Source organism: Dermacentor silvarum, chromosome 10, assembly GCF_013339745.2.
Source record: "Dermacentor silvarum isolate Dsil-2018 chromosome 10, BIME_Dsil_1.4, whole genome shotgun sequence".
Classification (NCBI taxonomy): Eukaryota; Metazoa; Arthropoda; class Arachnida; order Ixodida; family Ixodidae; genus Dermacentor; species Dermacentor silvarum.
In genome coordinates, this window is record NC_051163.1 from 115,086,466 (window position 1) to 115,230,644 (window position 144,179).

At 48.5% G+C, this 144,179-nt stretch overlaps 1 protein-coding gene across 1 annotated transcript; it reads left to right on the forward strand.

Moving 5' to 3' along the window:
- Positions 1–11,318: 11,318 nt before the first annotated feature.
- LOC119466513 (dual specificity protein phosphatase 7) lies at positions 11,319–84,713 on the forward strand. Its single transcript, XM_037727031.2, has 4 exons — positions 11,319–11,950; positions 39,335–39,625; positions 42,453–42,638; positions 77,450–84,713. Exons 1-4 carry the CDS (start codon positions 11,551–11,553, stop codon positions 77,773–77,775), a joined length of 1,203 nt encoding a protein of 400 aa, XP_037582959.1. The 5' UTR covers positions 11,319–11,550; the 3' UTR covers positions 77,776–84,713.
- The last annotated feature ends 59,466 nt before the right edge of the window (positions 84,714–144,179 follow it).

The window sequence follows — 144,179 nt, forward strand, 5'->3', positions numbered from 1 at the left end:
CGTTCGGCTGAAAATAATGGTTCAGCGCCAGTTTACTTTTCAGTTCTCCGGTTCGGTTCGACACCCTGGTTCGTTCGTTCGTTCGTTCGTTCGTTCGTTCGTTCGTTCGTTCGTTCGTTCGTTCGTTCGTTCGTTCGTTCCTTCGTTCGTTCCTTCGTTCGTTCGTTCGTTCGTTCGTTCCTTCGTTCCTTCGTTCGTTCCTTCGTTCGTTCGTTCGTTCGTTCGTTCGTTCGTTCGTTCGTTCGTTCGTTCGTTCGTTCGTTCGTTCGTTCGTTCGTTCGTTCGGTCGGTCGTTCGTTCGTTTACTTGCGATGCCATGCAGTTGTCGTCGTGACACTATAGGATGATCGTCATTCCGGGCGACGACTGCCGCCAACAGAGGCACCCTGCGTTCCAAGGATCCTCTTCCATTCGCCTGCAAAGAATAAGACAAACTGCTTCACTCGAATACAGTCGACACAAAAACAGAGGCGAACAGCGTTTCCGGCAGGATGTGGGCCGGGCACTTCGCGTGCTCAAAACACACACGCTTACGGTGCAGACGTGTCATGTAAGCCATATAATTCGCGCCCGGCACAACCCCGCCGCCTTCACGCCGGTCAGTATACAGCAGAACGCGTTCCCCTCTATTTCGACGTCCTTGCAGTGTTGAAGCCGAGGTCGTCCGTTGCGCAACAGGATCCGGTTGCGCAACACGCCAAGTCACACTGCTTTCGTAGCGTGAGAAAAAAAGTGTGCGGTCGGAAAACGAGTTTGGGAACGACGAGATATGCACCATGGGTATCACACCTGAACGGCCGTAGAAGGAACGACGCTTAGGCGTGCCGAGATTTTTTTGTCAGATATCACTTATCAGCAACCTATTAACCCTTTGACGCCGGAAATGAACCGCAGTTAAGTACCCGTATCTCTACCGGTGCAGTGTGGCGAACCAACGGCCGAAGACTAATTATATGCAGGAATGTACAGGAAACGCGTCTCCGAGACAGGGGTCAGTTTCCCGCTTCCAAAATTGTAAACGCAAGTAAAGCCTGTCTTGCCAAATGCGATAGCAAAAGTTGTGTTTGCCCGCCATGTATTAGTGCATGCTAATACTCTGAGCCCCCCCCCCCCCCCTTTTTTTTTTTCTCAACTCCTTAACGCACACCATTGTTTGCCTGAAATTTACGAAGTGTGTACCGAATTTGCAGTACGTATTTCACTGCAACAACATTTACGAGTTAAGAAATGAAGGTCATCGTGTCATTCATCTGTATCCTTTTCTTCGTTCGTTCTTTCATCACGAGTTAGAACGAATGCAATCAGGATGAATGCGATACATTAAAAGCATCACTTCTCTTCTTTTGTTCCTACGTCAGGGGCATGGTTGGGCAGCCTCAATTGGACAATAAAAAAAAGTTTCGGCAGAACCCTTCTCCCGATGTCTGTTGGCGGTAATGCGTTATCATTTAGAGAGTTTTAGAATAGGGGCTTCAAACTTTTGGGGCCTCTATTCCCTAGCCCCTAACACCCGCAAAGAGCTTTGCGGGTGTTAGCGTTGGGGCGTGCAGGAGTTAAGTGTTTTAGAATATGGCTTTGCGTTTGCGAATAGCGCCTTGCGCTTGCAGCGCCACTACGGTGTCAAAGAGGAACTATTATAAATTTTAAAATAAGCTATATCATTTTACGATAAGAAGAGTAATTTTGACTTTCGTGGTTTTGCGCTTAATTGCATTTGAGAGGTTATTCTATTAGCAGCAACCGATTTGTTGCGCTCAATGTTGAGTAACCAACTTGACGTGCCTTCACCGGCCAAGCTAATCCAGGTTAGACCTACGAGCCATGAAATCGACAATCGAATTCGGAATCAGCGGCGTTTAAGGAATCAATCTTCATTACACACGTTAGTTGAGAGAAAGCTATAACCGCCGTCACTTCTCCTAGCTTACGAACTTCACGCGTTACCACGAGTCGAACCCAGTTTGGTGCTCGTTAGAGCCGTCGCTTCGATGGGTGCCGCCATGTTTGTTGACGCAAAGCTTTTGGGGGTAGCTTTTGGGGCTGCCGGTAAATCAGTGAAATAGCGTGCCCGACGCAAAACCCAAACGCAGTTTGCGTCTCGCGCATGCGCAGTGGTGTCGACGCTTTTTTCTTTGGGGCCCCAAAATGTTTGGGTCCCCTATTCTAAAACTCTCTATTGAATCAATATAACGACACAATGTATTGCCGCCACCGAAGTTAGTTATGCGTGAGGCGGGTACTTCAGCGGGACTCCTCTTTCGCGCTTCCATAAAAAAACCCGGCGCCACCTCGCGCCGGTGCCGCGAAGCCTACATGTGGCCTCCGAAATGCACGGCACGCCTAAGCGTGCGAGTGCTGAGAGGCGTCATGCGACAACCGGGGCTCTTCTCTGTCGCGCTTCTTGCTGGACGCGCTGCGCCGTCTAGTGGCACTGCCGAGAAGTCCGCACGTGGCCTCTGAGACTAGAAGCGTGTCGTGCCGGTGCCTGCGAACGCTGAGAGTTGTTGCCTCCCTTGCCGTACACTCGGTGGCACGTATACTCAGTGACCTAAATTGGCCAGCGGTTCATTGAAGAGCGGCACATACGCAGTGCATTTGTGACACAGCTTACTAAAGCGTCCGGTTGCTGACCTTGAGAGACCCTTGTGACGTACGTTCGATTGCGCTCAGCATCGGATAAATTTAAGGGATCTCTAGTTATTCTAGAGCGGCACATTCCCAGTGGCACGTACTATAGTTACCAAAGGTGCCATCAAATAGTTTCATTGAAGACCAACACGGACCGAACGGCGCACGCCTGCAGTGCTCCGAGTCGGCGTCAGAGAGTTTATTCGGACAGCAAGGTGCCTACCCTCGCCCGCTTCTATACAGGGACCCATATCGGCGTGAAACAGCTTCGTTGAAGTGACGCACGTATGTACACATTGGTACATAGTCGGTGACCCAAGTTGATCACATGGTTACTTTCGATCCCTGTTACCTCAGCACAGCAGCCCGATGCGCTAGCCATTCGACCACGGACTATACCCAGTGACTCAGGTAGGCTGGAAAACGGTTAGATGCAAACATACACACATGCATAGCCACCGGAAAGGGCATGGAATACCCTAAGTATGCTAATGCATTAAAATTACACGCCTCGTGGTGGCATTTGATACTGGTGGTCCAGTGCCGCAACCCGATCGATACACTGGCCATAGGCTAATATTTTTTTAATGGGATTAGCATTCTTACGATAATTGACGCACTTTCTGGTATCCGGTACCCGGCTTTCATAGATTATGAAAAGGCATTTGATTCAGTAGAGATTAGAGCACTGCACGGGCTCGGGCTTACCCGAAAGCCCGGGCCCGGCCCGGCCCGTCGGCCGGGCCGGGCCCGGTAGAACAGTTTTTTCACGGGCTCGGGCCGGGCTCGGGCACGGCGTGTGCTTTTTGACCCGGGCCCGGGCCGGGCTCGGATTTTTTGACGCGGGCCCGGGCCGGGCTTGGGCTTTCTGGTGGTGTGCATGTAACGTGCAGCGAGTTATTCTCGGGCGTCTCAACTCTGAAAAACATTATTTTTCGGTCTCGGGCCGGGTTCGGGCCGGTTTCGAGTCGGGCTCGGGCCTAAGGTAAAGGGGTGGCGGGCCGGGCCGCGGGCGGGTAACGTAGATTATTTCCGGGCCCAGGCTGAAAAATCGGCCCGTGCAGGGCTCTAGTAGAGATACCAGCAGTCATAGAGGCATTACGTAACCAAGGAGTACAGGATGCGTGAATATCTTGGCAAATATGTACAAGGATTGCACAACAGAATTGGTTCTCCACAAGAAAAGTAGGAAGATACCTATCAAGACAGGGTTCGGGCAAGGAGACACAATATCTCCAATGCTATTCACTGCATGCTTAGAAGTATTCAAGCTCTTAGACTGGGAAGGATTAAGAGTGTGGATCAACGGTGAATACCTCAGCAACCTTCGGTTTGCAGATTACATTGTCCTATTCAGCAACAATGGGGATGAATTACAGCAAATGATTGATGACCTTAAAACTAGAAAGTGTAAGAGTGGGGTTGAAGATTAATATGCAGAAGACAAACATAATGTTCATAATGTTCTTGTTCCCTGGCAAGGGAACAAGAATTCAGGATCGCCAGTCAGCCTCTAGAGTCTGTAAAGGAGTTCGTTTATCTAGGTCAATTACTCAGAGGGGGCCCTGATCATGAGAAAGAAACTTACAGAAGAATAAAATTGGGTTGGAGTGCATACGACAGGCATTGCCAAATCCTGACTGTCGTTGAAAAGAAAAGTGTACAATCATTGCATTCTACCGGTGCTAACATATGGGGCAGAAACTTGGAGGTTAACAAAGAAGCTTGAGAACAAGTTAAGGTCCGCACAAAGGGCGATGGAACGTAAAATGTTAGGCCTAACGTTAAGAGACTGGAAGAGAGCGGTGCGGATCAGAGAACAAACGGGGATAGCCGATATTCTAGTTGACATTAAGCGGAAGAAATGGAGCTGGGCAGGCCATGTAATGCGTAGGATGTATAACCGGTGGACCAGTAGGGCTACAGAATAGATACCAAGCGAAGGGGAGCGCAGTCGAGGATGGCAGAAAACCAGGTGGGGTGATGCAGTTAGGAAATTTGCAGGCGCAAGTTGGAATCAGCTAGCGCAAGACAGGGGTAATTGGAGATCGCAGGGAGAGGCCTTCGTCCTGCAGTGGACATAAATATAGGCTGATGATGATGATCGTTTTACTTTCAGGCCAACTTGGCTTGCCGCGTATGTTCCACTGGGTGATGCGTCGCTCTTCAATCAACCTCTCAATCTCTCGCCAACTTGGGTTGCTGTGAACTACCATGAGTGCGAGGTTCTCGTTGCCCGTGCATAGGCGAACAGTTGGCTTCCTAGCACGCGGCCTAGCACTGGGTCTGTGCCACGGTGTATGTGCCGCTGTTGAATGAACCTATTTGACGCCGACTTGTGTGACTGGATTACGTGCCCTTGGTATATATGGGCCGCTGTTCATAATTATCGTCATGACATGCTGTGCGGTGACGATATATGCGGTGACAGTGACCGACTGTGATTGTGTGTCTGTGCTCCTTTTTTTCTTTATTTCTACTTTGCTGTCACTTTACCTCCCCTCTCTCCCCAGCGTAGGGTAGCAAACCGGATCTTCCCATCTGGTTAACCTCCCAGCCTTTCCCCTTTCTTCTGTCTATCTCACTAGAAAACATGGCATCACTAATTACGCACGCATCGTAAACACAAATTGCTAGTCGCATTAACGTCGCCCGTAATCTCCAAATGAAGGATGCTCCGCCAATATTGGTGGTATTTATTGCAGCAAGTAGGTAAGTGATAACGCCTGATCAGCAAACCACTGATACCCGCAATGACGGACGCAATAACACGAAAAAAAAAAAAAAAGCACGAAGCGTACATAGTAAGAACACTCAGGATGGTGGTCAAATTGACGCAGTCACACATATAGAGGGGACACCGTCAAATATAGTGATTCACACTTTCATTTTGGGGGTCATTACACGCCAAACGTCCCTGACATTGCGCTCGACCCTCTCCGATTCTATACAAAAAAAAAAAAAAATTGCGGTGAATCATTTTGCTGTTTCACCTCATAGACTAGCTTTGCAAGAAAACAAAATTTGTGCTTGTTTTTCTATCTGTTTTTTCTATCTGAATGTTGATAATGAATGGTGTTCTATCGTGCAAGGGCCAGACATGGCCGTGACGTCATGACGCAGTCACCTCGTGGGTAACAAAACCAGAACTGCTTCGTAGTAACAAGTATGATGGTGAATTATTATTTATATAGTGCTCTGGTGGCTTTCCAACATTTCCGCTACCGTTCATTCAGTCGGTAGCTTTGTCAAAGCAAATGAATAAATAAATGACTAAATAAATAAATAGACAAATAATATTTAAAGGCCAAGTCTGAAACCTCATGTCAGTGCTCCTTCCATACCGGTGATGGATGACCGTGCACGTGATGGTCTCCCAAACAGCAACGCTGCTTGTTGTGACATAAACCACCAAGCGAATTCCCTCTCGTCCTGTTGTTCCGTTTACCATTTATCCTGAATTTGTGACAGCGGCTTAATTTGGACTCCAAAAGGTACACGTCGTATATCTCCAAGCGTATCACGCGGCCATACAGAACAATCCCACGTCACGCTTTCATGTAATCATACGCGCAGCGGGCGTTCTGATAAGTCATTTCCTGTTTGCGTTTCAATTCAAGCTGGTGACGTCCCACACTTCCATGCAAGGCTGACGTGACGGCCACTGCCGTGCTGCGTTGTCGCCATAATTTAAGCAATGATCATTGCAGAAAGGACAATTTCACACTTTTCCAAACGGTTCGTTGAAGGAAGCGAGTGGAGGGCCAACTGCGGCGCCCAGCCTGGTCTGCTCTGACGAGAGCACGTTCCATAGCCGTGGACTCGAACTGTCCAATATCAGCGGCTGGTATTTTGATGCTTTACAATAATTGGCAGAGAGGGGGGGTCTTTAACCAATCGTAGAGAAGGCTGCATGCCTAGCATGCTTCCAGATGGATCTACAGTCGAACCGGGAGGATATATCGAACTCGGATATAACGAATTATCGTGTATAACGTATAGCTGTAAAATCCCCTTGAAAAATTTCTCTATAGAGATTTTATTTTGTATATCGAATTATTCGTATAACGAACTATTTCGCGATCCCCTCCGAGTTCGACAAATCTGGGTTCAACTGTAGGATAAAAATTGAGGTGATGCGCGCAGTTCACTACACAGATATACACAATATAAACAAAGCACAACACTCAACCCTCGACTAAAGTGTTTCATTGAGACCAGTGTCGCTAAGGAAACACAAAAGTGCCTTCGTGGCGCGAGATGCACAGGCGCTGCTAGTCCATGGACCAATGACGTGTCTCAGTTCAAACGAGGACAGTTGGTGAATGATCAGTGCGGACATTAAGGCCGTTCTTTGTAGTGTATATACAGGGTGTCCCAACTATCATGCACCAAGATCTAAAAATATGCAAATGCCACGTGGCTGGACAGAACCAAGGTAATGTTGTTTGCCGTTGCTTGGAGACACTCAGATTGTTTCTTGACTTCCGCCTAAGTACATAATTAGTCTTCATGCACTTCCCGAATATTACTATTCGATTAAAAGTGACAATTAGAAAATTGCAGAGCAACATGAGAAACTCCCGATACAGCTTTCTGTTGCTAAATACGCGCTACATAAAAGTGTTTTTTTCCGAGCGTGAAAGAAGCCCGCGAATACACGCAAAACTGCCGCGCGACTGGCCGCTCGAGGCACCTTGCGTGCATTCGCGGGCTTCTTTCACGCTCGGAAAAAAACACTTTTATGTAGCGCGTATTTAGCAACAGAAAGCTGTATCGGGAGTTTCTCATGTTGCTCTGCAATTTTCTAATTGTCACTTTTAATCGAATAGTAATGTTCGGGAAGTGCATGAAGACTAATTATGCACTTAGGCGGAAGTCAAGAAACAATCTGAGTGTCTCCAAGCAACGGCAAACAACATTACCTTGGTTCTGTCCAGCCACGTGGCATTTGCATATTTTTAGACCTTGGTGCATGATAGTTGGGACACCCTGTATAAGCCTGCAAGCGCAGATAAGGCGGGCAATACATCTTCCCCGCACTTTGAATGCGCGGGGCACAGTGGTGACCTTATATTCGTTTGATTTCAAATAGGAAAATACTTTGTGCTTGCCACGTTTAGAGGAGTTCGGTGCAGAGCCGACCTATGGCGCCGGCTACACGCCATGCGAAATTCACCCGTAGTACGAATCCGTCCGTACTATAAGGTACACCATTGAGACCCTATGTTTAAAGTAGTGTAACAGTACCTCTGTGGCGCGAAGTGTACAGGCAGCGTAAGCCCATGGGTGATGAAGATGACGATTCATTATACGCTTGCTATAAAGCAATATGTGTTCGGTAGAGCTGTTACAAAGTGCCTTAAAAAAGACACTTACAGAAAACACCTGTTGAGTCTGTTTCATCTTACAAATATCTCGGTGTTCGTATTTCTACTAGCATATCATGGAACCATCATGTGAGGTACATCATCGCCAAAGCTAACCGTTCACTTGGGTGCTTTCGAAGAAACTTCTATATGGCACCCCCGTCACTTCAATACGCACCATCTGGGAACCCGCTGATACTACACTGACAAAGAAACTTGAAAGATTGCAGAATCGCTCAGTTCGCTCCATCTTATCCAATTATGACCGCGCAGCCAGTGTTACCATGGTGAAGTGGCTACTTGATCTTCCAGAGCTTACAATTCGGCGTAAAATAGCCCGGCTCGCTCTTTTTCATAAAATTTACTATCCCAACAATCATCTTCGTGATCAGTTCATTAAGTCCCCTCCTTACATATCATCTAGAATTGACCACTTCCAATAAGTTGGTATTCCTCGTTGTAGAATTGCGACCTGTTCACGCGCATTTTTACCTCGAACCACGTCCGAATGGAATCAGCTGCCAGAAGCAGCTCCTACTATCACGGATACATCGCGCTTTGAGAGCTTTTTAAATAACATGCTTAACATTGCTTAATTATTTGTACCTGCAGTTTGTTGTTCTGTTTTAGCTTGGTTGTTTTTACGTTTACATCTTGAAATTGCTCTGCTTTTTCGTAGTAGCAGCTTTCATTTTTTTTTTCATTTTCCTATTAATTTGTAGATTGTTCATGCTCCTTATTATTAGTACTGTATCAACTGTTTTTCCAATTTCGGTCTGTAATATGCCCCTCCCCTCTGTAATGTGCAAATCCTGAGGTTAAAATAAATAAACACCAGCGGCGAACGCTACGTTTCTTTCTTTTTTTTATTTTCATGACATGGCAACATGAAAGATAACCGAGCAAAAATGTAAGTTGCGCAATTGTCACGCTATAACAGAAGCAGACATAACACTGTAGGCAGAATATTTTAGACGAGGCTGTAGGAATAGTGTGTAGCATATGGCTCAGTGAAATAAAATTTTGGACTAAGTATAAACAAAGAACGTAAAACGTAAACCGACTTCGCATTATTTGAACTGTCTTGCATATAGTTCATGCCGATAGGCATGCGACATCTGTTATCGTCGCAGAGTTATACAGTTGTAACCACAACACTCCGCATTTATTATTCAACTTTCTTCACAATTTTCAAATATTTTGACGGCTAGAATAAAACATCCAGCTTGAAGAACTTCACTCACATAGGGCGACTAACGGAAACACTCGGGCGTTTTTTTTTTTTTTTTTTCATTTGTTCAAAGTTTAATTTACCTCTTGAAAACACTTACAAACGTTCATCTCTGCCACAGTACAATCTTAGAGGACAGGTACTCATTATCTCTAAACACGAAGAGTTTCAGCAACGGCTCGCTTCGAGGTGAGTGTAGGCGGTACGCGACAACGAGCTCATTGCACCTATTTCCTCTGCACGTTCGTTGCTCGTGGAGCTCTGCACAACGTGTAAGAAAAAAAAAAAAAAAAACACCGGTGCGGATCAAAAGTTGAGCAACGCCCGCGCAGGTATAAGATGGCGGTTGGTGACACCCAAAAATTAGCCAAGCGCGTTACCGGCCCTTTCCCTTCTCAGTGATGCCTCCCCCAACGGCAACGGCGACTTCTACCACTGCCGTCGCAACGGTCGAGACGCGACGGCGCGTTTCAAGTGGCGGAAACAATTAGTTTCCGTCTGCCTCACCCCTGGACGCGTCGGTGGTTTTCTTCTTCGTCCGGTCTTTTCTTGCGAGTCGAGAAATGGGACGGGAGGCGGTGGTCGCCGGTCCAGAGGAAGCACGGATTACCGATGCAGAACGTGCGCAAAAGAGCAGCGAAAGCGTGTACGTTAAGCCGGAAGTCACGTGTGAAGCCAGAGAAGGTGAAGAGAGAGGAAGACCCTTCCCGAAGGAAGGCAGGCATCGCCGACTTTCCGGCGCTTCCGGTTCACACGGTCTTGCACCCGCTGCCGTCCCGTGCCGTCCCCCCCCCCCCCCCCCCTCGCATCTTTGCGCCAGGAATCTCGTTGCCTCCGGACGGTGACGACTGAAAAAGGAAAACTGTCTCACGTCAACAAGCGGCGACCCGCCGGACGGAGTCGTGGACCACCGAACCGTCTCTCCTTGGCCGTCCGTGTGCCGCACGGCCCTGTCTTTCCTTTCCTTCCCTCCCCCGTTTTCTCGTCGTCGTAGTACTACGAGACGTGACGAGCCGAGACGCGGTCACTCACGACCAGCGTACGCAGCAAACTCCATTCTGGCCCGGTCGAGGAAAATGAAAACGAACGTGGCTGCGCTCGACTGAATGAGCAACGACGACGACGTCGCCACGTTCGCTCTTTGTTGTTTATTTTGTTTTTCTGTTTTTCCTTCCTCGAGGTAGCTGCGACGGGAATGAGGACGCGACACGGCGCTACGCTGCGCCGCTCCTGCTAGCGTAACGACGCCGTCGCTGCCTACCCCCCCTCCCTCGTCGGCGAAACGATCGGCCGAGACAAACGTGGCACCGGCCGAAACGACGACGACGTCGTAGTCTGGCGAAGCGCTTTGTTCGCAGGACGTTCGTCCCCTTGGGGGGGTCGAGACAGCCCCGTCGTCAGTGTGTGTGTCCGAAACACGCTCTCGATGTGTGACGCAGCCCCCTCCCCCCTTCTGCGAGCGCGCGGCGGCAGCGTACCTTGAATGGTTTCTCTTCCCGTACGCGCGTTCATTGACGAAAAAACGGGACGCGCAGCGTCACTCCATTGATTGGCAGCGCCGCCTGGCGACGGCCATGCGCCGCACGCCGCCTCCGCACGACGTCCTCGTTCGCTGAGCAGGAAAGCGCGCGTGGTCTAAAAGAAAAAACAAAACAAAAAACGCCGACGACCAGCGATAATAAAACAGAAATCAAACGAGGAGGTGGGGGGTCCGAAGCCGCCCCACGAAGGCTTCGCGAAGACCTCGCAAGAAAAAAGCCGTGCCCCGGCGCATTCGCGCGGTCGAAAAGAAAACGCGTGGGCAGAGCTTGCCGAAACCGTGGCAGCCGCACCCTCCTCCGGCGCCCGCGCACCACCTACGCGCGCGGCGCGCGCGCCATCTTGGATTTCTGCGCGGGGGAAGTGGGCGGAGCCTGCACCGCGGCCATCGGGAGCTTTTCATTTTTTTCCTCTGCTTCCGCAGTCGTGACGTCGCTCACTCCGGCGGAACGCGAGCGGCCCGCCGTGCGCGCGCTCGGTGCCCATTGGTCGGCGGGTCCGTGACGTCACCAGAAGCCGCGCGTACCCTGTTCGGCCGCTCGCGTTCCGGCGCGCCGCCGAAGCAGCCGGCAGACAACCTCCAGTGCCCGCAGCAATGGCGGTGGAGCCGCGTTGAAACCTGCGTTCATCCGCTCTGCCGAGCCGTGCGTGCGTGCGTGTGTGTGTGAGCGCGCGCGCAAGGAGCGTGCGGTGAAGCCTCGTTGTTCATCGCTTCGTCGGTGGTGTGTCGTACTCGGCGAATAAGTGCCGGCCCATGCGTCCTCCTCGGCCGGCGGTAGCACCATGCCTTCCCGCGAGCTGTCGACGAGCGTGATGAGCGGCTCGTGCCCGACCGTGGGGCCCGACTGGGTCGCGGCGAGGGTTCGCGAGCCGGCGGCGCCCGAGTCGGCGCTGCTCCTGCTCGACTGCCGGCCGCCCGACCAGTTCGCGCGGTGCCGGTTGCGCGGTGCGCTGGGCGTCAGCCTCCCGGCGTCGCTGCTCGTGCTCAGGCGACTGTCCAACGGCAAGTTGTGCGTCTCGAGCGTCCTCAGGGACGCTCGGCAGCGCGACGCCTTCGAGGCGTGTTACCGTCAACTGCCCATCGTGCTCTACGACGCGGACGGCAGCTACGCCGACGTCCAGGTCACCGGAGTGCTTGTTCAGCGGCTCCGCCAAGATGGCTGTCAGGTGTTCTGCCTGCAAGGTGAGAAGAGCGCCCCGAACGTAATTCCTCTGCCTGCTCGCCAGTGTGTGTTAGTGTGCGTACGGGAGTTAAGAGCGCATTGCTATCGCTGCAGCCTCGACCGTGACCCCCGCACCGTTCTGCCGAGTCCCGCTATTCGCGCATTTGGATCGTCGCATTTCACTCGAATGATTTCATTGATTCTCCCTTGGTTCCCGTTACATCAACAAGCGCAGCCGTGTTACGTAGAACGTCGAAAAAGTAAAACGAGAAATAACGAAACAGACGACCTCGGTGGTACGCCAACTATGGTCGGTCGTGTCGAGTGGTTGGTTTCTCCGACCCATATACTGTTCGACACGGTTTCCCACACCGTGACTCGATCCTTCGAGTGTGCTTTCAGAAGACGGCGTCGCCTTTAGTATTCGCTTATGAGGCGGCGACGCCCGAGCGAGCGCCGATCTTTTACAAGCGTAACGCAGCGCCCGTGCTGCCTGCCGACCTCTCCCTCACCTGTGCTAGCGCTTGAATCGAGCAGGTACCTACACACTACGCTCGCCCACGCGGCGTCAGAGCGCTCTTTTGCCTCCATTAATGAAATCGCTGGGGCCGGTCGGCCTTGGACGAGACTCTACGTCCTTGTCCCACGCAGTCGAGGTGGCCCGTAAACAGCGAGCGCTGCCCGTAGCAGGCGTGAACCAGCTTCCGTTCGCTCCGCTCTCTCGCTAAAACGTACCCCGAACCGAGCGGGACTTTGCTCGAGCAGTTGTCGAACGTGTTCGCTCTTCATTCGCGAATATCAAGGAACACCTTGTTTCTTTGATGTGACGGAAGGATTCTGGAATCATTTAGTATGCTTGCGTGTTTTGTGATTGTTGGGGAAAGGGGTAGCCTCAATCTCTTTAACTGTGTCTCGGGGTAGCCGGCTCTTAATGTTGCCCACCTCTCCCGTTTGTCTCCAGTCATTACAGACGAGCGAGCATGTCGAACAATTGATCTTTCGTGGAAGCGGTCGTAGCACCTTTTCAATACTTCGATGGAAAGTTACCTTGCCGCTCATAGCGTGAAGTGATTTTTTTTTTTTTTTTTTAAGCTAAATGTGACCCCGTTGGAACAGCGTAAACGCCTACTATTGCAGGTATAAGGAGGCAGTGGACACAGCTCCTGCTGTGTTTTATGAGCTAGTTACGATGTTCACCTGTGCGAATCTGCAACCCAGGCCAGTCTTAGAGACAAATCTAAATCCGTGTGCTTATAACGATTCTTGGACTGTGTCCCGACGAGTTGTAGCAGGCGCAGAAACCGGCATAGCGGGCTGGGCTACAGTTTTTGAAGTCGCAGTCGCCGTTTGTTTGCAAACGTGGTATCCACCCCTGCGCGCAGCCATGGTTTTCTCTTTCCCCTGCGTAGCGTAGGAACCCGGAGTTTTGATCTCACTGACTTTTTTTTTTTTTTTTTTCTGGCCGAGGCAGTTGGGAGGGGGATGAGGGTCGCCTTTAGGTGTCGTAACACCCTCGGAGATTTTGCTGGTAATCGTAAGAACACACACCTAATAACGAGAATCGCGTCGCTAGAAGCTTAGAAACACTCCTCGTAGCAGGTTGAGCACCCCTCCCCCTGGAAGGAGATTTCTGGCTCCTCTGCGGTTTATGTTCCATAGCAGGCGCTGAGCGATGGTTGAAGCATTTCAGAATTGAAGAATTAATTTGATGGTTTTCGTCGACGATTAGTTGGCGCAAACAATAATATCTGTACAAACTGCACAGCGGTAACTTTTTCGGCACCCGAGATCAATTGATGTGGTCGAGATTCTAACGTCTGTTCTTCGAAGTGGCGAACAGTGGAGGAGAGTGACAACTACAGTGAACTAGAAGTATCCAATATTTTCTAGTGCACTGTAGTGACAACGTAATCGTGCGCTGTTCGTGTCTTTACAATGGCCTCAGAGATGCGGTGGTCCATGCATGCTGGTCTCGGAAGCCATTTTTGTTTACAAACACACAGTATGTCTATAACCGACCTGAGCGGTCTATCACTCCGAATGACTCAATCTGCGTGGCTACACCGAGTCACTACGTTGCATGCTCAATCGTTCTGCACCATACGCCGTTTACATATCTTACGACACTGGTTGAGCATTTTTGAGTCTCGAACAAACAAGAAAATGAATACGTAAAGCAGTAGACGAGGCAGATCCCGAAGACGAAAGCTGTGCCGATACGGTGTAATCAAGGTTCGTCCTGTTACTTTTGCACGATGCGTGGTCCAGCCGAGAGGGTTTTAACGGCCATCGTAACGCTGGGGGCCAATCCTGAGGGTAGTTAAACGTCCCGGCGCTGACCAATATGTGCACCCAGCATCACGCATCAGCAGGTCCACGTCGCTCTATTTTATATGTGTAAATAGTTGTATCCTCCCTCCCGGGTCCCTCTTACGTGTTATGACGTCACGGTAATCTCGGTAGCGTCGGGTCTAGCATTAAATTAGCTTACACGCGTTTCCCAATCTTCGTACACTTGCGTCATCCCATCGCGTGCTTTCAAAAGCGCCAGGTATAGAGCGTCTACAACCTCCAAAATGTGTGCCATTAGTATACTACCTTTTGTTTTTTTTAATTGAAGGAGTGTTCCCGTTAAGCGTGGCGGTGCTGTACGTGCGTCGTCTGCTGCGTCTAAATGCACTTCTGCGCATCAACAACCCAGAGAGCAGAGCCGTGGAAGAAGCGAGGCCTTATAGTTATAAGGTTTCGCCGTTTTTCTTGTTTTTTGTAGCGCGAGGGCCGGAGAAGTGTCGGTTGAACCGAGAAGGAGCAGCGCTGCTCATTCAAGCCAGTTTCCTTTCCCCCCTCCCGCTGCTTTTCGGGGTGAACGTTCTCTCGCTCGCTGCCCCCGCTGTGTTAGTGAGCGTGTGTTGGCGGTGGTGGTGGTGGCGCCGGTTTTTTTAGCTGCCCCGACGCAAGGGCCTCCCTCCCTCCGCTTTTCGTTTCGACGGCGAGCGATGCATGCGTCGAAGACCGGCGCGGAGACTCGGCCTTTTCCGAGGCTCCGTTCACTCGTACGGTTTCGAAGCATTATGATGCAAATATTATTAATAATAAAGTCGTATAGAAATAGACCTGTATGCAAACTGTAGTGCGCTGCGGCATATTGGAGGTTCGGAGAAGACGACTCGGGTTTGTTGGAAGAAATCAAACACTTTTGACTGCTTGATTTCTTCATAAGCGTCAAGCCGCATGTGTTTTTGTGAACAAACAGTTACGGCATAGACGTGGCTTCCGTGACCGGCGTGCGCGGGCTATCCGATCTCGGAGGCTATTTTCCCTAGGCACGACAAACAGCAGACGGCCATGTTGTCACTAATCGCCTCCGCTGTTCGCTACTTCCAAACACAGCCTTTAGAACCTCGTCTGTGAGTGCAGTGCTTCGTCTGTGCGTTTTCTTTGCCTAGGTTTATACGTAAATCGCGCTGTTCAGCCAAGCTATTGCAGTTTCCTACAGAAATGACTTATAAATAACAAGTGCACGGATTTGTCTAGTACTCGTGCTTGGTGGCTTCAGACCTTCTTGAGCTTGTATTTATTCGGCTTCGTGTGCCTTTATTGGCGTGAATTTTGAAGCAGTGTGACGTTTCAAAGCCTTGTGGTCGCGGAAACTCCGCTCCATCGATGGTACATAAGTTCCGATCTGTGACACTTTCCATGCCTAGTAGTTGACGTCATGTTTTGTGACAATTATGTCTGAAACCTAAAGTTACATCGAATTTCGTGACGCGTACCATTCTTTAAGAGGAATTCAACAAGAAATAGATGTAGTCACCCTATGATGGTGACAGCTATTCCTGTTCGCATAGCAGAAACACTACTATTGCCTTCCTGTCATAAATGACGCGCGATTTTTTTAGTGACAAGTGAGTTGCGTGGCTTCCTGCATGTATCTTGCTGTTGCCTTTTATATATATGGCGCGTGTGCCTACGAGGGGCAATCAGTCATGATTCGCAGCGGAAACACAATGCGATCTCTTCTTTCCTACGGCTTAGTGGTACGTATTACCTGTAGTAAAAATACTGCAAAAATAATCGAAAAGTGACTGGGCCAATTTATGACGAAACCGCCAGAGATTAAAAACCGCGAATAAGAATGCATGTTAATAATACGAAAATAGGTGTGTAACGTGTCAGCCACCCTGGTGTAGCAACGATTTAGTCACGTGCAAAATGCATACACGAAACGGAGTGCAGTTGGAGATACAAAAATTAAAAAATAAACACTTATTCAGCGCGGGGCTGAAACGGTTCGCTCGCTCGTCGAAGAGAACCGCTTTCAACCCCATCGCGTCTTTTCTTATGCCTGTCATGTCCCGGTTCCTTCCTTCCACGGCGCTCCGTCTTTCTTTCTGTCACGAACCGTAGGCTCCGGGGACGCACCGTTCCTTTTTTCCCACGGCTAGCGACCCCCGGAGTCCGGGCTACGGGTCGTGTTTTTATTTAGACGGCGCGGGAGTCATTTTAGGACGCGGCTGTCTCTTTCTTTAATTTTTTATTTATTTATTTTTTTTTTTGCATTTCCGTTCGCATGTCGCTCGGTTGGCGATGAATAACTTGTCCTTTGCGTCACGGCTGCGCGCATACACCCCACAGGGTAAAAGGTCTTGTACCCTCAGCCTGCCTCCCCCTCTCATGTTGATGATTTGTCGGGCTGTTACGAAGCGAATTGCGCAGTAACGTATGGTAAAATGCCAACGCGTCGTTATCATTTCCGTATCGAACAAAGTCAACGCGAGAAAAGGGATTCTGTATTTTTCGTCTGTCCGACTGTGTACATTGTCTTCTGTTTGTGACCGTTTTGTTTTCGTTGTCGTCTGCGAGCTGCGGCAGTGTGCAGGTGTCGTTTGTAGCAGACGGCAGCGTATTATCTTCTTTCTTTCTTTAGCGCATTTTTTGTTCAACGCGCTGGGTTTAAATACGTCGCGCAGTTTTGTGGTCACCCGAAGTTAACCTGGCTATTTGCGGCGACGAAGCGAAGAAACAAAGAGGGGGGGGGACAAAAAAGAAAGAAACCAGGTAAAAAAAAAAAAAAAAAAAAACGCGCGCTGTGTTTTCGTTGTGCTTATGTTTATACTATACACAAAGTGCACGGTGTGTGTCGTCTGCCGAAGACCGTTTTCTCGGCGAGTCGTTTCAACGCGCCGTTTTTGGCGACTGCCCCGAAAGCTGTCTTCCCCCACCATGCCTCGGTGAACTTGTGACGTCATTTCGGAACACGCACCCCACCTGGCCCGCTGGTTTCGTGTGCCGTCGGTAATGCAGTGTAAATGATCCAATCGCTCATGCTGTTTAACCCCTTACTACACGATTTTTTTTAATTTCTCGTGGAAAAATGGGGCAAGCCTTTGCTTAGGCCAAGAATGCCTAAACGAACCTCAGTTTTGAAAACGAACACATGGTTGCAATTTTATGAGCCAGTATTATTGCGTATCATATATGATACTCCCTAGAGTTACGGGTGTATTTTATGACCAGCAGAAATACTTTGAATTGCAGAAAACTTGGAACTTGGTTTTAAGATGAAGTGGATACTTATTGCAGCTCCAGTTAATGCGTTTCCTTAAAATGTGATGACGCCATCCTACATTAATCAATTAATAGCCTCGGTATTTTAGCCGTAACATATATCTGTGCAAGCCTTGTCTCATACTTTACATATAACTGACCTAAATAAGTGACAAGTTGAGTAAGTCGTATCTGTACATATCGAATGAAGTTCTCAACTGTCCCCCATCCCCACTACTTCGCTTCTCGTTTTATCGTGAGTACGTTTTATGAGAAATAGATGATCGATTAATGAGATCTGTGGAACTCGGGCTGCTGCTCACTCGAGAGATATACTGGCAAAACGACCCGGGTCGTTCACTCTCACATTTAGTTGACACTGCTGTTCCAAAAGAAGGCCAGTGACGACACTTTATTACGTTGCGCGCGCCCGTGTAGGTAAGGGGGTGGGGACATTTGTTTCATTTATATCGTCCGACTTGACCGGTACTGTCGTCCGACGGATACACCATTCATCACCCTAGCGGCCGGGTGTCGTTACGAGCGGAGGAGAGCTCGACAAGTGTGTCCGCACGCCTTTCTGCCTGAAAATGTCGCGACCCAGTTTTATGCGATGGGTCGGACGTGACTAAGAACGCTCCTGCATTAGCGCACAGCTGTGTCGATCGCGCTTCTCTGAATTCACACCTATATAGTACGCTGTCGTGTGCGGCACACTGCGGGGGATATACCGGGTGATTTCTTGTTGTTGTTTCCCCCCCCCCCTCTTTTTTTTTCTTCTTTAATACGAATAGCATCCGTTCCATTGCAAGACCAGTTTGCTTTCCGGCTATTTGGACCATTAGCTATCCCACCAAAAATGTGGGCCGCTCCCGAAGGTAGTGCAGTCACGTTTCCGCTTTTGCTGAGCGGAAGCGGGGCTAGGCGGATAATAAAGGCAAGAGATTTTTCATAAATAATTGACATATATTAGTCTAAACGTGGTTAATTGTTATTTTAATTACTCTACTTTGGGGCAAATGTTGCAGTTGTGAACTAGTCTCAATTCCGGTCTGCTTCGTAGAAATTCTAAGACTGGCATCACTTTCCACATGTGCCATCACCGAACATTTTTCCAATGGTGTACTCAATAAGCACAGCAATTTGCCTTCGACGTAGGCGGACACACTGCCACGGGGCGCAACAATTACTATTATTAAGAACTATTCCGGAACTAGTGGTTCTCTTTTCGCCACAACACTGCGCAGCGTTAGTCAGAGCCGCTCGATAATGGATGCGTATGGATGAGAGCGCGAAGCGCACCGGTTCTTGTGACGTTCGCTATGACGTCATCATCGAGCCCGTATGGAGAGCTGACTGTATACACTGCTGTAATGACTCACTAGCAACGCTCTGAATGGATGACGTGTGCGACTGGCTCCCTGCACGCCCTGAATTCGTGACTCGTTTCCTGTTCCGATCGGCAGGGTGCGCCGAGCGTGACAGATAAAGGGTTCGCTCGTTTGTATGCGCCGCAGCCTGATTCCAGGACAGGATGCAGCCAACGTAAGGTCAATGATCCGAGCGTCAGGAGTGCTGCGGGAGAGAATGATCAAAAAAACAAAATGAACAAGAAGCCGTGATTTCGGTGCGAAAATAAATTGCCTTTGGAGTATGCGAGTATTTGGGGGAAAGGAGGGAAAATTGGAGAATAATAAAACAATACGATTACGAAACAAAGGTTCATGTGATAGAAGAGAACGTCTTCTCTTAGGTTGGCTTATTCAGGCCATTGTCCTTCAAGACCCCCGGAGGGGATATTACATAGAAGGGGTGCATTTTACATATATTCCACATAGTTTACACGTCAATAGGTATAGCCAGTGATCAGTCACGCGTTGCTGGAACGAGCACGGCCAGGTAATGGCAACATCATGAAGGCTGCTCCAGTCTTTGGGAGTTCGAGGAAGGACGCGGTTGCTTTACACTGGGAAGGAGGGAGACGATGATCTTATTCGACGATTATACCGGCCCCCTTTGTGGACCCGCCCGTAATATCCTGTACATACGCGGGTCTATGAGCCACACGTCCTCCGATAGGGCAGGGAGCGCGCCCCGTCCGGATGTGTACGTGTGTTCATCCGCACGCAAACCATACGCGGCCGCCTTATCGTCGCATACTGTCCACCAGGGCCGATCTACTTGCTCCTCTCTCGCGCGTACGCCTTCTATCGGCGGGTCTCCGCAGGGATGCCGTCATCTATACACACGTAGATGCACTTGCCCGCGGAACTGTCTTCTTCGTTTATCAATAGTTTCTTGGACTTCGTGTCTACGGCTCGAAGCGAGAGCGTGGCCAAGCACCTCTGTTTACGCACTGTAGCCGACTCCCCGAAGCGAGAAAGGTACTCCTCGCACCCAATGTTTTTTTTTTTTTTTTTCGTAATTGTGGCGTTTTGGTTTCGGTTTCCTTTCGGCCGCACGTGATACTGGGGAGAGCGAGTCGTGCCTATAGTGTGTGTCCAACTCGCGGAGTCGTTCGTGCCTTCTACCACCGGAAGGAGGCGAAAGAAAGTGGAAGGGGCCCGCGTTTGTCCTCTCTCCCCCCCCCCTCCCCCTGATCCTTCTCTTTTCGATCTGTAGCGAGCTGGTCGCGCTCTGGCGCCGCGGTGTCAATGACCTCCTTTCTCAGCCACCCACCCCCTCCCCCCATCTTCGCCCCCACGCTCTCCGATTATTACGCAGCGGTGCTTCATTCGTGAGCCTCCCCCCCTCCGGCCTTTCACCCCTTTTCCTTCCGCAGCTCCGTAGGTGACGTGCCCTCAGCAAGTTGAACCGAGATCGAGTTGTGGGGGGGGGGGGGCTAGACGCGGATGTTTCACTCGCGCGTACGCACTTGCCTTCGCTCATTTAGGCGCCAACCATTCGTGTTTGTTTGTGTGTTGCTGTTTTGCGTGGTTGAGAAGACCAGTGTGTGCGAGTGCGTGTGTTGCTGTACGGAAGGGAGGGAGAGGAGGGTCCGTGCGGGTTTTTGTGAACAGCGACCGTGTTGTGGATGCCGCTCGCAACAAGTGTGCCAGGGGAGAGAGAGAGAGAAACTTGGCATTGTTTTTTTTTTTTTTTTTTTCTGTAGTGAGAGAAGCTTCTATACGCAAAAGAGAATCCCGTAGTCATTTTCGTGTTCTCTGGAAGCCCTATTTCCGTTAATTTCGTGGGTGTTGGTTGATTACTGGAAGAGAGAGTGAAGGCATAACCTTCCACGTCTGAATTTCGTCAGTAGACCCCAGCGCCGGTACTGTGTACTGTGACGTCACGGATTTCAATGTGTTTCTGGATTTACAACGTTATGGCTCAGTAAATGTTCTCGAAACTTGCTAACTTCAGTGTCTCGCTCCTTTAGTCCATCTTTACGTAAACCATGAAAGATTATAGAGGTCGAGTTGACGCCTTGAAAACTAGGACTAGCTAGAGCGGCAACTTCGTGGCGACGTCGACGACCGTCTTTTCTTGCGCATCAAGCCTCCTCTAACGGCAACAATGATTTTTAGTTTTCTATAAAGTTAATAATTTACTATTATATAACTCAAGTGATTTCTCTATTCAGTGTCATTTTAATATAGCCGATGTACATGTGCCTGCTAATGCAAGCACGAAAAAGAAATGACAGAAAAAAAAGCAATGAATCCAAATAGTAAGTAGCAGGCGTGCCTGCGCTGCTTCTATTTCACGGCGTTGCGAGACGTGTTCTGTTGCGTTTAGTGTGTTTTAATGTTTTCCGTTACCTTCTACGTGCATTTTTGTCATGTCGATATGTACGGTCGGCGACCGACGGTCTGGTGCAACTCTATCTGCGTCCACTTTTGCTTTTGTAATTTAGGACGAATAAACCATTCACTTCGATCAAAAACCTTTTTCCATCGATTGTAATGTTGTGTTCATTGGAATAATTGTAGTTCTTTTTATTAGCGCGCGATATTTTATTAGCTCGCCCGCAAGGAGAAAAAAAATATGAAAAATTCGCGAGCGCAGAATTATCACGTGTTGAAGCCAGTTCTCGTAGTCTATCGTAACTTGATCGGGCATGTCTGTTAGGAACATCTATTCTCTCTCTCTCTCTCTCTCTCTCTCCTAATTTCTTATTTCTTGTTTTTCTTCTTTCTTCTTTTTTTAACCCCTTTCTTTTTTCTGCCTTTCTCGGTGCCCAGGAATTCGCTTCCGTCGGCACATTCCAGTCTTGAAAACACCGCGGTGTTACTGGGCGTTCCAAAAAATTGCCGACGTTTTCGCAGCGGCTAAACCACGCACTAACCATCGGTGCAGTATCCCAGACAACGGTCAGCCGCTGCTCTTGACGTCATGAATGTTGACGTCGTCTGGCTAGCAGCTAGTTGTTACTCTATCGGTATACCGGGATTACGCTGCACGCTTAAAGTAAACAAGTACGCCAACCTTTGGCAGCTCTGAGAACTTTTCCTGCGCGAAAGCGATCCCAAAATGCCGCGAAACGCGTCACGCCCCACTGGCGTCAACGGATTCGTGGTTTTTAGCACCAAGTTCAACGAAAGGTAGTCTCGCTGCCATTTTTTTTTTTACCGCGGATAATCAATATTTACTTTTCCGACGAAAGTTTCCATCAGATTGGTCTAGTCAACTTAACCTAATTTATGAAATAACTTGCTTTTAAAAGGGAAGTGAAGTGGAGCAATACGTTAAGCTCTGTTAGGAAATCGATTTTTTCAAGAGCAATATACGGGCGCTCGCATATCGTGGAAGGAGGCTTGGTAAGAACGAAAGAAAAAAAGAGAGAAAAAGAATGCCAAAGACGAAAATCGATGACAACGCCGTCCTGACGTTGTTGCGGCTTAGCGTGACGTCATAGATTTGGACAGCGTTTTACCGGCTCTAGATAATTGCTCACGAGTAAACGTACATGATCTGTAGACTAAGTTCCAAAGCAACCGAGTGCTCTACCTATAAAGTTTCCATAATTTATGCTTCGTTATGACGTTCCCAAATGTCAGCAAGAATATTTTGAAACCGTGACGTCACACTCGCGTGCCGGTGTTCATGCTTATGCGCAAAACTAAATAACGAGAAACTTAGCCCCTTTATATTTCGTGATGATGATCTTTTTTTTTTCTTCTTTCCAGTCAGATCAGTGAAAATAGGCTTTTGATCCAGCTGAGAAGCGTGATAGATTGAGCTATATAGTTGACTGTGAGTTACAGCGCGGATCACCGGTCGTGATCTTGTCCTGCGCCCTGCTTTTTTAACCCTAACTGCCTTTAAATATAACGTTATATAGCCGTCTTCGTGTATTTACGTCACCGTGTGTTCACCTTATAACAGTGTCGCTGCGGGGGCACCTCGCTCGCGAACGTGAGCGCATTATGCAAACCGCGCACGTATACCGCTCGTCCTCCTCTCTAAACGCGAACAACCGACGTGGGCCGCGGTTGCGTGCTGACGTCAGCGCGCATGCCGCGTACATGCGTTATATACTTATATACATATATACACGCAGCTTTTTGCCGTCTCCTCCCGCATCGATCGGTTCGGAGCGCTGGTGTTAGCTTGGAGGGCGCGTCGTGATGCGCGACCTCTCATTAGAGGGCGCACCTGCTGCGTTCCACTGCTCACCCGTCCCCCAAGCTCCGCATCCCTGTATGTATGCCGGCTTCTATTTGGAGCGTATCCTCGTCACACGGTGGCGGTTTCAGCGCTTGGGGAGCAGCACTGAACGTGTGGTCTACACATGTAGTAACCTATTCTTTTACATAGGCGTCGCCGTGAAGACCGCCGCGTGACTGGCTGAAGTCGCGGCGTGTCGTGTATATATATATATATATATATATATATATATATATATATATATATATATAATATTGTAAGCACGTTTAACGTACTTCATCGTTCTCATTTGTATATAGCCATCATGATTCCTGTTCTTCTTCGTGTTTGAGCCTGGGCCGTGCCTGCGGAATAAACGGGTCTGCCAGTGCTGCCTGTCCTGGTCGTTTCCGTCTTTCAAAGTGCTTACCATATATATATATATATATATATATATATATATATATATATATATATATATAGGGCGTCCATTGCGAGTGAATTCGCGGCCGTACTGCGTCTTTCTTCCTCGGCTGACACAGTGTTATAATAGGCAGCTTCAGAAATAGCGCACCCGAATGTTTTTGCATGTACCCAAAAGCTTAAAGCTCCCCTGGGAGCTTTTACGTTTTCCGCACTCATAGTTAGGGGACGCACGCAAGAAGACATACGAAAGCACGTAAGCAGGGCATCAGGCTTTGTGCGCTCAAATATGTCTGGATGCGCAGTTGATAACACTCCCTATATCGTTACAGTATGTCTCATGCATATACATGGGGCCGATTTCTTCAGATGAAGGAGGGAGACGGCGTCTGTTGGCTACCTTTACCTGTCGATCGTCCGTATACAGGCACCTTCTGTGTCACTTTTCAGCTGTTCGCTGTCCCCGCGACGTGTTGGCTGTAGCCACGTTGCCGGAGCGTGTTTACGAACTCTCTCGCGCGGGCGAAGCGCTCCGTGAACGCGTGCCCCGAAGCTTTGCTGGTGTTGGCGTGGCAATGGAGCGTGCTCCCGTTAGAGGTCTTCCGCGGGGGGCTTGCATACATAGCTGGTAATTGAGGCATCGCTTCGGTTCACTGCGCCACTTTTCACAGCAGATCACGGGCGACACACAAACGCTCGGTTGTGTGTTTTCTATATCCTTGTACTCGCCTTGTCTCGTTCGTTGAAAAGCGTCGCAGTAAACCGCAACGGCCGATTGGCTGCCGCTTGTTTTGTGTGCTCCGTAGACTTTCGGAGCACCGCGTATGGCGTGGGATGTACGGAAGATTCGATCCTCCTTAAAAGTTTTATCGGAGATGATGGTATGAAACAGGCCGCCGAGCTTGGTCGCATTTCGCGCGCGTTTTTTTTTTTTCGTTTTTGTGTGTGTGTGTGTGTGTGTGTGTGTGTGTGTGTGTGTGTGTGTGTGTGTGTGTGTGTGTGTGTGTGTGTGTGTGTGTGTGTGTGTGTGTGTGTGTGTGTGTGTGTGTGTGTTTTTCCGAGGGGCGCTGCTCGTAGAGATGGTGCTTTCGGATTAGGTGAGGGAGAGAGCGGAGATAGAACGCTGATTTCGACAACGCCTTGTCGGGAGGAGCTCTTGCGGTTCATGGACTATTCGTCCACGATACATAACGCCTCCCGGTGGATCGTGTTGGATTTAGGTGTAGCCAGCGGCCATAATCGTGTTTGCGGCGCTATTACACGACGGGTATTGCGCGGTGATCAGCCGTGTGTAGGAGACCGTCTCCGAATCAGCGGATCCTCCTCTGTTCTGAAACGGGTCCGCGTAATCTCTGTAGGAACAGCACGACGCAAGCTGTCGCATCCTGTCGCTTTGTCGCTGGGCAGCCCCGTCCGCGTGTCACTCGGTGACGACACACGCTGTACACGCACTGTATACGTGCCTCACCAGGATCCGTTGTCACTGATACCCGGATTCCGTTACCACCGAAGCGCGGCGTGTATATATCGCACACACCGCTGGGAATGTGACGGAAGGGATTGCGTAACGTAATTGTCCACTTTCTGATACGCGTATCTCCTTTCGTTCGGTCGATGTACGTCCGGGACGTGCTTCTCCATTGAGGTGTCGCACCGAGAGCTGTCCGTTGAATACAATGCAGCAAACGGCGCCAGGGCGAGGCTGAAATACGGGAGAATAGACGGACCATATACGATACACGGACGCTATGTCATGTCCTAGTCCTGTTTATTTACTTATTCATTTTGTAACGAAATTATACACTCTCAGGGCCTCTTGGGCGTTACAAAGAAGAGTGGTTAGGTCACGCGAGTAAAAAAAAAAAATAAATCTTATGCAGTCTATATATGGACGTATGCAGTGTTAGTGATAGCGGTTTTAAATGAAGTGTATAGTCAGGACTGCTGACGATGGATGCGGGGAGGTGGTTCCAGCCGGTTGTTGTGCCGATTGCCGCGTAGTATGCCGTCGTATATGGCAGCTAGCGCGGCTGACCACCGTTTGGTCCGTCTTATATACCTCGCCGACTTGACGCGTCGCTTCGCCGCGATAACCGAGCTATCGCGGCACCACGCTGACCCGCGGGCCACGGCCACCGTGTCAGAGCACGCGGAGATGGCAGCAGCCGGAGGGCGCGCGCGCGGCTTCCTCGGCCCGAGCCGTTTCGCGCCCGCTGTCGAGGATGAGGTGCGACAGAACTCCTTTTCTCAGGTGGTGGTGGGGGGGGTGCTTTGTTTGTGTTTCCTTCGCGGCGCCGGCACCTTCTGTCGCTCCACGCGCCGCGGTCGTCAAACGCTCATCGTGTGTGGCGACGGTGGCCTGTTGACGAAGCCGTGCTCTGTACCGTCGTCCCCCCCCCCCCTCCTCTTCTCTCACCCACTCACTCTCTGTCTCTTTTGTTTTAAGGCTGTCGGCACGTGTGGCCAGAGCAATCGCAGCGCCGTTAAGCCGGCGTACAAGTATTCACGTACATGCAACTCTGCAAGTGACGAGGGCGGAGAGATTGAGAGAGAGGAGGAAGGGAAGGTTGTCCCAGAGAACCTCATCGAAAGGAGGAGGGATAAGAAATCGAAAAAAAAAAAAAAAGGCGACGACGACGACGACAAAGAAACGCCACCTTGATATATTGATTTCACTTTTGAGTCCAACTTGTACGCGTCATTCTGACTTCAGTGCTGACTTCTTATACGGTGTAAGTAGTGTCCGAACGGTAACTAGAGTTTTGAGAGGCAGCCAATTGATTCGAGGATGATCCAACGCGAAAGCGAGCGCTTGGCGGTGCATTCGTGGAGGATGCCGCAAGGACCTGATAGCTCCCCATGGAGGAATAATGGGGTATATCGAGGAACAAGGAACCAATAGAGGCATATATCTGGCCTGCAGGAGCTGCTGGTGCACATTGTACGTCGTTCAGACAGCATGGAGATTGACCTGCAGTATACGTGGACTTGAACAGTACTTCGTCCTTCTCTCTTTCGAGCGACATTCCAAATTGATAATTTTCCGTGAGAATATTGCGTTATAGGGGCGACAATTCTCCACGATTATGCTATTTCTGCCATACTCGACTGCGCTTCCATGCTCTTGGCGCCGATTCTGTAACTCTAATGGTCCACCGGTTATCTACCCTACGCATTGCATGCCCTACCCAGCTACATTTTTTTCCCCTAATGTCAACTAGAATATAGGCTATCCCCGTTTTCTCTCTGATCCACACCGCCCTCTTCTGTCGCTTTCAGTATACATGTGTATCACGTAATAGATGTCTACAACATGGCGGTCACGGCGTCCTTCCGGCTCCACCATTACTTCCGGCATATGCAATTTGCAAAAGCCCAGCCTTCGAGATCAGTTTCTGTTACGGACAGGGGCAACCGCCGCCGCTGGTGCGTGGATTCGGACACCATCCATAACCAACGCCACAAGAACGGCTGAAGCCGCACGCACGAAGGTTAAGCGAATCCGTGTCTGCTACCCATCGTTCGCACGGCAGCTCAGCGATCGCAGCGCCACTGTTCCCTCTAGTGAGTTTAGCGAGAAACTCTTGTGAGCGATGGGACGCTTCGTCTTTCTATCAAGGAAGTCAGCGCTGTCGGTTTTCCGCGCGCAAACGTTTGCATGCTTATTAAAACGCTCGCGCGCTTAACCCGAGCCGTAATTATTCTAATTATTCTTGTTGTCACCGCCGCTCACGCGAGCTTAACCACTCCGCGAGACAGCAAGGGCGTCCGTAAATTCTCCCTGTCGCCTGTCCTCAGAGTGGTCTTACGTCAGCAGCTTGCGGAGAAGGAAAAGAGGTCAAGGCGAGGCCCGCTTATGTATAAGTGCCGGATGGTGAATGGGGGGCGGGGGTGAGGGCGCGTTGCGGAACAGCGTTCATTAAAGGCCGGTTAACGTCGTCGTTCGTTGTTGGAACAAATCGTTTTTTGTTACGTCTCAACCGTAAGCGCCAGCCGAGACAATGAAGCCGAGGAAAGCAGAAAGGAAATTAGCCTTATAACCAATTTAAACTGGCAATTAGCCTTACGGCGAGGATAATAGTCTCAATTAATGTAAAGGGAACCGAAAAGTGAGAGGAAGCACAACGTTTGTGGCAGGTGGGAGCCCAACCACGTGACTCCAGGTGACTCCACGTGACGCAAGCGATGTTTGTGTACAAATTGAACTTTAGACGGTGCCACCTGTCCTTCCGTCCACCGTTCTACACTGCAAACCGATTCACACCCTAATTAACTCGCACTCTTATACCCGTAAAGGTGTAAGTGCGTGAGTTTTTGACCGATCTGAACCCTAAAGAACCCTTGATGCTTATAAATCGGTTTACAGTGTAGGTATTCACACTCATATATTCTATAACGTTACCCTGGCCGTGTTAGACAGCGCTACTGAATTGTTTCGCGCACACCAAGCAGCGCACAGTTTCCTGCAAAAATTGGTTATCTAGCGCTGCTGCCTAGTGGAACGGCGTTTCCAACCACATCATCGGAGTGAGGGACGTCGTCCTTGTGGCTTCGAGCGGCTTGCGACGTTGCCACTCGATAACTGTTTCAACTATAGATATCGCGTTATATCAAACGTGCGCTCAATTCGACGTCAGTTTGCGTGTACGCGCCGCGAATTCGTACGCGTTCGGTAAACGGGATGAGCAGTTGATAGACGTAAACTATATACTATACGGGGCACGCTATACACGGGAGGTACAACAGGGAGTTAGCGGCCTGGCGTCGGCGCGGTTGCGAAAAAAGAGAGTCCCGCTCGTCGGTTTCGCAAGAGCACCAACCACACAACACAGAGGAGCAGCGAGTGTTGTCGGTCGCGAGGGTGGTAGCGCCGGAGCGGAGCAGAATCTGGCGAAGTTCGCCGGCGGCGGCCCCGACTTCCTTGTTTACGCTATACGCGCGCGGGCCTAGCGCGATTCACTCGTCCGCGCGGCAGCTGGCACCTGTCCCATGCGACCGCGGTGGCGCCGTTCAGGCTTTCTCTCTCTCTCTCTCTCGTATGGCTCGTTTTCTTTCTCTTTTTCTACTTAACTCTCGCTAAATTTAAACGCCCCCGCTCCCTCCTGCGAGTGGGTGGGTGTGTGACGCACCGTTGCGCTATGTCGACAAGCCCGAGGCGTGCGTGCGTGAGCGCCTGCGAATCGCCTTTGGCAGGTCCAGTGATGGCGGAGAGGCCGAGAGAGAGAGGGGGGGAGAGTGGGGTAATTAGGTAACGGAGCCCGCCGGTATATATCCTCGCTCTCTCTCGAGCCTTTTCACAACTCCCCACGCTTTAATGCGGGGCCTTGCGCACGGCTCCGTTTCCATCGACGCGCGCGCCGCTACTCCTGTATTCTCTTTGATACTGCTCGGGCAACCGTGCGCGCACACCCTTTCGCGAGGGGACCGCCACTATCGGCGCCAAGCCCGTCGGCCGTGTACGCATTGCGGCCCAGTCGGGCGCGTCGACGAGATCGTGCTTCCGCGGGTCTCGCGGAGGTCGTCCTTTTTAGAGACCGTGGCCTGTATTCACAAATAAAGGTTCTTACGCTAGTAAAGTTGGTAAGAACAAGAGCAGTCCAATAGCGACAGCAAACGTGTCATTAGCAAAGGCAGCCGACCAATCAGAAGAAGTTCTTACGAACAAGAAGCGTTAGTGAATTCCGCTCCGTATCCGCAACTGTCTCTACGTGAAGGAGGATGGAAACAAGCTGCAGGTGACTCTGAAAAGAGTAAGTGCAGTTTTAAAGGGGCATCGGGTTCCAGAGGAGGAGGACACCGTATAGCATATAGCCAAGGGAGCCTGTAGAACTGAATGGGTCGACGCGAGGAATGGCGATCCTGGCATCCGTGTGGCCGTCGTTGTTCCTTGTGTCATTGACGGCCTGGCATCTCGGGTAAAAGAGAACTTCTTGCTGGACAAGTTGGCATCCATTCATTGCAACTATCTTAAGGCGCTAAATAACACACACACCACACAAGGGAAGACAAGAGTAGATCTATAGGTGCTCTGTCCCGTTGTCTTCTCTTGTGTGCCGTGTGTTATTCGGCGCCTTAAAATAGTTATAGTCTTATGTAAATGACCGCCGTTCTTCAATGTCACTAACTAACCAGGGGTTCTAATCTGGTCGCAGTCAAATTCTGCCGCGTTATCAAACTTTGCGACGCCGACGCTTTAAGCCAATCAGGACGGAGTAGATGGCGAATTCGACAGCGTCCAGAATACCGTCCAGAAAGCATTTGCCGCCAATGTGAGGCATTTAATTTTTCCTCCTCCACGAGGGGCACTTGTCCAAGCAGCCACTTACGTCAGGTCTTTCACGGTAGGTGGCGGCGCGATCGTCGTATAATGGACGCTTTCTCTCCTCTGCGACGGCGCAAGCCGCGGAAGAAGCTTGAATCGCTGTCCGGGCCTATACACTGAACGTACTACGCGAGTCAGTGTGCATGCACTCGACAGGCGGATGGGAAGCCAGGAAGCTGAGCATGCTCACGCATTTCCTCTTATAAGGCAAAATAATAATAGATAAAGAAGAGGATCTTTCCGGCGGAACCGGCGGTGGGTGACGACGCCATCCGCCTCCCGGGGAAGATTATTTGTTCCTTTTATAGCCACGCGAATCGGGTTGCTCGGAAAGGCCGCGAGTCCAATCGATGAGGGAGAGTGTGGCTTGGGTGCGGGAGAGGGTATACCCTTCCAAGAACAGACTGCGCTCCCTCCCTCTCCCCCTTGGACAAACACACACCGTTTGTGCGTTCCTAGATTCCAGCCAATCCGCGGGTGGAGTTGCGGTAATGTGACAGTGATATGGAAGCGCGATAGAATAGAGAGATGGCCTAGTTGGTACAGATATTCACTGTTAAAGAGCGCAAATAAACAGGCACAGAGCACACATCGGTTCTGTATATGCCAACAATGAACATAATCACAGAGAAATTGCATATCGCTTGTTAGAATGTCACGTGCCCGGACGACATGCGACATATGTCAACTTTTTCCCGCCACCTCTCTCTCGGCTTTGCTCTTTTCCCGGATATTTATTCCTCGTTCGAATAAACCAGTTGAGCGCTTCTGGTGTCTATTCATGTATTCGACGTCACCGGCCGCGGTGGCTCAGTCAGCTAAGGCGTTGCGCTGCTGAGCACGAGATCGCGGGATCGAATCCCGGCCGCGGCGGCCGCATTTCGATGGAGGCGAAATGCATAAAAAAAAAAAAAAACGCCGGTGCGCTTGCGTTGTAGTGCACGTTAAAGAACCCCAGGTGTCCAAAATTAACCCGGAGCCCTCCACTACGGCGTGCCTCATAATCAGAACTGGTTTTGGCACGTAAAAACCCAGAAGGAAGTATTTCACGTCCGTTTGTTTGCGTCGCTTTGCAATGCATGTGGAAGCGATATCGCGTCAGCATCCTTTATGGCCGGATCTCGCGTGAGGCGCCTATCTCGTATCCGATGACGTGAACACGTTCTCGCGGAAGATGCGAGTTGATCGCGAATAGGCTTGTACGCGAGCGAGTGTGTTTGCCACGGGCACAGTATTATAACGCTGGCGTTGCCCCGGTGATGTACGTACATACGACTACAGCGGTGTGGCTGGTGATATCGGGTCCGCGTTCCGAGGAACTGCCGCCAACGTCCGCGACATCACCTGCCGCTTTTCACAGTGCAGCAGGCAGCGTCCTGACGCTCTGACTCGCCACCCACGCCTGGATGCGATTGCGGTGATGCCGAACCGTTTAGCTGAGCTCCTTGTTGGTCAGAATACGTTGTGCTTGAATGTCGACGCTCTCATATAGCTGTGATCTCAATGCACACGCTCAGAACGCTAAATGAACGGTATACAAGTCATGCCGGCTCGTGCGCATCCTATCCGGTTCGCTCTCGTCTTGAGGGACTTCACTCTCGTCGTTCTCGTCTGGTTCGGGGCAACGCGAGACTCGGTCGGTATTTCCACAAAATACCGTAGACACACAGAAGACTCCTCAGTTTCTCCAGGATTTTCGAGCACACAAACAATTTCGCTGGAAATTAGGTGGTGATTCTGCAAGGTCGTAGAATGACTGCCAAGTCTTTCTTCTTCTTCTTTTTTTTTTTTTTTTCGTTGTTGCGGCCTTGATTTGTGCGCAGTAGAGTAGTTTTGTCAGTTACAACGAGATCGCGGACGCGTCGACACTGGTTACGCCGTTGCAAGTGAAGGTCGCGTACGAAACAGCAGGTGCTGCGCAAAGCCGTGCCAACTGTTACATAATAGAAGAGCACAGAAAACGCTGGATCGAAGTATCGCTTCGCCACTGCAGGACACACAGCGCGCGCAAAGCGCATGTGTTTGTGAATGCTGCTAACGGGAAGAAAACAGGGAAACCGAAGATAACAGTAATGACCATGTCATGACTGTTTATCATGACTTATCTCATGGTTAAGTCATGACCATGAAATGGTCAAATGCCACTAAAACGTCACTCGAGCCCCCGTGAACACATGGACAGTGTGTGGCCTTCGGGCAGGTAATAAAAGTAATTTTGATTTCACAACGCACTAAAATTAACTCTCTCTCTGGCACCTTTGCCCGCGCATCACCCGAACAAAACCTCCGCGCATTCCGTATTATTTTCAGTGCGCTAAATACCGCAATACCGATGACGCATACATGCACAGCAAGGCCGGTGGCGTCATCTGCGATGATGACGTCAACACACTGAACAGTAATTGGAACGACCTTGTTCCACCCACCTGCTTGCACAACAGCGTTGGCATGAATAACGATTAGCACGTATGGGATTTTTGCCCCTCTGTGAGAACAGCGGCGCCGAGCAAAATATTTTTCACGCGTTTAGGTTAAAGATAGCGTCACATGATGGCGATACCATGCAGCTCTGTTACCGTCGACGTCACCGGTGCTGAGGTACGCCGTTAACGGTAGCAGGTTCGCGGACAGGCTTGAACTCTGTATGAAATTGTTTCACTCTCGGTTTCGCTTTACGCTTCCCGGCAGTCTCAGTCGCAGTAAGATGTTAGCCGTAACGTAATAGAAGGCTATGTATAGTATCCGGTTAACGCTGCTGATAGGTAGATTTAGCTTCTCCGTGAACGCATTATAAACCCTTTACGGAATCCCTGGATAACGGAGACACAGACGGCAGTAGCAACGCTGGTAGCGACAAGTTGTGAGGCTTTGTCGACCAAAACGCATTAGAAACATTTGTGTGTTTGTTTTACGTGGGTGTTCTCGCCGAACGAAATATTTTAAAAAGGCTGCGTGTTGAGTGTTGAGTGTCACAGCCGACGATTTCCATCAGCTGCTCACCAGCGTATGATTATTGATTGCGATAATAACGCTTCGTCCTCTCTGGTTAGAATCTCCACCACGAGATGGTGCCGCGGCTGCTCATGTCTGGGTCTCCGGTAACCCGTTGTTTCGTAAACAAGGCAAGGCGTCACAGGGACAAGCTAAAACGCTATTGAAATGTTTTTGTTTACGTTTCTGGGCGGTTCCATGCCGGAGCAACAGATTCACGGTAAAACGATCGAAGGATATAGCTAATCGTAGCCTCCGGTTACGCCGATAAAATAACGCTTGCGTTGCGGTAGGTGCCCTGTATCGTTTGCAGAAAGCGGCGAGTGGGTCTTCCGCATATATATACCCTATACGTATAGGTCGTTCGCGGCAGGAATCGGCCCGTGGGCGTTGGTTTGGCGGGCCGCTCGCTTCCGATAACGGCGAGTCTAACTCGGCCGATACACGCGGTGCTGGGTGGAGCGCAGCAAAGTGTAAAAGGACTGCGTCGGCATTTCCGGTGAGACCGAGTTTGCCGAGACTGTGCTGGGCGCCTAGCTATACATCCCTTCTCTCTGTGTGTCTAAAGCTCGGGAAAGGCCGGGCTGACAGAGCCCGGAGAAAGGCGATTCCTGCATTGTAGTTGACGAGTTTGCGTATAGATAAAGTGCGTCAGTGCAGCAGTGTGTCGTATAGCTGCTGCGAGAGTTAAATTTCAACACACACACACACGTACACGTCAGCAAGAAGAACCCGAGGGCCTGTTTTACTATTATTACTACTACTATTATTTTACACACACACACACACACATACACACATATTGTAAGAGACGGAGAACAGACGGAACACCCGCTCCTTGGGCAAGCTGTGCTATTCTACGTCGTCGTCCTCCACATCTGTCCATCCAGCCTCCGACGAGCCATAGACCCACTCTTCATTAACCTATATATATATATATATATATATATATATATATATATATAGTGTAATGAAATTTTCTGACATGTCAGAATCAATGTTTACTATCCGAATGTAGTACCCGGGGGCCAGCTTCTGCGTCCACACATTGGTTTCTTTGGGTCCTTCATTGAATGTGTTTTATTGTTATGATTTCCTTCATTTGCGCCAGCAATCCCTCCCGCCTCTTTTGCTCTATAGTCTCTCGCTGCAATTTTCATTTAACGTTTCCCCCAAACCATCTTTAACGCCCAAGGCAGGCCATAACTATTATAGGTTCGCTCGCATCTATCGCTGGTTGCATTTATCGCGATCGCGGATGTCGTCCCCGAACGGCTGAAGCAGCGGTGTCGGCACTATCGCTTGACGAGGGCTCGTCTTTCCGGGCGTCGCCACATTGAAGCGCTTACTAAGCTTTTCCCTCGCGCGCGTCGTGTGTTGTGTCTCCGTCCGCTGTCTCGTGATGACGTCATTGAAGACGTCCGGTCTAGCGCTCTCGCGGCCTGTCGTATACTCTCGTACCAAACGGCCGGCTTTAACGTTTCGTGTATTAATTTTTTTTTTCCCGTACCATCCCTCTATGGCTTTTCCGTCGCCAAGCAGGCAGGCGCCTGCCAAGGATCTTCTTCCCTGGTCACTGTTTTCTTCTCCTCAAAGCTTCGAAGCAGTTGTTGCGCAGTGCCGTTTGAGGCGCCAGTGTCATGCACCTCCGCCCTCCCTGCAACAGTGAAACGAAAGTGCAACGCATTGCATCGTTGAATGACCCTCGCCGGTCAATGGCTCACCTCCCTTTGGCGACCTCAAAGGCCAACTCCGGCGCAATTTCGGACCGCTTAGGAATCTCGGCTTCAGATAGCGTAGATGTGTAGCCTCCGTGTAAATTTTTTTACGTTTGAAATGCGAGTGGGTGCGTTGCCAAAAGCTTGCACATATAGACGTGTTTCTTTAGAGGTGCCCAGGGAACGAGGTCTATTCGAGAAGCGTTGCTAAGAGCTAGCTGCCAAGTAGGCTATACGAACGGATCAGGCAGACAGTTACAGGCGTTGGCTCACGGACGACTGCTGCGCCAAGCCACCACAACTGCAGTTCCTGCACGAGGAAGGCATATACGCGCTTTCATTTAAATAAACAACTATGCCGCAGGGAAACCTACGACGAAAAAAAAAAAGAAAAAGATATGCAGAGTCCATCGACGATGATTGTCAGAGGACAGCGAACGGTTTCGAGAAAGCTATTCACTTTAGTAAAGGAACAGTGCCTTTGACGGCGTATACTTGTTGGAGCGAGGATATTGAGTTGGCGTTTGTCGTTTTATTCCGTAATTCCGTTGAGAACTGAGTAGTTTCAGACGGACAGAGCGACGCGCGCACCGTTTGCGTCAGCGCCTCCGCTTGTGAAAGTGCAAGCTCCGACCACCAACCACAGACTTCGAAAAGGGGCTAAAGATCAAAAGAAAGCTATACGCTCTACAGAAGGGGGGAAAAAACAAATAAAAAAAAACAAGTCCTTCCTGGAGGCGAACTCGGGGCGGACGCAAAACAGCGTATGGTGTGTGTGTGCTCTCGTCGTCTCATCTGGCCATGCTTCGGGGCGTCTCTCGTTTCCGAATCGGCGTCTCTCTCGTCAACACGCGACCGCTGACTCAGCCGGGGCGGGCGGCCGTGCGACATCTTCCAGGGTTCCTGTCACGTGTGCGTTAGCCAGCATTGACTGTTCTTTTTCTTTTCTTCTTTGCTCTTCTGCTTCGTCAGCTTATTTTTCCCGGCGTCATTTGTCCCCGCTCGCATGTGCTGGGGAAACGCGTATTGGTCGTTTCTGGTTACCTCGAACATGGCCTACCCTTATCCCCCCTCGTCGTCCTGTCCTTTCTCGTCGATGTTCCGATGCGCGAAGTCTGGCGGGGGTTGACGTACGTTTTCGGTTCAGAAGGCCTGGCTCGTTCGGAATATTGCTTCGTACGCAGTATCGGTGTCTCTGAGTTTCCGTTCATTGGTGACAAGCAGTTTCGCGTTTTAGAAGAAAAAAAGAAGAGAAGGAGATGCCGCAGATTTGTGCGAACCTATAGTAATCTTAGTAAAAGGGACAGCAGGGCTGGTTAGTACGTGCCCGTAGCTATAAACCCAGCCCGAAAACAAGACAGGCCCGTAGAGGCGCTTGGCGCCCTGCTCATCTGAGTGCCCGGACATGTCACGTATCTTGTCGTGCTTTCGTGCGCGGTTATTTTAGCTATTCGGCAGTCTGCCTCGTTTACCTTAGACGTCGAGTAACATCGTATTGATCTCCTTCCAGCTTGCCTTGGCTTGTTCCTAATCCCTTAATATCTAAAAGCCATCGAGCATCTGGATGAGGCACATCGGCTACATCGGTCGTGCCTTTGAGTCTGTGAACCCGACATATCGCGTGAAAAGAAGCCTTATCAAGACGTGGACAACTAATCGTGATAAACGGCGGGACTTGCTGCGCGGCGTGTAATAGGCATGAGATGCGCAAATGAAGACACCGAAAAGCATTGAAAGAAGGCACGAGGGCGTGATTTATGTGGCAAATGGGTAAACACGATTTGCCAACGACCCATCCACTGCGGTGGAGCCGTTGTGGTTTTCTAGTCCAAACAGTGCAGGTTACTCAGGAATGTCTCCCAAGGCCGACGCTTAAATCTGTGGGCACGATCCGAGCACTTTTGGAACGCCTGGCGCCACAGGTGGGCGACGTCTGGAGCGTAGATTACGCTCAACTGCATGGGCCCTTTCCCTGTCCTTGCCTTTAGGACCTACCACTGGCGTTGGTCGCGAAGCCGTGGCGCACTAATTGCTGCATGTCTTGACTGATGGCTGGTTCTTGTTGATCCTTTTTTTCCTTATCGTGTTGCTCAAAAAGCGAGGAAAGACACACAAAGTGAAGAGCTGCACTTTACTGTCGCCACGGTGCAGATTTCTATCCGTCAGACGGCGCCTGCCGAGTTATGCGTCGTGCGACAAGAGCAGACGACCAGAAACGCTTCTGCGACGGCGTGCAACGAGCAGACGACGAAGTCTGCTAACAGAGACTCGGTAGATGGGACGTCGTATGACGTCACGGGAGAGAGAAAGAGAGAGAGTGGGCGTCGTAGAAGAATAGAGAAATGAAAATAAACGCAAGATGGAGGGGGAGCGAAGTGGCCGTAGGCGATGAGGACGTGGGAGGGTAAAAGAAAGAAGTGTTGGTGCCCTCTGGCAGCGCCGAAGGGCAGCGGAAGTTGATGGCCGCCGCATCGGCGTCTGCATTTGGTTTCGCTTGGCGTCCCCCCCCCCACTTTCTTCCACCTCCTCGTCTTTCGTACGGCCCCGTCCGCCGTCACGGTTGCTGAGCGTGTTGCTCGCTGCTCCGTGGGGCCCCCGTGTTGTGTTTTGGCTTTCAAACCGGACGTAAAATGAGTGTGGCTGCAGGCTGCGAGACGCTGGGGGGGTTTGTGTGTGCGTGCCGTGTCTGTAACCTCGCGACGCCTTTCTCCTCTTTATACTTCGCCCCCCGTTCCTTCCTTTTGTCTGCGGCGTTCTTTCCTCCTCCTCCTCGTGTCGGTCGTGGCCGGCGGCGTGGCGGGAAGCCGCCGAGGAGTTGGGGGTGCGAGATAGGCATCTCTCCTCGCAGCATGGCATCAAATGCCGCGTGATCGTCGTCTGCTAGAGTTGTGCGTCTGCTGCGCCGCTCTCCCTCCCTCTTCCGAGTCCTTTCGCTCCCGTCGTCGTCTGCCCGCGAGGTTTCGGTTCTGTGTGGTGCGTGCGTGCCGTGCCATTTTCTCTATTCGAACGGCTCTTATGTTTGGACTAGATTTCTTTTTTTTTCTTTTTTTCTTTCTTTCACGGCTGTCTCTCGCTTTGTTGCTGTTGCTCGGGTCGTTTCCGTGGCGCGCGCGGGTGGGGGAGACGGCTTCTCGGTCGAACGGGTCTCGATCTTCGAGCCGTGGAGAGAAGGGGGTGGGGAGGTGTCGCGGGGGTTGCCACCGAAGGTCGCCGCACAGCGGTGCACGAGAACACGTGCAGGCTCGTCAAAGATTGAGAGAAGTGCGGTTTTGGAGGGGGTGCGGGGGGTTTCGTTCAGCTGCACGCTGTGTCGTCCGGTCCACTTTGCGTCGTCGTCGTGTCTCAACTGTCTTTGTGCCACGATGAAGGGAAGACCGTGAACACCAAAAGCGGTCACGTTTTTCTTCTTTCTTTCTTTTTTCTTCCCCTGCTTTCGTTTCTCGGTACGGGAACAGCGGGGCGGTACACCACTTTTTTCCGGACCCCTGCGCGAACGGAGGAACTTCCTAAAAGAGGAAACCAGCGGGTGAAGCTCAAAGATGAGCGGGTCAGCAGTGGAACGCGTACTTGTCACGGGCTGGTGTAAACGAGGAGGGGAAATTTGGGCGTGGAGGCATTTGCGTCCGCGTGCTTGTGAGCGGCGGTGAAGGGTTGTTGTTGCTACAGCTGACGGGAGAGAGCGGTCACGTGTATTAGAAAGACCTTGCGGGGACGGCGAGTCGCACTCGGTTGGCTTTGGCTTCACGAGGTGGCCCTGGAGGCTGTTGGGAAAATGAAAAGCGTGTTTTTTTTTTTTTTTTTTTTGAGTTGCAGTGTATAGCGAAGTTGAAGAATTCAGTGAGCAGAAGTACATAACACCTGCACTGGACGTTGTGGAGTAGGCTTACCAGGGTTGGGGATTCGGCGAACTGTCCCGGAACGGCCAGTAATGATTTCTTTTATTTTGTTATAATGTTGAAAGTTAAGTTTACTCCGGGTCCACAACGCACTCCCTTTGTCATCGGGGACTTTGGAAGTACGGCGTTGCCCAGACGTTGACGTACAATTGGGCATCACAGCGCTTACCTAAACACTTTAACGAAACACGAACATTTTTGGTTGTTTTTCTAGCGCCCTCTTTTCATTTCTTCAGCGTATGTATTGCGGTTGTAAAACAAGCGCACGGGGCCTAGTCATGTTTCCTTGTGCCGTTTTCCCGTCGTGATTAAGTAGCACTGTCGTACCAGCTTACCCCAACACGTTTGGCCTGCTAGCAGTTCAGAGCCTTTTGTAAAACCCAGTCATCGATCTTCATTTGAAACAGGGCTCCATAACCTGCCGGGCGCATCAGTCGCCTTTACGTATTGCGTGTTCCATAAAAAAGAACTGTAAACTGTTCCCACGTGTAACGAGCGATGGAACGAAATACGATAGCCGCAAATACAGCGTTCTGGATTGGAGAGCTAACGGGGCTAGCCGATTGGTATTTAGAGGAAGAAATGGAGCTGGGTAGGCCACGTTATGCGTAGGGCAGATAGCCGGTGATATTGTACAGTTACCGAATGGGCGCCGACGGAAGGGAAGCACAGCATATGATGGCACAGAACTAGGTAGTGCGAGTTAACTATAATATAGATAATTTGTGGGTGTAAGGTGGTATTAAGTGACGCTGTAGGCAGGGGTCATTGATGTTCTCTGGAAGAAGCCCTCCGTCCTGCAGTGGACGTAATTGTAGGCCGATGATAATGATGATGATGATTACGCTGATGGACTATTTATCTGAACGAAATAAGCGCAGTGCTGAGACTCCTCCCCTTTTGTGTGGCGACGCGCAGGCGGCTTCTCGGAGTTCCACTCGCGCTACCCGGAGTGGTGCGACAGCGGCGAGCCGCAGGACCCGGCCTCGTCGCCCCCGGGGAGCGCCGGCAACAACCCGGGCCCCGTGTCGGTGACCACGACGCGCGCCCTGCTGGGCCTGGAGACGCTGCGCATCTCGACCGAGTGCGGCTCGCCCAAGGACCCCCGCGACGACCCGGACCGCTGCGACAGCGGGCTGGCCCGCGACGACAGCCCCGGGGGCGCGGACCCGCCCTTCCCGGTGCAGATCGTGCCCTTCCTCTACCTCGGTGAGTGTTAATTGTGTGTGTGTGTGTGTGTGTATGCGTCGCTGTATATACACGAGGCCGCCAGTTGCCTTCTCGACACACCTGTCGCTCGCAAGAATCGCGGAACGGGCGAGTTGGCGCACCATATGTGCCCTTGTCTCGCTTTAGCGCGACTCGGTTTGAGTGCGAAGGACAAAAGGACAGACAGGTGACGGGATGAGCGCTATATAACTTCCAACTGGTTTTATTCCACGACCCCGTTGCGGGCGTTGTGTATGGCCCGCTCATCGTAGCACACGGGACACAAACAATCGAATCAACAACCTCACAAGAAGTTAGCGCTCATCCTGTCACCTGTCTGTACTTTTTTTTTTTTTTCCTTCGTACTCAAACTGAGTTGCGCTAAAGCAGGACAAGAATCTTTCGCTCCCTGAGCGCAAACGATACTCGTTACCTCGGTGCCTTCCTATTTCCCCCCTCGCGTTCGCTGGATCGTGGTTGGCTGCAAGAATTCCTGCATATGTGGAAAATCAGTTACTGCGAAAATCCTGCAAGGTGGAGGACGGTTCATCAAAGGGAAAAACTGTCATCCACGGTCAGGTCGTTCTGTAGAGCCGTTCCACAAACGGGTGGATGACGATTTCAAGATGATTGAAGAAGGTACTAAATTTTACTAGTGAGTTTCAGCTACCAATTTAGCATCACCGAATACGAAGTTTCTAGCGTATAGCGGGTATATAATCAAACCAGCTCTGGCGTATTCGGAGTGGGATGCATGGCTAGAGAATTTGTATGTGCTGGTGCTAGCTGCGTTTAGAAATCGTAGCTGAAACTGATTTGTAAAATTTAGTACCTTGTTTAGTCAGCAATGTTATTTACTGTACCGTTACCAACTGCCGTTATACCAAGGTAGTGATCGAGTAATTAGTGTGACTATACTGGGTAGTAATGACAACCTCCCTTTTTCCTTTTTTTTTCTTTTCAGTCAGGACAAAGCCTAAACTTTGTCCCGATTTCAGACAGCTGTGCGACTTTGCAAATTCATCATTTTCGACAAAATATTGCGCTATAAGTGCAACAGTTTGCAAGGATTACGCGCGCACGCGGAGACTTATTGACTTCGTGTGCTTAAAAAAATGATTACTTGAATATGTATTAAAAATAAAGCGTAATAAATATAGCCACGAGAACGTCTAAAGCCACTATGACGAATCTAAGACACATCCACATTGCTATATCCATCATTCCTATGGTACAGCTGAGCGATGGCAACGCCAGATTTTCCTCTGGCGTCTTCTGTGAGAAACTCTGCGCCCTCGATGACCCTGAATGCATCCGCAGTCCAATGTTGTTGAGACGCTGCTTCAATGGGAAGTAAAATAGGACGGGGAAAGGGAGGGTTTCGCAAGGAACGACACCGGTATAGAGTTACTCGTACACTGCAAACAGGTGTTTCTTCGGACAAAGTGTAGTTTGTACAGCGTGTATCTTCGGCTGGTCGAGGTGTGTTGTCCACGGTTCTGCCTGCAGTGACGCCGCCGCTTTTATACGGCTTAAGAGGCAGTCTAGTATACGGGACGACTACACCATCTGGGACGGCGGTCGATCGTTTGCCCCGCGGAATCCTGCCCATCATGTTAGCACACGTGTGCCAACTCTAGTCCGATCGTAAAGAAACAATTCTTCCCTCTTTTTTACGAGGCGCTGGGGAGCCGTCGAACGCGTGTACGGTATAGCCCCCAGCTGCGCGCCCACGGAGGTCGTCGAGGTGTCCGCGCACACGATGGTACGTACCGCGTCTACTGACCCGGCTTTGGTCGCGTAGTAATTGTGCGCGTCGCTATAAGCACCTATTCCGCGGCGTGTATGGGAGAGACGGGACAATGCCGCCACCTGGTGTAGCAGGCCGGTGACTTGAGTCAGAGCGGGACGAAGGAAGGAGCATCGGGCCGCGCTGTCTGACGTCTAGTCCTAGTGTTATGCTAATGTTTGAACTAATAAAGGCCGGCCGTCGCTCGAATAGGCGGCAGTATCGATACGGGTCGAGAGAAAGATCAAATGTATTTACTATATTTACGAGGCTAGCGTGGCACAGCCAGCTTAGCGGATAGTCTGTATAGCCTATAGCAGCACTGCGTCATCTTTTCGGCCCATTGATGATCTTATAAGCCTTTGTCGGTCGTTCCGCTCGGGTCACCGCGACAATATTTCCAACGCCTAAACCAAATTTCGTAGCAAACGCTTCTTCAAATCTGCAGGTCTTGGAGGACGTGAAATGCCTAGAACACATCCCCACGCATCCACTTATAGAAGGGAATTCAGGAGGACAGAATGTCGTCGCAGAAGCATCGAATACACAGATTGAGATATATCGTGCCAGTAAAGGACATGCATGGTGCGTCACGTTGCAGTGGACCGCAGATTCTCGGAATCCTAACACCACCATTGGTCAGTTTCCAGTACTCATGCCAGAGGACGCGCTGGCTGCTTTCTTAGTGAAGCCTGCCAAACGGAACAATGACTTGAAGAAACCGCGATGTGATCAGAGCCCGCTTTCCCGAACTGTCGTGCTGTGGCCGATACGCAATCGGGGTTTTAGTTCGCGCTCGCCACCTTATTTGTCCTCGCCACACGCTGACCCCTCGTAATTGACTTCGCCATATAGGCAACTTCGAAACCTTGCTCGTTTGCACCAGCGCAGGCTATTGTAAGTATAAGTGTCCAGCCTTTGGTCGACGAGTGAGGCTCTTCTTGCCCAAACCTGCGTAGGCGCATACGCGCGAACAGTCCATGGGTTCCGCCGAGTGCTAATAATAATGAGTGCAATTAACACACTGTTGTCGCGCAGGCAACGAGGAGAACTCGCTGGACCTGGACTCGCTGGAGCGGCACAACATCCGCTACGTGCTCAACGTGACGCACAACCTGGCCAACGCCTTCGAGGGCCGGGGCCTCAAGTACATGAAGATCCCCATCGAGGACCACTGGTCGCAGAACCTGGCATCCTTCTTTCCCCAGGCCATCGCCTTCATCGGTGAGCGTCATCTCTCTCTCTTTTAGTGATGTCATCGGGTGGGGGGTCGTGGCGTAAGTAACCGCGTACGCTGAAAAATTCCTTGCGTGAGACCACTGAGGACCTGAACCGGCCAAGGCTAAGGGTAGTTTGTTAACACGCGGAAAACTTAACGTCGAGTAACTTGTCAAGGGAACGAGGCTTGGTGGCGCTGTAGAAGGCAACGGTGCGTTTGGTGGAGCGCATTGGCTGTCGGGATTTAGTAAATTGACAGGCTGAAGGCTGAGCCGGCCGAAGCAAGGCAACGACAATTGGAGATCGATTGTGAGTGGCCTTCGTCCTGCAGTGGATAGAAATAAGCTCGTAATAACTATTACGACGATAGCTGTGGCGAAGAAGAACATGATGATGATCAATTTCGCGGTTATTTATGACGGTTTTGACATCTATTGTAACGATCGACTTGTGCAACGGAGCGGGCAAGTCGCGACATTTTTATTCCACACGCGCCAAAAAGCGGTGGCTCAAGAACTTGCATCATGGGAGTCATTGTATTGTTGTTTCTCTGCTTTAAAGGTTGTTTGAAGTATTTCTCCACATTCAAAGTAGCTAAATGTGAACATTTTATAAGTATTTCTACACATTCAAAGTTGCTAAATATGAACATTTTACACGTGCGATAAGCGCGTGGTAGACAACTTGGAAAATATGACTCCCTGAGGCTGCTATGCTTAGTCCTGTTGGTGTGTCATTAGTACGTGTAACGTTGCGCGTAACAGACACGGACAGCAGCTAAGGAACGCAGATGCACACACGGAAATATGCGTTATAGGGACCTCTTTCGTTTGAGAAAGCGCGCGGTGCTGTTCTAACGTGGCGATTCAGCCAAAGGAAACTATATAGCGCGTATTGGCTCGCGACCACGCTTCCTGCATGCGTACACAAGGCGGCCGCAAAGCGTGTGCGCGATCATTCAAACCCGAAGCACACCCACGTCCGAGAGAGAGACCACGTGATTAATTTGCCTGCCGCCAAGGCCGCGCCGCGTGCGACGTATAATTGCGCGGCTTATTTACATCCTCCCACGGAGACGTCGTAGTGGTCGTCGCGGGAACGTGGATGCTCGCGCCGTGGATGTGGCTGCCTTAATAAGGCGTGGACACGTGAACGGCGCGTGCAGCGACCACGTTGTACGCGTTTCACGCGTACATACTTGTACGGTGCCGCTTGATATGCCAGCGTTTCCTTGCAAAAAAAGTTGCGCGTGACATTCGATTACATCTGATCAAAAAAAAAAAAAAACAGTTAACGCTGAGCAGACGGTCCTTAATGACCGTCTGTTCAGTGTGTTGAGCTCGTCTGCTCAATGTCGAGCGCCATGCAGAGCGCGCCTGCGTAGCTTCCATTGCAGTGCCTGAGGTCAAATTCACAAAAGCTCTTCGTTCGTAATTCAACTAATTTCCCGTTGACTGGCCACCTTTCATGATAATGTGTCCAGCATCAGGATAGGCTGGAATTTCCTCTTACCAACAATGTTTGTGTAACAGTTCTTTTTTTTTTTTCTTTACTTGATGCGTGCCAGACGGTGTCTCTCATCAAGCGCGGTATCGTCTGTCTGCGTCGCTCTCACGTGACGCGGAAGGCTGTGATCGCGCCGCGTCGTCTGCTACTGCGTGCGCGGCTTGTGCCGTCTGGAAGCGTCTCGCGAGAGGTGGACGGGACGAGACGGGGCAGCGCGCGAATGAATGAAACGCCGCGCTATTGGTGGTTGTGTGCGCATGCGTGGGAGGAGAGCGCGTAGCGTACATCTGATCGGCAGTCACGTCTCACTCATTGTGCGCTCGTCATGCAGTATATAGTGTAGTACACCGTGTGGGAAAAGGCGGGACCGCAAGACGGGCGTCTGAGAGAAATATGCAGCTTCGAAACGTGCGAGTCCAGCCGGTCTAGCTTATCCTTGTTTCCTTGCCTTGTTTTTTTTTTTATTGCGATAGCAATTATATGGACACTCAAAAGCAGATTTCTGCCGTCGCCGTCGCCGTCGCCGTGAGGTTCCGTATGACGTCATTTGGAGAAGAAATCGTCGCCGCGCGCCGAACGCTGTATGTGCGAGTGAAAGGGCGCGAGGGGCGCGTCTTTCACGGGGAGTGAACGCACGGCGGAGAACAAACGCGCGTTCTGCGCCGTGCTCGCTTAAGGGCTGCAGAAGTAGGCGTCTCTTTTCTCCTTTACAATCACCATATATGTAGAGCAAACGCGCCTTCTTCCGACGCGCGAGAGGCCGTGGGGGAGGGGGAGGGAAGGGAGGCGACGTTTAGCTGCGGCACCAAGTGCCTATTTATGTCAGAGGCTCCGGCAACAGTCACCAACGCCGCACGCATTTTGAGCGAACGCGGTCAAAACGCCGATGGCGTCGACAACAGTTCTGCGTGTTGCCGATGCTGCTGCATGTCCAAATTTATACAGCTGATAAAGCTAATATCATTACTCCGTATAGCTCTCTACAAGTTTGCTATCGCAATTGATGCTTCGCCTTTCAGGTGAAACTGCGACAACTTTTTCTTTCCTTGCTTTATCTCTTTTCATTTTTGTTTTCTTGTCTTTTGCCTTTCTTGTTTAATTTTTTTATTGATAAAATACTGCGGAAACGAGGTCCAAGCCGGGTGAGCAGAATACACAACATTATTTACACAGAAGAACAGGATGAAACAAGCTTGTCACACGCTTTGCATACAATTTCTTTGGGCATAAGGTAGACGATTACGAAAATTTAAACAACTTGGTTATAATACAACTGTAACTAATGCATGAACTAACAACATTAATTACACACATGGTATACAGGTCACGGGCGCTGGGGAAATGCTTCAATTAGTTTATTCCAGTCAGCTATTGCACGTGGAGAAAGAAAGAAGAGTACCGAAAAGTGTCAGTCCTTGCGAAAATTGTCGTTAGAGAATGAGAGTTGTTTGATCCGAAGCAATAGCAGGTTGTGCGCTTCCTGCTTTTCGAGCAGGACGCTCATCACTCGCCAGGAAGTTTTGAAATGAGGTGCAAAAAAGGATAAGAAAACAAAAAATAAGCATTGTCATCAATAGTAGTGATTGGTTGTCTCATTATAGTGATGCTAGAACGGAGGAAGTGACGCAAAAAGTTCTTTCGAGCGCGTTGCTACTCCAGCATTACGGCTAACACCTTAACGGTGGTGATACGAGGCGAATAGGGTAATAGGAATTTAAATTAAAAAAAAAAGAAAAAAAACCTGCAAGTGAGCATAGGATGGGTTACCGGAAGTTTACGATCGTGCGATAACGATCGTCGCCATTCGTGGCGACGACGAGGCCTTCGAGAGGGAGAAAATGACGGGTAACTGAAAATCGGGAGTGGCGCCCCCCATGAATTTGTAGACTGCGGTACATCTCGCGTGACGTCAGCACTGGATGACTCGCAGATAGCGATATAGAGGGACGTCGCGTGGAGAACACGTCAACTCGTCCGTTTTGGCGCGGGCGATTCAAATAGAGGAGCAGGAGTGGGGACCGTCAGCGGCAATTTTCTGCTCAACAAAGTATATAAAGCGATATATCGGCTCACAGGAAACGATGCGAATAATCTGTGGATCTAGCTCGACTCAAATGTTTTCTTTTGGCGCCCCTTTAAGTTTCACTATCCGTATCTGCAGCTTCGAAAATGCGTGGGAGTAACTTTGAACGAAAATGCAGAGTTCCCCTTTCGCATCCGGGTGCCGCGCGATACGTTCGCGTCACCGTCGTGTTTTGACCGACTCGCGTTTTGAAACGGCCTCGTTCCGTAGCCGCGGCTAAATATGTCGTCGAGCCTCCCCGGCAGACCCACCGCAGCTAGCTAGTCGACGAATCTTTTCATTCACACGTGGGTGTGTGCAGCAAACGCGGCCGGCCGTCGGCGCGTGTGGGCGTGTTTGCGAGTCGAACGAGAAAGAAGCCGTGTTTTAAGCAAGCGAAGGGGTGGCGGAGGCGTGCTCGTAGTCGGCTTTCCCGCGAGGCAGGCCGTCTCGTGCTTACGCGGTGTGGGCCGACGCTTTCGAAGGCGCGCGCGCGAGTGTGCGTAGGAGGAGCACGACGCAAAACCCTACGACGACGACGACGACGACGCACTGGTGTTGCCCGAATCTCTTCTTCCCACTCCGCGCCGCCTTTGGGCAAGTTTATGTTGCGGTGTATATACTGCGTCGTTTGTGTGTAGTGTTTTTCGCTATTCGGGGCGAAAAGTGTGTGGGCGCTGCGCTGTATACGGGAGGCCGCCGCGCCTCATTTTAATACGCCTGAAAGAGCGCAGATAGCTGAAACAATGGCCTCGGAGACTAGCGCGCGCCGGCTGGTTTACATCAGGCGGTGCGCGCAAATATCGGAGGCCAAGATGGAACATGCGAGTTTTCTATTATAGTAAGATACAACTTAAAAAAAAAAAAACCACCAGTCAGCTACAAAGGCTCACGGACCGCGCGGGGTTGTGTTACTCCGCCAGCCAATCACGGAAGCAAACAAAATCGTCGTCATGCAAACTTTTCTAAACGGCGTCGTACTTGATACGACTTGTCGTACTTGTACGTTCCCCTATAATATAGACGAATGAAAACGTATAAAATTATGCGGTTATAAGTTTATTTTTGTGGTTACCGCCTTATTAGGTAACAGGGAAAGTTTGAAGTACGAACTATTTGCAGCCTCGCGGAGGAACAGTGGCTGGCGGTTATGAGGGCGTGGGCGGGGCTTCGCTGCAGACTTAAGCTGTATCCGACTATAAACTCACTAGCGGTAACTTTAGTGCGGCGCTGCGAACTCAAGCAGGCTATCTGGCCATTTGTCACCGCCCCGTTTCAAAGTGGATGCCGATAAATCGTCGTCATCTTCGTCGTTTGGTTATCCATGGGAACGATGGACAGTAACTGGATTTGTCTAATCTTCGTGCTCGGGGTAGACGTTCGTGTAGCGTTGTTTATCAAGTTTTATCTTTCCATATTTCTATAGAAATATACGCACGCCCCAGCGACGGCTTCCCGTGAGTGACAGAAACCGATCTCGAAGGTTCTGTATTTTACGGGCTGCATGCGTCGGAACTGAATGCAGAGCCGGAAGCACGCCATAGCCGCCACGTTCGAGACACTCACTACCTATAATTTCTACGGCTTCGGCAATGTCTGTCGTAAAGAATTGATCTGTCTCACGCGACAGTGGACAACACTTCGTCCGAGGTGCTGGGAGAAAGTGGGCGACAGAGAGAGGGAGAGAGAGAGGAACGAAAAGTGGGGAGACAGTCGCAGCGCGAGGTTGCTGCACGTGCCACGAATTTGCATTCTTTCGTGTTTTTTTTTTTTTTTTGGTTTCTCGCTCGTTAAGTCGCGAAAGCCCTCCCACGCTGTCGATCCCGCAGCGAGAGTTCGCTTAACCAGCTCTTCGCCCGAGCGACTCTCGGAACTCGCGAGGGCGTTTTAATATGTGGTCTAGATATCCCTTCCATAACCCGATCTTCCGCCCACAGCTCGTTTCTCGACATCCTCTTTCCTGGAACTTCCACGCTGCTCGCGGCTATCGTTAACTCGTACCGGAGAGAACGATGCGTGGGCGCCCGTGCGTTTCTCTTCGTAACAGTGTTTCGTTTCGCTTTTTCTACTTTTTATGCGTTAGCATTAGCAGTGTAAAGTGGGGAGGGGGGCATGTGCGTCAATTGTGGGAAGCCGGTCGCGTTGTAGAGGTAGAAAGGGGATTGGGATCATAGATCCGTGACCTTAAAGTTGTGCGACGCAATGCTAACGCATTTCCCTCGAATTTAGTTCTAAATCACCATCTGAATTATTTTCGCTGCGGTTTATCGCGCCCCATGCGCGAATGAGTCTTCCCCCGTTCGTTACGTTCGTTGGCGCGCTTTGCACATCGACCGTTAGTTAGGGACCGGCCCGTTTCAAAGGAGTGCCATTAAATCATCATCATCATCGTCATTCCTCATTTGTCCACTATCGTGTCGAATTGCTGCGAAACGCGCGCAAAAATATACTGCGGAGTTTTTTTTTTTTTTTTTTTTTTTGCCTTGTTTTCCTCTCCCCTCCTTCTTTCCACATCGGTCTCGTTTAGTCTATCACCGCGCGTTCGAACTATTTAGACGTGTAGGGGGGTCGTTCTTCTTTCAGAGTATCGACCTACGTGCCTGGTAAAAAAAAAAAAAAGGGGGGGGGGGGGGTGTTGCGTCGGAGGTGACGAGCGAGCTAATCAGCCGCACTCGAGTCGACCGTCTGGTGGGCGTCCTCAGGGCGGTGACGTGTGGGGGGGGGGTTGAGAAAGGCTGGCGGGCACTAGCGGCCCCCGCGCATGGAACCGCCGTCCCTCTTTACACCCCTCCCTTACCCTCAACACACATACACACACTGTCAGTGTCCTTTTATTTTATTTATTCTTTGTTTCTTTTCATGCTTTCTGGGGAGATGCGAATGTGTTTTTCTTCGGAGCATCGAGCAAGATGCTGCTCTCCGTGAGTGCTCGCGCGAGGAAGCCGCGTGTTGTCGGCCCGCTGCTATTTCGGTTTGAAGGAGCTCTGACAAGACTCGGCGCCCACTACAACCGGGGCCGGGCGGCTGCCGGATAGGCGCCGTGGCTGCTGCCCTGTTGATTCTTCCATGCAGTCCTTGCTTGTCTTGCTTTCTTTCTTTTTTCCATCTTGTGCTTCGCCGCGCGTTTTGCTGCGTTGGTGCGCGTTTGAGCGTGCGCTAGCCGTTCGCGTAAATGGGCTTTCGAGGAGCACGCTCGACGCGTTCTCGGTGAAGAGGGACTCGCGCAGTCTGTTTTAATCTCGCGAAGAAAAAGCAGCCACTTTCTCGTTCTTTTCTTTCTCTTCGTCTTGGTTCACTTTGGATCAATGAAGAAAATGCCTCGCGTACCCCGTCGTGTGATGGTTTCTGATGAACCTTTTACAACGTCGGAGACGGCGGAGCAACGCCATTGGTTCTGATCCTAGCTGCCGAGGTGTTGAGATGATTAAATGCTCTTTCTGACGGCGCTAGTCCTCTTCATTGCCGAAAGGTGAAACGGTCACGTGTGCTGGTGTTATGAGAAGCTTTCAGCGAGGCCTTGTGTGTCACGCTGCTCACGGATGCTTTGTTGGAAGCTTCGGAGGCACTTGAGCTTTAGCGCTGACTGCCGGTACCGTTTTCATATCGGTGCCGTTTCTGAGCTTCCTTGTGCGTGCGTTTGTATTTGTGCTTGGGCCCGGATGTTGATGCGCTTTCCACCAGGCTGAACTATAGCACCTTCTCCCGCGTTTGGTACATCAGAGGATGTACATCCATTCCAGCTCGCTAGTACGCGTCCGCGTCACTCCATCTAGAGAACTTATTGCTGAAGCACGAGACTTCCGAAGCGAAAGCTTTGGCTTCTGTCAGCCAATTAGAAGACAGGACTAGAAAAAAAAAAGAGTTCCTACATTGGGCGGCCCGCCTCCGATCGCGTAACGCCGACTCCCCCAGTTTAAAGGAAGGATTAGTATAGTACATGCACAATGAGCGACCCCTACTGACGTCTCTGGAACGCGCAGCTGGCACTCCTATAGCTTGCTAATTGACTTCCACGAGTCTTAGCCTTGGCTGCACTGCACGAAGTTGCTCAGACGGAGCATGTGTGTCCACATTCGCCTACGCGAAAGCCGGGCCGTGATTGTGTTTCACTTTTTCCAAACTCTGTGCGCAAACGAGATACCACGTGCAGATGACGAGAGGACCTAACGCGTCGCTTGCTGTACACCAGCCGGCTTATTCACCGTCCTTAGCGTTGCCTCTTAGGAGTGCCTTGTCGTAATACATCCGCCTCCATATATAGGCGTCGTTCCCGGATTGTCGAAAACGCCGAGCCAAACAGACGCCGAAGACGTTTACGGATGTACTGACTATCGCGCCGGCCAGCAAACCCCTCCCTCCCCCTCCCCTTCTTCGTTAAAAAGGGGGGGGGGGGCGCAGAGAATTGCTCAACAACCTGCAGACCATGAACGCCCCCCCCCCCCCCCCTTCCTCGCTGCGCATCTCGCCACGGACACACAACTTCCGGCGCCGTTTCGCGGACGACCGGAAGTGGCTGATGCCGGGGCCATCCCCGTATCGTGCCGTTCCCCGGCGGGATGGGGGGCAGGGTAGGGGGGGAGTGTACTTACGTGCGCAGAGGAAACGGGCAGTGCAGAACGCGAACCGGACGTCTCGCGCGCGGGAAAAGAGAAGGCGCGCGGAGCCGCGGTGTTTACACAGGACCGAGAAAGAAAACACTGAGGAGGAGAATATGGCGCCTGCTTTTTAGCCGCACCCTCCTCCAACCGTTTTTTTTTTTTTTTTTTTTTCTCGCGGTATCTTCCACCGGATTCTCTCCGTCTTCTCTCTTGCCGTTGTTAAGCCTCGTTGCAGCACGTGTGGAGGGAGAGGAGGAAAATGGGGAATGATAAGTGCGGGCCCCATTCGATGAGGCAACCCAGACCTGCGCGGCGTCGCGCTGAGCACTGATCAGAACGAATGGTGGAGGAGCTGCGCGGAGCCGAAAATTTAGAGAGATGCCGTCACTTCCGGTGGCGCAGCTGGAACGTAAAGCGTCCTTCCTGTTTTGTTTTGTTTCCTTTCTTTTTTAAAGCCAGCCCGGAGGCTATTTAATTTGGGGTATTAGTGTTCGATTGCGTCTGCGCCGTGTTGGATGGATCCCTTTGTGTGCCTGGTTGGTACGGAACCCCCTCCCGGTATACGGACAAACAAAAACCTTATGAAGTACCGGATGTTTCACCGATGGACGTCTGCAATTACTCAAGATGGAGGATTTCCGGAGAAAATATGACAAGTCTTACCGACCACGCATTGTATAGCTGTTGCGTGCGTCAGAATTAGCCCGATGGTAGAAGTAAGGAGATGAAATTTCGTGGTAGTGAAACGGAAAACAGACACGTACGCTTTTTCTGGGTGCGCTTGGAGACGCCTTTTTTTTTTAACGTAGTTATAACACTATAGGAGCTGGGGGACATGGAAATGTCACGGTTCCAGTAATATTGAGGATCGATTGAGGATTGATTGCCTTTGTCACCGCCCAGTTTCAAAGGGAATGCCATTAAATCATCATCATCATCATCATTGCCGTCGCCGCTGGACGTTGTCATCAACGTCAAAGTCAGTGTAACCTATGGCCCGTAAGTCACTCCTTTAATAATAATAATAATAATAATAATAATAATAATAATATGCTTCTCTGATACATTCATTTTAATAACTGGTCCGCTTAAATACAATTGCTTGTAGCGCGGCGACTAATTAGTACCGAACAGATGCACTAGAAGACGTCCGTCTTCTTCTGCCTGTTGTGTCCTGTCCGCTGTTACTGTATTTAGCTACAGCACTTACCTACCGGCTTCACGTTATCACTGTTTGGCATCGGATTACGTTACACTTACACAACACATACGATGCTAAAACTTTAAAACCACAAAGAACAAACGTGGCCCTGTGCTCGAACGTACGTTCATCCTGAAAGAGCGAAACGTATAACAACAGACTTAGTATCGACACAAATGAGAGGAGCTATAGTACCAGTTAGAGAGAATCCTGCCCCGGCCACCCCGAAGCTTTCTTCGTTCTTGCCTCAAAGGGAGTTCCGATTAGTCCGACACCCAAATTGGCACCTGCAAGACCGAGTATCCTTGGCTTCGCCACCCAGCCCCGACGAGGAGGAGAAAGTCGGCCTTCGCGACGACGTCCTTTTCCGGGAGCTGACGGCGGCCTGCGCCTACTGGCAGCAGCTCTTTCATCTCTCCGGTAACGACGCCACTGACGCAGGCAGTGAAATCACTTTTGTTCCGTAGAAGAAAAGCGCCAGCCGACAATAATGGCGCACCCCTTGGGCGGCGATAGCGTGGGCGTGTCTCTCTTCTCGGGGCTGGGACATGACGAATCCGTAGCACTTCGAAGCTCCGACCAAAGATGTTTCTGTTCGTGGCTTCTTTTTTTTTTTTTTTTTTTTTTTTTCCTTCTCGTGCGTCAGGCCACGTGTCCGTCGTGCACCGTTCAACTCGGCAACTCGTTCCCGGAACTGTGCAGGTTGGGTCGAACGGATGTTCGAAATCTCGATGACGCAAGCAGGCTGGTACCGAACGGTAAACTAAGCTTAGGATTGGGTCGCGAAACAGCATTCCATGTCAATAAGGGGGAGGGGGGGGGGGGGGAGAGAACGAGTAACAGCGCAAGAAACGGGACGTGCAGACCGAGACACGAAGCGCAAATTGCGCCGTTATCTCGTCTTTTTTTTTTTTTTTTTTTCAGACATGTATACATCCGGCGGCAAAATATTACGGACCATGAAATCTGCGGAAAAGCTGAATGAATATCTCCGCAGCCGCACAACGCAATCTGGTATTTGCATTTCGGGCCTCGACTAGAATATGCTAGCAACATTGTCGTATACAGTTTTACTGGCTACTGCTACAGAATGCTCGGGAATTTGAAGTTTTCTAAGATGCCGTGGTCCGTAAACTTTTTGTCGCCGGGTGTACCAGCCGGCCCAAGTTAGCACTTTATGTCATGCCGGTTATGCCTATAGGTTACTAGAGTTCAGTATAGTAGAATGCCGGAGACGTAAGCGTGATCAATAGTGCTGGTGGCGCTATCCTCTGACGCCGAGTTCAACCGTACATCATTGCGCTGATGGACGTCATGATTTTTAGCACCCGACGTTATAAATGACATTCGCAGCAACGGAGGCATTGGCCTTCACTTTTATCTCGTATCAGAAGCGGCCTGGAACGCACAAACGTTTCTGAAAAACTTGTGTGTCTTAGCAAAACGCAACAAGAGTTCGCTACCACCACCGCTGCGGCTGCAGGGGCAAATATTCGCAACATGGCATTCGCAACCTAATATTCACAACATGTCCGCTGCTGAAAAACAAAAAAAAAATTCAGGCACGACTTAGCATATTGCAGTGGAATGCTAGCATAATCACCGAACCTGAACCATTGGAATCGCCAACCTTCTAGAAGCGCTAATGTTCAAAGCTGGTGGACGCGTTATCTAGCCAGAGCAAGCGACGTTGGGGAAAAAAGCAGCATGAAAGCTATGGGGCGAGGTCGTAGCAGTCACAGATAACTATTCGATATAAAAGCGCAGACACGGGCAGTAGGCGCTATATATGATAGCGCTTGAGGCTAGATACCGATTTAAAGGGGATGCCATCAGCGACTGTCATCGTAAGCGACTGTCCGTCTCCCCAGTATTCCGTGAAGAGCAATAACTTTACGGCAGAAACTCCCTGCTTTCGCGGTGTCCGAGTCACAGCGTTGGCCGATTCGCGGCGTCCAAATAGCATTGCGGAGTTTTGATGGAGATTGTGATTGCTTTATTTCACCATATTGGCACATCAGTGCATAACAAAAATGAACCTACATAGAGAGAATAGCGAGGGAAAAGCTGCTATTTAGCAGCTTCACTGGCCCCGCCACCCGCTGTTTACAAACCTGTAGTCCCGTGCGAATCGGCGTACGTCGACTCCGCGTGGCCGCCGCGGCTCGCGGTACCCGCATCCTGCCCTCGCTTCCCCTCCCCCTCCTTCTCCTCTCGGGTGGTTTCGAAGAAAGCCGGAAGACGCACCACCGCTTTCTGTTGCCCGCCCCGCGCCTTCTGGAACGGCGTCGTCGCCCGAGGGCCTTTCGACAGAGGAGGGCAACGTAAAGGAGGGTGGGCAAGATGCACGCGCGTACACTACACAAGCATCGAGAAGGGGGGCTGGTGCAAAGTGAGTCGCGCCGCGGAGTCATTTTCCCACGGTCGCGTCTTCTTTCAGAGCCTGCTGCTGTCCCTCCCCTCGCTCTCGCCTCACTTCCTCTCGCGTCTCTTCAATGGTTCCTCTCGGCATTCAGTTTACCCCCCCCCCCCTTCCTCTCATATACTCCACTTTCTCCTTTCCTTCTGAAGACGACGCTTCGTTGCCTCTTCCCAACACACACTCGGGGGCTCCTCTCTGGTTTGTCCATTATTGCTGCTTCCTAACCACGCGTCGCCCTTTCTTCGCTTATTATTATTTGTATCTTCCTTTCTCTGTGCCTCATGGTCCCTCCATCATCGCGTCGTGAAGCTCCTCGCCTCCCTCTCCCATCACCGACGAATCCCCCCAACGCCTTATTCCATCTTCTTTCTACCCAAGGCTGCTCGCGCAGCAAAAAAAGCACCCCCGCGCTGTGTCAGTGGACGCACAGGAAGGAGAAGAAGGTGGTCGCGGAGGAGAGAGTGTTTCGCGTGCCCTTATTTATCTCCGCGCATTTCCCGTAATCTGCCACCACGCGTTCTGTTTACGGACCCCCTCCCTTTGTCATACTCCTCCTCGTCGGTTGCTTTCTTTTATTATTAGTTTTTTCTTTGCGATACTCGTTTTCAATGCAGCCGTACTTTTTCCCGCCGCCTTTTCTCGCGATCACGTGCCACTCACCTCCCCCCCCCCCCCGCGAGTATTGCCGTCTATCTTCGTTCCATCTTACGGCCTCGCGCGTTCTCTCCAGTCGTATTTTGATCTCTCTCGCTTCCCTCCTCCTCCCATTGCCATTCGGCACCCCGTCGTCGGATGCCGGTACACCCTGAACGCGGTAAATTTTCTAGAGGCTCGCGTTTTTATGGGCAAAGGGGGGCGCTCTTTACCGCGAATAACGGCGGCAAGCCATCGCGGGCTTGGGTGCTTCGATAACTTTTTCGCTATGTCTGAATAAATTTATTTAATTTACGATGCTACCATATTTACGGGGGTGACGTACAGACCTAAGTTTTTTTTTTTCTTTTTTGATAATGCGACGATTGTGAACGTCGAAAGTAAGGTTAACAGTGTGGAATGGGGGGCTATGAACGATGTCGAATATTGCATCGAAACGTCTACGTATAGAGGCTGAAGCATTCTGGTAGAGGTTGAAGGTTGTTTTAGAAAAAAACTGAGGAGAAAACAAAAAAAAAGGAACCAAGCAGTCGCGCTTTGATGACATATGCATCAGAGACTAAGATTGCTTGATAGGTTGTTATTAATGCGTTAGCATTGGGATTGTCAAAGTGGGGAAAAAAAGTGTATGTGTGTGAACTGTGGGAAACCGGTCACGTGGTACAGGGAGGATGGGAAAGCTTAAAAGAGCGTATGTATATATATATATATATATATATATATATATATATATATATATATATAGAGAGAGAGAGAGAGAGAGAGAGAGACGCTCCACCCCCCCCCCCCACACACACACACACACATATATATATCCTGGACGCGTAAGCTCCTGAACAACACTGCCAATGGGGTGCACGCTGCTTAAATCATCGATCCGGGACCTCAAACAGGCGCGTAGTTAATGCTAGCGCATTTCTCTCTCATTTACCGCTAACTCGCCGCTGAATCCTTCGTTTGGGTGTTTCCTTGCCCAGTGTATTGAACAACTTTCAAACTTTGCTGCAATCGGCTAAATATTTGTTCGAGCTCCGAAAACTACGAGCAGAATAGGTGTTCGTCTCAAATGCACAAAAAAAAAAAACAGGGAAAAAAAACGCTTAGATATCCGCTACACCCATGTTGATGTTCAAAGTAAGCCTAAAGAGTGCTGTGCCGAGCGGAAAATCCTCTAAAAAGTCGGCACTGTTCCTCCAGCCCACATTCCAGATCGTGCCGTCATCCGTGGCTCTCCTTTGGGCAGTCGTGTTTTTTTTTTTTTTCTCCCCTTCTCTTGCTGCGATGTGTGCCGAAAGCTAGCACCCTGCTGCGACACGCCCTCCCTCGTGAACTGCCTGCGAGGACTGTTTGTCGCGGAGGCATGCACGCTCTCGTCCTTGGACACCCCCCCCCCCCCCCCTCGCTCATCGTCCCTTCCTCCCCCTCCGTGCTCTCGTCCTCCTCTCCGACCATATGCCGCTCGTCTTCCTCCTCTCGTCGTCGTCTTCTTCGTTGTTGTTGTGCGCACGTTACCACTTGCGCGGAAAATACATGTTACTGCCAGGAGCGATGACGATGCCGTGGTCTCGTGGTCCGGAATCGTGGTCCGGAAGCGTTAACAACCCGGGTCGCGCATCTTCCATTCTCTGGGGACGCCGTAGCTGTAGAGGCGTGTTGCGCTTGCCGCCGGCGATCTCGGCCCGGGATTGTCTTTGCCAGAAGCCCATTGTCCCCGTAAACCAGCCGAAAATTTAAAAAAAAAAAGAAAATAGCCAAGGACGTAGCCAGCCTATATTTTCTCTGTTCATTAGAGCTTCTATCTCTGCATTGTACACTTAGCTATAGCCTGGCCCCGCTCTATAGATCTCTCCCCTGCTTTATTTTTTTTTTCCACCCATGCTTTGCATATCTCGACTGCTGACCGGTTAATCTTTTTCGATTCCCAACACTTCTGGAAGGTGGACGACGTTGCCCACGGTTCTTGCTGGGCGAATATCTTGGCATTCCATTGCAATGTGCCGAGTCGTACTCGTACTCGCGCTCCAACAGAGACATGCGAACATTTGCCGCGGTGTGTCTCTGTCCTCGGCCAGTCAGCCAACAGATAGCGCAAGGCCTGTTCACCGCGAACCATGACCGCATGCTACCTGGCCCGAAATTGGCATTGTCAAATCTGGCGTGACGAAAGCGGTGACTTTGAAATCACCACTGCTTACTCGGGACCATCCCGGGCCAGCTCGCATGACGTCATGGATCGGAGTGAACAGGCCTTGCGCTATTAGAGGTGGTGTTGAACCAGCTCGGGCCTCAGATAGCGAGGCACTGCTCCCCTTTTCGTGCACATTCTTCTCTCCCGATTTCTTTCTCGCCCTCATATTTGTAAATCTCCGAGGCGAGCTCGCGCTACAGCGACGCTGCTGCCTCCGGGGCGCCATTTCCGGCCACGCACTGACGCGTAGCGTGACGCAGGTGCAAGGGGCCTACGTGCAAACGCCTTTTCTTCTTCTTTTTTTGCATGTAGGCTCCCTAGTGCATGTCGACGCGTCGCGCACCTGACAGACAGAAGTGCACGGCAGTGCGTCAACTGCCTCGCGAATATGTTAACCTTTCATTTCTTTGTTCTTTGCGCGTGCGGCTCTTGAAGTCCACTGTGAGGGGAGGCTCCGTATAGAATCCACCTGTCTTCATTTATCAGTCCTGCACAATTATCCGCCATCAGGTGCGCGCCGTGGATTGCGTCGCGCGATTATTTTTCGCGAAGCGCGCGGCAGCTGCCGTCTGTTTCGCGCCTAATTTGACGGTTCTCGTCGGGTCTGCTTCGAAGCTAAGCAGAGCTGCGTACATCAGTGAGACCCCAGGCGTCAGGCTGATATATATATATATATAGTGGCTTGAATCGAGCGAGGCGTAAATGCGGTTTCCGTGGCAGCAGATATCCCGTATAGACCGGATATAGCTTGCAGCGCGTGAGGTTGCTAGGAAGGTAATAATTATTCAGCCGAGATTGGCGTGGCGAATCTGCTGTATAGTTCTCGGACGCAATACTGTTTTGAATGTGCCAGCTTATGTCCAGCCATTTATCTGCCTGCGCTCTGCCTTCTTGTCGCTTCGTTGCCTCTCCGCGTGTTCTCGGAAAGTGGCGTATGAAGCAAGCACACTGAGTTGAAATCGAAGTATGTCGAGCAGCTGTGGTCGACTGTAGACGAACTTGGGCACAAGCACCGACTCTCACGGTAGGGCGAAAAGCGTAGGTGGGCATACTGATAACACCGATTCATACTCGCCGCAAATATGAACGGTGGTGAGTTCCGGTGAGCTTGTGTGGACGTGAGTATGAACGGCACTAAGGGTTTGGTTAACGCGCAGTGCTAAGGAAAGTCAGTGACGGCGAGTTTAAGTGGAACGTTAGTACGAACGTGGGCGTCTGCCGGCGAGTGTAGGTGGACTTGAGTGTGTGTGCGAATCAATGCCGTAACTATGAATGGAAGTGACTATGAATGGCGATGGGAGTGTTGGTCAGTATGAGTGGGCTCCAGCGAGTGTGAGTGAATGCGTAGCCTACGAAAATATTGGTGAGTATGTGTGCCGACCTATGGACAAAATGGAGGTACAGCATTAATCACAGTCGTCGCGTGATATTGCCTCCGCTGCGCACCGCGCTTGGCTCGGATAGCGAGCCGCGAACCCAGGGTCCTCACTGTTCCAAGTAGACCGGGAGGCTCGAGCTGAAACGCGCATGGTATCCGCTGTGGCACTTCGGAGGAGAAAGAGACACGCGTAATCAACGCTTCGGCGAGCGCTGAATGGGAAGGGACGGAAACTGAAAACAGGGCCACGCCTGTCACGAGTTTGAAAAAGCCCCCTGGAACAAGCCGCGTTCTTTCCGGAACGCGGGGTCGTCTCTAATTGCGTGGCAGCAACAACGACGATGGCGAAAAGAGAGAGAATCGTGAAGTTTGAGCAACGTCATTTGCAGCCTCTATACCGGAAGTCGGCTAATCGAGCAACCTTGCGAGAAGACGCGGTCCGAACACTTTCGACGGTGGCAGGCAGTTGCGTCGAGGTAACTCTCGAACGCTATCCTTCTTTTTTTTTTTTTTTTGTCTATTCTTCAATCTATTCTTTGCCGTATCCTTTGGCATTGAGGTCCTTATTACACCGTCACGTTGTCCGTCGGTCCCGGTCGGTCCGTGCAGCACAGATGGGGTTTCTCCCCGGATGATGGAAAGAAAGGATCGTCCTCGGCCTCTGTGGTTGTACAGAAAGAGAGGGGGGGGACACTGACCGCCGCGCACACCCCATAACCAAGTGACGACGACGCCTTGTCGAGGAGACAGAGAGAGTAGTCTGGAAGCGCGTCGTGATATTGAATGCTGCGTGTATTACGCGTGATGGGGGAGGGGGCGATCTCTGCCTCCATGTATAATATAGCATGGCGCTACGAGCGAACACGGCGGCTTCCGAGAGGCTCGCCGTCGCCGTGCATCGAGTATAGCGTGTTGTGGCTGCTGCCACGCCCTGCATGGCGCGGAAACCGGCCTGGTTTCCCCTCTCTCCCTCTCATGCGCTCAGCGGGCGCCTAGGAGTGCATTGGCGCTGGTGCTACTGCTGTGCTGTCGTGCGCGTTATGTGTGCCTTAGCGCGAGCGGCCGCTTCCGCTGCTATTGCTCCGTTCTTCCTGGGGCTTGTCGAGGGAAGGGGGGGGGGGGGGGGCGCTCTTATATAAGCCGTTCGTTCGTTCGGCGTAAGCGACGACCTTGGCGTGACCTCTCTCCCTCGCTCGTCGTCGTCGGCCCTGTCGATACGTAGGGCAGGCGTCGTTTTCTTGCGCCGTCGAGGCAAGGTCGCGCGCGCCTCTTGTCGGCACCGCTGTTGCTGCCGCCGCCGCCACAGGGAGGCCGTTGACTTCTCCCCGGGTGCCGTAACAGCGTGGGCGCCTGCTTGGTCGGGTTGGGATTTCCGCCACGCCTAAGATTATGCGGACTCGGCGAGGGGGAAGAGAGCGTTGCATTAAACCGGGAACGAGATGTAGTGTGCTGGGAAACGGACACCGCCTACGATTTCTGGTGCCGCGTCTGTGTGAGATAGCAGCCTTACGTGGCGTGGGCGTCGCGTACTGAAAAACTCTGGTCCGTGCGCTTTTTTCAAATAAATAAGTGTATCGAGGCCATATGCCCGACTAGCTTTGAGAGACTAGCTCGCAGCCGTTCTCGTCGCTGAAACGTATGCCTTTGACACGATTATGTGCTCCGCCAGACTATTGTGAACAGATCGATAAGTTTGTGTGCTGTAACACCATAGATATATTACAATGAGACATATACAATAAGCTTATTATAAATTTGTGTGCTGTCATTCAGGCTTTCTCAGTCAAGCCCACTGTGTCTTTGTAAGTCCCACTGAATGTATCCTCTTCCCAGCAGAAGTAATAAATAGTATTTGTATTACTGCTATTATCAGCAGTTCGGTATTGGTGTCGGCGGTGGCGACAAGACGGGGGAGTCGCCGCATTGGAGGACTCCGGGGTCGGTGACCACATGGCGTTCTCGTGCATCGAAACAGTCGTCGCGTCGTCGATGCTAAGCAGCATCGATCTCGGGCAGTATTCGTGAGGACGACCATCGGGGAACATCGAGCCTCGGAACATCGAGGCTCCCTTTCCTGTCGCGGAAGGGTTTCGGCACAATGACGTTTCATTGCGCGCTAAAGAATGTATTATGCAGGGAGCTGAAACTGGGCGTTCAACTTTAGCCGATAGGAGCCATAGTTGTGTGCGCTCAACGAATGACTTTGCATGCGGGATCAGTTTAGCAACCACGTATACCTTCCTATACACATGGTTAGCCGTATTAACTCAGACAAGTGAAAGCGCATTGTTGGGCACTAACGTTCGTTTGTCTCGAGGTAGGAGGTTAGGCTTAAGGACTTCGGTGCCAACTGGTCACACGATCGAGGCTCCTCCTGGCTGGGCCCCGCGCTTCTGTTTTCTTTTCTCATTCGTTATCTGCTTTCCAATTCATTGAAGCGTTCCGTCGAAGGGTATCGCCATTGCACGGGCACATACTCCTGGGACGGCGGCGCTTATCCTTGCATCGTGGCGCCAGCCTATAGTGGCTTCGCATGCCCTGTGGGTGCGGATGTTGCCGCCGTCATCTCGATCGAACGCTCTGCTGCCAAAACCATACAGACGTGAGCGTCGGGTACGGATCGCCAAGCCGCGGATTCCCCTCGGGGACGGAAGATTCCGGGAACGCCTCGGTTCCTCCCGTGCCGTGTTACACGGAGTCGACAACACACCATTCGCGCCGCGCTGGCTTTTTTTTTTTTTTTTTTTTTTGCTTTTTTTTTTTAAGCGTGGTAGCGGTGCGGGCGATACGTGTGCAAGTTGGTTGCTCTCTCGTTTCCGGGTTTCATCGCGGAGCTGTTGCCTCTTGAAATCTGTAGCTTCTCGCCACAGCCGAGCGAGTGCATGTATGTTCGTGTGTGTGTGTGTGTGCTTGTGTGTGTGTTCGTGCGTGTGCTTGGGCGTGTGTGAGTGTTTGGTGGGTGTGTGCCGCATACGATGGACGCCCTGCCCTGTTGGGAGCCCGATATCTGTGAACGGGGTCAGGACGAGGCAGTACGCTTTTGCACTACACGCGCATTCCGACGCGATGGCAGGCGAACTACCTCCCTGTATTCCGCGCCGTGTGCACGTATGTACGTGCAAGACTTGCGCAGCGGCTCATGAATCTTACATGATGCGGCTTCGTGTACATACATAACCGCTGCCGCGAGCTTTATATTGAATTTCATGGAGTTGCCTTCGAGTCGGAGTAAATTATGCGGATTATAGCGAAAATGCTCGCCAGTTCTTCCTGACTGCCGACGTATTTTTCTCCCACCGCTCGCACGCCCCCGCGAGTGTGATAGGAGCACCACCTGCTCTTTTTTTTTTTTTTACTTTCTTCGGACGACCTTTAAGCACGCTTTAGGAAAGGGACGGTATTTTTTCTCCGAAATGGGTGGGCTGCCAGTTTTAGGGGCGATTTCTTCAAACCATATTCGCGCATTTTCCCACCGCTAAGTGAGAAAAAGGAGACAGAGAGAAGGAGTAAAACACTTTTTTTATTTTATTATTCCCCGCGACTAACTTTCCCACGCCTGTACGCGACGACACCACGTGACACGCTTCGCTTCCGCTTGACGCAGCGCCGTCTACGTCGCCCTGCATGGCTCGAAATGCGCATCCTTCTCTCGAAGTGCCTGATTGCATGTAGGCTGGGAGAGTCAGCCAGATCCCCCGTCATCTGCATGCATAGCGCTTTCGTAAGTTGCTCGTAATTGGATTCTGTCTTCTGTCCCCGTGGTCATTACGTCACCAAGGGACGAAGAGGCGTATCTGCATTGCCGTTTTGCGCGCGACAGTTTTTTTTTTTTTTTTTCTCCCCCGGTTTGTGTTGCATTGTGTGACCGGCGACTGTGAGGATTGGGATTTCGCTGTGGGATGAAGTGGGTGATTGCAACGCGAAATTGGTGTCCTGCCCGCAGAGGACGCTACAGCAGAGAGACCCGGTATACTCACTGTTAGCACGACTGCGTCTAGTTCTACTTGCAGAAGTGACGTTAGCCATCACTTGAACCTGAAACATTTGCTCGAATGTCTCTGCCTCGCGGCGGTTATTGGAAACGTGGGCTCAATATGCTAACACTTTTTTTTCTTACGACATTTTTTTTTTTCGCAGTGCGGTAACGCGCTTCCGTCACACGAAAGGCACTGGATGCGCTTCAGTTAGGTTTCATTTCATCCTGCGACTCTTGTTTGACTTCTTGCAAATAAGTACTGCTAAGGATGAAGAACTGGAATTGCGAGGTCAACTGAGGTTCATATTCACAGTAGGGAAGTATTGCTACTCGTACAAAAAGTTCTTGCTTTAGAATTGCTCGAAAGAGCAAGTGCCAGTCGATGGTGATGTTGAACGTATACGGTTAGCGAATGTCGTTGGCCGATGGGAAAGGACACTTGTGAGCTTCGTGAATTCGGCCGCATACTTTAAAAACGAGTTTAGAAAAAAAAAATACCAGCTATGAAACGCACCAAAAACACTCCCGCAGTGCGGTGCGGCTGCTTTTGTTGCTCGGCCCTCACTGCGCTGTTTTCACGTGTGTACGACGCGTAGGCGTTAATGTGTATCGCGTACGGGCGTGCTCGTGTACACCGGGGGCGGCTGCTGCGTGTCGCTGGCGAAGTCACGCCCTGCAGTTGTGGCCTTGGTCCGCTTTCTGGCTACTACGCGATTCTCGTTATTATTCCCCCCCCCCCCCCCCCCCCCCCCCGGTGGGCGCGCGCGCTGGGAGGCTTTCTAACATTTCATTTTGTGTGTGTGTGTGTGTGTGTGTGTGTATTCCTTTCTACGTGTTTTATTTTTCTGTTTTTCGATTGTTTCTCGCGTCAGCCTCGTCGCGTCGGCATGTGAATGACGAGGAACGAGGCGTTGAAGAGACATAAGGAACACGATAAAGAAAGCGCGGCGCTCTCTGACTTTAAGATAAAAAAAAAATACGGAACGGTGAATCATAGTGAAACGGGAGCGGATCTATTAGGCCATACTTCTTTGGTGTTATTGCAAGCTCTGCATGGTAGCGGGTTTTGTCCTTGTCTCTCTCTGTGTGCGTGAGTCTGCTTGCGTGTGTACATTTCGCGTAAGCTTCCTGCCAGCCATTGTTTCCTCCAAAAAATCGCTAAAAGCTCTGGCGCTAATGACTTACGTGGTCTGCAAGCATGGCGGTCGAGTCGGCCTGGGAATTATAGTTAGCGCGTCAGCTTGCCTCAGATTCTTCTGGGCTCAAGCGGCTTAGCGACTTTGCAAGTCTTATCATTTCCAACAGTAAACTGCGTCGGAAATGCAACAAGATTCCAATCATTGTACACGTGCGAGGATATACTTTCCCGCTTGACACCAGCGCGCACTGTTTTACATCGTCGGCGCTTACTTTTGACACTTCCGGGAAAACTTGTCGTCGGCCTGTAATGTGGTTTACCAAGCCACGGTTGCTCGAATAAAACGCCGTTTCCATACAAATGAGGGCGCGTGTTGAGTATCAACGCGCGCCCCATAGTGCGCGCGTGCTTCTCCGCACGGCAAGCGTGAACTGCAGCGAAAAATGACTTTTTGGCATAGCGACTCTGCAAAGCGGGAAAGCTGCATTGCAGGAGAAGTCGGATATTTCCGAGTATCTTCGTAGGTGGAAACGCTGTTTGAAGTCCTGAAGCGGAAGATTATATAAATACGTGATGGTTGAGAAATAATACGTGATTATTTATGTTCCGTTTATGTTGTGTCCCGTTGTTTCTCTTTATGGGCCGCCGTGCTGTTGAGTTTAGCCGTCTCATGTGCTAGGTGAGAGTGGCTGTTTGTTAATTTTTTTATTTACCCTCAGGGCTCGAATGAGCTATTTAATGAATGAGAGTTTTAGAATAGGGGCCCCAAACGTTTTGGGGCTCCAACGAAAGAGCGTCGACACTACTGCGCATGCGCGAGACGCTAACTGCGTTTGGGTTTTGCGTTGGACACGCTATTTCACCGATTTAGCGGGAGCCCCAAAAGCAGCCCCAAAAGCTTTGCGTCAACAAACATGGCGGCACCCATCGAAGCGACGGCTCTCCGAGTACCAAACTCGGCTTGATTCGTGGTAACGCGTGAAGTTCGTAAGCTAGGAGAAGTGACTGCGGTTATCGCTTTCTCTCAACTAACGTGTGTAATGAAGATTGATTTATTAGACGCCGCTGATTCCGAATTCGATTGTCGATTTCATGGCTCGTAGGCCTAACGTGGATCAGCTTGGCTGGTGAAGGCACGTCAAGTTGGTTACTCAAAATTAGGCGCAACAAATCGCTTGCTGCTCATAGAATAACCTCTCAATTGTAATTAAACGCAAAACCACGAAAGTCAAAATCCCTCTTCCTATCATAGCATGGTATAGCTTATTTTAATGTTTAGAATAGTTTTTCTTTTACACCGTAGTGCAAGCGCAAGACGCTATTCGCAAACTATTCTAAAACTCTTCACTCTTGCATGCCCCAACGCTAACACCCGCAAAGCTCTTTGGGGCCCCTATTCTAAAACTCTCTATTATATCGAAGCGTTTAGTACGTTAATTTTTTTCCCCATTGACTGTACGGTGATTGTTTTTGACGCACGAGGCGCGCGTAAACGTCGACTTCTCAAAAGGAGGCGTACTTTTCCAGTGGCTGGGCTAACGTGCATGGCGTGAACGTAATACGATGCCGACGAAAACTCCGGACACGTTCGTTCGAGCTAACATCTCCTAACCATTGGCACGGTGCAGTGGCTGGAAGAAGCAAAGAAGGCTGACTAACGCACCGCATCGTGGTTCAAAGTACGCCCATATCACGGTGCCTTACTGAAGCTTGACGCGACAGGGGTGCGTCGTCTGCTAGCGTGTCTGCAGACGCGTGAAATGACGCCCGCCGCGCGCGGTAGGTGTCAGTGCCGACGCTGATGTGCGTATCTGCGTCTAACCACTCCGCTGGCGGCCCGGACGCCCCCGTCGGAAGCGGGGGGGGGGGGGGGGGGGGAGAGAGCCCCCCTCCCCGGCACACACCTGCCGGCGACAACGCGTTGAGGGGGACGCACCCGCTAGCTGTCACCACCGGGCTTGCGACGCGAGCGGTCCGAAGTCTTCTGGCGGGCTTATTTCCGTTTCGGCGGGCGAGGCGAACGGACCCGTCCCCGCGCGGCGCTCAGTTATGCGAATGGGCTCTCGCTCCTGAACATTTTCGTGTTTTTTTTTTTTTTTTTTTGTTATCCAATCGTCGCCGCATTCCCCGTTCTTATTGTTTCGCTTCAGCCTCTTCGGATGCTTTCTCTCGACGCCTTTGTATGCGCGAACTCTCTCTTTTTATCTCCCTTGGGTTTCCGTTTTTCTCCATCCGCCTCCTCCTTCCCGTTGTTATTATTATTTTTTTAATACTCACCGTTGTCTGCGGCAAATCGCAGTTTCCATGGATGTTACTTTGTTGGTTATTTCTCCGAGTGAGTTAACGTTCACGTCGTTGCCGTCTCCCGCGTTGCGTCAATCGTTCGCCTTTTCTCGGTTTTCCGGTTTAACCGGCAACGACCGATGTGTTCCGTCAGATTCAGCGGTGTGGCGAAGCGGCGTTTAAAGCGGGAGTCCTGGTCCGCCTCGATGAGAAAAGAAGCGTCTGAGGGGATCCGCCCGAGCTCTGGACATAAAGCTATAATGCGGCTTTTTTTTTTTTTTTTTTTTAGCGGGTTTGTTTTATTGCGATGGGCGGACATTTTCATTCTCCCGAGATTACCACGCGAAGCTTCTCGGAGAGCTTTGGCGCTGTTGAAAAAAAAGGATTTGTCCTGACCCGGGGTCCAAACTCGGGACCAAGGCCTTTCTCGACGAGGCCGTTCTACCATCAGAACTGACCAGGCGGCTAGCTGATGTGGCACAGCGAGCCTACGTACTATATTGATCGACAGCTCGAAGCGCATGAACACAAATGGCAAGGAACGCCGATTGGTCAAAATTATCCCGGAGCCCCTCCTCCGCTACGGCGCATTTCCCACAATTTAACCTGCGAGTGTTCCCCGTGCGGTGTTAGAGGCAGGACGCTCAGTGGGCCACCCGCCACGGTGGCTTAGCGGCTGTGCTGTCGGGCTGCTATAAGCACGAGGTCACAGGATCGAATCCCGGCCCGGCGGCCGCATTTCGACGGGGGCACGCTAAAGATCCCCTGGTGGTCAAAACTAATCCCCCACTACGGCGTGCCTCATAATCAAATCGTGGTGTGGGCACGTAAAACCCCCGAATTCAATTGAATTCACGCTCAGTGGGCCATGTGAAGGAACTTAGAGCAGTAACCGCGTACAGTTGTACCACACAACGGACGCGCGAAAAGCACGAACGCCACAGCCTTCGACTGTTGCCTTTCTCGTGTCCGCAGTGTTCACCCTATACGAACCGACTATAGCCGGAGAACGCGAGCTGCGGCGTGAAGGAACACCGTCGTGATTTCATCGCAGTCGTCGTCGCCCCGTCTTCGCCAGCTCCCGAAGCGGGCTTGTCTCCGTGGAGCGGGAGGCGCCGAACGAAATCCGCAGTCGATCGATGGCCTCGTCGGTGTCCTTCCCCGCCGCGGAGCGCATCTCCCGCACGCACCTCCTCTGCTACCGGGTCCGCCTTACGTAACAGCTGTGCCTCGCGGTGTAGCTAGCGCACTGGGTCCGCGCGTGCGGCAGTCAGGCTGCCGAGAAAAACGCAACCCGGTTCGCAAAGCCCCGTTTTCCCGAGCAGCGTTTCCATTTCGACGAAATCGAACCTGTGTTCTTCTCGAAGAACACTTTTTTTTTTTTTTAACCAGGTCTCGCAAGCTTCTCCATCTTGCGCGTTTGGCGAGCCGTGATGCAAACACAGCGTTCGCTTTGTTGGGCTCTTTGTTTTTCGGCTGTACCGCAGGGAGCTCCGGCTACGCGACGGATTTGGGGCATTGGGCAACACCCCGTTTTATCCCTTGCGGACCATAATTGGACCGTGCATGGTTTTAGGGCTCGAAAACAGGGCTTGTGTGTGTGTTTCGCTACCTACATTTTTGTTTCTCTTTTACATTCTTATCCGCTCCTCGTTCATACTGCCTCGTGCGCATGCGTGTATAATGGTTAACATTTGACGGTTGCGCAATCCGCTGTTCCTCGTTCGCGTCGGCCTTCGCTCGGCGTTGAAAGCGGGCGCGGTAAACGAGCGGACGTTTCGTTGTAGGTGAAAATAACAGCGCGGACGAAGTGTCAGCCTATTCTGTCGTCAGGAAAAAAAAAGAAAAAAAAATAAAAAAAAGGTGTCCCCTTTCTGCTTCTGGGGCGGTCTTCGTCAGTCTTACCTTTCGGGAGGGATGGCGGTGAGGCCTTAAATGGAGAGTGCCTCGTTACATCGCTAGCGCGTATTGTAATAATAATTGTCATTAACGCAAGCAACGCATTAACGTAGGATTCCCTTCATCGCCACAGAAAGTTGCCCGCGAGTGCACGGTGCTGTTGTGTTTATCGGTGGCTTCGGACTTTTCTTCGCTGCCTGCCTGCGTGGCCCTCTTGACCTTTGACACCTACTCTCGACGAGCACTGTTGTGCAGCCGCTTCGAGTTGTCCGTGAAAGGGAATTTTCCGTGGCTCGGGGGGAGGGGGGGGGGGGGGGCAGCAGCAGACAGCGATGCGAGATACGCGCAACGTACGCCGCTTCTATGGAGCTCCGCACCTCGTCCGACTCCCGTCCGAGATATACGGTGAAAACAAAGCGACCAACACGCAAACAACCGTCTTGGAGAGGACGTTTACTAAAAACGCCACCCTCCGTGGTTGGCTATGGCGTTGGGCTGCTAAGCACGAGGTGGCGGCGGACACATTTCGACGGGGGCGAACGATGTTTTAGCCCGTGTCCCATGCATTGGGTTAAAGATCCCCTTGTGGTCAGAATTAATCCGGAGTCCCCCCACTACGGCGTGCTTCACAATCAAAGCGCCCGGTTTTGGGCACATAAAGCCCCAGAATTCAATTCATTCATTCGCGTCGCGCACAGAATCCGATTACACGAGGCTCGGCGGCAACATGGGCTACAGATAGCACCATCGATAACGTTCGAGAAACTTGAAAGGCGCGCCTTGAGCTGAGCGATAACCTTTAAATTGTTTAGCCGAAGAAAGACGACGACTGCAAAATATACATAAGTATACCTGGCGTCGCTATTTATTGTTCATTGAAGTACCCCCAGGCCGGCTATGACGTAGCCTACCTTCTCCTGTTTCTACATCTAATAAAACAAATAAGGGAGAAAAAAAACGTGATACACCTGTGAGCGGCAAAAATAGAACGAACGGAATGCCGCGCCATTCCCGAGAAAGATAAAAAAAAATAGCGGGGGCGTGAATTCCCCGTTGTCCCGCTGGTCTTCCTGTTATTCATGGCGCGCCTAGCTGTCGCCAATGCCGCCCATCTGCGCCTGCTCCGTTATCGCGTTTCCGGTCTTGCTTTGCAGCTTGTTGTCAACCCACACGCCCCCCCTGCTCTCTCAAAGTAAGGTGAGAGTGGCACAGGTGCTACGCGTACACCTACGGACGTTCCAACGTCTCACTTCGGCAATTGAGAGCGTACTGCGCATACGTCGTGAACGACTACGTCGTCCTCAGCTCCTCGGTCGAAATTGCGCGTTTGTGGAAACTTTCAGTTTTCAGCTGCACTCTTCGACAGCAGCACACTTCGTCAAGCGAGCGGGCACTTTTTAACCGCTTGTCGGCTTCAACTTTGCAATTACAACATGTATAGTATACGTATGTGCAAAAATTCGCTGGGGTCTAGATTATATACGACAGTTTCCTTTACAAGAAAGTGTTCCGCATACAAGATGCACCTCATATCTGATACACCTGATACAGGGTGTTTCAGCGAACACTTTCAGAAATTCTTAAAGGTTGCTTGTAGCAGATGGCACAATTCTAGTAAATGAGCTGGTCTACTCGAAGAGGCGGACATTACTTGCACAAGAAATTGAAATGCATAATCGAATAATTAACAAAAATTCACTAATTAAGTTTTTAACTAATTACCTGATGGCCCATATTGAAATTTACAAATTGTAGCCGTGGAGCTCACAGGGCGGATCCACTTAGAATTAATTCTCAGGATGACACCAGTGTCGAGATATTAATTCCTGAACTTTGCGGAGAAATACATTGGCGTTCCAGTTAATTTTGTGCTTCATTGCATAAACCGACGTTTTTTTAAGAACCTAACTGGAACGCCAAGGCGTTTCTTCTCAAATTTCGGGAATTAATATCTCGAAACTGGTGTCATCCTGAGAATTAATTCTAAGTGGATCCGCCTTGCGAACTCCACGGCTACAATTTGTAAATTGCAATATGGGCCGTCAGGTAATTAGTTAAAAACTTAATTAGTGAATTTTTGTTAATTATTCGATTACGCATTTCAATTTCTTGTGCAAGTAATGTCCGCCTCTTCGAGTAGACCAGCTCAATAACTGGAATTGGGCTATCTGCCACAGGCAACCGTAAATAAATTTTGAAAGTGTTCGTCGAAACATCCTGTATATATAGGCGCGTCGTAAGAAGCCAAGAAACAAATGTTTGTCGGCTTTTTAGGATACGACTGATAATAATCGGGCCCCTCCGTTTCCTTTCTTCCCGTTCGCACATACACACTCACATATATACATGTCGGGGTGTAGGTAGGATGAACTCTTTCCGCGTTATTTGTTGTTGCCCCTGCAACAACAAATAACGCTGAATCGACGCGAGAAGCAAACGGAGATAAACTGTTATCGGCGCTGGGCCCACCACGTCCCCGTCGTCCATATCGGAGAATGTCCACGCTTCCATTCACTGTGCGCGCCGCGCCGGTCGCCTTTTCTCTCGTTATTGATGGCCGCCCGAATACGCGCGGCGCAGCACAGTTCGCGACGCCCGCTGCGCAGACACAGCGGTGTCGCGTTGCCTCCTCGCGAACAAGCTCATCCTGGAGGGCGCCGCTATCGACCCAGGAAGTGGGCTGAGAGCGAGATATCCTTCTCGCCGATCGTGTGTACCTCTCCTTCCTTTCCTCTTTATAAATTTCCTTGTTTCTTTCTTTTTCTTTTTTTTTTTCGACGTCCTTTTTTAGACCTTGGCAGTTCGTATACACCGGACGCGAAATTTCGGCCGTAAACTTTCTTGTCGAAGCAGTAGTCGCGATGGCTGCGCTTGGTTTTTTTCCCCTGTTTGCTCGAGCGTGCACTGCTGCTATCTCTGCGCTGGCTATCTGCGCGCCCTTGGTTTTTTTACTCGCGAGTCTGTCTTTTCGTTCTTTTTTTTTTTTTCACCCCCGTTCTTGCTTAATTTTGATCGTTTGCGCCGCCGCCTCTGCTACTCGCTTAAGTAGCACTCGCAGTGTCCGTCCGCCCACTACCCCGGTTGGTTATTATTAATTATTTTTTTCTGGTTTACATTACTAAGGGATCTACCGCTCGTGATCCTGTAATTACGCAGTGCGGGATGTTTCCCAGTGAAGGGCAGGTAAAAGCGGTGAATTGAACTCTAATCCTGGTTTGAATTTGCGTCTAAAGGTAGCATAAGAGAGAGAGAAATGTGTGTCTTTCTACCTAGGTTGTATAATTGAATTATTCTGCTGTACTTAGCTACACGTGAAATCGTAAAGTTCCCGCGGACGCCGCATGTCAGTCGGGAACAATAGGGTTGCTTCTCTGCCAGGTTATGGATATTTGTGAGAGCCCCGGTTCCGTGAAGAGTAAGGTGCGCTGGTCTTTCCGACAGTAGTGATCCCTGGTTGTGCGACAGTAGTGATCAATGGTTGTGTGACAGTAGCGGCTCGTGTTTATGTGATCAATGGGCGAAGCCGTGATCGAGACGAGGGCGAGCAGCTTGCCTGCAGGTAGAGGTACATGTAATATAACTATACTTCAGCCACAAGTAAACGGTGAATATAACAGGCTGGAAGATTGATGGCGAAAGGGGATAAATCTGTCAAGAGTGTTATGGATGTGTAGGTGATATCAACTTCGCTTCATATGTCGAGGAGACAGCCGTCGACACTCGGAACAAATAGCGGTGGCATCCGTCCATGTATACGCAACCACATTCTGCCCTACCAATTGCTGCTGTCCTGCCTCCCAGAGTGCCCCCCACTAGCAGCCGTAAAATCGCGGGCCTGCGCCAACGTGCCGTTTCATCGATAGGCATCCCGCGTTTATCATCTTTTGCAGCTGTCGTTAATCACTATACCTTGGAGTGGAATAACCATGCATGTTGCAGATTGCACCTTAAGTAGACACACACGAAAGAGACCGGGGTGATTAATTTGCACTGACGCACAAAGAACACTACCCAGCAAAGTCGGTTGTTCTATAGTAGGCATTATACATATTCGTACTCCCCTTAGCAAGAGTATATGGATCAAGTATTCCGCGGCGAAGTCTTTATATATATATATATATATATATATATATATATATATATATATATATATATATATTGGACTGCAGTCCAAACTCGTACCTGTGTCAGCCCGTTTGCATTCGATGTGCTACGACAGCTAGAGGCCGTTAGCGACACCTTAAAAATTCCAGGGGACGAAGTATAGTCATAACAACGATCGCTTTAACGAGAGAAGAAAACGTGCATAGTTCGCACGTTGGCGCGCATTTAGTGCCGTTTGCTCCCAAATCAACGTGCCAGCTAGCTCACCTAGTTGCTTCATTGCTGTACGCAAACGGGACTGTGGTCAGTACACCTTAAGGAAGACTGGCGCTCTTCGCTTTAAATGATCATAATTTCAGCGTTATAGGGGATGTCTCGGTTTTTCTCCTTTTCGGCAGGCGTTCGGCTTACAGCACTCTTAATAAAGCTTAGCGAAAATCGTGCACGGTACCCAGTTACATCTCAACACAAAGTCAGTATAAAGGCAGCACATTTTTCGTAAAATTATAATCTTTACATGCCCGTGGTGTGCAAGAGTACGCAAATTGTCAAAGAGTAACGATAATGAAACCGTTCGGGTCCTCATGTAAGAATTGTAGCCGTGACTTATAGAACTTATAATCCGCAAGAGCCAGCCAGTTTTCGGTTTCCAGCCAGTTCGGCTGTTGCCATAACACGGCTTTTCGTAAGCGTCTACCGGTGTCCGGTTGCAACGCCTCGTCCTGCTGCAGCCTGCCGGCGATGTCCGCCCACACGGGCGTTCTCGAGGGAAGACGAGGCGCAACCGCTGCTGCTGCCGCTCCCGTTGGAGGGCGCGGCAATCGGCGAGATTTCGTCGCGCCTTGTCTTCTTTTTTTTTTTTTTTTTCCCATACACCCACGCCCCCATCGCGTTTTTCTGGCGGATCGACGCTGCCCGATGGCGTAATGAAGAGCTTTAAGCTTGTCTGTCGGGATAATTGGGAGATGATGCACGTGAGCATCACCGCTGGTGGTGCCATCTCGTGGAATTTGAACTCATACTATCGCCTTGGCCACGCCTTGGGCATCAGGCGTGCACTGATTGGCTGGTTGAGCAAAATGGGATGAGTTGATTGGCGGGTTTGAACAATACGTCATCCGATTTTGCGCAACCAGCTAATCAGCGCGCGCCTGAGGGCGATGCTATCGCCAGGAAGTGATCGTCGCAGAATACGTCCTCCGCGAGCGCGCACATTTGCCTTCGCGAGGTACGCCTTGAGTATGTACGGGACTCCCCCCCCCCCCCCGGCCCATGCGTCGCTGTGAAGTAGTACTAGTTAGCAGTAAGGAGGAACACTACCTACTGTGATTTTCAACTCTCTACAGCTTTCCTCCTGTTATTTTCTGCCCTCGTCCTGTTTTTCGTGACCCTCCCTTATAGAAACAGTGCACGATATTCACGCGCATCTCGACAGACATTATGTTGCAGTTAACCTGAGGTCAGTAGAAACACAACGGTATATATATATATATATATATATATATATATATATATATATATACGGATTTTGCAGTGGCCGCAATCCCCTCTTCTCGCCGCTGTTCAAGGTCAGCTGCCCAAGCCAGACAGTTATATGGTGCGATAAGCGGCAGTTTTCTTCGTCCCGCTTTTCAGTCTTGCCGAGCAACCTATAAACTACAGGTACTAATAAGATACGCCAGCTTGCCAATACTCGATTGCCGCCATCTTCTTTCTCGGGTAAGAGGCTTACATATAAGCGGCGACGCTCTTCGCCGTCCGACGGCGGTGCCTTGCGTGACTGCCTCCTTGGCGCAGACAGCCGCAGGGGGGGATTCAAGCCACACTCGGCGGACGCGTCTGCCTCTCGGGGTCCATCGTTCGAGTGTCCGTTACGTAACGCCGCTCGAATTCATTCTGGAATGCGCTTCTATTTATACGTGTGCGTGACGCACGAAGTGATGACGTGCACGGGGTACACGGTGCACACCTGGTGTGTGTAGAATGCCCCCGTCAGTATGTCTGGGACGATCGAGACCTTCCGAGAAAAAAAGAATAGGGCTTTGGACCGTCGGTACGGCGACAAATTGCGCGTGATTGGTTTTAGCGCTGCAAGAAGACAAGACACGCGGAGGAGGAGAGGGCATACCTCTTGATTGTGTCACATCGTGAAATCGAACAGACAAGGCAAAAACAGAATAAAAGAAGCGCCTGCTCAGCCCTCGTATTCCTTTTTCTTCATTTTCTGTCTTACGCTAACATGCACCAAGTTAACTACATTTAACCTACTCACCCAGCAACAAGCTTGATTTGTCGCCGCCGCACCTAAGCCAAACGGCAACACCTACTCCGTAGTGACGTCACGGCAAAGCGAGGTAGTAACATAGCGCCAGGCTTAAGTCGTAAAGAAAATTGCATCGTTATTAGCATTGTTCACCAGAGTGAAAAAAAAAATCATGTTAGGCAGGGCGTGACGACGTTTTCGCGAGTATCAGGCGAAATACATGCAGGGTACGATGTAAAAAAAAAAAAAATCGCCCTTTTTCTTCTGGGCCCCAACAAAATGAGAAACAGCCTCTGAATGGCTACCAGTACAGTTATTAGATGCGTCGGCGCTCGTACGCCGAACGTACCATGCAACGCGTACCGTGTCCCGTAACCGCGACCCCTTTGTAATTTTAATATGCTTTGCCGCATAACACGGCTGCATAGCAGCGAAGCTGACTCAAAGAAAACCGGCCATTATGCAACGCATGTTAGACATTTGCCTCACGCGCCCTGCTCAACCTATGTCCTCAAGGCATGTCTCCGATCTGAAGCGAACCGAGTTAGGCCTGCACTGCGTACGCACAAATGGCTAGGATTTAAATCTAACTTCCGTTAGCTACCTATAGCGCATATAGGACATGGCGATGCGGCTGTACAGCATGATGCGGTCTTTTTTTATTGTTACTTTCTTTTTCACGTTGTGGTAGTTAGTTCTTCGGGATATTTATGGGTGGACTTGTCGGAATTCGGTAGTCTCCCGAATAAATCGGGAGAGTGGGCAGGTATGTTACTGCTTTGTACCGTTGTGCAAAAACAAAGCGCAAACAGGAAATCCGAGATCCGAACACTCACACACAAACAAGGCAGTAAATTCGCTGTTGGATCTCGCTCCAGGACACTGTTCGGTTTTATTTTTATTTATGGTGAATATTTATTTATTTTTATGCGTTTCCTACAAAAGGTGATGTTTCGCACGCCATCAAGCACCGATCCCTCCACTAAGTAATATTCGCCGTAGCTCGTTCGCCCAATCTTGTCGCTCGCGGAGCGGTATTGCGCGTTCAGATTTCATTTATTCCCGATAAATGCTGTACACTTTTCTCGGCGTTATTACCTGGGCGTCGTTATACGTGGGCGATTCCCTGTCACGGAGCTACGCCTACGCCGTTATTCGGCAGCTGTTCTCGGGAGCAACTCGATTCCGCACCCCATATTGCGCGCTTCGGCGCGCGGCAAGCGAAGCGTTCGGCGAAGCTCCACCAAAGGATGCGTATCGTGCGAAGAAGCCGTACTGACGGGTAAAAGGTGCCCCGAATTATTTAAATGTCGAGCGTAAGCAAATCGGCGGATCGAAAATTTCGTGCGCTTTCGCGTACGGCGGCAGAGACGTGCCCTGAGACGCCAGCAGTGAGCCGGGCTTATGGGGGGAGGGAGAGGAGAGGGGGGGGGGGGTGTTTTAATCCTGTCTCCGGGGACGAAGAAAAAAGCCCGGCCTGCAGGGTGGCTGAATTATTCAAATTTTGTCCTTCTGAAGGATGAGGAGAACGCTCTGATCCGTTCGGAGAGGCTGAGCAGCCATTACTCGGATCGATAAACGCACTGGAAACGCGCCGAAAAAAAAAAAACGAATCGCGCCGGCCTCCTTTTATTTTAACTTTTTCCTCATCTCGCTCTCTCTCGGCGAAGAGTGCAGAAGGCATTGAGTCTAGACGAGACGACTAGTTCTCGTTTCCGTGATCATGGTGCCGAAAGGAACGCGTCTGGGTATACTGCGATTGGAGTGGATGAATTAGTATTCCGAAGTACTCAGAGGACTAGTTGAACATTGAGCGTTAAAGAGATGGTTCGCGCTGTGTGCGCTCGTAGCGCCATCTGGTGTACCCTGCGAGAAACACCCTCCGCTCTCCTCCCCCCTTTTTCTTTCATAATACTGAGGTTAGGCAGCGCCTCCTAGAATGTAGAAAGGGTTAGGCCGTGGAAACTTCTGGGCGGCGTGCCGAAGAGTCACCCCTTTCCCCAGTGCGGAGTAGTTCGCTAGAGGAATGTATCTTATTAGGCCGACCCTCCTTGCCTTTTCTTCGCATTAAACCTCTCTCTCTCTCTCTCTTTCTCCGTTTCTGTCGAATCTGCTCCTCGAGGGTGCTGCATTTAGTTCGCTCGAATTCTGTCGCCATACGTCCTTCAGGTGCTTCTTAAGGGACAGTTTTAAAGACGACCAGCGTTTACAAGAGAGCCCGTCATCGTCCACGCCATGCTGACACAAAAACTTGTAGCTTTTCGTTTTTAGCAACAGTTGTCGTAAAACCGGGTATCGGCCACATTTAAGCGTCGCTTTTTTTGACTTCTGCATACGTGTAATTGAATTCGGAGGGGAAGCCAGGGTTCCTAGATCTATATAGCACATTCAAGTATCTAAAGGAAATAAGCATTTTACACCGAGTTTTGTAATCTTAAGCTAGTGTAAGTTGAGCATGCATGAGTTGAGTTTTAGTGCGCGTTTTGCTGTAGTACGGGCTGACTTGATGATACGCACAAACTTTCACTATAGCTTTATGCGTCGACCTACACCTGTTCGTGGGGCAGTGGAGCTGCACATGCTGCCACGCATTGAAAACGCAGGTTATTACTAGTAATAATTGAAATCGTGATTCGACAACTGCATTCTTTCATAGCAGTGTCACACAGCTATATTTGATCATATTCTCAGGTTATGTATAAGATGTGAAACGTCTCTCTGTATTTTTTCAACTGCGTGCCGAAATGTAGTACTCTAACATTGTTCATGTATTTCTGGCGACCGCTTTTCACAGCGTCACCTCTCTTACAAAGTTATCGCTCTGCGCAAGATGCGCCTTCCTGTATCGGAACTTTCCCGAATGTTGTAAATACTCTTTGTCTAATCAGATACTGCGTGCCCGAAGCGAATGGTGATGTACTTTATAGAATGTACGCGAGCAACAGCGATTAAGCTGGATTCTACGATGGTCGTGTAAAATAGCGTGATGATCTCGACGACTGTGCTCGTCGCTATCGTGCTCTGTGTGTGTTGTTTACTTTGGCTTAGTGTGCACAAGTTCGCCCAATAAAGAGTGATATACTTAACTAGCGTTTATTCGTCACCGTCCCGCCTATCCGTAACACTGTCCTCTCTCTCCTTGCAGACGAGGCGCGGCAGAAGCGCGTCGGGGTCCTGGTGCACTGCCTGGCCGGGGTCTCGCGCTCCGTGACGGTGACGCTTGCCTACCTGATGCAGAAGCACAAGCTGCCGCTCAACGAGGCGTACGACCTGGTCAAGAAGCGCAAGGCCAACATCGCGCCCAACTTCAACTTTCTGGGCCAGCTGCTCGACTTCGAGCAGCTGCTCGACCTGCGGCCCCAGCGGTGCGGCTGCTGCCACACACCGTGCCGCTGCCGTCGCGCTCTGCACTTCACGTCCCCCACGCGCACCACGCCCGACTCCGGCATCGACCTGGACCGGTGGACGTAGCGTGAGGCCCGCGGGGGCAGCCGCTTCCAGTTCGCCCCCGCGGTCACGCCCGACGAGCTCGAGCCCGTGCTCGAGCCGGCGTCGGAAGAGGACGAAGAAGAGGCCGCCGGCGCAACGGCCTCGGCCTCGCCCGCTGCCGAAGCCGGCAGCGACCATCGGCAGCCGCGGGACGGCTGCGATGCCGTCTGAGCGGTTCTTGTCACAACGGCCTTCCCGAAGCCAGCGCAGCCTCTACAATTCGGCCACCGAACGGGGAAGCCACCGGTGAAAGCCCCCGCCCGCCTTCTTCAAACCCTGGTTGCAAATGCAGTGCAGAGAACCACAAAAAAAAAGAGTGGGCTCCAAACTCGGGAAGACCATTAGCTCTAGTGGATTTTCATGTACTGGGCGTCCTAAAAGTAACTGTGCAGTGGAAATAGTGGTATTACTATCTGAAGTTTTAGTTTACGGCAGTGCAGCGATTGCTACGTAAGGTGCTCGAAATGTCCACCGCCGGCTTGAAGACATGTCTGCGCACAACGCTGCATATTGTTAGACATTTGCTGGAAGGTTGCAGGTGGGTGGCTGTCTGTGGCTCCTGCAATGTGCAAGGATTGTTCTCATTCGACCATCTTCTGAGTGCACCCCACAGGCATTATCGCACGAACTACACGTCTTGCACTGTAAGATCACACGTGAAACTGCAACGTCATTCACAATTATCATTGTATCCTTTTAAATTTTGTCGCTGCACAGTTACTCTTGGGACACCCAATATTAGTCTGGTGAAAGAACTGAGTGCCTCACCACGGTCACCAGTTAGTCCCAGATAAGTGGACAAGAGCCACCGTTTGCCGAGGGAACCGGCTGTGGGAATTTCATGGTCATCGGAAACTGCTGCAAAACATCTGCTTTCCGAGCCTGTGCCAGGAGCCCCTTGCACACATCCAGGGCTATTAGGTGGTGAAAACTGTGTCTACCAACTGTGCTGAAGAAGTTTCACGGCTAAAAATTTCCAACACGAGGGAAGGGTGGTGACAAACCTTGTACAAGTTCAGTGCCATGTAAGCACTTGCTTCAGTCAGGCGAGACTTGATTAGGTTAGGCTTCAGTATGTGCCAAGTATGAACTCGACATTGGCAGTGACCCAGAGGTATTTTCTCCATGTGTGTATAACACTGGACGTACATGTCCTGGAAACTTATTAGAAAAATTTCAGTTTGATGTCTTGCGGCCTCCATCATGCTCAAACGCTTACTTCCCATTCCGATGTAGAACTCACTAATCAGATGCTAAGTGTAATGCTATAAAAACAAATACAATATTTATTATCAAAAGACATTGTCAGTTCAATAGCATTATGTGAAAGTTTCTCACAATATCCCAGTAAATATTTGATTTGCAAGTTCGGTGTGCATTTCCAAATGGCATTCACTTATAACACTATTGATTGCTGCCTACACAATTACTGATAGGCAAACTATTACAAAGAAGGAAATAATTTCTTCAGCAGTGAGTATGCAAAATAAGATTAAGGAAAATTGAGACAAGCAATAAGCATTTCATCGGCGAGGCAAGCATGACATTTCCATTTTTGGCAATTATGTTGGGAGCTCCTGGGAATCTGCCATGTTCGTAGCAAGTACAAAGTGACTGCTCAGCTAGACCACTGTGCCAGCTGGTTTTGAAAGTGTGGACCATAAAACAAAAATGCCTCCAAAGGCAACTTTCATGGCCTCCCCAGGGCATTCCAGGGAAGCAGTTCTTGGCACCAACAAGACATTGATTGCTTGTAGTGACTTCACTCAGCCAGGTACTGTGAGGCCACCAGCTGCAAAGTGATCAGGTCAGCTGTGTTGACGTGATGTCTTCAAATGAGAAATGTATAAAGCTGCTCAATGCTTGGCCTATCTGCAACATGAAAGTGCTGAACTCTGGTGACTGTATATGGGATTCCAACATGATATCCAAGCTATGGAAGGAGTAGTATGTCTGCTCTCTGTTCCTACGCTTTCGGCCTGTCAATGTGGTTCGCATGCAAGGCACTCATGAAACGCAAGTTTGATACTACTGCAGTTGTAGTTTGCTATAGCTATGAACTGGCACATGTTAAGAGTTCAACTCACAGTCGGAGTGTGCTAGCATGTGTTGTTCTTCAATGCAAAATGAAGCAGTGGCACTGCCCTGGTTCTTCATTGATGGTGGCTGCATGGTTTGTAAGAGGCAGTGCTGAAGGATTGTGCTTATGCCAAGGGCTTCTCATTGGGAAGATTACGGCTTTTTTGGACTGGTAGGTTTCCTTTACGAAATCCTCGGTCACAGCCCAAACGTTTTGCAGGCTGGTGAGAAAACATCTGCATGTTCCTAAAGATTTGATCTTGGCAGTGCAATCTTTCTTATAATGTTACCAGTCTTGTGGGCTGGGTTTGTGTGGCATGCTTCCCATGTTGCTGCTTCGGCAGGACAAGGTAACCTAATTTACAGATCCTTCACTGACCCATTTATATGTTTCAACGTGTTGTAGATAATGATACGCATTGCCTCAGAGGCTTTTTTTAAGGGATGTGCAAATTTTACCAGCAGTTTACACATTGGTTCACTGTGTTTAAAAATGTCTTCCTGGTTCTGCCTTTGAAAGCTGAACAGTGCATTCTTGGATGAAGCCGACAATAATTTCAAGCATTTAATGCAAGCAAAGCTATGCCATTGTGGCATTTTTTGTGAGGGTAAACAAAAAAGCCTTCCACTGACGAGGACAAGCAATACACACATATACATCTTTTGTCTATGGCTAACCTGTCCTGGTGCCAGCTGTATTATATTCAGCCATATTCTCGCAGTCATATTGACATATACCTTTGATAGAACAGTGCATCATACTCTAGGCTTGACATGCAGAAACCTCCAACTTCAGTTGTCTTCCTTCACTGTGCCAAACAAAGGCACTCAGCAGCGGTGTGGCCATGTGAAAACATGCTTTCTTATTGATAGGTGTGCAGCCCTATCCACTCTTTACCTAAAGTTATCGGGAGCGAAGGGACATGGCCTACTTCCCTTCAACATTTTATGAGTGCAATAACTTTTGTAATCTTTTTCTTACCACCAAAGCACAACACGTAATCATCATGCCTATAATTGGTGAAATAAATTTTTCCCCTGGAACCTGGCGCATGAGTATCTGCACTTCGTGCCACCAGGGGAACAAAGCTTATAGCAAAAAAGTAAACTGTGGAAGAATAAGTCTTCTTTTACTGCTCAGAATTTTCCCAAGTTTGCGAGTGTCTGTGCTTTAGGGAAAACAATCGTGCAAATGTAGTTTCATTTATTGTTTGTAGATGGCAACATGGGAAGCTCTATTTCACTGCCCAGCCCACCCATCATTGTTTTTATCCTGTAAATAGCATCACTCATTATGTTACATCTGTATATAGTGTATATAAGTGAATGGCACAATGTTATATATGTTGTTCTTCCGTTTTCTTTCAAAGCACGCTGCCATATCCCTACAGTCCTTGCAGGGAAGTTGGTTGCACGTTGAACGCATACCGTTGACCATAGGAACACTTCCTTCCAAACCTGATTGTTTGTTGCTTTGTTGTTGATGCACACTTTACTGTTGGTTCATTTGTTGGTGCAACCGTGTGCAAACAAGATGAACAGTATGAAGAGCCTGTTACGCGTTGCAATGAGTGAGGGGGATTGTGTAATTCAGGGCACTCGTATGTGGTGCGGGAGCTCAGTGAAAGGCATAATCAGCAAAATTCTCTTGAAAAGTGAGTAGGTAACTAATTCTGATCCTTCAGATTACATTGCGTAAAGTTGAATTTGGTGCTGCTGATGTTGTAGTGGCTCTCACGAGCTGCCATCAAAACTGATTTAAGCCGGCACGAAGGATAAACTTGAGTTAATACGAAAGTCTTGTCAAACCGCTTCCGGTGTCTAGAGTTTAGATAAGCTTGTCAGTTTTCTCTCAGTTCAGTCACTCACTGTGTCAAATGTTTAGCAAACCTTGTCTCCCACACTTAATTGGTTCTCTTGTTACCGAATTGTGTACATGGCCTGAATTTAATATCTCCGAAGATAGCAGTTTGTTATGCTCTAAGCAATTCATGCATGTCAACACCTGCGCCACCTATGAGAAAGTAACACCACGTGCAATTTACCAGAGTGGTCTGCTATCAGTAGCCTGCCAAATGCTCTAGCCCAAACTCGGTAATTCTTTAGCTGGTGGGCGGCTGATAAAAAAGGTTGCCAGAGGAACACGGTCGTCTCTTGAAGTGTGTATGGATGCACTGGCTATTTTTATCTTTCTGATGGTTCTCTGACGCATAAGTCAGGCAGAATAGCTTTGTACTGTGACTAGTAGAGATCTCGCCTTCTTGTAGTTCAGTGAAAGAGGCGCACGGCTGAAGCCGGTTGCAACTTGTAGTATCTAGTAGAGAAACTAGTAGCGCGCAATTTGGAGTACACCCTGTTTAAACCTTTCACATTACTTGCTGTTAGCGGCACGAAAGGGTACGTAGGCCTTCCTCAACTTTTCGCTCTATGACGTAAGTGTTATCGGCCTATCATAAAGTACAAACCTTTCTCCTATTGGTTTTCTCCGTTTTCTCTAAGAATGTGCGAAGACTTCAAGGTCGACGCAGTGGTCCTCTGTGCCGCCTGGCATTTTTGGCTAAGGAAACGTTTCAAGCTTTGCCGATTGCGTTGCACAGTCCGAGAGACGGTCGCACGCGAGATATATTCGCACGCTTGCCACGACGCTGACCCTCACCCTCATTTGCGGGTAGTCAATAACAATATTGGCCAAATTGTCTGCTTATCCATTAATGGAACGCTGTGGCCTGCCTAACAAGGACGTCACGGAGTGCCACGAACAAATTATTTCCGAAAAAAAAAGATCCTTATTGCGCACGTGGCTAAACATCGCAACTGTGCTCGCTAGCGCGTTCTCAGCGGCTAGTGGTAAACCAAGAGACGCATGTCGTTTGCAATGATGAAACAGATGCAGTTTCTCCGTTTATGGCCCCGTTATCTCAAGAGATTCATGGCAGGCTCGCTTTGATATTGCCTCAGTGACGGCAGATAACGCTGCGCGGTGGCTTCTGGTACAACAACCCAGTCTTGTGTGGGGGGCCAATCTTTGTTAAACGCGTGTTACCACTGCAGCGTGGTCTGCTGTGCGCCGTGTTTGTGGACTGTTACGTGCGGAAGCCGAGGAGACGGTGTTACGAGTCATTCTTTGTTAAAAGCGTTTGAAAGCTGGGAAATTTCGTCCTACGCGAAGCGCGACTAGCCGAGCTCCTCGCTTGTTAAGGCGCGACGAGGTGCCGCCTACTGCCGTAAGCAACTCTACCAGTGAGGCGACCGAGGACTGCAACCACATGGAGCGTATTTTGCGACGTGCGTATACGGCGTCTCGCCGCGCGCGACACCAACAGCGACCAACATACGTACCACCGAGAATACTGGTTTAATTCTGAAATGCGCCGAGCATGTCTGGGCCGAGAACACAGCGCAGTCGTCGCGTTGTGTGAAATACAGACGCGCGGACGCCATGTAACGCGCTCCATGTGGTTCCCGCTAAAAAGGCCTAGCGTTCCCGCGAAAGTTCTCTCGTTAGTGCGGGACGACACGAGCGCGCCGTGTGCAGCCGTTTGACCCGTTGGTGCATGCGATGCGACGCCGTCTTGTCAGAACTCGTGCCAAAACCGTGTGTTTTTTTAGAAAAGCGCGTCGCGTCGTGTGCGTAGCTTTCCTGTGAGCCTATCTCGTTTAGCGTGACTCAAGACGACAGAGAAGGAATGGTGCTTACGCGTAGCCCCCCCCCCCCCCCTTTTTTTTTCCTTCTGTTTTTCGCATCTTTGGTTTAGTACAGCGCATAGACGTGTCCCTGGCTTCGAAAAAAAAAAAAGAAGAGAGCGCAGACCAACCCCATTCAACTCCTCGTACTTCTCGAAACATTTATAGACTCTCCGTAGCTTACGTCGTGTTGACATGATTAGAAACAGCCCCCTTTGACGCAACTGCAGTGACAACACCGCGATCAGTGACGTTAGCAAGACTTGTGGGACCAAACGTGCCAGTTTTCTGTACCACTCGACGTCTAGCTTCCGTACGTGAAGTTACGCGTTTTGATTTTTTTTAACGCCTCTACGATAGTCCGTTGACGTGGCATGTGCGCGTGTCTCACTATAATTAAATCCATAGACAGTCGTGGTAAACCTTTCTTTTTTATTATTATTTCCGGAAGAACCGTACTTCCGCTTTCTTCCTCGATGTCGATTCGTAGATGTGGTGCGCTTCGCCCATACAGAGAACAAACGCGGGCAATTGCCTCGGTCGCCTCAACAAGCGAGAGCTCGCGCGCAGTGCAGAGGGCAGTGAAGGACGCGGAGCTAGCAACACCCTCTCCCCGTGAAAAGAAAAAAACAGAGGGAAAGGAGCATCGACCCGCTTTCCCCAACCTCCTCTTTGTTACGCGTTCCTGTGTTTGAAGGCAACTGCAGTCTATTATTGGATTGTCACTTCGCTCTTTGACTGCCAAAACAACGCCGCTGTTGTTATCCCTCGGCGGCGCTCCTGCTCCTCTTTTTGTTCATCTTATCAAAATGTGATAACACATCAGCGCGTGCTATATATATATATGTATGTATATGTATGTTTGTTCTGTACATTTCTCCCTGTTCCGCGCGCTCCTTTTTCGCTGTTACGAAGAGAAAAAAAAAAGAACGGAAAGCCTGTGCCTGTTGTGCAAAAACCGCGCGGACTCGCGGAAAAAAAGAAGGTGTGTGACGTTGTGTTTGTTTGAACTGAGACCGCAGAGCGAGTGTTTTCTGGATCCCCGCAGTCGGCCCCCGTGTGTTGGCGAGGGCCTTGCGGAAAGGAGACTGTTATAATCTCGGAGATATTTCCATATACATCTGGAAAGCCAATAAAATGTGCATATTTTTCATGAACATACTGACCTCTGTCTCATGCTTGCCCTGATTCCACGATGACCTCAGGCGCTTAACGCGCCGAAGGACGCGTGGTTGGGTGATGGGTAATCTGAACAGCCGATTCGTGCTAGTTAAATGTTTCAGCTAACGTACTTTCTTTTTACAATGCTACAAAGTTGAATAAACAGGACGATACTTATGTATGCTGTATTCTACTTACGAAAGAAAATAAACTGAAACTGAAGTATCGCAGGAAGATAGAGACGAACGTGTTCACTGTGGTGGAACGAAGCAAGTCGCTGGAGACAGCGTTTTGAGAAGTATATTTTTCAAAACGTTGGATGGTGTGGGACTGTGTGTACTGTTAAGTGTTTATCACTGTATCACTGTAGTATATCATAATCATCAACCAGCACCTGAAGTAGCATGTCAGGCGAACAGCAAGGATCTCCAGCATATCATCAAAGCATGTTTCTTTCTCCCATCTACGTCATACGTTCGGCCACTGAAGGTTGAATGAAGCAATCAATTTTATTCACTATGAAATGGATCTGTTGCCTACGCTATGGCTTAAACAGTCGTGAGTAAATTTATATATATAAGAACACAGCAGAGAAGCACCGGTGGGCTGTAAACAGCCGATAAATAAAGCTCTAGCTGGTCCGTAATATTACTGTCTAAGGAGGCGTACGGCAGATGATGATTATGTTTATTGGCATCCACTTCGAAATTATTTGAAGCAGGCGGGCAGCAAACACGCTGATAGCGACGTATTGCGAGGCTGAGTTTAATTATAGAGCACACAAGGCAAATACGCACTCCGCTGACCTACGGTATTTAACATGACCTGTTGTAGGGCTAGTTGCTTCATGATACGGGAAAAACAAAAGATATCTATAAAAATTTAAAGTAACCCCGCGTCGTACGTGTCTTTTCTTTGAGCTGTTCTGATTTATTCTAGTTAAGAGGAAGCTTTAGTTAGAGGTCTCCTTTCTAAATACAGGGGAAAGGAGAAATCGTTTTTCTCGGCAACCACAGCACCGAATTCGATTAGGTTTTGTTACATTTAAAAAAGACAGTTAAGTTCTAATGACTAGGCAGCGGATTTTTTTTTTTTTTAGGCCTCGGACTTTTTAAAAAAATTGTTGAACATGGCACATTTTCAGAAAACGAAACTATCCTGTTTACAACTCTAACTCATCAATCGAAAATCACTCAGTTCTGTATAATGCGCCTAATAGTGCATCTAAAGTTATCAAAATTGATGTATTATGCATGGTTCTCAATTACACCGCTAATACGTGAGTAGGAGTCTTACAAAACTCTTCTAAGCATTGTAACAAAACCACGTAAGATATAAATTATCATACCAAGTTTGTCCGGCTTAGATGCTCTAACGAATGCAGATTACAAAACTGCGATATCGGTTTTTCACGCACAGGTACAAATTGGTGAACTTCAGGCTTTCATGTTTATAAACGTACCAATTTTCAAATTCTTGTAAAGTACTGCAAGCCCTAAATCAAAATATTGTTTTCTACAGTCACTAGAAATAAACTTTGTCTCGCAAATGCAACAAATTTTAATCGGCCTTGGAGTTTACTCAGAAAAGCTATTCGGCGTTTTACATGTATTTGAATAGGCGGCATCGGAGTAATTGGGCTCGAGCTAAAGCTTAGTTTGCTGCCAGGCGTCACTAGCGACGTAGTCGTGCAGTCCGTTTAGGATTTTGCTTCGACGAAAACACTCAAGCAGCACAAAAACTTTTCGAGTGCACTGCAGTTGGACAAAGCGTCCCCAGAGGTCACCACTAGTGTTGCCACTGCCGTCCACTGCTCCGGTAATCCGTAGACGGTAATACGTTTACAGAGAAGCCATGACTCTCGAATCTCTTCCCCCGCTTGCATTTCGCAACTTCCGGATGCGATTCCTTAATGCGATGCCACTGTAGTGAAAAATCGAAATCTTGGCCACCGGCGTCTTCCAGAAACAATTAATTGTTGAATTAATCAAGGATGATGACGAATCCAGTGATGTGAGACCGACCTGGCAACAAAGCACTTTTTGGAAGTACGAGTGATAATACTGAAAGAAGAAACACAGCAACGAACTGGCCCGTTCTCCGCTTCTGTGTTTTGACAGATGCAAAAAAAACTAAGATTATAAAAAAATATAAGCATGCTTAATTTCAATTTGTCGACACACAAAAGAAAGAAAGCAAGTTAAGTCATTTATTTGCGAGCATTCTTTTAATACTGCCGGCGTTTGTGCCCAAGCATGAACGGCAAGAAATGCAGAACATAACAATGGAGCTTGCACAAAAGACGTTCACATAAAACATTTCAATATTATATAACAATGTAACAACATTGAGAACACTACAGAAACAATGAGAAAATCTGTCGTGCCGTTTTAATCCACCTTGCGACAGCGGTCCGCCGCAGTCTGCCTTTTGAGCTGCTGCACTGCTTACTTGTAACGCATCGACCGCGCTGCTGTCGTTGTGTCGTCACTGAATTGCTTTTCCAATGAACGTGCAGCCGGCGATTGGCACATGCTCACAGGTAGGTCGCCATAAAGTGATGGCTACGATCTCGACAGTCCTTAATTAAAGGGCACGCATTTTGTAACTATCCATTATTTATTTATAATGCCCGTCGCGCCAAGCGGCCGATTCTGGTGATAACGACGGCGTCCTAGCTAACAAAGGTGAAAAATTGTGAGAATTCAAATGGGTGATTACAAAATACGGTACCAGGTGTATGAGACCAGGTGTATCGTTGTTCTTTGAGTGTCACTTGCCTTTGTGGGCACAGGTTCGCCCAATAACAAGTAGTTCCGCGATTCACAGTTGTGCTTCTGTGTTCTTCAGCGTCACTACAACCTGAGATTATGCTTATGCAGCCGGTAGGGCTCTCTAAAGACTCCCCAATTAAAGCCACAAAGATGCCAAATCCCTCAGTTGGTCAAGGAAACCCTAGATCTAGGGATAAATGTCTAGAGTTGGCATCACTGACGTCTGCAATGACGCAAATTCGGCTTGCTGCGGCAACACAGGTGAATCCACCAGTGATGTAGCCTGTCAAGACATGGTCGAAACAACTATCAGTGAACCAATAGACATAGCGTAATTACGTCAAGTGGTGCACATATATGTATAACTGTACACACTGTAACAATGTAAAATTGTACATAATCATCATCTCTAAAATCGACATTCCGTATAAAGACTACTGCGCTGTACGTTTCGCTTCAGCAAACCACTACGGTTCGTAAGTGCCCTTCTATAGACTACCAAACAACAAATGCTTCGGATTACGCTCAAGTGGAGTCGTGGCTGCCAATTGTTCTTTTTTACCTTCTAATTTTGCTTAAAAGAAACGTTACGTCAGCCTGACGTGCATTCAGGACATCGCAGTATTATTTACATATTTTGGCCGTTTTGTTTTAGGAAATCTTTATTTTTTTAATTGTACTGGGTTGACTGATTAGCTGATTTTGAATGCGAACGTGTTTCTTTTTCACCAATAAAGGGTTCCCTAAACCATGTAGACGCTCTCAAAATATGTGGCATCATGGCGAGAGAAACTTCAAGGAAGCGCCACCTCGATCCATGTTTCATTTTTGTGTCTCTCCAGGTTTACCACGCCTCCTATCCCATAGTGTTAAGACTGGTCGCCATGTTATATTACAGCGGAGCTGTTAAAGCCTCGCTAGGTTGGTCTCGTTGTCGTGTGCTGTTGTGTCGTGTGGTCTCGTTGCCGAGCTGGGAAAGAGTGAAAGCAGAGCATAGGGGGAGGGTAGGTGCAGAGAGCGAAAGAATGAGAGACAGACAGAGAGCGAGAGAAATAAATAAATAAAACAATATGAACTTTCTTGGCGAGGCGCGATTCGAACCCGCGTACCCCCGGTGCGAAGGCGAGCGTCATAACCACGGCGATATGCTTGCAGAACATGCATTTGTGAGAACCATATGGTTGCATTGTACCGACGATTGTAGCACAACTTGCTATAGGCGAGAAAAAGAGAAAATGAGAGCGAGAGAGAGTGGAAGAAAGAGAGACAGAGAGAGAGAGAAAAAAGAAGAAAATAGAAACAATATATACTTTCTTGGAGAGGCGGCCTTTGAACCCGGGTACTCACAGTCCGAAGGCGAGCGTCATACCCACTACGCTATACACCCACGCATGCAGAGCTCCGCTGTTTCATCAGATTTCACAAGCGTGGAACTGGCGTAATTTTTGTGAACGTGAATTACTAATTAGGCTGAACTTATCATTTATGTATGTTTATGTTTTTGAAATCGTGCTTCCTATGTTTTTTTTTTATTGAGATAAAAATGAACAACAGATTTGTCGCCGTTTGCTGACGATGGCTATAGCCTTATCGCTTGACTTATAGGATAAAAATAAGGTAAACATAAATTAGGTAATACTTCAACAGGAAGAAGGGAGAGAAAAGGTCTAACACAATAACAGTCAAAGTCTCTTTCGAGAAATTCTAATTTACAACGAAGTCCGTGGATGTCTGGTGTGCACATGTTTTAAATGCATGAATGGGAGAATTACTCAAGACACATTAGAATCAATAATCGTCATTCATGCCGGCGCCTTCCGAGGAGCGTTAAGTGCTTTCATAGCATTGTGATGTACTTTTACCCTGCTTTCTTCTTCCCATCATGTGCGTGAGTGTACTTATTTGTGAGAAATAAAAAATAACTCAAACTCAAATTTCATATTCCTCCTAACTTTCGCTTTACTCTATGCCATACCCGATTTCAATCGGTTATGCTCAGGTCTCAGCCTGATTTCAATCAGGCTGAGACCTTCGTAAGGCTTTATGCCTTTAGTCTCACTCTACCCTCGTTTGAATGAACGAGAAATAAAATTCAATTCAATTCAATTAAACTGGTTGTATGTGGAAGACAAAGGTCGAATTATAGAAGCCAGTTGTTTTGGGTTCTTCATTTAGGCGTTAATGTAATGCGAAAATTACCAACACTGCAATATTAAAAAAATGTTTAGCTACTAGATTACACCGACATAACTTCACAACGAAAGCAGAAATCGTTGTAGCAGTTTAAGAATATGAATCTAAGAGATGTTTTTAGAGGAACAAAACTACCTTACAACTTACTTTAGAGATTACATCTATTTGTTTCCTCCATAACGTCAAGTGTGCAAAATCCACATTTACAAAGCAATTGTATAGCCTAAATTTATGCTAATCTGGCCAAATTGTTTGGTGTAACTGTTTTATCATCGATAGCTTAAAAACCTCCAATATGAATAATGACATCCGGCGTTTTTGTGGAGTTGCTTAGCTATTTGTTTCCACAACTTATGTACACCAGTGTACTTAAGAGGTAAATAAACTTCTTACGTGAGTGTTATGTAGCTGCTATGCCACAGTTTCTTTTTAACTTGTATTTTCTGGTATTGCGATAGCAATTATATGGACACTCCAAGCGCATTTTTGCCGTCGCCGTCGCCGTGAGGTTCCGTATAAAGTCCAACGACAATAAAATCGTCGCCACGCGCCGTGCGCTGTGTGTGCAAGTGAAAGCGTGCGAGGGTGAGCCGGCAACCGCAGCTTAATCTCGCGCACGCGAGAGAGGAAGGCGGCCGGAAGCGCATGGTCTTCGTTCACGCGCGAGGCACGGGGAGGAGGCGACGGAGACGAGAGGGGGGTTCGCTCTCCTCCCGCGGCTGCTGCTCACGGAGATATCTTCAAAGCGATCTGCGATGGGGACAAAGCGCATTCGCCGAGTTCCGGTAGCTTCGTATGCGCTGCGCTTTCGACGTTTAGTTCGCGTTGAAGCGAGAGCCAGCGCGAAGGTCAATATGCTCGCTGCCGCTGGCGCGCTTTCTCACTCCAGCGTTTTTGCGAGTTTCCGCGGTCATCGAGCGAGATGTCTTTATGTTTACCTGTGCGCGCTTGACACCGTGCTTGTTTATTTAGTTGGTAAGCGAACATTTACAACTTTATACAGCCGATAAAACTACTATCCTTACTTCGTATAGCTGTCTACTAATTTGCTATCGCAATCGATGCTTCGCCTTTCAGGCGAAACTGCGACTTTTTTGTGAACGCATGGCAATCTGGACTAAAACGTTAAGGCAACTTGAAAGTCACATTTTATTTTAAATACAGTGCATTTCAGCAGTCACTTGAGCGGTTGCCTAACTAGAGCATTGGTGCAATTGCGATGTTCCAGAAAAGAAATATAAGCTGGCATCCTAAAGCTGGCTCTTCCACATTAAGAGTAGTTTTGGGGGAAAGCCAACTTGAGTGACTTCGTTTTGCAGGTGTTGGTAAAAATGCATACGAAGAAAACAATTTCACCGACGATTACGACACTCCCTAATGCGAAAGTTCAGCGCAGCTCTATACGTCTTGCCATTGCGCTATGTATTGGCTGGCGCGGACAATCTGTCTCGTGCGGCACGTTGCAAACGGTGCGAAGTGTGGCGCGACTGCTTCGCTAATCTGGAGATTGCGAGAGGCAGCGCGTGCGCGCGATTCACGGCAGCCGCCGCAGACAAATCTGCCAGACGACGCGCGCTAATCTGGCGCCATCTCGTAGTCATCGTCGCCGCCCTACGCTCTTCTTATCACGCTTTCGCCATGCCCTCCTCCGCTTTCACCCTCATGGTTCCGCTGCACCCTCCTCGCGTCTTTCATCCCCTGCTGCTATCCGCTTTCGCTTTCATCTTTCGCTGTGCTCGTTCGCTCGGTTACGCCGCCGACGCTCGCCCCAGGAACGGGCGCCTAAGACCTGCGCTCTAATAGCATGCACGTCCAACTTAGAGTCCCTGTGGAGCGAAGTTTTCGCATGGTAGTTCTCTCGGGCACACCTGCTCTCGCACACCCATGCTCGGGCGTACATAGACGTGACGCACGAGCTAATCCTCTCAAAGAGCTAATTTACGTCGGCACAAGAGAAGTAAGTAGGCGTGCGATTGTAGCATAATGGTTCAATAAAGAAAGAAGAATGCGGCCAAATGGTTAAAGTATCGGGCTGTTGCACTGAGAGACCGATGTTCGATACCCACAATCGGACCCGTAAGTCTTCTATTTTCTGTGTGTCATCTAAGACAGCAACCCTTAGCAGCAGCGGTCAGCAAAGTTCGGGAAGGTTCGCTAAGAAAATCCTGTTTTCAAATGGGTTTTTGCAAGTCTTACATTCCTCCCAGGGAAGTCTACAAAATCGTGGAAAGTTTTTTCATTGCACAAAAAGAAAAAAATGTTTCATGAATCTGTAAAAGGGGACAACTTTCGGTGAGAAAATGCCACTTTACCCTCCTTCAGTGTTGAGTTCCACCAGGCACAAATGTTCTCGCTCTAGCTTCCGTGTGTTATTTCGAGCCTACCACAGCCTAAAGCTGGGGACAGAAATAAAGCACTAACCTTCGTCATTATCATCATCGTTCTAATCAGCTCATTTACGCACACCTGTAGTACGAAAGCTTCTCTCAGCCTGATTTGGTCTTGTGCCTGCGAGTTTCCGTAGTCCGTCATTCTCAGCCGGCTTCCCTTCTCTTGGCACCCATTCCGTAACTGCAATGGACCACCCTAGGCATTACATGCATGACAAGAAATTCAATTGGGCAGGCACGCAGGATTATGGTGCAGGAGAAAAGAAAGGATCATTTGCAGTGATCCCTCGTCTAGATTCTACAGCAACTGATGAAGACACTCGCACTTATGAGCCACCATGTTGTGTTGCACAAGAAAATTTCCGTCGATCAATAATTGAGCCTCAGTTATACTTATTTTTGCTTTCGACAATTAATACTAAATAATGCTAAGGCTATAAACATTTGGAATGACTTATCATCTCACATTAGGGCTGCTACATGCTCAACATGTTTTAATTGTGACTGCTGAACATACCTGCATCACATTTTTTTAAAAGACTACCGTACGTATTATGATAGTTCCTGTTTTCTCCTGATCCTGTTCACATCCGGCGCACTTTATAATTCTAAATATTTGTACTCGACTTGTTGTTGTATTTATGTATATAACCCCTTTGTTCAGCCGTTGTTATAATTGTGATCTTCTAGTCATTATAACAAAAAATTCAAAGCTCTTCCCCTGTCGAGGAAATGGAGGTAAGCGAAGCTTGCGGCAAGACGACGCAGTCGCAGGCGTTCCGCTTCTTTTGCCCTAAACTCGGGGTCCGCGGCTCTTCGCTGATGTTTCACTTGGGCTTCGGGAGCCCTCACACTAGAATCGGCACGTCGACAACGAGCCCTTTCCCGAGCGCGTTCGCGGCGCCGTTGTTCAAACGCAGCCTGCTCCTCGGCGGAACGCACCACGCGCGGCCTTCCCATCCGGACGCCGAAACTTATCTGAGGCGAGGAAAGCCCGGCGGAGTGCACGCCAATCCCCTTTCCTTCCCTTTCCCTCCCCGAGACACACCAAACGACCCTGATTGGTCACGCGCGTCATGTGATCCGGCGCTGGCGCCGCTTTCCCCGCCTCTGCTCTTTCTTCTTTCCTTCCTTCTTTCTTTATTTCTTGTCCCTGGCTCATACCCGCATATCCAATGCGCGTATGCGCCACACGTGTCTTTTTGCGTAACTACGCCACCACCGAAATCTGTAACGCAATACAAGCTTCGCTTGAAAATCCCATTACACTGATTCACTCTGGGACCTCTCTTTGACGGTCTTGGCAACCATGCATTAAATAACATTTTAAAACAATAAATTGAAACATACATGCGTGCACAGAGAGAGATGATGATGATGATGATGATGATGACGGTGATGGTTATCGAACTTTACTGAGAGCGGACGAAGTTGTTCGGTCGCCTTCCTTGCTGGTGGCCTCCTCAGTCCAGGAAGGGACGTGACCTAGCCGCCTGCCTTGCCCTCTTCAGCAGCTGGCGCTGGCCATCAGGCTTGAGGCTATTGAGCTGGGTCTCCCACTGTTCCGGGTGTGTTTGGGAGGTGTCGGTTCTTCTTCTTTTTCTCATTTCTTGGGTTTTACGTGCCAAAACCTGTTCTGATTGCGAGGCACGCCGTAGTGGAGGGCTACGGATTAATTTTGACCACCTTGGGTTCTTTAACAAACCACGTGCTAGAGACTCACAATTACACGATAGGCAGAATATCGAGAGAGAGGTAGACAAGAAAACGCGATAGAAATAGCTACCGATAGGTTTCGACATTCAGTTCACGAAAGAGCCATTTTCGATCTATTGCGCGCACATCCATTCGTGTGCTCAACAGCGCCCAATCGTAAAACTGGTGCATAACCCATAAAGAATGCACTTATAACGCAACAGCACTGCATTGCGGCTGAAGCTGCGATATGCTAACACGAAAAAAAAAAAGAAAACTGACTGGAAGAACGGCAGTGAACGGCCGAATAAATACGGGGAATGGCGAGTTGCGGCGCAATCAGCCATTATTTATAGGCGAGGCGTGTAGCAGTTATAAGGAAAAGAAAGCAAGGTAACAGCCCTCCGTGCCCATTTATTCTAGGATGTCGAGCGTTGCATTCGTGAGGCGATTTCTGGTTATTCTGGGCCCTTGCAATACCGTCGCGACGTCGGCATTATAAAAGAAATGTTCTCTTACTAACGCTTCCTTAAAAAGTCCCTGAAACGGTTCGAACAAATTTTGCAGACACGTAGGGTACAGCTACAGTAAAACATTCACGCCACAATTTAAGTGAAGCGTCTCATATTAAGAGTGCTACAGATGATTACATGTTACCCTCATTCATAGCCACGCTTTTTCTCCTCAACTCGTTCGCTAAGTGATTGGGGCTAAGTTCCGTCTTCACTGGCTCTGCGTCATGATGTGACGTCCTGTGGTCTACTTCCAGTTATCTTGACGCCAGCGCGCGGAGCCTCTCCAACCTCTACGCTAGCCGCCTGGCCGTCGATGCCCAGCGAGAGCTATCCAGGCAGCGTGCGTTGCGAGCATTCTGTCGCAGCGCCGAGCGTGTCCGGTATTCCGGTCACCACAGGCAATTTAGCTAGACGTTTTGACAGATGGGCGGAGGCGTAAGCTAAAGGACCTCCGTACTACTACTGCTGTGATTCAGGCGCTTTAACGTAGACGTACGTGAGCGGCCTGATCGGCCTACATGGCCCAGCCACCTGGTGGCACAGAGCTTAACCAGCCAAACACAGAACTAATATTGCCGTAAAAAAGTGTAAAACATTTTAAACATTTAATGGGAGAGAGAAAACGGCGCATCTTAGTACAGGTTAGCGGTAAAAGTTACGGTGCGATGAAGACGAGGACGAAGGTGACCGACACCACACAAGCTTCTGAGCTGCCACCTGCCGCCCGATAGGGGGCCTATCCCCCTTAGTGGGTACGAGACATGATAGAGGTCTATCATAATCATAATTATCATCATCATCATCATCTGACAATCAGTTATAGATTTATTCCGGAAAAATAATTCATATTTGCGTCGCACTGCGCATGCGCCTGCAGTGCAAGGAGCGTGAACATTACAAAAGAATTCTGACTGCTTGCTCTTGTCATGTTGGCTTCGCGGTTTTGCTGGCCCTCGCGCAGTATGATTTATACTGTAGTTATACGTATATAAATCACTTCGACGAATAAATGTCGGGCCGCGTTGCTCACTCTTTCTCGACACCCGTAACTCCTCCTCATCTTTCCCTTCCCTCTGACCCCCGCTCTGGTTTCAATGCCCGAAAGTCCATCCTCCGGCGTGACACGCGCGCCCCTCGCGTGTCCTTCCCCACAATCTTTCTCGCGTGGATGAAGTCCCTCTCCGGAGACTTCTGGCCGGGGCGGCACTTACCCCAGCCGTCACTTGTGCTTGGGGTCAACCGCACGAAGGCATTGTCCAGTGTCCCAAGTGTTCCCCGCCTGCGTCTGCAGCGGATGCCCGCCATCTACAATTTGGACGTGCCCTGGGACAAAGAGAATTCGCGAAAGCGTACTTAAAGGTGTGGAAATTAACAGTCATCAAGCTGGAGACTATGAGAGATAGATGACGCACAACAGAGTTTATAAGGCTTTGTTGCAGTATCTCTATCAAACGGGCCTGCATGCTTATATTTATTTTTTCCATACTGACAATATGCCGCGTGGTAACACAAGCAAATATATATATATATATATATATATATATATATATATATATATATATATAGGACATGGAGTTGATTCCACCTCTCATGTTAGAAATTTCAAAGGTCTCTCTCTCTCTTTTTTTTTCATTGAAGATTGCGTATACATAAGGGCTGCATTTCATTGAAGAGCAGCCCTTACTCAGTGGCACGGAGGAAATCCGACACCTAAGTTGTCGTGAAAGAAATTCATTGGACGTGTAGCAGTGTGACAAATGTTTAGGCCATTGCTCAGTTTATTAATTATGCGATCTAGTGAGCTCAGAAACCTAGAGGACGAATCGATCGAGTTTCTCACATATGAGATAAATCGCATTTGGGAGGAGGGAATTGTACCGGAACAATGGAAGGTGGCGAAGGCCATACTCATCCCAAATCCCGGTAAACCGCCGAGCTTGGACAACCTCCGCCTCATCTCACTGACGTCATGTGTAGGGAAGGTGGCCGAGCACGCTATCCATACCAGAATTGCCAAGTATATCGAGACCAACGACCTTTTCCCTCACAACATGATAGGTTTCAGGCCAGCCCTCTCCACCCAGGACGTCATGAAACTTATCAAGATCCAAATCCTGTAACGCTGCACTCGGGAGACGAGAGCCGCCCTTGGTTTGGACCTGGATAAGGCCTTTGATAACTTCAGTCACGAGTTCGTTCTCGACGCCATCTCCAAACTCGACCTGGGCTCGTCCTTCCATGCCTTCAGTCAGGTCTTTCTTGAGCAAACGATGCACCATTCTCAAGGAAGGAGATTTGGAATCAGAGAAAATGGAGCTGAGCGGAACAGCCCCCCCCCCCCTCCCGCAAGTGTAGGTCATCTCACCACTCCTCTTCAACATCGCAATGGTCGACCTCTCGAGATACCTAGGCAAGATCCAGTATCGGTCACACGTTCTACGCGGACGACATCACTGTCTGGTGCGCGGGAGGCAGTGACTGTCAAGTCGAAGCCGCTCTCCAGGAAGCTGTCGACACTACCGAGCGCTTTCTAACAGACACGGGACTCCGGTGCTCCCGAAAGAAATCGGAAGTCCTTCTCTACAGCCCCACTAGAAAGGGCCGCAAGCCACAGAACTGGAAACCCCCCACCGAAATCGACATTAATCTCTGCATCAAGTGCGGAGATCCGATTCCCAAAGTCGCGTCCATTAGAATCTTGGGAATGACACTCGAAGGGGCGGGCCCAGATAACATCACCATTCACAAACTAGCAAAGAAAACGGATAGCGTTATCGGAAAGGTTAGCGGGTAGCTAACAGAAGGAGAGGCCCGAGCGAAGAGAATCTGATAAGGCTAGTCCATGCTTTCTTGTTATGTCATTTCACGTACGTAGCGGCCATGCATGTCTGGAAGAGGGCCGAGTGAGACAAGCTAAATGCCATGATAAGGAGGGGATCAAGAGCGCGCTCGGACTACCAAACTACACACGCACCGACCGACTCCTGCAGTTGGGTAATCATAATACCTTGGAAGAAATTGCAGAAGCACAAGAAAGGGCACAGATTCTCAGACTCTCCGGCACCAGGGTGGGACTCCTAACAGAGATGGGCGTCCCCCTGGCCATGGTCGAAGACGCCTACCAGGGCCTTCCGAAAGAGCAGAAAGACAACATCATCATATACCCCGCCACGCGCAATATGCCCTCCCCAGCGCAACGTGGAAAGAAGGAAGGCTAGGGCGGTGGCGCTCCTACGGTGGGCAACAGAACTTCCTGGCGGCATCTGCTTCGTTGACGCGGCCCAGTATGGCAACAGCAACAATTTCGCAGTAGTGTCCCTCAACCACAAGGGTTCGACCATTAACGCAGCTTCGGTACGAATCACGTCGTCGCGTGCGGCCGAGCAAGTGGCCATTGCCTTGGCCCTCCTGGACGAGAAACATGCCAACATCTTCAGCGACTCCAGGGCAGCCATCCGCGCCTTTAGCGTTGGCGCCGTGTGTAAGGAAGCCTGTCGCATCCTCGACGGCAAAAGCATCCCCACCCACACTCTCACTAAACCCCAATTAACTAACACTCTCACGTGGTTCCCCGCTCACATGGGATCCATCATGGGAGGCCTCACAAACCTCAACGAGCTGGCCCACTCCAAGGCGCGAGGTCTTGCTTTCCGCGACCATGGAGAACTCCCCCGCCGGCCCGCAGTGGTGGAGAACAGAGATCAACCGACCACATACAACGAAATTACGCAGCACTTTTATCTCGGCAGGAGAGACTTTCCCCTTCCTCACCAGAAGTTAAATAGAGCGCACGCATTGACCCTCAGATTATTGCAAACAGGCTCGTATACTAGCCCGGCTTTATTCCACAAGCTTTATCCCGACACTTATGCCAGTGGTTCTTGCAGGCACTGCAATGACTTCGCTAGTCTACACCATATGCTCTGGCGTTGCCCCTCGTTGCGAGGCACGGAACAAATCAATGAGAACAAGTGGCTCTCCGCTATCAAGAACCCCGATGCCGGGGCGCAACTATGGCCAGTCCAGAGGGTCCACGATGCGGCGGTCAGGCATGGCCTCACTGTCCAAACGTTGAAGCGGCCCGCAGCGCACTGAATCGCGTACCTCAGGACTTTCATTAAAATTTTGCATCCATCCATCCATCTATGAGCTGCCAGTAGTCACGTCAGTAGTATTATCAGTATACATGAAACGCTAGAAAATGTCAGGTAGTTAGGGAGGTCATTGATATTTACAGGGTCATCAGTGGCATAGCCAGAAATCTTTTTTTTTTTTTTTTTGGGGGGGGGGGGGGTTCTCACGCTGCAGCACGACTTCCTCCTTATAGAATGTGTTAAGGGATCAAATACATGAATGGTAACTGCATTGCCATTGTGGATTAGATGCTGCAAACGAATTCTTGAATGCTATACACTCTCAAGGTAAGTAAGATATGTATTTTTTCATAAAATAATATATTCGTATGTCCCAATAATTGTGGCTGACATAACTGATATCAATGCTTCCATGCTTTTTGTCTATTTAATGAGTAAAGAAATAACGCACGCACTTTGGAACTATATCAGTTCGAAACCAGCAAAGCAGTGCATGCCGCTGATACGAAAAACGTAACGGTCATGAAAGGAACAAGTTGAGGACAAATATTTGAACGAATATTTGTCATTTAAGAACGTTGCTTACAGTTTTGTACATATGCAACGGCCAGGGAAACGCTAATCACGCTGTCCCTCGTTGCAATATAGATTGCGCGGGAGCAGCTTTTACCGGTCGTGTATTTTGAGTAATTGCACCGAAATTATAGTCGCAACAGGAAGTACATATAAAAAGCAGGAGTTCTGCAAAAATATAGATTAAAAAAGCGAAGATACAATGGAATGTGCAAATGCGAAGATACAGCTTGATAAAGGGCAAAAAAGTGTCACTGGAAACAAAGTTCACTACATGTATACACAAAACCTCAGAACAAGATATTTAAATATACATATAAGTCTCCAATAAACCTGCGTAATACGTATCTACGACAAAGTTGCTGTATATAATGCGTCAAACAAGGCAAATAAACATGTTGCGCAATCACAGGTAGTAAACTTTACGGACAGAAAGACAGAAGACCCCAGCAAGAACAAAACTGATCACAGAAATTGTGATATGTACTTGGGCCATGCTGCAGTCGCGACAGCACCATGTGGGTAGAACAATAGAGGGAGAATGCAGGAATCAATAGAAACAGTGGCTTAATTAGCTCGGCTATGCCAGGATATACGTAGCGTGAGCGAAGGTTCAGCTGGTTATTCTTAGCTTTCCTGGTTTGTAGGATTAGCTTGATTATCATGCTTACTGCTGCTTCAATGGCACACACACGGCATACGCATTATGTGACACATGTATGATTATTTTTTTGCTCAACGTCTGGTTGCTTCTCTATTGCCACAAAGAAGGCTCGGTGGTCAGTGTAGTAACACGCTGCCGTCTCTATAGCCCCAACGCAGTATTTTTAATTCATTATCTGTCTGTGATACACAAGATCAATGGTGGTTCCCCATTGGGTAATCTGTACAGTTGGAACACTGGCTAAGTTCAGGTTAAACGTATCCTTCAAAGGAACACCAAGAGAGTCTGGAGCACGATTGAAGTCACCAGCCACCACACACAGTTCACTTGCCGCACGACTACGTATAGACGTAGCCACTGCGTCTATAGTGTCTTTAACTGAATTGTTCAGGCGACACATACACGGGTTCGATGACCACACCACTTTCGTCAAGCTGAACAGCACAGGCCGTTCAGCTTGACCACTACGTTTGGCACTTCACTGGAAGCAATCCCATTCCAGACATAGATAGAGACTCCAGAGCTTCTGGTAGCGTCAACACGACTGACTCAACGTTTCACGCATGACACTACTTACCGGTGTCAAGTCTTTCATGTGCCACAGTCTTTCACACACGTCGCACACATATCCAAACGCATTGTTTACAAAGCCCGTCTCGAAGGTCCGAGTCGCACTGGCGCTTTCGCTAAGTTTCACCCTATAGTCAGTCAATCGGCGAGCCTTGACGTCATCAATGGCGTCTTGTTGTTGCTGCTGCTGAGATGGTCGGGCACGTCGCTCAGCACCCTGGCGACGCCGCTTTGCTAGACGTTCCTTCCTTTGCTCCGGTGTCTCAGCAAAGCACGTTTAGCCTTCTTCTGTTGGTTCTTCCTACGCTCAACCGCTAATTGCCAGGCCACTACTACGGGATCCGATAAGTTAAACTTCTCCGCTCTCCTGCGCCGCTGAGCTGCAATTTCGCTCTCCTTCTCCATGGCTATACCACACTGGCAAAGCACAGCGCAAACGATCAAACGCCCAGCGCAAACGCCGGGCAAAAGCCCGGCGCGCCAGCTGTGCGCCGTGTGACATCACTGCTGCTTCACAGAGTCGTTAATTAGCCATCACAGAGTCGTTAATTACTCTCCGGGCTCTTTGGTCCTCCTCTGGACGCCTTGCCGCCACGTTGGCTTGTCGTCAAAGCGTCTTTCCCGATACTCTGGGCCTTAAAAGGTCCTACGCCAGGTCACAGACATCACGTACGAGATCACTCCATTGGACAGTCGCTCATCTGCCGCGTCCGCCACTGATATCGTGCACGTCTCCCGCCTTAAGCCTTATGTTGCCGGACAAGATCCTACTGCTCCTTAAGCGCCGAGACGGCGCTCTCGACGGCGGGGTTATATGTTACGCGCTATGCCGAGCATGGAAGAATGCGCCAAAAAGACGGTGAAGACGACGATCTGGGCAGCGCTCGTGTTGTTGTTCTGCCATCTTGCCTGCAGCTCTCTCTGTATATATCATGTAAATATAATTTTCCTATCCCTTTTTGCTACTCTCATCCCCGTGGCAATATAATAAGCGTATGCGGCAACGGAAGAGTCCCACGGCCCATTACTTTCCGCAAAAGAAGAAGTAACAAAGTTGAAGCATGCGACAAGTCGCTGTGCCGCAACATCATTTTTTTTTTTTTTTTGCTTTTGTGGGGCGGGGGCACCAAAATGAATAAACGCAACAAAAAGCATGTTGGCCACAATCGAATGTGACCTAATGTGGCTGCCGAAGGAATATCGAACAAAACGTGAGGCGCTTGGTCCTCTCCGTGGCTATACCACACTGGCAAAGCCCAGCGCAAACGATGAAACGCCCAGCGCGCCAGCTGTGCGCCGTGTGACGTCACTGCTCCTCGCGCATGCGCAGCACGGCTCTCCAGGAGCCACGCGAAACTGCTCAACCTCGGCCAGTGTAGCTCACGCTACAAAAAGGGTATACAGCATGCGGCGCGCAGTGACGATGCTATCGCCCTTGGACTTTATACGGCACATGACGGTGACGGCAGGAATGTGCCTATAGTGTCCATATAATTGCTATCGAAATAATATTGTTACGCGCTATGCCGAGCATGGAAGAATGCGCCAAAAAGACGGTGAAGACGACGATCAGGGCAGCGCTCGTGTTGTTGTTCTGCCATCTTGCCTGCAGCCGTCTCTCTGTATATACCGTGTAAATATAATTTTCCTATCCCTTTTTGCTACTCTCATCCCCGTAGCATTTTGGTGGGAGGTGCGGGGTACCCACACGGTACAACGGAGCTCCGCAGCGGCCGACGCTTGGCTTTATTCACGATGGCGGAAGAGGTGTCTGTGCCCACCGAGGCGGCTGCAACTACAACGGTCGTCCTGGCTCAGCTAAAGGACGCAGGCACATTCTGCGGGACTGACAACGTCGACATCGAGGACTGGCTACCCCTGTACGAGCGTGCAAGTAAGAATAATCACTGGGATGGGACGATCATGTTGGCAAACATCTTATTTTATCTCAAGGGAACCGCGAAGGTGTGGTTTCAGAATAATGAAGAAGAAATTTGGAGCTGGGATGCATGCAAGGAAAAGATGCGTTCCCTGTTCGGCAAGTCCACAGGTAGAAAAGCAGCATCAAAGAAGGAGCTGGCATCTCGTGCGCAGACAGCGACAGAGTCATACCTGACTTATATACAGGACGTGCTTGCCCTTTGCCGCAAAGCCGACGACGGCATGGCGGAGTCTGAGAAAGTAGGCCACGTGTTAAAGGGCATGGCAGATGATGCCTTCAACCTGTTAATCTGCAAAGACTGCGACAACATCGATGTCATCATCCAAGAGTGCAAGCGCTTTGAGGCCGCCAAAAGTCGACGCATTGCCAATAATTTCGCTCGACTTCCGAACACAGCAGCAACGTGGTCCTGCGAAGACGTACCTGAGCCGTCGGCGCCGCTCACCGTGGAACACGTGAAGAAGATCATTCGACGTGAACTTGATGCTGCGTCTCCTGCTTCTATGTGCGGCCGTACTTGTGATCATAGTTCCCAGATGGTGCCACTAGTCCAAGCTATCGTTCATCAGGAGCTCTCCAATGCTGGCCTCGGACTCTGTGTGCGCCGCAGCTCCTTCCCAGCCGATCGACCGCCGTCCCTCACTTTCGCAAGCCCAAGGTCAAAGGCCGCCTTTCCGTACTCGCAACCCAGCCGAGTGGAGGACTGCTGATGACCGTCCCATGCATTTGCTTTAACTGCCGTCGTATTGGACACGTGGTCCGCCATTGTAACAGCCGGTGGTATTGATATCAGGCTCCCTATGGAAACAACCGTCGCCCCGACATGGATCATGGCCGATTTCAGCCCTACCACGAGCATCCCCAACCCACCGCTGAAGACGCTCCCCCTATGCCGTATCGTCGGTCGCCATCCCCACGTGGTCACCAGTCCCGTTTGCCGTTGTCGCGTCGCCAATCATCTCGCTCGCCCCAATTCCGCCGCCCTACTTCACCGATTGAACGACTCCCTCGGGAAAACTAGACGATGCAGCTCCCAGAGGTGATGCTGCATCGACGACCCACCTGCCAAATCCTCTGACCACACTGCAGACCAGACGAAACCTGATAGACGTTAAACTGGATGACGCACATGTTGTCGCTCTAGGGGACACTGGGGCTCAGATATCAGTGATGAATTCGGAGCTTCGTCGCCGCCTTAAGAAGGTCCTAACACCACCCACAGTACCGCTCATTCGTGTCGCCGACGGTGGAACGTTTCCCGTGCTAGGAATGTGCTCCGCGCGAATAAGTGTTGCTGACCGATCCACAAGCGTACAACTTGCCGTGCTCGAGAAACGCTCTCATGACCTCATTCTCGGTATGGATTTTCTATCTGCCCATTCTGCCCTTATTGACTGTGGAACCGGCTTGCTTCAGCTAGACCTACCGGCCGTGCTACCAGTGACGCTCCTACTACACGCCAACCGCGCTCGTGCTCAGTGGATTACGTTCGTCTACCGCCTCAAGCCGTTATGTATGTGAACTTGTGGTCTTGTTCGCCCATTCCCGATGGCGATTACATCTTGACCCTGATCGTTGACGTCTTATTCGCCAAAAACGTCGCTCTTCCTCACACCATTATCAGAGTTGCAGATAATTACGCGTCTCTACCCATCCTGAACTTTAGCTGGTGCACGCAACTCATCCCAGGTGGCATGACTCTAGGCCACATTGCTTCTATCGATAAGTGTGCCGTTTCTGCATTCGTCACCGATGCTTCTTTATCCTCTGCCCCTTCCTCTTTCTCGCACAATCTCGTCGACGGTGATATTGACAAGATGATTGCGTCTGACCTCCTTCCTGCACAGACAGCCGATATGCGGCGCATATTGAAGTCTTATACCGCTACATCTTTGACTTCAATGACCGTCCTTTGGGACAGACATCTGTGGTCACTCATAAGATCAATACTGGAGACGCCAGCCCAATCAGACGACGTCCCTATCGCGTGTCCCATGCCGAGCGAGAAGTGAGACAGCGTGAAGTCGACAAGATTCTCACCAAGGACATCATTGAACCTTCATGGTTCATGGGCATCATGCGTTCATCGGCAGTCCATGGGCATCACCGGTCGTCCTGGTGAAGAAGAAAGATGGCAGCTGGCGCTTCTGCGTCGACTACCGCCACTTAAACAAGGTTACGCGCAAGGACGTCTACCCTTTGCCGCGGATCGATGGCGCTCTCGACTGTCTACACGGCTCTGCATACTTCTCTTCTATCGACCTGAGGTCAGGCTACTGGCAGATCTCCGTCGATGATCAAGACCGTGAAAAGACCGAATTTGTTGCGCCCGATGGACTTAACCAGTTTAAGGTAATGCCCTTTGGACTGTGTAATGCCCCAGCCACGGTTGAAAGGATGATGGATTCCCTCCTCCGTGGATACAAATGGTCAACTTGCCTGTGTTACCTTCACGGTGTCATCGTGTTCTCACCGACATTTGACAGTCACCATAGTCGATTGTCGGCAGTTCTTGAAGTTTTCAGGTGAGCAGGCCTTCAGCTCAACTCTCCCAAATGCCGTTCTTGGCCACCTTGTGAGTGCTGAAGGCGTGCAACCTGACGCAGAAAAAATTCGTGTTGTCAAAGACTTCCCTATACCCCGTTCCACTAAAGACGTACGGAGTTTTGTCGGCTGGTGCTGCTATTTTCGACGTTTTGTCAAGAACTTCACCGACGTTGCCCGTCCACTCACGGAACTCTTGAAGATGGAAACGCCATTTTCTTGGGGTCCTGAACAGGCCACTGCGTTTCACACGCTCACGATGTTACTTACGTCACCACCGATCTTGGCCCATTTTGACCAGTCAGCCCCCACTGAACTTCGCACCGACGCCAGTGGACATGGCATCGGCGCTGTTCTCGCCCAGTAGCAACAAGGACGCGATCGCGTCATCGCCTGTGCCAGTCGCCTTCTTTCCTCTTCAGAGTGCAAATTTTCGATCACTGAACGCGAGTGCCTCGCACTAGTTTTGGCTGTCGGCAAGTGTCGACCATAAGTGTTTGGCCGCACCTTTTCGGTCATCACAGACCACCATGCGCTTTGTTGGTTGTCTTCCCTCTAAGATCCGACAGGCCGACTTGGTCGCTGGGCACTGAAACTGTAAGAATACAGCTTGGACGTCACTTACAAGTCTGGCAGACTGCACCATGATGCGGACTGCCTATCCCGTCATCCAGTGGATCCTCCCGACTTCTCAGCGCACGATTCGGACGCCTGTGTCTTCGCGATATCTCATTTATCCGACATACGCAGCGAACAGCTCAGCGATGCCAATTTGCGTTCAATTATCCGCCGTCTACGCTCTCATGACTGTGCCCCGTCCCTACAATTATTCGTACTTCGTGACGGCGTCTTATACAGACGCAACACAAGCTCCGATGGCCCAGAGCTTCTACTGGTTGTTCCCGAAACACTCCGTTCCACTGTCCTCGAACAGCTTCATGATGCCCCAACCGCTGGACATCTCGGAGCAACTCGCACGTACGATCGCGTTCGGCGCCGGTTCTTCTGGCCAGGCCTCCACCGCTCTGTGCGCCGATACGTTGCTTCTTGCGAGTCTTGCCAGCGCCACAAGCATCCATCCTTGTCGCCAGCCGGTCCTCTTCAGCCCATCGACATTCCCGGTGTACCGTTCTACCGCGTCGGCCTTGACCTCATAGGGCCATTCTCAAAATCTCTGACTTGGAACAAGTGGATTGCCGTCGCTACGGACTACACGACACGATACGCTATCACGCGGGCACTACCGACAAGCTGTGCCACTGACGTTGCGGAATTCCTAATTTATGACGTTATTCTTCACCGCGACGCTCCTCGACAGCTGCTGACCGACCGTGGTCGTTCCTTTCTGTCCAAAGTCGTCGACGACATTCTTTGTTCGTGTTCCATCCGTCACAAGCTAACCACTGCCAACCATCCGCAAACCATTGGGCTTACCGAGCGCCTCAACCGCACGCTGACCACAATGCTCTCCATGTACGTTTCCTCAAACCACCGTGATTGGGACAGCACCTTGCCTTATGTGACATTCACCTACAACTCGTCACGCCATGACACCGCTGGCTTTTCCCCCTTTTATCTCTTGGGTGGCCGCTATCCCACATTGCCCTTCGAGACTCTTTTACCATCACCTGTGCACCCTGTTACCGCCTACGCCCGCGATGCAGCTTCTCGGGCTGCAGCGGCTCGCCAGATTGCAAGGGATCGTCTTTATGCCTCCCAGCTGTCCCAGAAGGCCCGCTACGATAGCCATCACAGAGTCGTTAATTACTCTCCGGGCTCTTTGGTCCTCCTCTGGACGCCTTGCCGCCACGTTGGCTTGTCGTCAAAGCTTCTTTCCCGATACTCCGGGCCTTAAAAGGTCCTACGCCAGGTCACAGACATCACGTACGAGATCACTCCATTGGACAGTCGCTCATCTGCCGCGTCCGCCACTGATATCGTGCACGTTTCCCGCCTTAAGCCTTATGTTGCCGGACAAGATCCTACTGCTCCTTAAGCGCCGAGACGGCGCTCTCGACGGCGGGGGTTATATGTTACGCGCTATGCCGAGCATGGAAGAATGCGCCAAAAAGACGGTGAAGACGACGATCTGGGCAGCGCTCGTGTTGTTGTTCTGCCATCTTGCCTGCAGCTCTCTCTGTATATATCATGTAAATATAATTTTCCTATCCCTTTTTGCTACTCTCATCCCCGTGGCAATATAATAAGAGTATGCGGCAACCGAAGAGTCCCATGGCCCATTACGTTCCGCAAAAGAAGAAGTAACAATGTTGAACCACGCGACAAGTCGCTGCGCCGCAACATCTTTTCTTTTTTTTTTTTGCTTTTGTGGGGCGGGGGCACCAAAATGAATAAACGCAACAAAAAGCATGTTGGCCACAATCGAATGTGACCTAATGTGGCTGCCGAAGGAATATCGAACAAAACGTGAGGCGCTTGGTCCTCAGAGAACCACACGCATACTGCTCGGCATCCTATACACCGGCGAAACAAAAGACTGTCCGCGGAGGTAGCGATAACATTGAAGTGAAGGTGGTGCCCTCAAGCGAACGCATTGCAATACCTCGAGTACCCACAGTGATGGCGGCCAGCGACCATTGTTTATTTTTCTCGTCTGCCAGCCAGAAAGCGTCCAAAACAGTGACAAGGCCAAAACCCACTCGGCCAGAGAAAAATGAACGTGCACCGAAGTGCGCCGCGCGGTGGTCGAGGCAAGACGAGAAAAAGGTTTGCAGAAGGAAACAGTCTTAGGGCATTTATATACCAACCGCTTCACGGAAGCTTCCCTGTGTGCTAGATTTGAAAATGTGTGTTAGATCTGCATAATCTTTTTTTTTTCTTTTTTTCACTCATTCTTTCTCCTCATCAACTAATTACCGCAGGCTGTTTTGTGGAGCCGTTCTATTGTGTCGAGAGTTTGTCTGCGTCCCTCGATCTGGACTTCGAAATGCTACGCAACACCCTTTTCCGTCGTTTAAGTACTTACGTACCGCTATGAGTGTTTTCCTATTTTCACGCTCGGAATTGGTGCCTGCATACTGACGCGTAAGTAAAAGGAATCAACGATTCGATCGTGTTGCTGGCCTAGTTGGTTCATGCATTGGTTTAACGAAACCGCGCATCTTATATGGGAGATGCGGAAAACGCTACTTGTTTCTTTCCGCTGTCCTGTCGGAGGTGTGAGCTTTTTTTAATCAAACCAACAAAAATAATGTTACCCAAGTAGAAAATTCCGTAACAGCGTAAACACTTATATAGCGAGAGAAAGCCAGGAGAAGAAAAGCAGGGACGTCAGCCAAAAGCTGTAAAACGTACGTGCTGAGCATGTACTGGCCATCGCATGTAATGTTGCAGGACTCACGATAATAAAAAACGGAGTTCACATTTAACTCTGCCTTCGTCCTTGTCTATCCTTACCTCCTCGTTTATTGTACGCTACCTATACCCATGAATGCATGCAACCCCCCCCCCCCTCGCCTTCTAGGGTTTTACAGGCTTCGGAAGAACAATGTCATGACATCGTGTTCCTGCTGAGCTTTAGAGTCATTTAGAGGGCCCTGTCCGGAGAAGAATTGGATAAGCAGTACGTCACACGAGACTTGGCAACACTTTCTAGGACGAGATCCTTGTTACGGGCCGGGGTTCGGTGAACCTTCAACAGCGTCTGCTTGGAGCTCGAACCAGGTTGATCATCGGAGAGGATCCGTCAGGGAATACGAGACGACGTAAAAACAAATAGTTCAAATCCAGCGCTAATGCAGCTCCGCTAACGTGAAACGTGGGGAAGTGCGAAGCAGTGATGTGCCAGCGTGTTCGCTCGATGCGCGCCTGCAGCTCGGCGTCCATGGCACAAAGGAAGTTCCGGAGCGCGCCAACTGCTTATAAAGCCCTGTTCCTTCTCTCTTGCCGCACGGCTCGCGCTCATCGGGTGCTGGAGTAGCGCTGGAGTGAGCAAGGATCGAGCGCTTGTTAGTGTGGTGGCGCCCTCTGTTGCGCTGCGCTGGTACCAGACTGGTGTTTCGGAAAAGATTTTCACGAGTTTCTCCAGATTAATGCGCATAATACTTCATTATTCCTATCTTTTAAATTATTCTGAATCATGGTAGTTCACTTCGAACCGGTTTTGATAAATTCTGCACTTGTTTTGACCCTGTGTTTGCGCGTGACCACGACGACACGAGATCACATTACACGCCGGCAGCCCGGACCTCTAAAGTGCTTCGCAATTTAAACGCAAGCGCTCTGTCTGGCTCTAGCAGCCCGCGGGTAGCGGGAACAAGAAAATTGAAGAGGCTCAATGTGTCCTCGGGAATAGAAGTCGAAGTACAAAAAAAAATAAATACGAACGTAGTTACCTTTGCTGGGTTTAGTGTCTTGACGTGGACGCTATAGCGCAGGTGGAAAAAATGTTGATATTCTTTTCTGTGACATGACGGCACAAATGAATCACCACAATGCTTCGTCTCATCGGACCTCGCTGCGTTCTTTGTCAACTTGTCTGATAGTGTGTTGACTAGGCTTGTCTCGTTATATGGTCCGATGTACGACTTTAGAAAAGTCAATGCACCCTTGGCGTCAAACGTTTATAAGAACATTAAACCCATAAAGTTCCGCTATTGAAAATCTAAAGCGCGACTTTGGAAATGTCAGTGCACCTATGGCGTCAAAAGTTTATGTGAACTTTATACGCATAAAGTTTCGAAATTGAAATCCATGCGCTCCCTAGATTCCGCGGCCGCCACGAGATGCCGCAACGCGCCCGCTCGCCATCGAAAAGCCCTTGAAAATTTGTGCTCGGATGGAGCTCCTTGCGTTATGTGACTCCAGGTGCATGGGCCTGGTCACGAAATCCAGCCCGAGTTCGCAATGTTTGCGCCGAAATGTCTTTTCAAGCGTGAAAAAGACATTGTAGACAAAATCCAGAGTGATTTCCGGCGCCGGTGGTTGTTTTGGTTGGCGGTGCATATGACAACACGAAAAAAACTTTGGGGGGAGGGGTTGAAGCTCCCTCAGCCCCCCCCCCCCTCCCCCTGGCTACGCCTCTGCAGGGTATTTCACTTAACTTGGGCCAAACATTAAAAATATGCAAATGACACATAGCTGGACAGAACAAAGGTAATGTTGTTTGCCGTCGCTTGGTGATACTCATATTGAATAATTAGTCTTATTTTATTAATAAACTTCTCAAATATTATAATTAGATGAAAATGACAATGAGAAAATTGTACAGCAACATGAGAAACTCGCGATACAGCTTTCTGTTGCTCAATACGTGCTACATAAAAGGGTTTTTCCGAGTGTGAAAGATGCCCGCGAATACAAATAAAATTGCCGCGCGATTGGCCGCTCGAGGCACTTTGCATGTATTCGCGGGCATCTTTCACACTCGGAAAAACCCTTTTATGTAGCACGTATTGAGCAACAGAACGCTGTATCGCGAGTTTCTCATGTTCAAATTGTGGGGTTTTACGAGCCAAAACCACGATCTGATTATGAGGCACGCTGTAGTGGGGGACTCCGGGGTAATTTGGACTACCTGGGGTAATTTAACGTGCATCTGAATCTAAAATACACGGGTATTTTCGCCTTTCGCCCCCCTCAAAATGCGGCCGCCGTGGCCGGGATTCAATCCCGCGACCTCATGCTTCGCAGCCCCACACCATAGCCACTAAGCAACCGCGGCGGGCGTTTCTCATCTTGTTGTACAATTTTCTCATTGACACTTTTCATCTATTTATAATATTTGAGAAGTTGGTTATTTAATTAAGACTAGTTATCCAATTAGGAGGAATGCAAATAAATAATCTGAGTATCCCCAGGCAACAGCAAACAACATTATCTTTGTTCTGTCCAGCTATACGTGGTATTTCCATATTTTTAAGGTTTGGCTAAAGTTGCGTAGGATACCCTGTAATTGTATCACGAAGGCAAATTATACCCTTCTCATCAAAATACGTGATTAAATAAATCCTTCTTAAAAAACATCAACAAGTATTGTGGTAGCCCTTTCTGTCGCGCTTAATCTCATTTACATAAACTAAAATGTAAGTGTATCTGCGTCATTGAAAACAGTAAATTTTCAAAAGGTTCATGAAGGCAGGGGGGGGGGTCCTGCTAGGTTTGGAACTGCTACAAGGGGTAACGTACTGGAAAGGTTTGAGAACACTGATCTAACCAATTCCGTGCAGTGCAGTGAAAACTATACGAGTCGCGTTAGTCAAGCAGCGACGAGAACCAGAAGGCCTCCGACGCTTCTGGTAGTTTATGTGCACAACGCCGACCGAATGGAGGCGAGGTATAGAACCAGACTAGTTTGTGATTCGCGATGCAAATTGACAGCGTGGAAACTAGACAGCCAGAATGGAAACCAACACTTCGTTTTCCTTCTGTCCTTCGCATGTCTCCGCTGAGAATTTGCAACATGAATGTCACGGAAGCAAACCAGTGTGGCTTGTTGGTAGGTTTAGTATGGTCCGTGTAGCTCTGCATGTGCCTTTTCGGGTCCTCGTTTGTCTTTGTTCCGTCGTGCGCTATTCGGCATTGGTGACGCACAGTGAAGCCAGCCGTTCCTCCGAGACGAAAGGGGATGCTACTTTAGTAGAATTGAGTCTGCGTGCCGAGAATCCCTACATTTAGGAGGCATACTATATGTCCGGAGCCTTCCCCTGCAAAGCAAGGTCAAGCTCAATTACTTTTTAATTCCTTCAAAACATTCGCTTAATTGACCAGCTCTAGCCTATTTACATCTACGCCACCACCTTTATCTCACGTGTACATAACCATATATCTATCATGTAATCATATATTATCTTTGTGCGTTATTTTTTTTCTTGCTTTTGCCGCCGTCCTCCTCTTCCTCCTAGGGCCTTTCTGTCCCCGATTCCGTCACCTATGCAAAGTAGCATGTAGGCGCTGACATAAACGCCGACGGAATTCTCTGCATTTCGTGATTGTATTGCACTAAGTGCGACACTGACGAAAGACCTTAAAGAACGCACAAAAAAAGTGGACGTACGCGGCGCAAACTACCAACAGGTTTTAATACTGTTAGAGGACACACTTACATACATGGTGATCGAAGGCTGGGGGGGGGGAGTGGATAATCCTCTAACAGTATTAAAGCTAGTTGATAGTTTGTTCCACGTACGCCCACTTTTTGTTAATTTTTTTTTATTTTTGTCCGTTATTTAATGTCTTTCGTCAGTGTAACGCTAAGCGCAATACATTCATCAACGTCCACCAACTAGCCCCGTTCATTGCTTTACGAAATCTGCATATCAATAGCGAGCTGTATCTCCCTTTATCTCTCGCTCGCTGTAACCCGCAGCCGGGTCTTGTTTCTGATTGGCTAACACAAATCCTAGCCTTCACTGCACTGCACAGAATTCGTGAAGGGCCTTTATCTACGACGCGCAGGCGTCCATGGTGGCTAGACATAGATTCCACAGCTCCCACCTCTGCGAGCCTAGCTCGTTGCGCCTATTCTCGGCGCCCACGGCGTGCGACCTTGCTGTTCGCGAACCTATGGCGAGGAGCCACGCCATGGATAATCTCTCCCAACATTCCTTGCGAGGTACCTGACGTGCCAGCTCTCGTGTAAAGTCTAGCTCGTGTTCCAGACATGTCTAACTGCAACTTTGGTGCTCGTCTATTACAAGTGCAACACATGTCTGGAGCCAGTGGCGCACCGACGGGGGGTGATTCGGGGGTTGTAACCCCCCCCCTGAGGCCGACTTAACCCCCTCTTTTGTTTAACCCCTTTTCTTTCCTAACGCATTTCAGTACTGCAACTAAGATGTAAGACGCGCAATCGTCTGCACACTCGCAAAAAGCGCATTTTTGACAATTTCCCCCGAAGAAAGTGAAATTAGCGCTCTTTAAATGGTATTGGCAAACTGTCAACCCCCCCCCTGGCAGAGATCCTGGGTGCGCTACTGTCTGGAGCACTTTCACACTTCCCACTTCGGTATACAAATGCGCAGTCAGGATACTGCGCTTCAGATGTGCAAACAGAAAGTTACTCGCATGCACCAATATAATTAAATTCCTTGCACAAGAAACCACATCGAGCGCCAACACCTGACGCTCCATAGGCTCAGCTAAATATGGGCGCATGCGACGCCACAGCGTCGAGGTTTTCTTTACTTGCCGCCCAAACCGTTGCGACACCCGCTCTTCGCCACAATTTGGCGCATTGCGAAAGACGAATTTACGAGAAAAGGAAGCACGAACACTGCGCTGCTTCTAGCAATGTTTGTTCACGAATTGCGGTTCACATGTACCTGTGTCATGCTCAAAAAAAAAAGAAAGAAAGAAAGAAACGTAGTGTCGTTTCATTTCTCATGTTCTCATCTTCCGAGCAGCCCCAATTTCTCTCTAGAAATTATTCGCTTAAACCTCCACAAGTGTACCTCGTATTCGTTTCATCTGAAATTACCGATATGCTATCGTGTGTTGTGTAAGTCAAGCAAGAACAGCAGTTTTCTAATGCTATTATCATTTTTATCCTACTTCCGTAACTTTGTGTCTGTCAATCTAGCCTCTCTACAGCGCACTTCAATGAAAGAATAAATTATTTAGCCAATGCTGGGCGAATTCGAAGCCGCGTCTCAGGGGTTGTTCAAGCACAGCATCCCGACGCTTTCCGAGTTCCGTCTTATTGGCTCTTTCAGAATACAATGTAGTCCATTCTGACCGATGGAAATTTATCACTGACATCACCGTTCTGCACGAGCAGACGGCGATGTCAGTGATGTCCATGACGCCACAGCGACCTGATGCGGAAATTTCATGGCGGCGGCGTCACCCATCTCTTGTTTCTGGTTGCCAAGCGCCATTTCGCGGTGAGAGTGATTTTTTTTTGGGGGGGGGAGGGGAGGGGGTATTGTAAAAGGGCAATTTACTAGCACGGATAAAATCGCTTTTCACGCTAACGAGCGGCGCTCGCGTCCCTCAATGCATGGCGGCGCAGATGATCGCTGTTGTACGCGCGTGAAACTCTGAGCATGCGTGCGAGCTCAAATCCTTTGTGCAGCTCGCTCAGGTCTTCAAGAAATGACATGCTTAGGAAAAGAAAGCGCTCGCATGGATACGGCAACACTTTGAACTGCGTGTCACGTGTAAAAGCGTCGTTTCACTTTAGATAACTTAACTTGACTTGGCTAAAAAATACCCTTGACTTGTTGCTCAAAAAAGCTGTTGGAGAGGAAACCCCGAAAGCACGTAGATATTACTGTAGAAATATTTTAACACTTCAGGAAACATGAATCGCAGGAAAAGCGGTTTCATAAGCAAAATAATACTTTCTCACAGCTACGACCGCACTTGTCGTCTGCCTCCCACCAATGCCGGCGCACAATCGCCATCGCGCTCATCTGTCACTGTTTCCAGCATGCTTCCAGTAAACGACTACATCTTCACTGCAGATCGAAAGCCTTATAAAAATTTTTCAACGGCGTTTTTCTCGTTACCACGGCGTGATCCGACATTCTAACCGGTAAGCCTTCCATGCAGTAAAACACGGCCACCATGAATATTGGTTGTCAAAACCCTTTAAGGGGAATTATCGTGGTGCGAAACGTTATAATATAGTGGCTCCTTATTTGAACGTTTTCGGGCTAAACGTTCTTGCTTCTTCTCTTACGTTAGATTGGGGCAGCCCTGCCTGGCTGTTCTATTGCATTACGTAGAGGCAACGATAACCTTCTTTGGTCGAGGAATGTTTGCAGTTCGAGAGCAGGAACAGTTGTGGAGAGAGAGAGAGTGATCAAGAGAAGGAAATGACGCTTGATTCTGCAACCCCAAGCTGTGGAGAGCGGCGAGCGGCGCCCGGTGTCCCGTCATTGCACCAATGAGCACGCGTCCCATCGCCAGGTGCGCGATAGCCACGCACCTAGAGCCTCTGAAGGGGGCGGAGCGTCGGACTTTGTAGCGGGTGATGTGGCCTTCGAGCGCAGAGGGCCTAGGACCTCCAGACTATCGTATAGTCACGTAACTCACCTTGAATGAACCCTTACTACATAGATAATGCAGATTGTCTATTTTCAAACTCCTCATTTAGCTCATCACTGCATACTCGTCACACAAGCAAGTAATTGAGTTTTATTTTGAACTTGATTATTTAACTACTGCATATGTCATCTTCATTTTTAGATATTATATACACTGTTATGTGTAGTTTAAGAGAGTAGCATTATTTGGCCAGATATCTAAGCGGGAAAAATTATTTTTTCAGGTGAACTGAACAGTTAAAAATCACCTTGGATGACCTTGCCGAGAGCTTCCTATATAATTCTTCGCAATAAAACTTAAATTAAAGTCTTAGCTCAGCACTCCCACCAACATGTCCCAATTTGTTCAATATTCCTACCACTCTGCATAAATTATCCATGTTGTACGCAACGACGACAGCTATATGACGTCGCCAGTGACGACAATGATGAAGGCAGTGACGTGGTGGTGCCAATCACAATTACGACATGGCGACGCAGGCTGAGGTTTAATATAACAGATGGTCGGGGGGCGCAAATCCTGATCCCCTTCGAGTTTTATTCACTGCAAGCTGCCTCAATAAAGTACACTCAAAAGGTCCCTTCAACCAACAATCACTAAGTCAATCAGTTCGCCATGGCAGAAAGTTTCAAAACTTGCTCTTAAAATACGCTGAGCGATTACCATCGACATCGCGCTTAAAGTTTTCTGAAGACAACGTTTTCTTAGCAAACTTCACATCCATTCAGCCTGGTGGGGATCTGTCTATTGATCTGTAAGCTCTTAACAAAAGCGGGAATTTTGTTACCTTACACTCTACTGAGAATCTGAAAAACATAAAAATATAGGCTTGAACGAGACGAGAAGCAAGAATTAGTCGCATAGTATGTCAAATTACCGGCGCGGGCGTAATTAGCGCCAATGTAGTCGAAAATTAACCACACTGCACTATACCCCTGTAAAGGGTGCACCACCGCAGATGTAGACATGTTGAGGTTGAAGCCACCCTACTGCACACTTTTGGAAAATTGAGCGAGTTTGCTTGGACTAAGCAGGACTCGCGTGAAATAATGGTGTCTTGAAAACGGCTTCACCGGTGCCCACAACAAGCGAGGATTAGTCGCAAAGTAGGTAAAATTGGCGGCACGGGCTTAATTAGCGTCAGTATAGTGGAAACTTTACCACATTGCACCATAGACTGCAATATCTCCGGGATCGGCCCACCTGACCTCATTGTGAACAAATAAATGGTAAACCAAGTGTCGACGCTAAATAAGGCAAGGTCGTCGTGATTACGCGTGAAATATGCTACGAATAAGATACGAAATTAGTGGATGATGAACATAACAAAAGAGGCAGAATAGAAATATATGATGGACATTCAATCATCGAATTATTTGAACCACCACGTACAGTGGCGTGCAATATGAGCTTGGGGCACGGCGACCCATGTTCAAAAAGGCCCCAAGACTGCACAGCGGCGCCGACATGCGAGGAATTGGTGCAATCAATACCAGTAATTGCAACGGTGTTGAGTTTTCTAATTTTCATATGTCGGCACAACCGTGCACTTTTGGGGCCCTTTTGAACACGGGTCGCCGTGCTGCAGATCATATTGCACGCCACTGTATACGTCGATGTTTTCTTTAGGGTCGACACTTGGTTGATGCTTTTTTTTTTCTAGGGTCTAAAGAAGTACGAGCATTTAGCGCGACAAGTCGGAAACCTTGTGTCATACTCCTCTAAGGACATGGTTGGATTTACGCAACATGGAAGAAAAAATTACAAAGTGCGCCAAAGCGGAACCTCGGTGTCACCGTCAATAGCCCGAAGCACGGCTGCCGTAGCCACCTGGCCCATTTCTTCATTTTCGTTTGCATGTGTATCGGGTTTTTTATCCAACATTTTGGTCAATGTAAAACAGTCAGAAAACGACCGCAATTACTGATAAAAAATTACTCCATCTCCCGTTAAAGGGAACCGTGTGTGGATGCGAAGCAGCGGGAAGATGGTTAGCTTGAGCGGGAGATGCTTTCGCGGCAGCGGCCCGAGCGCTCATCGCGGCGCTGCACAGGAGAGGGAATGAGGCGCGCGCACTCCGTCATTTTCATACCGCGGAACTACCGTGGCGCCCCCAGCGGAGTATGCAGCTGTCGCACCACCTGTCGTGTCGGCACAGTTCTTGTAAAAAAATAAATGAGAAGGCTACGTTCCCTCTCGTTAATATGGTGCAGCATCTCGGAAGCTATAGCATCTATACCTACAGCATCTTGGAATCATTTTCTATATACCAACTGCGTTTCTGATTCATTTTCAACAGTTTTTTAAGACGTCGCCAGCGAAAATAGCGCTGTCCCGCCTTTTCAGGAGAGTATTACAGCGAAGTTGTTAAGGGCTAGTTCCCCCTGGATCGTGTCCGCATGTAGAAAAAAAATCACAGCATATCCACGGGGTGAATGATGATGAGTGGGCGAAGCTCCGGAGGGAATCATCGGATCTCCCGCTTAAGGGGACGCTAGCACAAACGCGTTAGAAACGTGTAGTACTGTCTAGTAAGGGGGAGCGGCCACAGCGTCTTACGCAGCCATTTACACATGCCGGAACGTGCACCGGGTTTGCCGACGCCATCACATGACTGCTGAGAGAGTATACCCCCCGTATTCATAAACGCTCCTCGACTTGAACTTGACTTGCCACCGCCTTGGGCAGCGCGTTCGAAACGCGTTGAAGGTAAGGCGGAGAGGCCACAGCGTCTTACACCAGCTTCTTACACGGGCCGTAACGCGCTAGCACAAACGCGTTAGAAACGCGCTAGAAACGCGGCCTTTCGATAATGTTGGGTATTTATTGCCATCGTGGTGCGTGTGTCTATGTGCGCTTCGTGGCGCAGTGGGCTAACGCCGCGCGCTCGGAAGCGAAGGGTCCCTGGTTCGATTCCGCGCTACGGACACAGCTTCGGATTTTTTTTTCTCATTTTTCTCAGACTGGTTACACACTACTACTACTACGACGGGGACGGAACGGGTGCCGCTATAAGGAGCTTCGCTCCTAAAAACTGTCATCATCAGCATTGACGCGAGCGTCGTCTTCTTCCGCAGCTGGCTCGTTGGCGCTCCTCGGTTTGTGCTCTTGCCGTTGGATCGTGCTCGACACGCGCAGATCACGACCGTAGACCGAGCGGCGTGTAGAATAATTTCGGCTCCATATTCGTGGTGGTTTGGCTCCATGTGCGTGGCGGTTTCCCGCCACTTGTACCTTAGCACAAAACGGATGACTAACATTACTGGTAGGTCAGGACGTGAATAACATGACATGCTTGTCAGTTACGTCATGATTAATCAAGTCAATTCAAATCAAATCTTTATTTGTACTATGTACATTACACATGTAGGACAACGGAAAAAAAGCTGCCAGTAGGCGGCTTGACGAGTCCGCAGCCCCGCGTAATGAGCGGCGTTTGGGCACCAGCAATGAAAAACAGTTAATAAACAAATGCACAACAAAAGTAAAAAACACAAGGGTTCGAATAAAAATAAATAAATGTCTGGATAAGTAAAATAATTTTCTTCTTCTGCAAACATAGATCTATGTTTAGCAGTGGAAAAAATAAATAAATCGAGATTAGTAGATTGATAATGGTTTAACAGTGATGGCAAGAAATAACATAGGCGTTCCATGCCAGAGGTCAAGCGGGGTGCAACAACGTTCCAATATTCTTCATGTCTGGCAGCATAATAGTGCTCATCGTTTTCTAAGTGCGCCAGTTTACCTAGGTTATGTAAGTTATATGTCAATTCATATTTAAAGGTAGTACTCAAACGATAGTGGTATAATTTATGAGCCGTGATAACATAGGCACTCTATGGAAAAAAAGCTACAGTTGTTGCATTATAATCAGCATTGTACAAATGGCGTAGGTATCGTTTCTGCATAAGGTAAATTTTTTGGAGGTTCGAGAACGCAGTTGTACCCCAGACAGGTTGGCCGTAGTTAACATGTGAATAGAAAAGAGAATTGCAAATTAGTATTTTAAGTTTTGCAGAAAGAATGTATCTCAGACGACCAATTATTCCGGTTATTCGAGCTAGATTTGTCACTAGTAAGTTCACACGGGATTCCCAGGACCTGTGTGCAGTAAATGTCACACGAAGGCATTTGAAATGGCCAACAATATCAACAGGACGAGTGTTTAAAATAATATCGGCATGAGGAAGGACTGGCTTATTTTTGGCCGGAAAGATAACTGCTTTTGTTTTATTTTCGTTAATCTTCATAGAGTTATATGAGCACCACTGTTGTAGCTGAACTATAGTGTCATTACAATTAAAGATAAGGTGATCAACGTTACCACCAGAAAAAATATGGTAGTGTCATCTGCATATATAATAAATTTGACATTCTAATTAATATTAACAATGTCATCTATATATAGGTTAAATAGCAAGGGCCCGAATATACTGTGTTGTGGGCCACCACAAAGCAGTGGAAGAACTTGTGATCGTGAGTTATTAATTTGGACAACTTGCCACCAATGGGATAAATATGACCGCAATAAATGTAACCCACATCCACGTATACCCTAAATATACAACTCATCCAGCAAAGCTTCATGATTCACCAAGTCAAAAGCCTCGGAAAAGTCGACAAATAAGCCAATCACTATTTTCTTGCTTTCAAATTGTGTTAAAATATATTCTTTTCGGTGAAGCAAGGCTAATTCTGTTGACATGTCCGTCCGGAACCCAAATTGGTGAGGTGTTAATACACTGAACGTTTCAGCGAAATTCAAAGACCCTACAGTGAATTATTCTCTCGAGAGCCTTTGAAAAAATTGGCAAGATAGATACCGGTCGGTAGTTACCTAAGTCATTTGGATTCTCCTTTTTAAAGAGCACTACTACTCTGGCAACTTGCATTTTTATTGAAAGTTTTGATGTAGTCAGACAGATATTAAATATATTCGCAATGATAATAAAATCAAATGTGGCGCATACCCGCATTGGATGTGCGGGTATGAGCCAGGCATACGCAGGTATGAGCCAGGGACAAGAAAGAAGGAAGGAAATAAAAAAGAGAGCAAGAAAGAAAGAAACAAGGAAGGTTTAAAAAAAAGACATCACGCGTGGCTCATACTCGCGTTGGATATGTGGGTATGAGTCGCCGAGAGCCGGAGCGGGAGAGATCTCACAGGATCCTGACGCTGCCGTGCAATATGTTGCAGCTATGAATACTGTGGCTCATGCGCATTCTATGACGACGGGGCGGACTTGTCACAGCAAACGCACCACTTGGCCATCGCGCCGGGCGAAAACAAGACGCCGGTGTCCTGGCTCTTTGACGAACATGCCGAAGAAGCTCAATATAGTCAATAAGGGTAACATATAAATTCACTATAGCAGTATTCACTACAGCAGACCCACCATATTCACAGCTTCGCTGGCTTTCATGTTCACAGTAGTGAAAGGGCTCTGGATTTTTCAAAGAAAATGATAATAGAGACGTTTATGGGACTAATTGTGTATACTCACTTTAATTATTGAATTAATAAATATATTATTATTTGACAAGCCACTGGCTTAGGCGAACCTGATTTCTGTAATTGTACTTGGAATATTTGTTAATAAAATTATTATTATTATTATTATTATTATTATTATTATTATTATTATTATTATTATTATTATTATTATTATTATTATTATTACTTATAATAATAATTATGCCGTTACTTCTCTCATAAATTTCAGCAATCTTCAAATAATGTAAGCAAAACTTGGTCTTTCGGTAAATCATCTCAGAGGGGTGAGTTCCAGTAAACGGTCTGTTTTCGATTCTTTTCAGCAACCTCCCACAGCAGTGGCTTATGCTTTCAACAGGGACTTTGTAAAAGCGTCCCTAAGCGCTCTCTCTTTATCCACAAACACTCGGTCGTTAACGCAATCCATATCTGAGTCAGCTTTTCTTCCGAAATTTTCGAGGTGTGGTCTGGAAGGAATTCTTTTCAGTTTCCGTCCTAACAAGCCCACTGGATATGATGGAGTATCATTACACATCATCTGAAGGAATTTCAATGTTCTGTCAGATATGATCCTTCATTATACTGAATGGGTTTTCGGGAGCTGATGAAATTCCGACATGCCTAAAAACTGCACTTGTTTTACCACTACATAAGTCAGGGAAGAAAGGTAAGATCGAAAACTATCGGCCAATTTATATCTTACCGGTTATTGCTCAGCTCTTCGAAAAATTTCTTTTCCACACTATGTCTTCGTTTCCTAAATTTTCTATCCTGACTGATCGCCAGTTTGGTTTTGTTTCTGGGCGTGGTACTACTGTTCTCGGCATTCGATCACAATCTTTTCACGTGTGCTCTCTTCTTGGACGTAGCGAAAGCATTTGACACCCTGAACCACCAAATCTTGTTAAGTAAACTGTATTTTGGGGGGATTTCGTGGACCCTTTTACAACATTCTCAAAAATTACTTGAGCAACCGATTTCAAATGGTCGATACTAATGATAAGGGCGTTTCCAGTTCTAAGTTGTCGCTGAATGCTGGTGTACCACAGGGGTCAATTTTATTGCCATTGTTGTTTATTATTTTCGTTAATGACTTTCCTTTGGCGATTTCCAAATGTTCTGTGTTCCAGTATGCTGACGACACTGTGTTACTGGCAAAACATATTTCTTACAAAATGTCCTCTGAAATGTTGCAAAATAACGTGTACAATGCGATGCGTTGGTTCAATAACAAAGTAATGGTTGTCAATGCCCAAGAAACACAACTTGTGTGTTTTCGCTCTCCACTCAAGACTACTGTAATTAACTTGCCTCTCTAATTACGTAAGTCGAGCTGTGCTCCTTGTAAATGTATTCCTATTCCATACGTAGATTGTGTTAAATATCTTGGAATATTTTTCGATAGCAACTTATCATGGCAACATCACTTCTCACTAATTTGTTCAAAACTGACGTCAGTCGCTTGGCTGATGTTTAATATGAAAAGTATTGCGTATTTCTCTCTAAAAAAGTGATTGTGCATGCATTGGGTTACAATGTATTGAGATGTGGCATTACGGTCTTCGGATTCTGCTCGAATCGCTGGAGATGCAGGGTAGACAGGCTTATAAAAGTTATTCTTTAAAATGTTGCCTGCAATTCCCAAATAGTTCTTCTTCTTTCTGGGGTTTTACGTGCCAAAACCAGTTCTGATTATGAGGCACGCCGTAGTGGAGGGCTCCGGAATAATTTTGACCACCTGGGGTTCTTTAACGTGCACTACAACGCAAGCACACGGGCGTTTTTGCATTTCGCCTCCATCGAAATGCGACCGCCACGGCCCAATTCCCAAATAGTAACAGGTGCAAATATCTTCCGTGAACTTGGTCTACCAAATTTGCAATATTGCTCGTTGAAACAATTGTCGTAAAACACTGTTGGACTTCCGCTTTCAAACAAAAAGATGCCTCCACAAGGGAACTTCGTAAACACGTCCGCTATGTGGTTCCTCGTTCATGCACAAGGTATGGTGCGGCCAGACGCTGTGCTTATGTGCCGGACATGTTTGACAAGTTCCCGAAAGAAATTTTTAACGCTACTTCAAAAAGCATGCTGAAAGAATTATTGAAGGAGTTATGGTGAAACTAACTTGCACAACACTTTGGCATCGTAATCTTTACTGCTTCAACTTATGTTTCAAATAGAATAACCAAATGTTATCTTTTTTTTCTGGGCATTTTTTTTTTCTTTTTGTCTTTGTGTCTCATCGATGTGTTTTTTCATATACCGTTTGTATCATGCTCATGGCACGGTCCTACAATACAATTGACGCTTAGACCGGCCTGTTTGTGTTGCTGTGTATTTTTACAGCGAAAGCTGTATATGGCTAGGCGAAACAAAAAACCGTTCGTCCCATGTTTCGCTAAAGGTCTCCATTGGCTGTGCCGTCAGGTAAGTCGTTCTCTACTTCGCACCCAGCGCGCGCGCCATTGGCAGCGCCGTTAATGACGTCGTTCTCTACGTCGTACCCAAGCACGCGCGTCTGCTCTGCCCGCAACACCGCCTCCTCGGCTCGCCGCTGTCGCATGCGTTCGATATCCTAGGCACTCCTAGGCAACAGTCCTAGGCACTCTAAATATCCCAATTGGTTCTCATCTGAACTTATAACTGCCCTAAAGCGTAAAGATCGCGCGCATCGTAAATCCAGAATTCCTGTGCCTAATGAGTGGAGAGAAGAATTCCGCTTTTTTCGAACTCTCTGCAAACGCCTCTATAAGTGGGATCATGACGCATATATTGCATTCTTGGAAAAGAGCGCCTCCGACCGGCCGCGGAATTTTGGAAGTATATCCGCAAGCGTACCAGTAATCGCGGAGAGTGTTTTCGCCTGCTCGACTCTGGTGGAGTAGAAGTCCAAGCAGTCGCGGATTGTTTTGCTGCCCATTTCTCTTCCTTGTATAAGCCTTCAGGTTTCAACGCTGGTGTCAGTCAGCAGCACACAACGGCTCCTACATCTAGTCCTGTGTTGTTTGATGCAAAGCTGATCATCGAATGCCTTAAGCGCTTGAAGCCTTCCCTATCCTGCGGTCCTGATGGCATCCCTTCCGCAATCTTAAAAGCGTACGGCGGTATATTTGCCCCAGTATTGACATCTATATTTAATAGCTCTCTGAATACTTCCACCTTCCCTCACATGTGGAAAACTGCTCGTGTTTTTCCTGTATTTAAGTCTGGCTGTAAAACCGATGTCTCAAATTATCGCCCGATTTCTCTTCTCTGTGCCACGTCTAAGGTTTTTGAGCTTGCTCTTCACAACGTATTGTCTTGTACTGTAAAGAACACGTTGATTCCGAATCAGCATGGATTCCTCACCGGACGCTCTACTATCACAAATCTCGCAAGCTTCATGACACATATCTCCGCGCCGGTACTTCAAAGGGGGCAAGTAGACACCATATATTGCGACCTCAGTAAAGCTTTTGATGTGGTAAGCCACTCACTGCTTCTCATCAAGCTTACGCACTTTGGTGTTGACTCGTCAATTGTAAATCTATTGCGGAGTTATCTTATTGGTAGATCATGTTTTGTTAACGTCAACGGCCAAACGTCTTCATCGTACATGGTAACCAGCGGCGTTCCTCAAGGATCAGTGTTAGGACCACTCCTTTTTTTAATTTTTATTAATGACGTTGTTTCCGCCATTCGGCATTCTTCATTCCTCCTATATGCCGATGACAGTAAGATTTTTAAGGCAATTCACACTGTTGATGACTGTCGCATCCTGCAGTCTGACCTGCTTTCTTTTTCTAAATGGTGCACAGATAATAACCTCACCTTGAATGCTCCTAAGACCAAAGTCATGACTTTCACCCGCAAAACAACAAGCATCTCTTTTTCTTATTCAGTAGATTCTGTACCATTGTGTAAGGTCCGTGAGATCAATGATCTTGGTGTACTTTTTGATACAACCTTACACTTTTCAGCTCACACTAAACGCGTTGCAATGCGGGGCATGCGCACTCTTGGCTCTGTTTGCAGACTGTCGAGAGAATTCAATTCCCCTACACCGTTCCGCAAGTTGTACACAACAATCTGTCTTCCTCAACTCGAATACGCGTCGGTCGTCTGGAATGGCATTTCTAGATCCAACAGTGGCATTATAGATCGGGTCCAGAAAAAGTTTCTAAGCATATATCATCACCGCTTTGCTAACACGGACTCTGGGCCCTGCTCTAGCACTGTTGGATTATTGCCATTGCCCTTACTTCGCTGCCGACGTAATCGTGCTGACCTGCTTTTCCTTTTCAAACTCCTTCACGGTATCCTCATGTGCCCCGAACTCCTCAGTTGTATCACATTTCGTATTCCACGCAACATCACCAGAGAACACAGACCTTTCCATGTTGCTGCCTGTCACCACCAACACTCAACCGTCCATAGAATACAGAGTCTCTATAACGCCCACTTTCATGACCTTGATATTTTTCACAACTCTTTGTCTTTGTTCTGCTCTCAGCTTTCCGTTGTTGTGTCTTAGTTTCACATATTGTTCAACTTCCCTTCTCCATTTTATTAATGTCTGCATTTTGCGCCTTCAGTTACATGTATGTACACTTTTCAAGATTGTTATTTTTTATTCATTGTTTTTTTTCACTGATACTCCCCTGCTGAATTTCTTTTTCTATGTATACGTGCGCCAGCACCCAGACCTCACGGTTGTTCCTGGGCACGATAAATAAATTAATGATTGATTATTATTATTATTATTATTATTATTATTATTATTATTATTATTATTATTATTATTATTATTATTATTATTATTATTATTATTATTATTATTATTATAAGGCAGTCCGGCGGAGCATGTGAGCCTGTCATAATCGCCTTGTTCTTCTTGTTAGGTGTGCCTGCGTCGTAGCACTCGAAAACGGTCGACGTGCCTGGCTCTATCTGTCGCATGGATCGCAAGCACTGCAGCACCTGACGTCATCAACCCACCGGACACCTCACACTTGCACGTGCTGAGCTGGCATCGATCAACTGATGGTCAAGCGCCGGCCAATCAAAGCATCACACGAAGAACTGGAAACTGTAAAACCGAGCGTTCCCCAACGATCGGTTGCAGTCCGGCGGAGCATGTGAGCCTGTCATAATCGCCTTGTTCTCTTGTTAGGTAAGAACAGTTGCCTATTGAATTTCGGTTGTTTTACCTTTCTCCGCCGGACTGACTCATAGAGCTCGTGAAAGTAACTCGCTTTTTTTTATTATCATGGTATTTGAAGAGTGCATTGCGTGCCACAGTGCGTTACCCGATGATGGTCGTTTTATGTCATGCGCTGAATGTAAACATGGCTACCATTTGGGTCAACCTTGTTCAGGCATAGCGCCTAGTACTTTAGCGACTAAGAGCCAAGCTAAGCGAGAAACATGGGTCTACAAAACCTGTCGGTCTGACAGGCAGCGAGAGGCTTCATCATCGCAGATGGAGAGTAGCCAGACAGGGAACGGCAGTTCTGTGGAGCCATCCTTGGTTTCTGAGCTCAGGGAAATAAAAGACAGTATTGCTTCTTTGTTAACTCTGCATGCAAAAGTGGATTCCCTGCTTCTGCTGAAAACTGAGTTTACTAAGCTTTCCATGAGTGCTGAACAACTAGAGGAATCGGTTTCATTTGTGTCGAAGCAGTATGATTCAGTACTGGAGGAGATGAAAGCAAAACAAAGAGCGCGAAAAGGCCCAGGAAGATGAAATTGTGCGTTTGAATGAAGTAGTCAAGGCCCAAGCGATACAGCTTGAGCTTCTGCAGGATATACAGAATGAGAATGAATAGTACAATCGGAAGAATAACTTGGAAATTGAAGGCCTCCTACTGGAACAAAATGAAAACCTAAGGCATGTTTTATCAGAGGTAGCCATCAAGCTGGAGCTAGCAAGCTTTTCAAGCACTGATGTAGAAGCGGTGCACCGTGTGCCTAGTAAACGTAAACCGATCCCGACAGTCCTGACGCGGTTCACCTCTGTAGCAGCGAAAGAAGCTTGGTTTGGTTCGCGAGTAAAACTGCGGCGGTTACACAAGAACGGTTCTCTACCCAAATTGTTTTTCAACGATAACTTGACAAAGGCAAATCGCAGTTTGTTTTGGCGTGCAAGAACCGTGTCTAAGGAGAATGGGTACAAGTTCGCCTGGGTTAAAGGCGGTAAGATTTTTGTAACGAAGGACGAAGGTGCGCCTTTGATCCGAGTAATCAGGCCAGCTGATATTGCTAGGATTGCATAAGCAACATGGCGTCTAGCTTCTGTGTGGTTCCTGATTTTAGAAGTTTCAAAAATACGTTTGGCCTCAGGTCGCAACATAATTTTACTCTCGTCAGTGTAAACGTAAGAAGCCTCCGAAAATACTGGAATGAACTTAAAGAGATAGCGGAAGCGGCTAGCAATTACGTTGATGCTTTTGTTCTCACTGAAATAAATATACCACAAGTCGGTGCCGATATGTTTACGCTGTCTGGTTATCGTTCACATTTCGTGACCCGGCCACGAGGGCGAGGAGGTGGTTTAGCGATTTTTGACCGTGACACGTATATTACGTCTGGAGTAGATACTACGTTCGTTCATGCGGAATGCCTGGCCATAAAAATAAATCTTTCAAATGCAGATTTAATCCTCCTTTCTATATATCGTGCACCATGTAACAGCGTGAGGCGATTCTTGGCAGAACTCGATGAAATACTGGGCAAATGGGGTTCAGCTGTGCAGTTATGCTTAGCTGGTGATTTGAACATAAATACGCTATGCGTCACGTCAACTACTGTTTCCGATTACTTATATCGACTTTGTCTTCTTATGGTATGGAATCCATCATAAATCATCCGACTAGAGAAGAGTGTTTAAATAACCGATTAGTAGCGTCCTGCATAGACCACATTGTGGTGCGTGCATCTGACTACTCATTGGCTGCTTGCGTCATAAATCAGAGGTTAGCCGACCACTATTTTGTGGCCTGTCGCCTTTCGAATCCTTCTCTAGCTGTAGAACATCAATCGGCTGAGAACACTAAAAGAAATAAAATGGAAATTCAAATCACTAATACAAAAATGTTCGACCAACACATCACTAACTTTGACTGGTGTTTGCTGATTGATGGCAGTGCACCCGATAAGGTATATGAAAAGTTCTCCACTCAACTTAAACACTTTGAGCGCCTAAGTACATATACTGTTATGAAAAAGTGCAGAAACAATGTTAGCTGGCTTAATGCCGATATTATGCGTGCCATATCGTTTAGGGATTGGCTCTGGAAGCGCTGCAAACGTTCGCCTAAAAATGAGGGATTAAAAGCTGAATATAAAATGGCAAGGAACAGGGTAGTCGGGCTTTTGCGAACAGCGAAAGGAATGTACTTTTTAAATAAATTCAACCAATCCCGCAAACGCCCAGCGAAAACATGGTCGTATAATAAATGATTTTAGGACAGGAAGTGACGTGCTTACTAATCCCATTGACTCATTTCCAGATGACAAAACACTGGTAGTTAACGCATTCAACAGTTTTTTCTCCCGTGCTTCTGAAAACGCTTTAACCCAACAGGAAAATCATTGTTCGTTGAAGGAATCTGTGTCGGCGTCCGCTTTTCTGCCTAGCTTATCAGCGTCTGACCTGAAAAGGATTCTTTTTAGTTTTCGGCAAAGTAAAACACCAGGAATAGATGGCATATCAGTAGGCACTCTCCGAAGAAACTTCGATGTGCTTTCGAACATCTTGCTTTTTTAATTAATTGCTTTTTAGAAACTGCAGTAGTTCCCGAGACTCTGAAAACGGCTATAGTTAAGCTACTATATAAAGGAGGCAAGAAAGATAAGGTTGAAAATTATAGACCAATCTCAATTTTGCCGGTACTTTCCGAGATACTCGAAAAATTCCTGTAAGAATACGTGACGTCTTTTTTAATGAAGTTTTCGATTTTATCGCCCAGGCAGTTTGGTTTCGTTGCGAATCGAGGTACCACCGCCCGATTAGACGAATTCCCAGATGAAGTACATTCCGCATTTGAAAACAACTTATTCACCTGTGCACTATTTGTTGACATAGCAAAAGCTTTTGACACAGTTAATCATAACATTCTACTAGCGAAACTAACTTTAATGGGATTCAGAGGACCATTTCACAACGTACTGCGAAACTACATATGTGATAGGTCACAGATAGTTATGGCCGATAAGGAAACCGTCAGTAGCAAGCAATGGCTTACAGGCGGTGTTCCCCAGGGGTCGATTTTATCACCTCTTTTATTTAACATATTTGTAAACGATCTTCCTCTAGTAATTTCTATAGGAACTATATATCAGTACGCTGACGATACGGTAATGTTAACAAAGCATATAAATTCTGAAAGGGCTGTGGGCGTCCTGCAAAATACAATACATAGTGTAATGCACTGGTTTGCGAAAAACTGTATTAATGTAAATATCGGGAAGACACAGTTAATTTTTTAGAACTCCCTTAAAGACGACAGCAATAAACATCCCAGTATTCTGGCATGACCAGCACTGCGTTTCATGTACGTGTGCCCCTGTTCAGTATGTAGACTGTGTGAGATATCTCGGTTTATTTATTGATAGCAGCATGTCGTGGCAGCATCATCTGGCCTATCTGTGTGGGAAACTTAGGAGTGTCGCTTGGTTGCATTTTAATATAAAAGGTTTTACTCCATTATCGGTAAAGAAAACCATAGTGCATGCTCTCGCGTATAGCATATTACGATACGGAATCACCGTATTCGCTTTCTGCGCATTACGATGGCAAACGCGAATTGACAGTTTATTAAAAAATATTTTGAAAAGTGTTGCCTATGGCTGTGGCCAGGTGTGAGATGAAAATTTATTTTCAGCATTAGGTTTCCCTTCATTTCAGCCATTACTTAAGCAAACTGTTGTTCTTCGTCATTTTTGGAACGACCAATTCAGAGAAATATGTAGCCCCTCGACTTTTGAGGGACAGCAAGCGTTTTAAAGTTCCGCGTTCATCAACTAGGTATGGTGAGGCACGACAATCTGTCTATGTGCCAAAAATCTTTAACGATCTAACGGACGAAATTTTCTCGGTTCAGTCAAAAAAGGCTTTAAAGAAAATGTCAACTTCCAATTGAGTTTTCTGTTTTGTATGGGTAAGTGTTTATTTGATGTAATTTGGTTGCCTTAACCTGTACGTATATATATGTGTGCAAAAATGTTCATTGCGTTGTGATAACATGTTTTTATTCTTTGTTTTTTTGGACTATACAAGCGTGAAAAAAATGTTCACTGCGTTGGAATAACATGTATTGAATTTTGTTTTCTATGTAAGCGTGAAAATATGTTCACGCTACATTGTAATAGCATGTATCTAATATTCTTTTTGTTTGCACAATATTTTGTCGGCACTAAGGTAAGGCTTGTGTGTACATACGCTGATCTCATCGCTGTTGCCGGCGCTGCCGGGCCTAGTCACACAAGCCATTTAGGCTTCGACAGGCCCACCTACTATGTATTTGTTCTTGTGGTGCATAAATAATAATAATAATAATAGTAATAATAATAGTAATAATAATAATAATAATAATAATAATAATAATTATTATTATTATTAATCTTGTTTTTGGTTTGTAATGTATGCGTGCGCCAGCACTCAGACCTTAGGGTTGTTCCTGGGCACGTTAAATAAACATGATTGATTGATTGATTATTATTATTATAGTTTCTCTCGTTAAGGAAGCCCAACTAACAAAAAATAAGGCGGCAGTCGAATGAGTGCGAGCTGATGTTTCAAAAGGCAGTAAATATTTCGTGGCAGACTGGTCGAGGGTCCGACATTGCAGAGGTGGTCAGAAGGATGCCGTGGCCAGTGCATGAATGATGGGCGATAGATATGTGCCGCCGCTGCAGCTTCCTTCGAAATCGTCCAAGTCAATGTTGTAGGCCATGACAGGCGCAATGCCCATACCCTCATCGTAGGACTGTTTTATCCGCTTGCTGACTCCATCGTGCGTAAGCAACGTCGCAACCTGAGGAAAAAAGACAACGAGCACCGAGTGGGAATAAACACATTGACTGGTGTTTAAAGCACTAGGAACATGACATTTCCACTTGTTTATTTTATGCTTTAAAGAAGTTGATCAGTCTTTAAGCCCTACAAAAGTTACTGCGAAGCCTCACCGCACCATAAATGTCAATAGACTTTATACAAACAAGGCGTCTGTTTAAAAAATATTTTTGTGGTAAGTGCTCCGTTCTATGGACCGGTCCTTAATACGTCTGCTCCTACGAACTATATTAACTAGTTGTAAACTATTAATTATTGTTTTAAATACCAATTGAATGCTACACACTAGATATTCGTAATTGTATTCAAAAAGGAACTATTCGGCGTTTTCGAGTATGTGAAACTAATGAAGTATTTCTCAGCAAATGACTGTTTAGGTCTGGTTGCTGTACCCTGGATACTACACAAATTATCGCAAGGTATCAGAAGTATGAGAACAATAAAAATGTTTCAAAGCAATGCAGAAACAAAATGAATAATGGAAGATATTTCTTTTCGGTTTCGCGGCAGAAGCCTTCATCCAACCTGTGATGTTTGCTTGCAGTGTGTCATTCATTGTTTTTGGTAATCTAGTCATTTGGCAATTAGTAAAGCTAGTCACACAGTAGTCATTCATTCTTATAAGCCTTAGTTGTAGTCATACGCTGTAAAAATGTTCCGTCGGGTGATGATATCGAGAGGCAATTCGTGTTTTTTAATGACAATTATTGCTCTCATGTTCAAAACATTATTGCGTTTGTGTTCATTTGTCCGTGATAGCGGTGTTTGTTGCACGATTCGGTACACGCGTGGTACCTAATTGTATCGAAATAAATATTCCTGCTGTAAATATATGCGCCTGAGTTCGATTCAACATTAGATTTTTACTATCGGTATTCGATTCGTATTCGAAAACGTTGATGTTCGCCACATCCATCTTTAATGCAGGAGCTGTTTTTGTGAATACAGAGACAGTTTTGGTTTCGTTTCCCAGCTGGCGTTTGTGTCCTGACGTGGAAGGTGGGAATACGCGTGGGAATAGAACGGCGTGCCGTTTTGGCACTGGTACGGCTGCTGGAACCGGCTGCTGGGTTGTCTACAATGCTACTACTCGTTCCACGGAATCGAACAGCAGCAAATATGAGACGGCTGAGCGAGTGGTGAAACGTCACTATATTATGCGTCCGCGTGACCGCGATCTGCGTCTGGATACACGCATTTTTTCTTTAACGAACCAATACTTGCTCGTATAGAACCCCTATTAAAATTACTTGTTTTTACGCTTGATGATCGGTAGTAGTTTTTTTTTCTGGCTTGTAGGTCGCAAAACTTCATTTAAATTAACAAAATTAAATGTAACATCTTTCATGTCAGCAGTTCATTACTGTGCCCTACACAGCATAACTTGCCAAATTTTATACTTAGAGGTGCGACGGATTAGGCTACTTGGGGACGCCTCATTGTGTTTTTTTTATCAATATCTCATACGCTCAGTTTCATACGTTACATGATGATTTAGGCGCGGGAAACGTAACTCAAAACCCTGAATAGTATTTCTGACACGCTGGCGGAAAGTATCCGTCGTTGATAGCCGAGAAAGCACATTACAAAATAAATATTGACTATGCTAATTCATTGATATCTCGAAAACATTTATTTTTTCATACGGTACTAGTCTGCAGGACAACAAAGAGGTCGCCAAGATCTAATTTTACTTTGCATTAGGCACAGAAGTGTTTAAACATGCACATCGGTAGTGATGTTTCCAGCTCACTTTAGTGGAAGCACGCTTGAAAGAGGTTCTAAACGCGGACAATACGAGAGCGAACATCCAATGCACAGTGCACAGTGAAATGCGTGAAACGCGTTTCACTGTGAAACGCACAGTGAAACGCGTGAGAGGAAATGGGTACTGGACTACTAGTCGTCTCTTCACACAACCGCAGGTACCAGTTCCTTAGAACAACAGAAAGCTGAGCTAGTTGGTAAGGATTCATAGTGCAAAAAGGTAAGGCGTTTAGAAGCGGACACAAGAGGATACAAGTGGACAGCGCGTGTTGTCCACTTCTCTCCTCTCGTGTCCGTGCCTGCACGCCTTACTTTTTTGCATTACCAGTTCCTCTGATTGTATTTTGTGAAAAAAGGCATGCGAAATTTTGAGATGAGTGTTAAGGGAAACCGCCACTTTTTGAGCAGAGCAAAAGGGCAGGAAGTAATGGAAGAAATCGAAAGAAGTTGGTGTAGTATTTTTAGGAATCAGCCTTCACTTTCTGTAAACAGTCACTGTCGAGAGCTAGCATGCGATTTCACCCGAGTAGCATTTCTCATCTCTTCGTCATAGTGTCGGGTAGGTTTGTCCTCTCCACACTAAATAGTGATTGCCCGTGTTTTCGTCAGTTTTGCGCTCCCAGAACTACAGTTACCCAAAGGCGAAAGCGAGTTTACGAGTTAACACAGAGCTAACAGACAATTCGTGCTCTTGACACTACACCGGCCATATGTGCTGCCTCGATATAAGTGAGACCCTGGGCATACACAAAGGAACACTTGTACAGAATTAGGAAATAAAAATGTTGGCATGGTGAGGAGAGCTACCAGTGGCGTTGCATGCGTCGCGTCTCGCGCACATCGATGGTGCACGAGATGCGGCCGACGGGAAAGCGTCGGTGTTAGTCAGGGCCAGGTGAAATATCAGGTGACATCTACTGTCCGTTCCACTCACGTGTGTGCATGCACACGTCAGCGCAGCAGGAACGCTAGTGTGCTTATGGTGTCCATCCGCACAACGCTCTTGCCAACACCCGAAGGAGGAAGCTTGCCCTGGCTCCATCAGCAAGCCATAGTACCCTCTAACCAAGCCGATGTAGCGGAGCGTAACGCTGCGTCCTGTTTGCTACGTCGTTTTTGCAGCCAAACACACACCGCGCCTCCGAAGACCTCCCTCTGCGCTCGCCAGGGCACGAAGTCAGCCGCGGTGTCGTTGCATGGCATGAATGCGCTACGAGAGCCCATTATTATCGCGAAAAAAAGTTCGAAGTGAAAATAATGGCATCGGGAATGAAAAAAAAATAATGATTGACACCTCTGTATCTCTCATCGCCACTGTGCGCATGTGTGACAATAAATACTAAAAGAACACGAACTGATATCTTAAAATCGTGAGTAATTAATTTTTTCACTTAAAACCAAACTATCACATGTCACTATTGCATACGGCAGTACTGTATGTGATAGCGACGCAAGGCTGGGGGTTGCAGACAGCTAATCTGCGCCGCGAAAATACTTGCCGCCTCTTTTCTCGCCGACTACGATGTTGAATATTTTGCGGAAACGAACACCACCGAAATTCGGCGTGGCCATTGTCGCCGGGCCTTTATGGTGACACAAAGTATAAAGGTCAGAGGTCGTGATGAGTCACTCAGATGCCAGTTACATTAATGTGCCTCTGCACTTCACATCGTCCAGTGCCTGCTGCCACGTTGCCAGTGCACTTTCCAGGGAATGGTGCAGCGCGGACAGCGGGAAAGGTTCGAGTTCCTGCGTTTATCGTGAATGCGCTGATCCGTCGTTGAAGGTTGCATGACCTGGATGAGGCGAGCTGCAACATTTCTGGCACCCGTCTTTCGTGTTCCTTTTCTTTTGGAAGCAGAATCCTAGAGAAAATGCCGAGGCAGAAATGGTTTTGTGCATGCTAGATCCCAGCGGCCTAATCAAATCACTGTTGTGTTGCGATTTGTTGTGAGATAGTTTAGAGAAAGCAATCGAGGTTTTAGAACCGAGATCCCGGCCCTTCACCAGTGTTCTTGACTTAGGAACGGGGCCCTGCAGTTTCGGCTGCGCCGACTCTGATGCGACAGATTCAATGTGGACGTCTGCATAATTGCCTGTAAGTAATTGCCTCGTGTCTCACTCTGACCGCGTGACAATGAACTGTTCATTCGTGGGATACGAACTGCAAGGCGTGACGTCACCAGCATCAGACCTACTAAAGGAGCGACGCGACTACGACCGGATCAGAGGGCACGGCACCTGGCCTGCGGACAGCATGGCTCACCCGCTTCTACTGTTTGTGCAGGTTGGTCCTCAGTGCACTGATTGTTCCTACCGAAGTGACAACAGAGTTTTGGTTATCCTGCCCTGCCCTCGCAGGTTTTGTTGCGTTCTTATTGACTGTTGGTCCATGATGTTGCTATTGGTGTCAGGAGACATAGAAGAAAATCCCGGGCCTAAATCGGTTGAGCTGCTGCAAACAATTATTGAGAATCAGGCGGCCACTGATGATCGACTATCCTCAATAAGCGAGAACATCGTGCAGTTAAACGCAAAAACAGATCGACTGACTGAATTTCTTGTCATGATACAGGAAATGAACAAGAAAATTGGGCATCTTGAGGCTACAGTTCGGCAGCAGGCTGAAAAATTGATCGAGTATGGAAACCGCAGCCGACGTAACAATTTGTTGGTTTTTGGAGTCTCGGAGGAAAGCGGCGACTCAGAGGCGAACTTGAGGGCAGCTGTCGTTGATGAACTGTTTCATCAAAAACTAGTGGTTCAAGTTAAAACTGTAGAAAGAATTCATCGCATTGGCAAAAAAAAAACAGTGAACGACCGAGACCAGTTAATATGAAGTTTTATGATACCAGAGAAAAGCAGCAGGTATTGAAGAACTGCAAAAAACTTGAAGGAAAATCAGTCAGTATCAGCAATGATTATGCAAAGGAAACAGTAGATGTGCGACGTAAGTTGTGGGCGAGCGCTTCTGCCGAAAGGGCGAAGGGCGCGAAGGTATTTTTGATTGACGACAAGCTCAAGGTAAACGATAAGCTTTAAGTATGGGACCACGAAAACAACGCGCGTCTCTTTCTACACCACCGAGATAAGAACAAGCACCGCGCACAAAGAACAGATGACAGGCGTGATGATTCTGGTCCCTGAGGCAGTCCCAGCGATTCTCCGGGTACTTCAACCATTTCATAGCTCCGAATCTTGTCGCTGAATGCACGCAGTGTTGTTAATAAAGTAACTGAGTTGTAATATGTGTTGCTGACGGAGAACCCTCATGTGCTAGTGGTAAGCGAGACATGGCTGAATAGCAATGTACATAGTCAATGTATAGTGCCACCAAACTACCGAATGTTTAGATGGGATAGAGACACTAGTGGAGTAGGCGTTGCGATTATTGTTAAACAGCAAATTGATGTTCTAATGATTGAATGTTCTATCCCTGAGACAGTATGGTGCCAAATTACTTACGCGAACACTGTATATCTTCTTGGCGCAGTATATAGGCCACCTGCCACTGCACCCGAGTTTTTGGATAAGCTGAACGATTTTCTATGCAATCATTTGGATCGTAACACCAGACTAATAATGACCGGGGACTTTAATTGACCTAATATTACCTGGGACAGTTTACTACCTGGGCACGTAGAAATTTCTAGTAGCGAAAAGCTGCTTCAAATAATGATCTCGCACAATCTAAAGCAAATCGTGAAAGAAAACACGAGGGTAACGCCTGAATCTCGGTCATTGTTGGACTTGGTGTTTCTTTCGAATAAAATAGGTGACTATACAGTGTCTGTGGAAGATGGTCTATCAGATCATAAGATGGTTCTTGTGCACATAGTGACTAGCGCAAGCACTCGTCCCCAGCCGTTTATACCAGTGCAAGTTAAGGATAGTCCGGCAGATGACACATCTATTCTCGATTTTTTAGAATTGTCATTTGACCAGTTTAAATTTGTCTGCGATTGTGAATCAGTTGACGAACTATGGCAGCGCCTCAAGAAAATCATAAGACATTGCGTTGATAGTTTCATCCCCACTCGACTAAAAAGTAAAAAACCACGGAACCCTTGGATTAATCGACATATAATTCATATTAAGCGCAAAATGAAGCGCTTACGCAAAAGGCAAGGTATTTCTAATGAGGTGTCGAAATTGCGGAGGGCATTGAAAACGGCTCTGAAGGAATCGAAAGAGCGGTTCTTTAACGAAACACTCAATACCTTTATGAAAACATCACCTGAAAAATTTTGGCTTTATCTGAATAGCAAAAAAGAACAAATAAACAAGATCCAAGTTAACAATGAAACAGTGACGCAAGAAGCAAGAATTGCGAGTCATTTTAATAATTTCTTCCAGTCAGTTTTTTCAGTGCCTAGCAGCAATTGCGCAGATCCCTGTCTGCCTTCTTCCTATTCATGTGGGATGGAAGATCTTGTCGTCACTCAAGCAGGCGTGTTTAACCAACTACTACTTTTAGATCCCAAGAAAGCTATCGGGCCGGATGGAATACCAAACCAATTTCTAAAGCGATACGCGGAATGAGTGTCATTTTTCCTAAATATAATCTTTGTGAAGTCATTGCAAACTCACTCGTTGCCAGAAGACTGGCGTTGCGCAGTCATAACTTCTGTTTTTAAAAGCGGTAACCGATTGCTAATAAACAACTACCGCCCATTTTCCCTGACTAGCGTCTGTTGTAAAGTATTAGAGCATATCATAGGTAAGCATAGTCTCGTTTTTCTTGAAAATAACGACTTTTTTTATCAGCACCAACACGGTTTCCGAAAGGGACTGTCTACAGTAACCCAGCTCATAGAAACTATTCATGATTTTACTTCAGCTTTAGACGCCCAAAAGCAAACTGACGTCATCTGCGTAGATTTTGCGAAAGCCTTCGACAAAGTTTCACACAATAAATTACTCTTCAAGTTACATAAGGCAGGAATAAATGATATTTTAAAATGGATTGAAGTCGACCTACACAATCGTAGGCCGGTTGTACGTGTGGACGATTGCACGTGTGGACGATTGCTTGTCCTCTCCGTTAGAAGTGCTTTCTGGTGTCCCACAGGGGTCCGTTTTGGCCCCGTTGCTGTTCTTAGTTTATATTAATGACATTACAGAGATTGTCGAGTTTCTTGTGGAATTGAAGCTTTTTGCTGACGATTGTTTAATTTATTCTACAGTAACACACATTAACGACCAAATTAGAATAAACCGGGTCCTTCATTCCCTTCACCTTTGGTGTGAAAAATGGGACATAGAAATCAATTACAACAAATCGACTTTTACACATGTTACTAACAAAAAAAGTGTGGTGCCATTCTTTTATAACATTGCAAGTAACAAACTAAGAAATGTAGATACATTCAAGTATTTAGGAGTCACAATTTCACATAATTTAGACTGGCGTAAACATATCAATAACCTGTGCTCGACGGCTTCACAAAAACTGTATTCACTGAAGAAAAAGCTGGAACATGCAACGAAGGATGCCAAATTAATGGCTTATAAAACTCTCATACGTCCATCTTTAGAATACGCTTGTGTTGTCTGGAGCCCCCACCAAAGTCTTAATAGACAAATTATAAAGAATTCAGAGAATGGCTGCTCGTTTTATTGCTTCAAGATACCGAAGGACGGACTCGGTAACAACAATTCTGCGTTTGTGTGGGCTCGAGTTGCTGGAAACCCGAAGGAAAAAAGGCAGATTTTTTTTCAGATACTTCAAAGGCTATTGAAGATAAAAATGGAAAAATACGCCCACTTCTCTACAAATCGTAGCGAGAGAATTAACCACAGCAGAGCCGTCAAGCGTTATAACACACGTATTGATGTTTTTCGTTATTATTTTTTTCCGGATGTAATTGAAATGTGGAATGCCTTACCTGATGTTGTAGATCAGACAGATGTGCACAAATTTGAATGCTCGATTGATATTTTGTATCGTGGGCACCCAACCTGATGCTACGAAATGTTAAATTAGCTTGTTTTACTATTTTCCCTCCATGTAACAACCCTCAAGCGAGGGTTAACAGTATCAATAAAGAAAAAAAATGCTATGTATATAATGTCTGGTTATCTTCCAAGTGTAAATCATCCATGGCGTCCCATCTTAGAGCGCAAGAAGTACCGAACGTTATGGTAAGGGCCGTAGGTATAGACGACAGTTTTCTCCCCAAGTAAACTGACAATGTGGGCAAGCAGGGGAAGCAAGCAGGGGAAGAGAACAATTAGTCGTACCTACGCTATTTCACTTATGTAGCAATGTGCTTGCGTTGTTCAGATGTTATGACTATAAGTATACTATAAGTTGTTTCTAGTGCGCAAAAAAATCTGCGGCTGCTACTCACGCGAAAAGTGCTATTGTCGTCGGGGAGCCACGTGAAGTAGCATTCGGGGAAGATGCTGTAATAATTAAGCAGCTGCGGGCACACCTTCGCCATGTGTGTCTTCCCCGGCTGCAGTGTATAATTCTCCCACCTCGACGGTCTGGACGAGGGTACCCAAAGTCCCGCCAGCGTCGTGGTGAATGTTTCCGGAGCTACCTTAAAGTTAAAAACAGCAAAATATTTCGGTTAGGCTACTACAAAGGTCTAGTAACAACAACTTCACGCGTCACCTGACGTCCCAAAACGCATACCGCTGAGAGCAGAAGGTTTTACCCGCATGTGACAAAGCTATTCTCTTGAAGTTGTACTTTCCCGTGCATACGGCCTACCACATGCCATCATGAGTGAAGTGGCTAATAACTGCTAGGCACTCTGCCGCCCACTTGTATCTTTTTTTCGTGGCTTCTTCTCATTGGATTGCGTCGTCTGGTTATGCACATTAACATTAATTTGTCCCTCGATGCAGGAAGCGAAAGCGTCCCGACCCCTCGACACGGATGATGATGATGATGATAATAATAATGATGATAATAATAATAATGATGATAATAATAATAATGATGATAATAATAATAATAATAATAATAATAATAATAATAATAATAATAACAATAATAATAATAATAATAATAATAATAATAATAATAATAATATCGTAAAAGTTTGTAAAAACGCTGTCCTGGAAAAACAAATGTTTCACCATCGGAAAAATATTTACTATTTTGCACACCCAAGTAAACAGAACTCCCAACCTGACCGGAGCTTTACACTTCCATCGGTTTAAAAAGATCGTCTGCCCTTCCCTGGTTTGCTCGAAAAAAGTAAGTTCGGCTCATGCAGTCGAGCATGAACCGTGCACGCGAGAGAACGAGCCAGAATAAGCACGGCTCGGCGGGCACAGTAAGCAAAGCAAAATTGTTCATCACGTTTTTGACAGAGAAAACAGACAATGCAAAAAAACTTTCGTAGTAAAAACAAACATAACTGATAAAGCACGCTCTTCGGGATAAATTAAAAGGCCACTAGCTGAGTAGCACACCTGAAGGAACCTCTAAATATCCACACGTGAGAACATGATACCCGGAAATTGACAAGCAGTTGGTAGACCTTCAAGTTCGGAGGCGGTATAATATAGCGCAGCCGCGAACAAGGACATATGAGAAGGCCAAACAAAGTATACAGCGACGGACAGCATTTTGAGTCTTCATGTGTTTCTGTAGCTACCTGCGCTATGCCTATAGACCATCATGAACTACCAGCATGCCATTCTCGCACACTATATGCCTCAAGTGCATTTACATATGGTATGAAAAGAAAGAAATTATAATGTTTAGCGCGGAAACAGTACGGCAACCTTTAATGCAAGATGTATTATACCCCCGTATAGTGCAGGTCTTACACAGGTCTTACAATGCAAGACCTGTCATCGAACTTGCAATGTATTCTAAGTTAATTAAATTCGGGGGTTTTGCGAGCCACAACTACCATATGATTATGAAGCCCGCCGTAGTAGGGGACTGCGGACATTTTTTGACCACCTGATGTTCTTTAACGTGCACCCAATGTATGGCAGGCGGGCGTTCTTGCATTTCACCCCAATCAATATGGGGCTGCCGTGGCCGGGACTAAATCCCACGCCCTCGTTCTTAGCACCGCTGTAGTGTTTATTAAAGATGTGCTTTGAGATTACGTTAGTTTTAAGCTAAATTTATATATTTATTTCTTAGCTGACCTGCGCATTATTTGTCTTATATTGTATTCGAGCGGCAACTAGCCACATTAGGATATAGGTCCAAAACACCGGCAGAATCCATCTAATGATGACTATCGACAGTGATGCGTTTAGCGATGAATCAAGATAGAGACGCAACGTATTGCCACCATGAAAACGAGTTACGTGTGAGGCGTGCACCACAGCGGGACTCCTCTTTCGCGGTTCGCTAAGAACACTCGGCGCCATGTAGTGCCGCCGCCGCCGCCGCGAAGCCTGCGCGTGGCTTTCGAAATGGAACGTAGACCGGGGCGTGCGAGCGCTTATAAATGCGTCAGGCTGGGAGTCCGATGCTGGGCGGACTTCTTGGCAGCGCCAATAAATGGCACAGCGTGGCCAGAAAGAAGCGGGCGTGAGGCGCCCGGCTGCCGCATGAAGCCTGGACTTTTGGAGGGCTTATTTCACACGATCGCGATTCCAAGAATGCGGCTGATGCAATGCCTAGGGTTGCTTTCTGCCAGGTCTTGTGGCAAAAGCCGCGCACTTTTTCGAACGAAATGAGAAAAAGAACCCTGTCCGTTATGATGTTATTGACCTGTCTGTCTTTAATGGAATCAAATAATACGCGTGTTTGTAATTTAGTAACGCTTTAATGTTTAAATTTCTCTAGGAGTGCGGAACAGTGGTTCCTGAAGTTCAGCGCATGGAGAGACGGCGGATGCTCACAGCTGTTCCCAGCTGGTCGTACAGCGCTGTGTGTTGTCTCGCCTGCCTTGTATGTCCGTGTCGTTCTACGTGGCAGCACCAAATTACAAGATGACCTATCAACAAGCCCATATAGCTGTTGTCAACGCATATGCAGTGTTAGGAAATCGGCTGCAGTGAGGTCATCGTGTCAGCGCAGTGAGACCGTCGCGCTACCCGTACTTAGCATCAGTTTCTGCAAAAAAATAATGTGTGTAAACGGTCTTAATTGCGCATAAGCGGTTCCTCCTCCTAGCAATATTCTTGCACAAAACTTAGAGTGAACACCAACCCAAAAGCTGTCGTCTGCCCCTTATTAGATCTTGACGTTGAGTGCGCGAGTTGGGTGACGTTGAGGATGACTTAGAGAACTGAAGGTTTATTTAAATTATGTTTCAGAGTCTAACAACCAAAATAACATTAAAAGAGTCGTCGTTACGAACGGCAGCAAATTGGACGCTAAGCCAGCGGCAAGAAGAATATCTCTCTTATCAGTCTGTCTTTCGCTCATAACCCCTTCAGTCTGCCGCGGTCACGTCACTTTCAGCCAATCGTCGAGTCTGTCCAGGTGTCGTTAATTTTCTCAAATCGTCTGGCCCGTGCAGGTGTCGTCATTTTTATGCAATAGTCGATCCCGGGCAACTGGCGTCATGCTCGGCCGATGGGCACTCTCCAAGTGCTTTATTCTCCATAGGTTGACTTGCCTCCGGCGTTGCCTCCTCGCCTGGAAGCGCTCATCTGTAGGGGATGGGTTATCTTTATTATGACGCGCACTCGCGCACCATAATTGGAATGCGACGGAGAGTGGTTGCGGTCGAAGAATTTGACCAATGCTTAATTTACCAATGAATGGTCCGTATCTAACAGCTCCTCCTCGCCGCGGAAGTTCGGAGTGAACTCAATTCGGTGGCCACGAAGAACACCGATGAAGGCTGTACAACACTGGCCACGAGCTTCGTGTGACGAATTCCGGGTTAACGTGCCCTAGAGAACGTAGACCCGTGAGCATAAGTATACGGACCACAGGGTCGCCGAAAAAAGTGAATTCCTTCGTATTTACCAACCATAAACTGGAATTGATGAGTACACCGTAAAATTCGCAATGCCAAGTTTGGAGTGCAGTCCTCAATTTCAAGTTGCGTTCATAGGCAGAGGAAAACATCTGCTTTTTCGCGCGACCCCTGGTCCGTATAATTTTGCTCACGGGTGTACATCAAACAAGCAAAACAACATAGCGCTGCCCCACGTGCAAGCGTAGGCTCTAGACTCGCCAGGCAATTACTATATAAAAATCAGCCCTGCGGTGTTCTTTTTTTCCATTTTTGATAAAGCAGATCCAACCACCCTTCTAAACAGCTTTCCCTATTTCCTCGAATGCCGACAAGGCCAGAGTGATAGTGCTGTTGCAAAACAACTGTGAGCAAGCTAAGCAATCAATGGAAACAACCATTATTACCATACGCAAGCGAAGTTTGGAATCTACGAGGATGGCTTCCAGCCCATAATACAATTACATACCTCGGTATTCAGAGGAAGGGAGGTAGTACGTAGAACTAAGCAGAAGGCTTTAAATAACCATGGCTTCGGGAAGAAGAAGTTCTCCGAGGCGCTGGCCTTGTTATTTGCTGCTCGCCTTTTACTTCAGTTTTACTATTTGTTTACATTGTGCCTGGACTTCATTACTCAGAAATTGAGTGAGAAGTGTAGCGGCCTACGAGCCCATTGAAACCAGGTACGATGCCTTCACTACCTTCTCCGTCGGAGTGTCTCCAACCGCTACGGCGGTAGCCAGCAGAGAACGGCGGCACGATCCCTATGACTGCCAGCGTGTTTTGAGGCACATGAGTGCAACGCAAGCACGCGTCCAAGATTCTGCCAACGTGCATCATGCGAATGATATCATCAAGCCGGCTCGGCTGGTCCCTGAGCATCAAGGTGCTGATGGCCCGCCTCCGGTGAATATGGTGGAACCCAGCGAAGGTGAGAGCAAGAGACCTCGTCTTGAGGAAACTCACAATCAGGATAATGACAATACTTCAAACTATGACCTAAGCGATTATGAAGACATTGAGCGTGATCAAGCACTTTCACATCTGTGGCGTATAAAAAGAAAAGAAGTGAAGGAATGCCAGTGGTATTCCGACCGTCAGAAGAAGGACACAATTTTTGGCAAGTGAATCCAAATCGTGTTTCATCAGAAATTGTGGCGGCGGCAAAGGAAAAAGTTCAGACGTTCCGAGTAAACAGAGACGGCAGTTTCTCAGTGTCTGTTGCCTCAGTGGCATCGGCGAAAAATCTGCTATTACTACAGGAAGTAGCAGGTCTACAAGTTAAGCCCTACATACCGGGTTCGTACACTCGAAATGTCGGGAAGATTCATCACGTGCCACTTCAATACACTGAAGGACAACTGCTCGAGTTTTTGAAAGATTTTGGAGTAATATCAGTCCGTCGCCAAGCAATATACTACCGTCTGGATGATGGTACAGTTAAATCCCGCTCTTTATACAGTGTAATCCTTCACTTTAGAGATGACAAGCCTATGCCTCAGAGAATCCACTTGGGGTTCACCAGCCACCCGGTGGAAGAGTACCTTGGTTCTGCGTTGAGGTGTTATAATGGTCAGAGGTTCGGACACCTGGCAAAAAATTGTCGCGGATCACGTCGATGTAAAATCTGCTCCGAGAACCATGAGCACACTGAATGAAAATCTGTACGACAGCCTAAATGTGCAAATTGTGCGGGTAACCATACGGCTTCCTCCTCAGGATGACCACAGAATAAGGCCGCATCCATGCTACGCAAACATGAAATAATTCATGGGAAGCAACCACGACACAAGGAGCCTCTTCCGAATCTTGATGCAGTAAGCCCAGCGAAAAATCGTCAGTTTACAGCAACTGAACAAAAATCAAAACAACCATCGTACGCGTCGGCATTAAAGCAACCAGCTGGGCAAGAGTCCCAGAGACAGCGGAGTCATCATTCCGCTACCGCCACTGAAGACCACACATCACAACAATATCAGCGAACTAACCTAGGACAACCTCAGCGATCCTTTCAGAACACCCCTCAGCGATCACCGCAAACGGTGGCCGGAAGATCGACATTCCAGGATGATACCGCTTGTGACGAGCAGGTTCTTTTGTCTAATATTTTTTGACGGTTCTCTGACGCGAAGCCTCCCAGAACCCAATCGAGGACAAAGCCGTTTGTTAAAAAACACACAAACTTTTAATAAAACTGAAACGAAAATTAAGCCATAAAACAAACACTTAAAACGACTCTCACGGAACAAAACGTTCGGGCAGCAAGTTCGTGCAGGAAGC

What these genes read in the sequence shown, in the direction of transcription:
- LOC119466513 (XM_037727031.2), top strand. Translation starts at nt 11,551, where the DNA reads ATGCCTTCCCGCGAGCTGTCGACGAGCGTGATGAGCGGCTCGTGCCCG. An exon ending in TCAGGTGTTCTGCCTGCAAG is followed by an intron (nt 11,951 to 39,334) that starts GTGAGAAGAGCG and finishes GGCGACGCGCAG; the next exon opens with GCGGCTTCTCGGAGTTCCAC. An exon ending in CGTGCCCTTCCTCTACCTCG is followed by an intron (nt 39,626 to 42,452) that starts GTGAGTGTTAAT and finishes GTTGTCGCGCAG; the next exon opens with GCAACGAGGAGAACTCGCTG.